At 39.6% G+C, this 144,179-nt stretch overlaps 7 protein-coding genes across 9 annotated transcripts; 3 read left to right on the top strand and 4 right to left on the bottom strand.

Moving 5' to 3' along the window:
• Positions 1-64,774: 64,774 nt before the first annotated feature.
• LOC110866810 (aquaporin PIP2-4) lies at positions 64,775-66,850 on the bottom strand. The gene is made up of 4 exons (XM_022115957.2): positions 66,438-66,850; positions 65,442-65,737; positions 65,185-65,325; positions 64,775-65,098 (listed from the first exon to the last, which is right to left on the bottom strand). The coding sequence occupies exons 1-4, from the start codon at positions 66,766-66,768 to the stop codon at positions 64,988-64,990; spliced, it is 879 nt and encodes a 292-aa protein (XP_021971649.1). The 5' UTR covers positions 66,769-66,850; the 3' UTR covers positions 64,775-64,987.
• Positions 66,851-69,616: 2,766 nt separating this feature from the next.
• LOC110866811 lies at positions 69,617-73,037 on the bottom strand. Its single transcript, XM_022115958.1, has 3 exons — positions 72,497-73,037; positions 71,754-72,356; positions 69,617-71,568 (listed from the first exon to the last, which is right to left on the bottom strand). Exons 1-3 carry the CDS (start codon positions 73,035-73,037, stop codon positions 69,617-69,619), a joined length of 3,096 nt encoding a protein of 1,031 aa, XP_021971650.1.
• A 12,428-nt stretch (positions 73,038-85,465) lies between these two features.
• On the top strand, positions 85,466-86,312 carry LOC110868336. The gene has a single exon (XM_022117465.2). It carries the CDS (start codon positions 85,533-85,535, stop codon positions 86,034-86,036), a length of 504 nt encoding a protein of 167 aa, XP_021973157.1. The 5' UTR covers positions 85,466-85,532; the 3' UTR covers positions 86,037-86,312.
• A 6,405-nt stretch (positions 86,313-92,717) lies between these two features.
• Positions 92,718-95,644, top strand: LOC110868337. 2 transcript variants are annotated; one of them, XM_022117466.2, is made up of 4 exons: positions 92,718-93,053; positions 94,339-94,450; positions 94,847-94,906; positions 94,980-95,644. In XM_022117466.2, the coding sequence occupies exons 1-4, from the start codon at positions 92,926-92,928 to the stop codon at positions 95,064-95,066; spliced, it is 387 nt and encodes a 128-aa protein (XP_021973158.1). In that variant the 5' UTR covers positions 92,718-92,925; the 3' UTR covers positions 95,067-95,644. The 2 variants fall into 2 exon arrangements, with proteins under 2 accessions (XP_021973158.1, XP_021973159.1); XM_022117467.2 differs by having other exon boundaries at positions 92,721-93,053; positions 94,850-94,906.
• A 725-nt stretch (positions 95,645-96,369) lies between these two features.
• Positions 96,370-99,685, top strand: LOC110868338 (ribonuclease P protein subunit p29). 2 transcript variants are annotated; one of them, XM_022117468.2, is made up of 9 exons: positions 96,370-96,454; positions 97,372-97,603; positions 97,829-97,864; positions 98,412-98,488; positions 98,573-98,814; positions 98,899-98,967; positions 99,047-99,105; positions 99,203-99,304; positions 99,382-99,685. In XM_022117468.2, the coding sequence occupies exons 2-9, from the start codon at positions 97,399-97,401 to the stop codon at positions 99,477-99,479; spliced, it is 888 nt and encodes a 295-aa protein (XP_021973160.1). In that variant the 5' UTR covers positions 96,370-96,454; positions 97,372-97,398; the 3' UTR covers positions 99,480-99,685. The 2 variants fall into 2 exon arrangements, with proteins under 2 accessions (XP_021973160.1, XP_021973161.1); XM_022117469.2 differs by lacking the exon at positions 96,370-96,454 and adding an exon at positions 96,540-96,717.
• A 3,126-nt stretch (positions 99,686-102,811) lies between these two features.
• Positions 102,812-106,302, bottom strand: LOC110868339 (cytokinin riboside 5'-monophosphate phosphoribohydrolase LOG3). The gene is made up of 7 exons (XM_022117470.2): positions 105,989-106,302; positions 105,481-105,578; positions 105,254-105,284; positions 104,809-104,908; positions 103,737-103,807; positions 103,519-103,662; positions 102,812-103,138 (listed from the first exon to the last, which is right to left on the bottom strand). Exons 1-7 carry the CDS (start codon positions 106,106-106,108, stop codon positions 103,046-103,048), a joined length of 657 nt encoding a protein of 218 aa, XP_021973162.1. The 5' UTR covers positions 106,109-106,302; the 3' UTR covers positions 102,812-103,045.
• A 9,908-nt stretch (positions 106,303-116,210) lies between these two features.
• LOC110866812 lies at positions 116,211-117,320 on the bottom strand. Its single transcript, XM_022115959.1, has one exon. The coding sequence runs from the start codon at positions 117,318-117,320 to the stop codon at positions 116,211-116,213; it is 1,110 nt and encodes a 369-aa protein (XP_021971651.1).
• Positions 117,321-144,179: the final 26,859 nt, after the last annotated feature.

The following is a 144,179-nucleotide window of genomic DNA, read 5'->3' as shown; positions in this document are numbered from 1 at the left end:
TGGCAGAAATGATAACAAGAGAGTGAACGCCGTTGAAGACGAGGATCCTGAAGAATATCCTGAATTATCTGAATATTGTTTTTCTGTTAATATACCTGAACTAATGTATGCTATGCAGGGTCTGGGAGATAAAGCCAGGTGGCCTCGGAAGAATCAACAAAAAGCTGATTGGAAGGATAAATCCAAATGGTGTGCCTTCCATGAGGATTTCGGACATATTACGGAGGATTGCATTGCTTTGAGGAAGGAAATAAGTTATCTTCTGGGCAAAGGATATCTAAAAGATCTCTTGGGAAGAAAAAAGAATAAAGGACAGGATACTGAAAAGGATCCTGAACGAGCAGCCTCACCTCCCCCGGATGCCAAGATAATCAACTTTATTTCGGGAGGATCCGATATTTGTGGGACTTCGTATTCAGCGGCAAAGAGACATGCAAAAGAAGCTAAGGCTGAGAGGGGAGACAAACCTGTCAAGATGACTACCCTCACAACCGACAAAATGATCACGTTTGACGCTGATGACAGGGATACTGTCCAGGATCCTCACCATGATGCTCTGGTAATAACGTTATATGTGGCTAACCATTTTGTACGCAGGATACTGGTTGATAATGGCAGTTCCGTCAACATAATCCAACTGGAGACTCTGAAGAGAATGAATGTGTCTCCGATGGATATCACTTCGAAGTCTACTGTGCTCGTTGGTTTCAGTGGAGAAGCTAGGAACACAGTGGGAGAGATAAAGCTGCCCGTATATGTCGAAGGAGTCAACAAGATGCAACGTTTCTGTGTGATGGATTCTCTATCCTGCTATAACATCATCCTCGGGAGACCGTGGATTCATGATATGAAGGCCGTTCCATCAACATACCACCAATGTATTAAGATTCCAACTGTTTTGGTCAAAAATCACTTAAAGATAATGTTAGGGCTAGATTTTATGACATATGATCCTTACATGTGATCCTAACCAGTGATCCTTATTTCTTTGGCAGATAGTGATCCTCAGAAGAGTTCCAGGATCAGGATCACGGACCATCATAGGGATCCTCATGCTAACAGTTGTTTTCATTGGATTTAATGTTATCTTGCAGGAATGTCTAGCAGGATCCGCTCTTAGCAACGTAATCAAGGGACTCGTCTTTACAACTTTGGCATATGCTTAATCAGAGATGAACGTTGTAGAGGATATGGAAACTCAGCATGATTTAAGGGCGATAATTTAGGCCAGATTTACTTTTATTCCTAAAGGGGTATTGAGCTGATAGTTAGTCTATTTACCTAAAATAGGGCCACTCACACTTGTATATATAGCACTCTTCCACATTCGGAAGACACACAACACATTCCTCACACGCTTAGACACAATACTATAGTGATCCTTGTACTTAGCTCGTTACCATCCGAAGTTGTAATCATTATTTGTTATATTGAACTTTGGTGATCGGTAGTTGCCATCACCCGAGGTTTTTTATGCCGGGGATCATTCATTGATCAAGGGCTTTTTCCTCGTATAAATCCTTGTGTCACTTGCATATTTCATACTAAAGTGATCCTTTACTTTTTCATCAAACCAAGCATCATTCCCCATTTACATAGAGTTTGGTTGCATTATCCTTGTGTGATTTTTTGACCAAAACAGTTTGGCGCCCACCGTGGGGCAATTGGTGCTTCATTCATAAAAAGTTTTTCTGTTGGTGACCATTCCGGAGTGTTGCATGGCTTCGTCGTTGAAGAATACTTCCACAGCGATGTCGGCAGTCAATTCATCTACTGGCATTCCACCTTTGCCTCCACCACCAGCCGGATCTCAGAAAAATGCTGAGAAGAGACCAACTACTATCTCCTCTAAACCATCATCTTCTGCTCTAACTTCTTCTGTTCCCAGTACTAGTGATATATTTACTTTGATTTTGCAGATGAGGGATCGCATGCAGCAGCAGGATGAAACTAATGACAGGATCCTCAAGGAAATCGGAGATCTCAAAAGGCAAAAGAAAACGGCAGAGGATCATTCCCCACTGATGCCCAAATCTTTAAATTTTGATACTCCAATGATTACTTCTCAGCCATCAGAGGTCCCAGACATTCAATATATGGGTGGATCAAGAGGAGTGCATTGCGGCCCAGCAACAATGACTCAGGCATCAGGATCATATTTCCAACCGGCAGGATTCTATACTCAACATATGGGATCCTTCATGAGCTTAGGATCCTCCTTTGTTCCAGGGTCATCCTAGGTTCAAGGATCCTCCTTTGTTCCAAGATCATCCCAGGTTCAAGGATCCCTTCAGATGCCAGGATCCTTGAAGAATTTGCAAACAGGAAGTCTAGATGTCCATCAAGGAGATTTCATTCCAATGCAGACCATTGCTTCCACTGGTCCCTCCATCATCCCAGAATCCCAGCAATATGGATTCACATCCGGTGTTCCTAACTTGAACCCAATGGGAGGTAACGCCTTAAATAATTATCTTACCGCTAACCCTGGATTCGTGCAGGATACAGGTATCAACCATGCTATGGCCAGAGAACTGCAGAAGCTGAAGGATATGATCTCAAGTGTTCCAGGGGTAGTCAAGCCTATCCCGGAGATTGCAGATGGAAGCCATAAGGTATCTCGTTTTGCACCACCAATTTGTGATGCAGAGGTACCCAAAAGGTTCCATATCCCTACTATGAAGCTGTATGATGGTACAACGGATCCTGAGGAGCACATAGCACAATACAGGGAGAGGATGGAGATCAATCCAATCCCAGAAAAGTTAAAGGAAGCATGCCTATGTAAAGGATTTGGATCCACTCTTACTGGATCAGCTCTTAAATGGCTGCTAAGTCTTCCCCCTTACTCTATTACTTCATTTGCTAATTTAGTTAATTTATTCAATAATCAATTCTCTTGTAGTAGAAAGTTTGAAAGATTGACTAGTGATTTATATAGGGTAACTCAGGGTCATAATGAATCATTAAGGGATTACATAACGAAGTTTAGTAAAGAATCCTTGGATATTCCTAACTTGGATATGGCCACAGCTGTTGAGGCCTTCAAGATGGGATTGCTTAAGGATTCATTGTTCTATGATGATCTTGTTATGACACCATGTAGGAACCTAGATGAAGTAAGAACTCGGGCACTCAGGTTCATCCGGCTAGAGGATGACAAGAGGATCCAGGAGAGACAAGCAGGATCCTCAAAGCAAGAAAAGCAAGGATCCTCTTTCAAAAGCAACAAATTCAAATCCTACCATAGAAATGACAACCAGAACGTGCATGCTGTTGACCAAGAAGAGGATGATGAGGATTATCCTCCGATTTCTGAATATTGTTTTTCCGTTGACAATCATGAACTAATCCTTGCAATGCAGAATCTAGGAGAAAAAGCCAGGTGGCCCAGAAAGAATGACAAACCAACTGGAACTAAAGACAAATCGAAGTGGTGTGCATACCACGAGGATTTTGGGCATTTAACTGAAGAATGTATCGCATTAAGTAAGGAAATTGGATATCTGCTAAGCAAGGGGCATCTAAAAGAGTTGTTGGGAAGAAAAAAGCAAAGGACTCAGGATCCTGAAAGGATCCCTGAAAAAGCTCCAGCCCCTCCGGCAATTGCACAAGTGATCAACTTTATTTCTGGAGGATCAGACATCTGTGGTACATCCTTCTCGGCAGCTAAAAGGCATGCAAAGGAAGCTAAAATGGATAACGGAGAAAGGCCTATTCGAACATCAAGCGTCTCGGAAGGAAAAATTATAACCTTCGATGAGGATGATAGAATTAACATCCAGGATCCTCATCATGATAGTCTAGTCATCACTCTCTTTATCTCTAACCATTTTGTCCGCAGGATCCTTATCGACGGAGGAAGCTCAGTAAACATTATCCAGCTTGATGTTCTGAAGAAGATGGGTATTCCAGAATCAGACATCACACCAAGATCCTCTGTGCTTGTGGGATTCAGTGGAGAAACTAAGAAAACCCTGGGGGACATCAAACTCCCAATCTACGTGGAAGGATTACATAATTATCAAAAATTTTGTGTTATTGACTGTTTATCTTGTTGTAATGTTATCCTTGGCAGGCCCTGGATACATGATATGAAAGCAGTCCCATCCACCTACCATCAATGTGTGAAACTCCCTAGCCCATGGGGAATAATCAAGATCGACAGTGATCAGCAGGAGGCTAAGGATTGTTATACCTCATCCATGAAACCAACCTCGAAGCCAAGGGAGCAATAGCAATTACAGTGTTTTGGTCAAAAATCACACAAGGATAATGTAACCAAACTATATGTAAACGGGGTATGATGCTTGGTTAGCTATGAAAGTAAAGGATCACTTCTGTGATGAATATGCAAAGACACAACGATTTATACGAGGAAAAAGCCCTTGATCAATGTATGATCTCCGGCATAAAAAACCTCGGGTGATGGCAACTACCGATCACCAACTTCAATATAATAAAAATGTAGTTACAACTTCGGATGATAATGAGCTGAGTACAAGGATCACTGAGTGTCTAAGTGTTGAGAGTTGTGTCGTATGTTGTGTGTGTTCTTCCGAATGAGGAAGATGGGTATTTATACATGTGTAGGTAACTTATTTTAGGTAGATAGACCACTAATCAGCTCATTACCCCTTTAGAAATAAAGATAATCTAGCCTAAATTGCTGCCCTTAGATCAAGCCATGTTTCCATATCCGGCACAACGTTCATCTTCAATTCAGCTCTTGCCATATTTGTAAAAGCGCGTCCCTGGATCATGATATGTAGGGCATATCCTGCTGGATATTCCTGCAAAATAATATTGTAGTAATCGAAAATGACCGTTAGTATAAGGATCACCTCAATGTCCCGTGATCCTGATCCTGAGGTCCGGCTGAGGATCATTGCCTGCCAAAGAAATAAGGATCACTGGTTAGGATCACGTATAAGGATCATTCATAGTAAAAATCCAGCCCTAACAATTGCCCCCAAAATATAAGGAGTTAAATGTAAATGGATGAGTTATATTTTGTTTTGAGCTTATCTCTAACGGACGATTCCGATTTACTAGCCGTTGCACATGGACTAGCCGTTATGATATTTACGTCACTGATGTGACAATCCCTGCGAATCATCATTATAAATAGGAGATAGGGTTAGGATCACTTTGTATTTAAATTCGAAGTATCTCCCTTTATAATCGTCACCGAAGGCTTTGATCAGGTATCATTTTCTTCTTTCTCTTCTTTGCTCTGTTCTTTCTTGCTTTTCTTCTGTTTTTTGTCTCGAACATGCTTCTTCGGAATTCACCGCACAAAGGCTCTAAGAAGGATAGTCCCTTGAAAAGCCAGGGGATTATCAAGGATTCCCCTATGGAGAGGTGCTGTTTTACCGATATCCAGATAGACAAGATTCGCCATTGCTTCCCGGCGAATGTTGTTTTTAAGCCTTTTGACCCTACTGCTTTGAGTGATTTTGTTTCGGACACCTGGGTGGCCTTTCCTGCTACTCCTTTCCTCATCGGGTATTCATATCCTTTTCCGACATTTACCCAATCTTTCTTTTCTCTTACCGGCATCTCATTTATCCAAGCTATGCCGATGATCTGGAGGGTTCTATATACCTTTGAGAGGATCATCGAGCAAGAAGGGATTGATTTGGGGATGTCAGAGTTAGCTGAGCTCTATGATCTCACCACCTTTGGTTCTCACCGGTACTTGTTGAAACGGAAATCTGGGGAGGATCACCCTATCTTCAAAGTTACCAAGAATGATAAAAACTGGAAACGTCGGTTTTTCTTTGTTAAGAGGGATTCCATCCCGGATGGGAAGGATCTGCCCGAGGAATGGGTCACTCATGGTAGGGTAGAGGATCCTTGAAGGATCATTATCAGTCCCGTCTCGTATGATGAGGATCACTGATGTCTTTTCTTTATTGTCCTTTTATGCAGCTATCTCCATTGCTCATTTAAACTTGACCCCTGCTGCCAAAGAGAGAGTGTTAGCTTTCAAGAAGCTTGATCCTGAAGTTCGAAGTTTCCAGGTTATTATCCAAGATTCTCAAGAGATATCCTCTGCATCTGCCACAATGTCAAGTAAGTATCCTCATAGAAAATAAGTTTTATGTGAAAGTATTTAATTTAACAAGGGAACTTATCTTGTTTTTGAATGGTGTAGGTGCCGGAAAGTCTGCCAGGTCTGTTAAATCTGCCTCCATGTTTGGGATAAGTGACCTTGCCAATGTCACGTCTTCTAAGAAGAAGAAGGCTCCTGCCGCCAGCCCTTCAGTCTCAGCCCCTAAAGCACCTGCCCGAGGCAAAGGGAAAAAGAGGAAGGCTTCAGATGACCTTCAAGGATTTCCTCTTCTCCGTCAGCAATTCCTTGACTATTTTGATGAGGTTAGGATCACTGCCCCTGTTAATTGTCTTCGACAAGTCCGAGGATCACATGTGTCTGATGTTGCTTTCCTGTTGTCTTCTTTAGAAATTCTCCGAAATGGAGACTTACGTCAATCAGGTTGAGGATCAGGATCGTCAAATTGCTGACCTTCAACAGACGTGTGGGCTGAAGGATCTTAAGATTGCCGATCTTGAGAAGGAGATCCGGGCAGTCAAAGATGAGGCTGTTAAAGCGTTGATCAAGTTTGATTATGAGAAGCATGACATTACCCAAGACGCTAAGGTCTCTGCTGCGGTAACCATGTACAAGATACAACTGCAGATGGCTACGGAGGCTCAGGATCCTTCCTTTGACAGGAGCACATGGGATGTTGAAGGTTGGAAGGCAAGGCTAGCAGAATTGGAAGATGATGATGATGCTGAGGACATCCCAATGCTGGAGGGAGGTGATGCTGGCAAGGATCAAGGTGAAGATGCTGGTGGAGATGGAGCAGCAGAGAAGTAAGCTGCATGATTGGGCGATGATGGATATTGTTGACTAGGCCGGAGCCCAATTTTTTAGGTTTTTTGGTAGTGGTTTGTGGTTGATGGTTTGTGAACAATTATGGTCTGTAATTTCTGAACAGTAGTTTCTTTAGGGTTAAGGATCCTGGATCCTTTGAACAATAGGTAGGATTACACATGGTGGAGGGATCCTCTGTTTGGGGGATGAAGCCGTTGTGATCCTGCCGCCTTTTAATTTCCCTGCAATACTTTTGAACCTATTATCATGGACACCCTTTACCTACCCCAGCGGACGGGCCACGTATTGCTGGTAGAAGCTTTGGGTAGGTAATTTTGACAACTTTTTTGAAAGGGTTAATGATCCTTTGGTTTAATAATATAACTTTACTCTTTCTGGCTTATCTTGTATTGTTATCCTTTTTGATTTTCAATTGTTTTGACACATGTTTGTTTGAAAAGTTTGAGCAAATTATGTTTAAGAAATTTAGGATATGATCCTGGATCAAATATCCTATAATCGAAAGTTTCCAAGATAGTTTATTTTAAGGATCATAGGTTCAGTTGTCAAGGTCTAAAGGTTATTCAAATGAATAATGAAATTAAAAGTAGTTAAGGATCATACCTGAGGATCCAAGTTTGGATCCTAACCTTTAATTGGAACAACCGTAGGTAAAACTTTAATGGATAATAAGGATTAAGGATCCTTAATCGTTTAACTTCGAAATCCTGAAAAAATGGAATATAACTTGGGACTAAGCCAATATAAAAGATAAGTTAGTAACTGGGGACAAGCCCAAAGGATAACTGAGAATGATCCCGGAGGATCACTGGGGACAAGCCCAAAGGATAACTGGGGATGATCCCGGAGGATCACTGGGGACAAGCCCAAAGGATAACTGGGGACAAGCCCAAAGGATCGTATGTAAACTGGAGTATGGCCCTTTCTGGCAACTATCCAAACTTAGTGACATGAAAATGTCAAAACCTTAGCTAACGTGAAAACGTTAGAAACCTTAGGAACGGATGTATGGTGCGTCCACCATTATACGTAGGATCCCAAGTATAGCCAGTACGATGAGGTCGCCAGCCCCGAAAGTGGGTACTGATCCCAAAGACGTGAACTATATCAGGATCATCGTGCGCTGCTGGCGGAAACTGGGGATAATCCCAAGGATAACTGGGGTTGGACCCGAGGATCTGTGATGCTTTTGAAGATCTTTGATGATATGCTGAAGATACCTGAACTATCATAACTCAAATGGTTTGTGAGTAGAGGATGAAGGATACATGATCCTTATCCTTAGGCAAAAAGTAAGAAAATGCAATAGTTTTAGGATAAGCATATTACCTGAGTAAGGATCACCGATATCTCCAGGATCCTTCAAGGATATTTCAATGTAAGGATCACATGCAGGAAGGATCATGTTCACATGAAATATTTCTTTAAGTGAACAGCATTCCAGGCTCTTGGTAACAAGTTTCCTTCCATGGTTAGCAACATGTATGCCCCCTTTCCTGCTTCAGCTTCAATCAAGTAGGGACCTTCCCATTTTGGTGCTAGCTTCCCGTCAGCAGGATTAATAGTATTTTGAAATGCTTTTCTTAATACCATATCTCCGACTTGGAACCTCCTTATCCTGACATTTTTGTTGTAGGCACCAGCCATTCTTTGTTGGTAGCTTGCCATCCTTATTCTGGCTAGGTCCCTGATTTCCTCAATAGTATCCAAATCCTGGGCTAGAGTTGCAGCATTTTCTTCAGGATCACGAGCACTTGTCCTAGCAGTTGGGATCACCATCTCTGTTGGGATCACTGCTTCTGCCCCAAATACTAAAGAGAAAGGTGTTTGGCCAGTGGCATTCTTGGGAGTTGTCCTATCAGCCCATAGCACATAAGGTAACTCCTCTGCCCATTTTCCTTTCTTGGATCCTAGCTTCTTCTTCAGATTGTTGATGATGATCTTGTTGGATGATTCTGCTTGACCATTGGCTTGTGGATGAACTGGTGTTGATGTTATCATCTTGATTCCCCAACTGTCACAAAAGTTAGTGGTTCTCCTTCCAATGAATTGAGAACCATTATCACATATAATTTCAGAGGGGATGCCAAATCTGGTTATAATGTTTCTTTTAATGAAGGATATGACTTCCTTTTCTCTGACTTGAGCGAAGGCTTCAGCTTCTATCCACTTGGAAAAATAGTCAGTCATGGCAAGCATAAATACTTTTCCACCAGGTGCTTTAGGGAGCTTGCCAACTATATCCATTCCCCATCTCATGAATGGCCAAGAGGATGGTATGGGGTGTAGTAATTCAGCTGGTTGGTGAAGGATATTGCTATGTCTTTGGCAAGGATCACATTTCTTAGCATACTCTACAGCATCCCTTTTCATGGTTGGCCAGTAGTATCCTGTTCTAAGGATCCTTGAGAATAATGCCCTGCCCCCAGTGTGGTTTCCACAATCTCCTTCGTGGAAGTCTCTCAATACTTCTTCGATTTCAGGATCTTCAATACATCTTAAATATGGTCCTGCAAGGGATCGTTTATATAGCATATTATTTAGGATTGTAAATTGAGATACCTTGATCCTGAAAGCTCTAGGATTTTCTCCCATTGGGATCTCTCCGTTTTGCAAGTATTTCATGATTGGTGGGATCCATGACCCTGAATAAGATCGAGCTTCTTCACTAGGGATTACTGCAGTATCCTCTTCTATTTCCATGGCTACTTGGTTTTCAATAGCAGGAGCCAGGATGTGGATGATAGGGATACTTATATTTTCTGGAATTTTTAAGGATGATCCTAGGTTGGCCAATGCATCGGCTTCCGTGTTATCCTCCCTTGGTACCTGTGTTAAGCTAAAAGAAACAAAAGAAAGTGCCAATTTTTTGACTATCTCTAAATATTTGGTTAGTTTTTCACCTTTAACAGCATAGGATCCATTAAAGTGATTGGTGATCAATAATGAATCTACATATACTTCGAGATACTTTACCCCCATATCCTTAGCAATTTGTAAGCCAGCAATTAAGGCTTCATACTCAGCCTCATTGTTAGTTGCCTGGAACTCACAAGCTATGGAGTGGGGTATTATGTCCCCCTGTGGCGATTTTAGTAGGATCCCTAGCCCTGTGCCTTTGATATTTGAGGATCCGTCGGTGTGTAGTATCCAAGGATCCTTGGTCTCATCCAGCTGTTGGACCTCCAATTCTGCTTCCTTTTGTAGATCACTACTGAAATCAGCCACAAAGTCAGCTAGTGCTTGAGATTTAATGGCTGTTCTTGGTTCGTATCTTATATCATGGGCACTAAGCTTCACTGCCCACTTAGCCATTCTCCCTGACATATCCGGTTTCCTGAGGACATTCTTAATTGGAAAATTAGTTTTAACAATAATAGTATGAGTTTCAAAATAATGCCTTAACTTCGTGGATGCCATGATTAATGCAAGGATGAGTTTTTCGAGGTGTGAGTACCTGGATTCGGCATCAAGTAGACTTTTACTTACATAGTAGATAGGATATTGTGTACCTTCGTGATCCTTAACGAGGACAGCACTTACAGCGGTTGAGGATACCGCCAGATATAAGGATAACACATCTCCTTTTTCCGGTTTTGCTAATGCTGGTGCTGAGGACATATACTCTTTTAGGGCTTGTAAAGCGTTTTCATGCTTCTCAGTCCATTCGAACTTCTTATTCTTCCTTAGGATATCGTAGAATTCTTTGCACTTTTCTGAGGATTTCGATATGAACCTGTTCAAAGCTGCTATCCTGCCTGTTAGTCTTTGAACATCCTTGGCATTGGCAGGAGACTTGATATTTATTAATGCTTTGATTTGTTCCGGGCTTGCTTCAATGCCCCTCTGGGTTACCATGTATCCTAAGAACTTTCCTGCCTTAACACCAAAATGGCATTTTGAAGGATTAAGTTTCATGTTGTAACTATCAAGGATATCGAATGCTTCTTCCAAGTCCCTTAGGTGATCCTCAGCTTTCTTTGACTTGACCACCATATCATCTATGTACACCTCCATAGTTTTTCCAATTTGATCTTTGAACATCATATTTACCAGCCTTTGATATGTTGCACCTGCATTTCTTAGTCCAAAAGGCATGGCAATATAACAATATAAACCGGTTGGGGTCATAAAGGCTGTATCCTCTTGGTCAGATGGTTCCATCTGGATTTGTTGGAATCCGGATGATGCATCCATAAAAGTTAACAGTTCATGCCCCGCTGTTGCATCCACCATGGAGTCAATGTGGGGTAATGGGAAAGGATCCTTGGGACATGCCTTATTCAAATCAGTGAAATCGACACATACCCTCCACTTTCCGTTTTTCTTTTGGACAACAACCACATTGGCTAACCATTTAGGATACTTTACCTCTCTGATCATACCTGCTCGAAGTAGTCTCTCTACTTCTTCTTGGATAATGGCATTCCTTTCTGGTGCAAACTTCCTCCTTTTTTGATGGATTGGCTTGATAGACCTGTCAATGCCAAGTTTGTGAGTAATAATATCCTTGGATATACCTGTCATATCTTCATGTTTCCAAGCAAAGGTAGATTTTCTTCTTTTGAGGAAGGATATCATGTCTTCTTTCATCTTGCCAAGGATCCCTGATCCGATATAGATTTTTGATTCAGGATCACTAGGGTCCAAGAGGATTTCATCTACATCTTGCTCCCTTGCCTCCAAGACATTCCTCGGAGGATACTGTAATTGCTATTGCTCCCTTGGCTTCGAGGTTGGCTTCATGGATGAGGTATAGCAATCCTTAGCCTCTTGCTGATCGCTGTCGATCTTGATTATCCCCCATGGGCTAGGGAGCTTTACACATTGATGGTAGGTAGATGGAACTGCTTTCATGTCATGTATCCAAGGCCTGCCAAGGATAACGTTGCAACAAGATAAACAGTCAATAACACAAAATTTTTGATAATTATGTAATCCTTCCACGTAGATTGGGAGTTTGATGTCCCCCAGAGTTTTCTTCGTTTCTCCACTGAATCCTACAAGCACGGAGGATCTTGGTGTGATGTCTGATTCTGGGATTCCCATCTTCTTCAAGACATCAAGCTGGATTATGTTCACTGAGCTCCCTCCATCGATAAGGATCCTGCGGACAAAATGGTTAGAAATAAAGAGAGTAATAACTAAACTATCATGATGAGGATCCTGGATGTTGATGCGATCATCCTCATCAAAGGTTATCGTTTTCCCTTCTGAAACACTTGATGTTCTAATAGGCCTTTCTCCATTGTCCATTTTTGATTCTTTTGCATGTCTTTTGGCCGCTGAAAAGGATGTACCACAAATGTCTGATCCTCCGGATATGAAGTTGATCACTTGTGCATTTGCCGGAGGTGCTGGGGCTTTTTCGGGGATCCTTTCAGGATCCTGGGTCCTTTGCTTTTTTCTCCCCAGCAATTCTTTTAGATGTCCCTTGCTTAGCAGGTATCCAATTTCCTTTCTTAAGGCTATGCAATCTTCAGTTAGATGCCCGAAATCCTCATGGTATGCACACCATTTGGACTTGTCTTTAGTCCCGGATGGTTTGTCATTCTTCCTGGGCCACCTAGCCTTTTCACCTAGATTCTGCATTGCAAGGATTAGTTCATGATTATCAACGGAAAAACAATATTCTGAGATTGGAGGATATTCTTCATCATCCTCCTCTTGGTCGACAGCATGCACATTCTCGTTTCTATGATAGGATTTGAACTTGTTGTTTTTGAAGGAGGATCCTTGCTTATCTGGTTTTGAGGATCCCACTTGTCTCTCCTGGATCCTCTTGTCATCCTCTAGCCGGATAAACCTGAGTGCTCGTGTTCTTACTTCATCTAAATTCCTGCAAGGTGTCATAACAAGATCATCATAGAATAATGAATCCTTAAGAAGTCCCATTTTGAAGGCTTCAACAGCTGTAGCCATATCCAAGTTGGGAATATCCAAGGATTCTTTACTAAATTTAGTTACATAATCCCTTAATGTTTCATTATTATTTTGAGTTATCCTGTACAAATCACTAGTTAATTTTTCAAATTTTCTACTACAAGAAAATTGGTTATTGAATAAATTAACTAAATTAGCAAATGAAGTAATAGAGTAAGGGGGAAGACTTAGCAGCCATTTGAGGGCTGATCCAGTAAGAGTAGATCCAAATCCTTTACATAGGCATGCTTCCTTCAATTTTTCCGGGATTGGATTGATCTCCATCCTTTCCCTGTATTGTGCTATATGCTCCTCTGGATCCGTTGTGCCGTCATACAACTTCATGGTAGGGATATGGAACCTTTTGGGTACCTCTGCATCACAGATTGGTGGTGCAAAGCGAGATACCTTGTGGCTCCCATCTGCAATCTCTGGGATAGGCTTGACTACCCCTGGAACACTTGAGATCATGTCCTTTAGTTTCTGTAGTTCCCTGGCCATAACATGATTGGTACCTGTATCCTGCATGAATCCAAGGTTAGTAGTAGGATAATTATTTAAAGTGTTACCTCCCATTGGGTCCTGGTTAGGGAATCCATATTGCTGGGATTCTGGAACAACGGAGGGACCAGTGGAAGCAATAGTCTGCATTGGAATGAAGTCCCCTTGATGGACATCTAGACTCCCTGTTTGCAAACTTTTTAGGGATCCTGGCATCTGTAAGGATCCTGGTATCTGGGATGATCCTGGGACGAAGGAGGATCCTTGAACCTGGGATGATCCTGGAACAAAGGAGGATCCTTGGCTCTGGAATGATCCTGGAATAAAGTAGGATCCTTGAAACTGCTGTGCCCCCGGATAGGCTCCCGGATTCATGAAGGATCCCATATACTGAGGATAGGATCCTGCTGGCTGAAAATACGAGCCCGATGTCTGAGTCATTGCTGCTGACTTGAGGTGTAATCCTCTCGTCTCCCCTGTGATCTGTACGTCTGGGATCCCTGATGGTTGAGAGGTGACCATTGGAGTCTCAAAACTCAAAGATTTTGGCATCAGTGGGGAATGATCCTCTGCCGCTTTCTTTTGTCTTTTGAGATCTCCAATCTCCCTGAGGATCCTGTCATTAGTTTCATCCTGCCGCTGCATACGATCCTTCATCTGCAAAATTAAAGCAAACACATCACTAGTACTGGGAATAGAAGAATTCATAGCAGAAGAAGATGGAGGTTTAGAGAAAGAAGGGGTTGGTCTCTTCTCAGCATTTCTCTGGGATCCTGCCGGTGGAGGAGGTAGAGTGGTTTGTGCTGAGGTGACTGCAGACATCGCTGTGGAGGTGTTCTTCAATGGTGAAGCCATGTAACTCTTTGAAATGATTTCGAACAAAAGATTTTCTTTATGAATGAAGCACCAATTGCCCCACGGTGGGCGCCAAACTGTTTTGGTCAAAAATCACACAAGGATAATGTAACCAAACTATATGTAAACGGGGTATGATGCTTGGTTAGCTATGAAAGTAAAGGATCACTTCTGTGATGAATATGCAAAGACACAACGATTTATACGAGGAAAAAGCCCTTGATCAATGTATGATCTCCGGCATAAAAAACCTCGGGTGATGGCAACTACCGATCACCAACTTCAATATAATAAAAATGTAGTTACAACTTCGGATGATAATGAGCTGAGTACAAGGATCACTGAGTGTCTAAGTGTTGAGAGTTGTGTCGTATGTTGTGTGTGTTCTTCCGAATGAGGAAGATGGGTATTTATACATGTGTAGGTAACTTATTTTAGGTAGATAGACCACTAATCAGCTCATTACCCCTTTAGAAATAAAGATAATCTAGCCTAAATTGCTGCCCTTAGATCAAGCCATGTTTCCATATCCGGCACAACGTTCATCTTCAATTCAGCTCTTGCCATATTTGTAAAAGCGCGTCCCTGGATCATGATATGTAGGGCATATCCTGCTGGATATTCCTGCAAAATAATATTGTAGTAATCGAAAATGACCGTTAGTATAAGGATCACCTCAATGTCCCGTGATCCTGATCCTGAGGTCCGGCTGAGGATCATTGCCTGCCAAAGAAATAAGGATCACTGGTTAGGATCACGTATAAGGATCATTCATAGTAAAAATCCAGCCCTAACATACAGTATCCTCCAAGGAATGTCTTGGAGGCAAGGGAACAGGATGTGGACGAAATCCTTTTGGATCCTAATGATCCTGAATCAAAAATCTATATCGGATCAGGGATCCTTAGCAAGATGAAAGAAGACATGATATCCTTCCTCAAAAGAAGAAAATCTACCTTTGCATGGAAACACGAAGATATGACAGGTATATCTAAGGATATTATCACTCATAAACTTGGCATTGACAGGTCAATCAAACCAATCCATCAAAAAAGGAGGAAGTTTGCACCAGAAAGGAATGCCATTATCCAGGAAGAAGTAGAAAGACTACTTCGAGCAGGTATGATCAGAGAGGTAAAATATCCAAAATGGTTAGCCAATGTGGTTGTTGTCCAAAAGAAAAACGGAAAGTGGAGGGTATGTGTCGATTTCACTGATCTGAATAAGGCATGTCCCAAGGATCCTTTCCCATTACCCCACATTGACTCCATGGTGGATGCAACGGCGGGGCATGAACTGTTAACTTTTATGGATGCATCATCTGGATTCCAACAAATCCAGATGGAGCCATCTGACCAAGAGGATACGGCTTTTATGACCCCAACCGGTTTATATTGTTATATTGCCATGCCTTTTGGATTAAGAAATGCAGGTGCAACATATTAAAGGCTGGTGAATATGATGTTCAAAGATCAAATTGGACAGACTATGGAAGTGTACATAGATGATATGGTAGTAAAGTCAAAGAAAGCTGAGGATCACCTAAGGGACTTGGAGGAAGCTGTAGGATCGTTTGCTGACCCAATGAGTCGATCAGAAGAGCACTTAGACTAGTTCAGAGGCGGAATTCATTGAATTAGTCTTCGTAAAGCTTGATTTCACTATTTAACTGTCTCCTTTATTGATCCGCTAACAAGTTACAAGAATGTGGAGACAAACGGACAGAGCTTCGCCTTTTCACACACACATCCGTACTCCTAATGCTCTCTGGATCGCTCATTAGGACCACTTATATAGAAGTTATGGGCCGCTCATATGGACATGTCCATATGAGCGATTCACATGACTACCATATAAGCGGTTCATACCATTTGTCCTTCGAGCGATCCATCCACCTGTCCGCTCGAGTGGTCCTAACCTAATTGACACAAAAGCGACCCTATCCTCTAATTGGACTAATGAGCGGTCCAACAACTTCAATTCTATACAAGCTTTCTCACTCTCCTATTCCTATACAATTAGCTCTGCCGTAAGACTCGAACTAAGATGTAGTCGACAGACAACTGCACCAACAGAAGCATTTGATATCCTTGATAATTATAACATGAAGCTTAATCCTTCAAAATGTCACTTTGGTGTTAAAGCAGGTAAATTTCTAGGATATATGGTAACTCAGAGGGGCATTGAAGCAAGCCCGGAACAAATTAAAGCATTGGTGAATATCAAATCCCCTGCCAACGCTAAGGATGTGCAAAGGCTAACAGGCAGGATAGCAGCTCTAAATAGGTTCATATCCAAATACTCAGAAAGATGTAAAGAATTCTATGATATCCTAAGAAAGAACAAGAAATTTGAGTGGACTGAAAAACATGAGAATGCTTTACAAGCCCTCAAAGAATACATGTCCTCAGCTCCAGCATTGATGAAACCCGGAAAAGGAGATGTGTTATCCTTATACCTGGCGGTATCCTCAACAGCTGTAAGTGCAGTCCTTGTTAAGGATCATGAAGGTACACAATATCCTGTCTATTATGTAAGTAAGAGTTTACTTGATGCTGAATCCAGGTACTCACACCTTGAAAAACTTATTCTTGCATTAATTATGGCATCTACTAAGCTAAGACATTATTTTGAAACCCATGCTATTGTTGTTAGAACTAATTTTCCAATCAAGAATGTCCTCAGGAAACCAGAGATGTCCGGAAGGATGGCTAAGTGGGCAGTAAAGCTTAGTGCCCATGATATAAGATATGAGCCTAGAACAGCCATCAAATCTCAAGCATTAGCAGACTTTGTGGCTGATTTCAGTAGTGATCTACAAAAGGAAGCCGAATTGGAGGTCCAGCAGCTGGATGAGACCAAGGATCCTTGGATACTACATACTGATGGATCCTCAAATGTCAAAGGCACAGGGCTTGGCATACTACTAAAATCGCCACAGGGGGACATAATACCCCATTCCATAGCTTGTGAGTTCCAAGCCACTAATAATGAGGCTGAATATGAAGCCTTAATCGCTGGCTTACAAATTGCTAAGCATATGGGGATCAGGTATCTTGAGGTATACGTGGATTCATTGTTAATCACTAATCACTTTAATGGATCCTATGCTGTGAAAGGTGAAAAACTAACCAAATATTTAGAGATAGTCAAAGAATTGGCACTCTCCTTTGTTTCTTTCAGTTTGTCACAGGTACCAAGGGAGGAAAATACAGAAGCTGATGCATTGGCCAATCTAGGATCATCTTTGAAGATCCCAGAGAATATAAGTATCCCCATCATCCATATCCTGGCTCCTGCTATTGAAAAACAGGTGGCCATGGAAATAGAAGAGGATACTGCAATGATCCCTAGCGAGGATACTCAATCTTATTCAGGATCATGGATCTCACCAATCATGAGATACTTACAACACGGGGAGATTCCTATGGGAGAAAATCCTAGGGCTTTCAGGATTAAGGTATCTCAATTCACAATCTTAAATAATGTGTTATATAAGCGATCTCTTGCAGGACCATATTTAAGATGTATTGAGGATCCTGAAATTCAAGAAGTGTTAAAAGACTTCCATGAAGGAGATTATGGAAACCACACTGGGGGCAGGGCATTGTTCTCAAGGATCCTTAGGACAGGATACTATTGGCCAACTATGAAGAGGGATGCTGTGGAGTATGCTAAGAAGTGTGATCCTTGTCAAAGACACAGCAATATCCTTCATCAGCCGGCTGAATTTCTACATCCTATACCATCCTCTTGGCCATTCATGAGATGGGGGATGGATATAGTTGGCAAGCTCCCTAAGGCACCTGGTGGAAAAGTATTCATGCTTGCCATGACTGACTACTTCTCCAAGTGGATAGAGGCCGAAGCCTTTGCCCAAGTCAGAGAAAAGGAAGTGATATCCTTTATTAAAAGAAACATTATAACTAGATTTGGCATTCCTTCTGAAATTGTATGTGATAATGGTTCCCAATTTATTGGGAGCAGGACTACTAACTTTTGTGACAGTTGGGGGATTAAGATGATAACATCAACACCAGTCCACCCACAAGCCAATGGCCAAGCAGAATCATCCAACAAGATCATCATCAACAATCTGAAGAAGAAACTTGGATCCAAGAAGGGGAAATGGGCAGAAGAATTGCCTTATGTGCTTTGGGCTGACAGGACAACTCCCAAGAATGCTACTGGTCAAACACCCTTCTCCTTGGTGTTTGGGGCAGAAGCAGTGATCCCAACAGAAATGGTGGTTCCAACTGCTAGAACAAGTACCCGTGATCCTGAAGAGAATGCTGCAAACTTGGCTCAGGATTTGGATACTATTGAAGAAATCAGGGATCTGGCTAGGATAAGGATGGCTAGCTACCAACAAAGAATGGCTGGTGCTTATAACAAAAAATGTCAGAATAAGGAAATTCCAAGTGGGGGATATGGTATTGAGAAAAGCATTCCAAAATACCATCAATCCTGCTGACGGGAAATTAGCACCAAAGTGGGAAGGTCCTTACTTGATTGAAGCTGAAGCAGGAAAAGGGGCATATAGATTGCTAACCATGGAAGGAAATTTGTTACCTAGAGCCTGGAATGCTGTTCACTTATTTAATGTGAACAGGATCCTCCTGCATCCTCGAAGGATCCCAATAATGTCAATGATCCTTACTCTGGTAAAATCCTAATCCTAAACAATTTCATTTTCTTATTTTTACCTAAGGATAAGGATCATGCATCCTTCATCCTCTTCTCACGAGAATTTAAGTTCTGATAGTCCAGGTATCCTCAGCATATCATTAAGAATCTTCAAAAGCATCTCAGATCCTTGGGTTCAACCCCAGTTATCCTTGGGCTTGTCCCCAGTTTCCGCCTGTAGCGCACGATGATCCTGGTATAGTTCACGTCTTTGGGACCAGTACCCACTTTCGGGGCTGATAACCTCATCGTACTGGCTATACCTAGGATCCTACGTATAATGGTAGACGTACCATACATCCGTTCCTAAGGTTTCTAACGTTTTCACGTTAGCTAAGGTTTTGGTTCATGTCACTAAGTTTGGATAGTCGCCAGTAAGGGCCATACTCCAGTTTACATACGATCCTTAGGCTTGTCCCCAGTTATCCTTCGGGCTTGTCCCCAGTGATCCTATGGGCTTGTCCCCAGTTATCCTTTGGGCTTGTCCCCAGTTACTAACTTATCCTTTATATTGGCTTAGTCCCAAGTTATATTCCATTTTTTCAGGTTTTCGAAGTTAAACAATTAAGGATCCTTAATCCTTATTATCCATTAAAGTTTTACTTATGGTTATCCTGATTAAAGGTTAGGATCCTAACTTGGATCCTCAGGTATGATCCTTAACTATTTTTAATTTCATTCATTATTCATTTGAATAAACCTTAGACCTTGACAACTGAACCTATGATTCTTAAAATAAACTACCTTGAAAATTTTCGATTATAGGATATTTGATCGAGGATCATATCCTAAAATTCTTGAACATGATTTGCTTAACCTTTCTTACTCAAATGAATATGTTTTTAAACAATTGGAAAATAAGAGGATAAACAAAGGATAACAACACGAGATAAGCCAAAAAGATTAGAGTTATTTTATTAACAAAGGATTTTAAACCCTTCAAAGTTGTCAAAATTGCCAACCCACGTTTCTACCAGCAAAACGTGGCCCGTCCACATGGGTTGGCAAAGGGTGTCCATTGTTTGTGCGGTCGTAGCATGCAGGAAAATAAAAAGCGGCAGGATTACAAAGGCTTCATCCCCCAAACAGAGGATCCCTCCACCATTTGCAATCCTACCTATTGTCTGAAGGATCCTGGATCCTCAATCCTAAAACTATTGTTTAAGTTACAGACCATCATTGTTTAAAACATCACAACCACAAAAGAAACCACTACCAAAATTAAAAAATTGGGCTCCGGCTATGTCTAGAAGTTTCCTTCATCGCCCAATTCTGCAGCTCAAACCTTCGCTGCACCATCACCACCAGCTCCACTTGCTTCCCCCTGATCCTTGCCAGCATCACCTCCTTCAAGCATTGGGATCTCCTCAGCCTCCTCATCATCCTCCAACTCTGCCAGCCTCGCCTTCCAGCCCTCCACGTCCCATGTGCTCTTGTCGAAGGAAGGATCCTGAGCCTCCGCAGCCATCTGCAGCTGGATCTTATACATGGTTATCGCAGCAGAGACCTTGGCATCCTGGGTAATGTCATGCTTCTCATAATCAAAATTGATCAGCATCCTGGCAGCTTTATCCTTGGTGGCCCGGAGCTCCTTCTCAAGATCAGCAATCTTGAGATCCTTCAGCACACCCATCTGTTGGAGGTCAGCAATTTGGCGATCTTGATCCTCGACGTGGCCAACATAAGTTTCTATTTCAGCAAATTTCTGCAAGGAAAACAAGGCATAACGTCAGAAACAAGTGATCCTCAAAATTGTCAGGATAACGAACAGGGGCAGCGATCCTTACCTCGTTGAAGTAGTCCAGAAACTGTTGGCGAAGCAGGGGCAGGCCTTGTAGATCCTCAGAGGCCTTTCTCTTCTTTCCTTTACCCCTAATAGGTGCTTTAGGGGCTGAAGCGGTTGGACTGGCAGCAGGGGTCTTCTTCCTTGCAGATTTAACATTAGCAAGATCATCAATGCCAAACTTGGAGGCAGATTTAACAGATTTTCCTGCACCTACACAACCAAAATAAGATAAGTATTCTAACTGATTTAGAAATCCTACGTAAAACTACTTTTTAAATGAGGATACTTACTTGACATTGTGGCAGATGCGGAGGATACTTCCTGTGAATCTTGGGTGGCAACTTGAAAACTTCTTGTCTCCGGATCAAGCTTCTTGAAGGCCAAAAGCCTCTCTTTTGCAGCAGGTGTCAGCTTCAGATGAGAGATGGAGATAGCTGCACAATAAACAAAAAACAAAGAAAATATTAGTGATCCTCATCCTAAGGAACAAATCTGATGGTGATCCTTCTAGGATCCTCTATCCTACCATGAGTAGCCCACTCCTTGGGCAGATCCTTCCCATCAGGGATGGTATCCCTCCTAACAAAGAAGAACCGTCGCTTCCAATTCGTGTCATTCTTGGTGACCTTGAGAACAGGGTGATCCTCTCCGGCTTTCCGTTTAACCAAATATCGACAGGATCCAAACGTTGTAAGATCATACATCTCAGCCAGCTCCGCCATTCCTAAATCAATCCCTTCCTGCTCAATGATCCTTTCAAGGGTATATAAAACCCTCCAGATCATTGGCATGGCCTGGATATAGGAGATGTCGGTGAGGGAAAAGAAGGACTGGGTGAATTGAGGAAAAGGATACGAATATCCTATTAAGAACGGAGTAACGGGAAAGGCTACCCAAGTATCAGAAATAAAGTCACTCAAAGCAGTGGGAGTGAAAGACTTGAAGATGGTGTTCGCCGGAAAACAATGACGGATCTTGTCAACCTGAGGATCGGTAAAGCAGCACCTCTCGGCAGGAGAATCTTTGATGATCCCTTGACCCTTCAAGGGACTGTTCTTCTCAGGATCCTTATGAGGGGAATTCCGGAGCAACATATTTGCAGAAGAATGGAAAGAGACAGAGAAACAGAGTAAGAGAAGGAAGAAAAGAGGAGAATACCTGATCAATCTTCGGACGAGATTATAAAGGGAGTTTCTCTTGAATTTAAATGCAAATTGATCCTATCTCTATCTCCTATATATAATGATGATCTGCAGGGTTGTCACTTCTGTGACGTAAGAATTGCAACGGCTAGTCCGACTTCAACGGCTAGTTATCCGATTAACTTGTTGCGGATAAGATCAAGCAAAATATAACTCATTTATTTACAATATTACTCCTTATATTTTGGGGGCAATTGTTAGGGCTGGATTTTTATGACATATGATCCTTACATGTGATCCTAACCAGTGATCCTTATTTCTTTGGCAGATAGTGATCCTCAGAAGAGTTCCAGGATCAGGATCACGGACCATCATAGGGATCCTCATGCTAACAGTTGTTTTCATTGGATTTAATGTTATCTTGCAGGAATGTCTAGCAGGATCCGCTCTTAGCAACGTAATCAAGGGACTCGTCTTTACAACTTTGGCATATGCTTAATCAGAGATGAACGTTGTAGAGGATATGGAAACTCAGCATGATTTAAGGGCGATAATTTAGGCCAGATTTACTTTTATTCCTAAAGGGGTAATGAGCTGATAGTTAGTCTATTTACCTAAAATAGGGCCACTCACACTTGTATATATAGCACTCTTCCACATTCGGAAGACACACAACACATTCCTCACACGCTTAGACACAATACTATAGTGATCCTTGTACTCAGCTCGTTACCATCCGAAGTTGTAATCATTATTTGTTATATTGAACTTTGGTGATCGGTAGTTGCCATCACCCGAGGTTTTTTATGCCGGAGATCATTCATTGATCAAGGGCTTTTTCCTCGTATAAATCCTTGTGTCACTTGCATATTTCATACTAAAGTGATCCTTTACTTTTTCATCAAACCAAGCATCATTCCCCGTTTACATAGAGTTTGGTTGCATTATCCTTGTGTGATTTTTTGACCAAAACAGATAATGCAACCAAACTTTATGTAAACGGGGAATGATGCTTGGTATGATGAACAAAGTGAAGGATCACTCAAATGTAAAATGCACAAGTGACGCAAGGATTTATACGAGGAAAAAGCCCTTGATCAACGAATGATCTCCCTCATAAAAAACCTCGGGTGATGGAAACTACCGATCACCAAACTTCAATATAACAAATAATGGTTACAACTTCGGATGGTAACGAGCTAGGTACAAGGATCACTATAGTATCGTGTGCTAAAGCGTGTGAGAAATGTGTTGTGTCTTCCGAATGTTCAAGAGTGCCATTTATACAAGTGTGTGTGGTTCTATTTTAGGCAAATCACCTAACTACTAGCTCGTTACCCCTTTAGAAATAGAAGTAAATTTAGCCTAAATAATCGCCCTTGAATTGTGCTGAGTTTCCATATTATCCATAACGTCCATCTTTGATTATGCATGTGCAAAATTAGCGTGACAGATTCCTTGTTTACGTTGCCAAGATCAGGTCCAACTCGTAATTCCTGCAAAACAACATTAAATTCAAAGAGAACAATCGTTAGTATGAGGATCCTTAGGATGATCCGTGATCCTGATCCTGGAGCTCTTCTGAGTATCACTATCTGCCAAAGAAACAAGGATCACTTGTTAGGATATCATGTAAGGATCATAGGTCATAAAAATCCTGCCCTAACAATTGCCCCCAAAATATAAGGAGTATTTATCTAATATAAACGAGTTATATTTTGCCGAATCTTATCTATAACTAACTCAACGGATATATAGCCGTTAAGAATGAACTATCCGTTGCGATCTGACGTCATGGAGATGACAGCCCTGCACAAATCATCATTATAAATAGAAATAGGGATAGGATCGTTTGCATTTAAATTCGAGAACTCTTCCCTTTATAACCGCGATCAGAGGATTGAACAGGTATTCCCCTTCTCCTTCTCTCTTGCTTACTCTGTTTTTCTTTCTTTTTCCATTGTCTTGCAAAAAATGTTGCTCCGGAATTCTCCCTGTAAGGATCCTAAGAAGAGCAGCCCCTTGAAGGGTCAAGGGATCATCAAGGATTCCCCCACCGAGAGGTGTTGCTTCACCGACCCTCAAATCGATAAAATCCGTCGTTGTTTCCCGGCGGAAACCCTTTTCAAGTCTTTTAGTCCTACCGCTTTGAGTGATCACATCTCAGAGACTTGGGTAGCTTTTCCGGTCATTCCTTTCATGATAGGATACTCATATCCTTTTCCTCAGTTTACCCAATCCTTTTTCTCCCTTACCGGCATCTGTTACATCCAGGTCATGCCGATGATCTGGAGGGTGTTATACACCCTTGAAAGGATCATTGAACAAGAAGGGATTGACCTTGGCATGGCGGAGTTGGCTGAGATGTATGATCTCACCACTTTTGGATCCCACCGATATTTGTTCAAGCGGAAAGCTGGAGAGGATCACCCTGTTTTCAAAGTTACCAAAAATGACCTGAACTGGAAGCGGTGGTTCTTTTTTGTAAGGAGAGATACCATCCCTAATGGGAAGGATTTGCCCAAGGAGTGGGCTACCCATGGTAGGATCCTAGAGGGATCACCACAGAACTTATTCCTCAGGATAAGGATCACTGATATTCTCTTGTTTATTGTGCAGCTATATCCGTTTCACATCTGAAGTTGACACCTGCTGCAAAAGAGAGACTCTTGGCCTTTAAGAAGCTTGATCCGGAGATAAGAACTTTCCAGGTTGCCACCCAGGATTCTCAAGAAGTATCCTCTGCCTCTGTCACAATGTCAAGTAAGTATCCTCATTTAAAAAGTAATTCTATGTAGGATTTTCAAGTTTAATTAGAATACTTATCTTATTTTGGTTGTGTAGGTGCTGGAAAATCCTCTAAGTCTGCTTCAAAGTTTGACATCGATGATCTTACAAATGTCAAATCCTCAAGGAAGAAGACTCCTGCTGCTAGCCCAACTGCTTCAGCCCCTAAAGCACCTATTAGGGGTAAAGGAAAGAAGAGAAAGGCCTCTGAGGATTTACAAGGTCTGCCCCTGCTCCGCCAACAGTTTCTGGATTACTTCAACGAGGTAAGGATCACTGCCCCTGTTTGTGTATCCTGACAGTTTTGAGGATCACTTGTTTCTGATGTTATGCCTTGTCTTCCTTGCAGAAATTTGCTGAGATAGAGACGTATGTTGGCCACGTCGAGGATCAAGACCGCCAGATTGCTGACCTCCAACAAATGGGTGTGCTGAAGGATCTTAAGATTGCTGATCTTAAGAAGGAGCTCCGGGCCACCAAGGATGATGCTGCCAAAATGCTGATCAATTTTGATTATGAGAAGCATGAGATCACCCAGGATGCCAAGGTTTCTGCTGCAATAACCATGTATAAGATCCAGCTGCAGATGGCTATGGAGGCTCAGGATCCTGCCTTCGACAAAAGCACATGGGATATAGAGGGTTGGAAGGCGAGGCTGGCAGAGCTTGATGATGATGAAGAGGCTGAGGAGATCCCGATGCTTGAGGGTGGAGAGGCTGGCAAGGATCATGCTGGAGAGGCAAGTGGAGCTGGTGGTGATGGTGCAGCGAAGGATTGAGCTGCAGGATTGGGCGATGAAGGAAACTTCTAGACATAGCCGGAGCCCAATTTTTTGTTTGGTGGTTGTTGATGTTTTAAAACAATTATGGTCTGTAACTTGAACAATAGTTTTAGGGTTAAGGATCCAGGATCCTTCGGACAATAGGTAGGATTACAAATGGTGGAGGGAGCCTCTGTTTGGGGGATGAAGCCATTGTGATCCTGCCGCCTTCTAATTTCCTGCATGCTATGACCGCACAAACAATGGACACCCTTTGCCAACCCATGTGGACGGGCCACGTTTTGCTGGTAGAAACGTGGGTTGGCAATTTTGACAACTATGAAGGGTTTTAGACCTTTGTTAATAAAATAACTCTAATCTTTTTGGCTTATCTTGTGTTGTTATCCTTTTAATTTCCAATTGTTTTGATATATATTTGTGAGAAAAGCTTAACCAAATTATGTTTAAGAAGTTTAGGATACGATCCAGGATCAAGTATCCTATAGTTGAAAACTTCCAAAAAGTAATTCATTTTAAGGATCATGGGTCCAGTTGTCAAGGTCTAAGGGTTATTCAAATGAATAATGAATGAAATGAAAAATAGTTAAGGATCATACCTGAGGATCCAAGTTAGGATCCTAACCTTTAATCAGGATAACCATAAGTAAAACTTTAATGGATAATAAGGATTAAGGATCCTTAATTGTTTAACTTCGAAAACCTGAAAAATGGAATATAACTTGGGACTAAGCCAATATAAAAGATAAGTTAGTAACTGGGGACAAGCCCAAAGGATAACTGGGGACAAGCCCAAAGGATCACTGGGGACAAGCCCGAAGGATAACTGGGGACAAGCCCGAAGGATAACTGGGGACAAGCCCAAGGATCGTATGTAAACTGGAGTATGGCCCTCACTGGCGACTATCCAAACTAAGTGACATGAAAATGCCAAAACCTTAGCTAACGTGAAGACGTTAGAAACCTTAGGAACGGATGTATGGTACGTCTACCATTATACGTAGGATCCTAGGTATAGCCAGTACGATGAGGTTATCAGCCCCTAAAGCGAGTACTGGTCCCAAAGACGTGAACTATACCAGGATCATCGTGCGCTACAGGCGAAAACTGGGGACAAGCCCTAGGATAACTGGGGACAAGCCCAAGGATCTGAGTTGCTTCTGAAGATTGTCGACATTATGCTAAGGATACCTGGACTTATCAGAACTCAAAATCTCGTGAGAGAAGGATGAAGGATACATGATCCTTATCCTTAAATAAGAAGATATGTAAATAAGAGTTCAAGCTTAGGACATTACCAGAGTAAGGATCATTGATGCTTCAGGGATCCTTGAAGGATACTTCCAATGTAAGGATCACTCATGCCAGAAGGATCCTGTTTACATGAAATATTTTTTCAAGTGGACAGCATTCCAGGCTCTTGGTAACAGATTACCCTCCATGGTAAGCAATCTATATGCCCCCTTTCCTGCTTCGGCTTCGATTAAATAAGGGTCTTCCCATTTTGGTGCCAACTTCCCATCAGCAGGATTGGTGGTATTTTGGAATGCTTTTCTCAATACCATATCCCCAACTTGGAATTTCCTTAGCCTGACATTTTTGTTGTAAGCACCAGCCATTTTTTGTTGGTAGCTAGCCATCCTTATCCTAGCCAGATCCCTGATTTCTTCAATAATATCCAAGTCTTGAACCAGGTTTGCATCATTCTTCTCAGGATCACGGGTACTTGTTCTAGCAGTTGGAACCACCATTTCTGTTGGGATCACTGATTCTGCCCCAAACACCAAAGAGAAGGGTGTTTGACCAATTGCCCCATGGTGGGCGCCAAACTGTTTTGGTCAAAAAATCACACAAGGATAATGCAACCAAACTCTATGTAAACGGGGAATGATGCTTGGTTTGATGAAAAAGTAAAGGATCACTTTAGTATGAAATATGCAAGTGACACAAGGATTTATACGAGGAAAAAGCCCTTGATCAATGAATGATCTCCGGCATAAAAAACCTCGGGTGATGGCAACTACCGATCACCAAACTTCAATATAACAAATAATGATTACAACTTCGGATGGTAACGAGCTGAGTACAAGGATCACTATAGTATTGTGTCTAAGCGTGTGAGGAATGTGTTGTGTGTCTTCCGAATGTGGAAGAGTGCTATATATACAAGTGTGAGTGGCCCTATTTTAGGTAAATAGACTAACTATCAGCTCATTACCCCTTTAGGAATAAAAGTAAATCTGGCCTAAATTATCGCCCTTAAATCATGCTGAGTTTCCATATCCTCTACAACGTTCATCTCTGATTAAGCATATGCCAAAGTTGTAAAGACGAGTCCCTTGATTACGTTGCTAAGAGCGGATCCTGCTAGACATTCCTGCAAGATAACATTAAATCCAATGAAAACAACTGTTAGCATGAGGATCCCTATGATGGTCCGTGATCCTGATCCTGGAACTCTTCTGAGGATCACTATCTGCCAAAGAAATAAGGATCACTGGTTAGGATCACATGTAAGGATCATATGTCATAAAAATCCAGCCCTAACAATTGCCCCCAAAATATAAGGAGTAATATTGTAAATAAATGAGTTATATTTTGCTTGATCTTATCCGCAACAAGTTAATCGGATAACTAGCCGTTGAAGTCGGACTAGCCGTTGCAATTCTTACGTCACAGAAGTGACAGCCCTGCAGATCATCATTATAAATAGGAGATAGAGATAGGATCAATTTGCATTTAAATTCAAGAGAAACTCCCTTTATAATCTCGTCCGAAGATTGATCAGGTATTCTCCTCTTTTCTTCCTTCTCTTACTCTGTTTCTCTGTCTCTTTCCATTCTTCTGCAAATATGTTGCTCCGGAATTCCCCTCATAAGGATCCTGAGAAGAACAGTCCCTTGAAGGGTCAAGGGATCATCAAAGATTCTCCTGCCAAGAGGTGCTGCTTTACCGATCCTCAGGTTGACAAGATCCGTCATTGTTTTCCGGCGAACACCATCTTCAAGTCTTTCACTCCCACTGCTTTGAGTGACTTTATTTCTGATACTTGGGTAGCCTTTCCCGTTACTCCATTCTTAATAGGATATTCGTATCCTTTTCCTCAATTCACCCAGTCCTTCTTTTCCCTCACCGGCATCTCCTATATCCAGGCCATGCCAATGATCTGGAGGGTTTTATATACCCTTGAAAGGATCATTGAGCAGGAAGGGATTGATTTAGGAATGGCGGAGCTGGCTGAGATGTATGATCTTACAACGTTTGGATCCTGTCGATATTTGGTTAAACGGAAAGCCGGAGAGGATCACCCTGTTCTCAAGGTCACCAAGAATGACACGAATTGGAAGCGACGGTTCTTCTTTGTTAGGAGGGATACCATCCCTGATGGGAAGGATCTGCCCAAGGAGTGGGCTACTCATGGCAGGATAGAGGATCCTAGAAGGATCACCATCAGATTTGTTCCTTAGGATGAGGATCACTAATATTTTCTTTGTTTTTTGTTTATTGTGCAGCTATCTCCATCTCTCATCTGAAGCTGACACCTGCTGCAAAAGAGAGGCTTTTGGCCTTCAAGAAGCTTGATCCGGAGACAAGAAGTTTTCAAGTTGCCACCCAAGATTCACAGGAAGTATCCTCCGCATCTGCCACAATGTCAAGTAAATATCCTCATTTAAAAAGTAGTTTTACGTAGGATTTCTAAATCAGTTAGAATACTTATCTTATTTTGGTTGTGTAGGTGCAGGAAAATCTGTTAAATCTGCCTCCAAGTTTGGCATTGATGATCTTGCTAATGTTAAATCTGCAAGGAAGAAGACCCCTGCTGCCAGTCCAACCGCTTCAGCCCCTAAAGCACCTATTAGGGGTAAAGGAAAGAAGAGAAAGGCCTCTGAGGATCTACAAGGCCTGCCCCTGCTTCGCCAACAGTTTCTGGACTACTTCAACGAGGTAAGGATCGCTGCCCCTGTTCGTTATCCTGACAATTTTGAGGATCACTTGTTTCTGACGTTATGCCTTGTTTTCCTTGCAGAAATTTGCTGAAATAGAAACTTATGTTGGCCACGTCGAGGATCAAGATCGCCAAATTGCTGACCTCCAACAGATGGGTGTGCTGAAGGATCTCAAGATTGCTGATCTTGAGAAGGAGCTCCGGGCCACCAAGGATAAAGCTGCCAGGATGCTGATCAATTTTGATTATGAGAAGCATGACATTACCCAGGATGCCAAGGTCTCTGATGCGATAACCATGTATAAGATCCAGCTGCAGATGGCTGCGGAGGCTCAGGATACTTCCTTCGACAAGAGCACATGGGACGTGGAGGGCTGGAAGGCGAGGCTGGCAGAGTTGGAGGATGATGAGGAGGCTGAGGAGATCCCAATGCTTGAAGGAGGTGATGCTGGCAAGGATCAGGGGGAAGCAAGTGGAGCTGGTGGTGATGGTGCAGCGAAGGTTTGAGCTGCAGAATTGGGCGATGAAGGAAACTTCTAGACATAGCCGGAGCCCAATTTTTTAATTTTGGTAGTGGTTTCTTGTGGTTGTGATGTTTTAAACAATGATGGTCTGTAACTTAAACAATAGTTTTTAGGATCAAGGATCCAGGATCCTTCAGACAATAGGTAGGATTGCAAATGGTGGAGGGATCCTCTGTTTGGGGGATGAAGCCTTTGTGATCCTGCCGCTTTTTATTTACCTGCATGCTATGACCGCAGAAACAATGGACACCCTTTGCCAACCCATGTGGACGGGCCACGTTTTGCTGGTAGAAACGTGGGTTGGCAATTTTGACAACTTTGAAGGGTTTAAAATCCTTTGTTAATAAAATAACTCTAATCTTTTTGGCTTATCTCGTGTTGTTATCCTTTGTTTATCCTCTTATTTTCTGCTTGTTTAGAAATGTATTTATTTGAGTAAGAAAAGTTAAGCAAATTATGTTTAAGAAGTTTAGGATATGATCCTGGATCAAATATCCTATAATCGAAAATTTTCAAGGTAGTTTATTTTAAGAATCATAGGTTCAGTTGTCAAGGTCTAAGGGTTATTCAAATGAATAATGAATGAAATTAAAAATAGTTAAGGATCATACCTGAGGATCCAAGTTAGGATCCTAACCTTTAATCAGGATAACCATAAGTAAAACTTTAATGGATAATAAGGATTAAGGATCCTTAATTGTTTAACTTCGAAAACCTGAAAAAATGGAATATAACTTGGGACTAAGCCAATATAAAGGATAAGTTAGTAACTGGGGACAAGCCCAAAGGATAACTGGGGACAAGCCCATAGGATCACTAGGGACAAGCCCCGAAGGATAACTGGGGACAAGCCCAAGGATCGTATGTAAACTGGAGTATGGCCCTTACTGGCGACTATCCAAACTTAGTGACATGAAAATGCCAAAACCTTAGCTAACGTGAAAACGTTAGAAACCTTAGGAACGGATGTATGGTACGTCTACCATTATACGTAGGATCCTAGGTATAGCCAGTACGATGAGGTTATCAGCCCCGAAAGTGGGTACTGGTCCCAAAGACGTGAACTATACCAGGATCATCGTGCGCTACAGGCGGAAACTGGGGACAAGCCCAAGGATAACTGGGGTTGAACCCAAGGATCTGAGATGCTTTTGAAGATTCTTAATGATATGCTGAGGATACCTGGACTATCAGAACTTAAATTCTCGTGAGAAGAGGATGAAGGATGCATGATCCTTATCCTTAGGTAAAAATAAGAAAATGAAATTGTTTAGGATTAGGATTTTACCAGAGTAAGGATCATTGACATTATCGGGATCCTTCGAGGATGCTTTCAATGTAGGGATCATATGTGCCAGGAGGATCCTGTTCACATGAAATATTTCTTTAAGTGAACAGCATTCCAGGCTCTAGGTAACAAATTTCCTTCCATGGTTAGCAATCTATATGTCCCTTTTCCTGCTTCAGCTTCAATCAAGTAAGGACCTTCCCACTTTGGTGCTAATTTCCCGTCAGCAGGATTGATGGTATTTTGGAATGCTTTTCTCAATACCATATCCCCCACTTGGAATTTCCTTATTCTGACATTTTTGTTATAAGCACCAGCCATTCTTTGTTGGTAGCTAGCCATCCTTATCCTAGCCAGATCCCTGATTTCTTCAATAGTATCCAAATCCTAAGCCAAGTTTGCAGCATTCTCTTCAGGATCACGGGTACTTGTTCTAGCAGTTGGAACCACCATTTCTGTTGGGATCACTGCTTCTGCCCCAAACACCAAGGAGAAGGGTGTTTGACCAGTAGCATTCTTGGGAGTTGTCCTGTCAGCCCAAAGCACATAAGGCAATTCTTCTGCCCATTTCCCCTTCTTGGATCCAAGTTTCTTCTTCAGATTGTTGATGATGATCTTGTTGGATGATTCTGCTTGGCCATTGACTTGTGGGTGGACTGGTGTTGATGTTATCATCTTAATCCCCCAACTGTCACAAAAGTTAGTAGTCCTGCTCCCAATAAATTGGGAACCATTATCACATACAATTTCAGAAGGAATGCCAAATCTAGTTATAATGTTTCTTTTAATAAAGGATATCACTTCCTTTTCTCTGACTTGGGCAAAGGCTTCGGCCTCTATCCACTTGGAGAAGTAGTCAGTCATGGCAAGTGTTAGGGCTGGATTTTTACAATACATGATCCTCATGTGTGATCCTAACCAGTGATCCTTGTTTCTTTGGCAGATAGTGATCCTCAGCAGAGTTCCAGGATCAGGATCACGGACCATCATAGGATCCTCATGCTAACAGTTGCTTTCGTTGAATTTAATGTTGTTTTGCAGGACATCTAGCAGGATCCGCTCTTATGCATCACAATCAAAGGACGCGTCTTTACAACTATAGCATGTGCTTAATCGGAGATGGACGTTGTGAAGGATATGGAAACTCGGCATGATTTAAGGGCGATAATTTAGGCTAGATTTACTTTTGTTTCTAAAGGGGTAATGAGCTGATTATTAGTCTTTTTACCTAAAATAGGTCACCTACACTTGTATATATAACACTCTTCCCCATTCGGAAGAACAGACAACACAACTCTCACACGCTTAGACACTCGAAACTATAGTGATCCTTGTACTCAGCTCATTATCATCCAAAGTTGTAACTATTTTTCTTATATTAAAGTTTGGTGATCGGTAGTTGCCATCACCCGAGGTTTTTTATGCCGGAGATCATACATTGATCAAGGGCTTTTTCCTCGTATAAATCATTGTGTCTTTGCATATTTCATAGTAAAAGTGATCCTTTACTTTTTCTATAAACCAAGCATCATACCCCTTTTACATAAAGTTTGGTTGCATTATCCTTGTGTGATTTTTGACCAAAACAGTTTGGCGCCCACCGTGGGGCAATTGGTGCTTCATTCATAAGAAAACCTTTTGTTCGAAATCATTTCAAAGAATTACATGGCTTCATCATTGAAAAACATGTCCACGGCGATGTCTGCAGTCACCTCGTCTCAGAACACTCTGCCTCCTCCACCAGCAGGATCCCAGAAGAATGCTGAGAAGAGACCAACTCCTACTAACTCTAAACCTCCATCTTCTTCTGCTATGAATTCTTATACTCCCAGTACTAGTGACGTATTTACTTTGATTTTGCAGATGAAGGATCGTATGCAGCGGCAGGATGAAACTAATGAAAGGATCCTCAGAGAAATTGGAGATCTCAAAAGACAAAAGAAAACGGCAGAGGATCATTCCCCACTGATGCCCAAATCCTTGAGCTTTGATACTCCAATGATCACTTCTCAGCCATCGGAAATTCCAGACGTGCAAATTATGGGAGAATCAAGAGGATTGCACCTCGGATCAACAGCAATGACTCAGGCATCAGGCTCACACTTTCAGCCGGCAGGATCCTATCCCCAGCATATGGGATCCTTCATGAATTCGGGAGCCTATCCGGGAGCACAGCAGTTTCAAGGATCCTACTTTGTTCCAGGATCATCCCAGGGACAAGGATCCTACTTTGTTCCAGGATCATCCCAGGGTCAAGGATCCTCCTACGTTCCAGGATCCTTCCAGATACCAGGATCCTTCCAGATGCCAGGATCCCTAAAAAGTTTGCAAACAGGAAGTCTAGATGTCCATCAAGGGGACTTCATTCCAATGCAGACCATTGCTTCCACTGGTCCCTCCGTTATTCCAGAATCCCAGCAATATGGATTCACTAACTTGAACCCAATGGGAGGTAACACTTTAAATAATTATCTAACCACTAACCATGGATTCATGCAGGATACAGGTATCAATCATGCTATGGCCAGGGAGTTGTAGAAGCTAAAAGATATGATCTCAAGTGTTCCAGGGGTAGTCAAGCCTATCCCAGAGATTGCAGATGGAAGCCATAAGGTATCTCGCTTTGCACCACCAATTTGTGATGCAGAGATACCCAAAAGGTTCCATATCCCTACTATGAAGCTGTATGATGGTACAACGGATCCAGAGGAGCACATAGCACAATACAGGGAGAGGATGGAGATCAATCCTATCCCAGAAAAGTTGAAGGAAGCATGCCTATGTAAAGGATTTGGATCCACTCTTACTGGATCAGCTCTTAAATGGCTGCTAAGTCTTCCCCCTTACTCTATTACTTCATTTGCTAATTTAGTTAATTTATTCAATAACCAATTCTCTTGTAGTAGAAAATTTGAAAGATTAACTAGTGATTTGTACAGGATAACTCAAAGTCATAATGAATCATTAAGGGATTATATAACTAAATTCAGTAAAGAATCCTTGGACATTCCCAACTTGGATATGGCTACGGCTGTTGAAGCCTTCAAAATGGGACTGCTTAAGGATTCATTGTTCTATGATGATCTTGTTATGACACTGTTTTGGTCAAAAATCACACAAGGATAATGTAACCAAACTTTATGTAAACGGGGTATGATGCTTGGTTAATTATGAAAGTAAAGGATCACTTCTGTGATAAAAGATGCAAAGACACAATGATTTATACGAGGAAAAAGCCCTTGATCAATGTATGATCTCCGGCATAAAAAACCTCGGGTGATGGCAACTACCGATCACCAACTTCAATATAAGAAAAATATGATTACAACTTTGGATGATAATGAGCTGAGTACAAGGATCACTATCGTTTCGAGTGTCTAAGTGTGTGAGAGTTGCGTTGTATGTCGTGTGTGTTCTTCCGAATGAGGAAGAGTGGTATTTATACGTGTGTAGGTGACCTATTTTAGGTAGCTAAACTAATATTCAGCTCATTACCCCTTTAGAAATGAGATACAATCTAGCCTAAATAGCCGCCCATAAATCAAGCCAAGTTTCCATATCCTGTGCAACGTCTATCTTCAATCAAGCTCTTGCCATAATTATGAAGACGCGTCCCTTGATCATGATGCCTAAAGCGTATCCTGCTAGATGTTCCTGCAAAACAATATTGTATTAAGCGGAAGTGGCCGTTAGTATGAGGATCACTATAATGTCCCATGATCCTGATCCTGAAGTCCTGCTGAGGATCACTGTCTGCCAAAGAAACAAGGATCACTGGTTAGGATCACGTATAAGGATCACCTATGATAAAAATCCAGCCCTAACAATTGCCCCCAAAATATAAGGAGTTTATTGTAAATCGATGAGTTATATTTTGTTTCGATCTTATCTCCAACGGGCGACTCCGAATAACTAGCCGTTACATATGGACTAGCCGTTGCGATCATTACGTCATAGATGTGACAATCCCTGCAGATCATGATTATAAATAGGAGATAGGGTGAGGATCAGTTTGTATTTAAATTCAAGATACACTCCCTTTATATTCTGCACCGAAGACTGATCAGGTATTCTTCTCTTTCTCTCTTTCTTTGCTCTGTTTTCTGCTTCTACTCTGTTTCTGTTCCGTCACAAACATGTTGCTCCGGAATTCTCCACACAAGGATTCCAAGAAGGATAGTCCCCTAAAAGGCCAGGGGATTATCAAGGATTCCCCTACGGAGCGATGTTGCTTCACTGACGCTCATGTAGACAGAATTCGTCACTGCTTTCCAGCGAATACTGTCTTCAAATCCTTCACGCCTACCGCTCTGAGTGACTTTGTTTCGAATACCTGGGTGGCTTTTCCTGCTACTCCATTCACCATAGGGTATTCATATCCTTTCCCATCGTTCACCCAATCTTTCTTTTCCTTAACCGGCATCTCATATATCCAAGCTATGCCGATGATCTGGAGGGTTCTGTATACCTTTGAGAGGATCATCGAGCAGGAAGGGATTGATCTGGGGATGGCGGAGTTAGCTGAGTTTTATGATCTCACCACATTCGGTTCTCACCGGTATTTGTTGAAACGGAAAGCCGGGGAGGATCATCCTGTCTTCAAGGTCACTAAGAACGATACAAACTGGAAGCGTCGCTTTTTCTTTGTCAGGAGGGATTCCATCCCAGATGGGAAGGATCTGCCCAAGGAATGGGCCATTCATGGTAGGATAGAGGATCCTCGAAGGATCACTATCAGCCCTGTCTCATATAATGAGGATCACTAATATCTCTTTTTATCTCTTGTGCAGCTATATCCATTGCTCATCTGAAATTAAGCCCTGCTGCAAAAGAGAGAGTCTTAGCTTTTAAAAAGCTTAATCCTGAAATCAGAAGTTTCCAAGTCACCGTCCAAGATTCTCAAGAAGTATCCTCTGCATCTGCCACTATGTCAAGTAAGTATCCTTATAGAAAATAAATTAAATGTAGGATTGTTTGATTAATAAAGCAACTTATCTTGTTTTTGATTGTGTAGGTGCTGGAAAGTCTGCCAGGTCTGTCAAATCTGCCTCCAAATTTGGGATAAGTGATCTTGCCAATGTCACATCTTCAAAGAAGAAGGCTCCTGCTGCCAGTCCTTCAGTATCAGCTCCCAAAGCACCTATCCGAGGCAAGGGGAAGAAGAGGAAGACTACTGAGGATCTACAAGGATTTCCCCTCCTCCGTCAGCAATTCCTTGACTATGTGAATGAGGTAAGGATCACTGCCCCTGTTGGTTATCCGTCTCGCATATCCTGTTTGTGTATCCTGCTTTTCTTGAGGATCATCTGATCCTAAGCTTATCTTTTTTCTCCTGTTGCAGAAACTTGCCAAGATTGAGACCTATCTTGGCCATGTTGAGGACCAGGAGAGCCAAATTGCCGAGCTTCAACAAATGGGCGTGCTTAAGGATCTCAAAATAGCAGATCTTGAGAAGGAACTCCGGGCCACGAAGGATGAGGCTGCTCAGAGGTTGATCGATATGGATAACGAGAAGCAGGAGATCACCCAAGATGCAAAGGTCTCCGCGGCAATTGCTATGTACAAGATACAACTTCAGATGGCTGAGGAGGCTCAGGATCCTACCTTTGACAAAAGCTCGTGGGACGTTGAAGGTTGGAAGGCAAGGCTGGCGGACCTGGAGGACGAGGATGAGGCTGAGGAGAACCCCATGCTGGAAGGTGGTGATGCTGAGAAGGATCAAGGTGGAGATGCTGGTGGTGATGAAGCAGCGAAGGTGTAAGCTGCATGATTGGGCGATGATGGATATTTTTGACTAGGCCGGAGCCCAATTTTTTAGGATTGGTAGTGGTTTTTTGTGGTTGTTGATGGTTTGAAACAGTTATGGTCTGTAATCTCTGAACAATAGTTTCTTAGGGTTAAGGATCCTGGATCCTTTTGAACAATAGGTAGGATTACAAAAGGTGGAGGGATCCTCTGTTTGGGGGATGAAGCCTTTGTGATCCTGCCGCTTTTACTTTCCTGCACAATGCTAAGACCGCATAGACAATGGACACCCTTTGCCAACCCATGTGGACGGGCCACGTTTTGCTGGTAGAAATGTGGGTTGGAAATTTTGACAACTTTCTTGAAAGGGTTAATGATCCTTTTGTTTAATAATATAACTTTAACTTTTCTGGCTTATCTCGTGTTGTTATCCTTTAATTATCTTCTTTTTTCTCAATTGTCTTTGTAGTATATTTATCAAGAGTTGAAAATATGTTTTAATAAATTTAGGATATGATCCTAGATCAAATATCCTGATATTGAAAATATTCAAAGTATTTTAGTTCAAGGATCATAGGTTTGGTTGTCAAAGTATAAGGGTCGGTTAGGATAATGAGTATAATCAAAATAGTCAAGGATCATACCTGAGGATCCAAGTTAGGATCCTAACCTTCAATCGGGATAACCACAAGTAAAACTTTAATGGATGATAAGGATTAAGGATCCTTATTTGTTTAACTTCGAGAACCTGAAAGATGGAACATATCTTGGGACTAAGCCAATGTAAGAGATAAATTAGCAACTGGGGACATGCCCAAAGGATAACCGAGAATGATCCCGGAGGATCACTGGGGACAAGCCCAAAGGATAACTGGGGATGATCCCGGAGGATCACTGGGGACAAGCCCAAAGGATCGTATGTAAACTGGAGTATGGCCCTTACTGGCGACTATCCAAACTTAGTGACATGAAAATGTCAAAACCTTAGCTAACGTGAAAACGTTAGAAACCTTAGGAACGGATGTATGGTACGTCTACCATTATATGGAGGATCCTAAATATAGCCAGTACGATGAGGTTGTCAGCCCCGGGAGTGGGTACTGGTCCCAAAGACGTGAACTATATCAGGATCATCGTGCGCTGCTGGCGGAAACTGGGGATAATCCCAAGGATAACTGGGGTTGGACCCAAGGATCTGCGGTGCTTTTGAAGATCTTTGACGATATGCTGAAGATACCTGAACTTATCATAACTCAAATGTTTCGTGAGTAGAGGATGAAGGATACATGATCCTTATCCTTAGGTAAAAAATAAGAAAGTGCAATAGTTTCTAGGATAAGCATATTACCAGAGTAGGGATCACTGATATCACCGGGATCCTTTAAGGATACTGTAAGGATCACGTGCACGGAGGATCATGTTCACATGAAATATTTCTTTAAGTGAACAGCATTCCAGGCTCTTGGCAACAAGTTTCCTTCCATGGTTAGCAACCTGTATGCCCCCTTTCCTGCTTCAGCTTCAATCAAGTAGGGACCTTCCCATTTTGGTGCTAACTTCCCGTCAGCAGGATTGATAGTATTTTGAAATGCTTTTCTCAACACCATGTCTCCGACTTTGAACTTCCTTATTCTGACATTTTTGTTGTAGGCACCAGCCATTCTTTGTTGGTAGCTTGCCATCCTTATCCTAGCTAGATCCCTGATTTCCTCAATAGTATCCAAATCCTGAGCTAAGATTGTAGCATTTTCTTCAGGATCACGAGCACTTGTTCTAGCAGTTGGGATCACCATTTCTGTTGGGATCACTGCTTCTGCCCCAAATACTAAAGAGAAAGGTGTTTGACCAGTGGCATTCTTGGGAGTTGTTCTATCAGCCCATAGCACATAAGGTAACTCCTCTGCCCATTTCCCCTTCTTGGATCCTAGCTTCTTCTTCAGATTGTTGATGATGATCTTGTTGGATGATTCAGCTTGACCATTGGCTTGTGGGTGAACTGGTGTTGATGTGATCATCTTGATTCCCCAACTGTCACAAAAGTTAGTAGTTCTGCTTCCAATGAATTGGGAACCATTATCACATACAATTTCAGAGGGAATGCCAAATCTAGTTATAATGTTTCTTTTGATAAAGGATATAACTTCTTTTTCTCTGACTTGAGCAAAAGCTTCAGCTTCTATCCATTTAGAGAAGTAGTCAGTCATAGCAAGCATAAATACTTTTCCACCAGGTGCTTTAGGGAGCTTGCCAACTATATCCATCCCCCATCTCATGAATGGCCAAGAGGATGGTATTGGGTGTAAAAATTCAGCTGGCTGATGGAGGATATTGCTATGTCTTTGGCAAGGATCACACTTCTTAGCATACTTTACAGCATCCCTTTTCATGGTTGGCCAGTAGTATCCTGTTCTAAGGATCCTTGAGAATAATGCCCTGCCCCCAGTGTGGTTTCCACAATCTCCTTCATGGAAGTCTCTCAACACTTCTTCAATTTCAGGATCCTCGATACATCTTAAATATGGTCCTGCAAGGGATCGTTTATATAGCACATTATTTAGGATTGTAAATTGAGATACCTTGATCCTGAAAGCTCTAGGATTTTCTCCCATTGGAATCTCTCCGCTTTGCAAGTATTTCATGATTGGTGGGATCCATGATCCTGAATAAGATTGAGCTTCTTCACTAGGGATTACTGCAGTATCCTCTTCTATTTCCATGGCCACTTGATTTTTAATAGCAGGAGCCAGGATATGGATGATAGGGATACTTATGTCTTCTGGGATTTTTAAGGATGATCCTAAGTTGGCCAATGCATCAGCTTCCGTGTTATCCTCCCTTGGTACCTGTGTTAAGCTAAAAGAAACAAAAGAGAGTGCCAATTCTTTGACTATCTCTAAATATTTGATTAGTTTTTCACCTTTAACAGCATAGGATCCATTAAAGTGATTGGTGATTAATAATGAGTCTACATATACTTTAAGATATTTTACCCCCATATCCTTAGCAATTTGCAAGCCAGCAATCAAGGCTTCATACTCAGCCTCATTGTTAGTTGCTTGGAACTCACAGGCTATGGAGTGGGGTATTATGTCCCCCTGTGGCGATTTTAGTAGGATCCCAAGCCCTGTGCCCTTGACATTTGAGGATCCGTCAGTGTGTAGTATCCAAGGATCCTTGGTTTCATCCAGCTGCTGGACCTCCAATTCTGCTTCTTTTTGTAGATCACTACTGAAATCAGCCACAAAGTCGGCTAAGGCTTGTGATTTAATGGCTGTTCTTGGTTCGTATCTTATATCATGGGCACTAAGCTTCACTGCCCACTTAGCCATTCTCCCTGACATCTCCGGTTTCCTGAGGACATTCTTAATTGGAAAATTAGTTTTAACAACAATAGTATGGGTTTCAAAATAATGCCTTAACTTAGTGGATGCCATGATTAATGCAAGAATAAGTTTTTCGAGGTGTGAGTACCTGGATTCGGCATCAAGTAGACTTTTACTTACATAGTAGATAGGATATTGTGTACCTTCGTGATCCTTGACAAGGACAGCACTTACAGCGGTTGAGGATACCGCCAGGTATAAGGATAACACATCTCCTTTTTCCGGTTTTGCTAATGCTGGTGCTGAGGACATATATTCTTTAAGGGCTTGTAAAGCGTTCTCATGCTTCTCAGTCCATTCAAACTTCTTATTCTTCCTTAGGATATCGTAGAATTCTTTGCATTTTTCTGAGGATTTCGATATGAACCTGTTCAGAGCTGCTATCCTGCCTGTCAGTCTTTGAACATCCTTGGCATTGGCAGGAGGTTTGATATTTACTAATGCTTTGATTTGTTCCGGGCTTGCTTCAATGCCCCTCTGAGTTACCATGTATCCTAGGAACTTTCCTGCCTTAAGAGCAAAATGGCATTTTGAAGGATTAAGTTTCATGTTGTAATTATCAAGGATATCGAATGCTTCTTCCAAATCCTTTAGGTGATCCTCAGCTTTCTTTGATTTGACCACCATGTCATCTATGTACACCTCCATAGTTTTTCCAAGTTGATCTTTGAACATCATATTCACCAGCCTTTGATATGTTGCACCTGCATTTCTTAGTCCAAAAGGCATGGCAATATAACAATATAGACCGGTTGGGGTCATAAAGGCTGTATCCTCTTGGTCAGATGGTTCCATCTGAATTTGTTGGAATCCAGATGATGCATCCATGAAGGTTAACAGTTCATGCCCCGCCGTTGCATCCACCATGGAGTCAATGTGGGGTAATGGGAAAGGATCCTTGGGACATGCCTTATTCAAATCAGTGAAATCAACACATACCCTCCACTTTCCATTTTTGATTCTTTTGCATGTCTTTTGGCCGCCGAGAAGGATGTACCACAGATGTCTGATCCTCCGGATATAAAGTTGATCACTTGTGCATCTGCCGGAGGTGCTGGAGCTTTTTCAGGGATCCTTTCAGGATCCTGGGTCCTTTGCTTTTTTCTCCCCAACAATTCTTTTAGATGCCCCTTGCTTAGCAGGTATCCAATTTCTTTTCTTAAGGCTATGCAATCTTCAGTTAGATGCCCGAAATCCTCATGGTACGCACACCATTTTGACTTGTCTTTAGTCCCGGATGGTTTATCATTCTTCCTGGGCCATCTAGCTTTTTCACCTAGATTCTGCATTGCAAGGATCAGTTCATGATTATCAACGGAGAAACAATATTCTGAGATTGGAGGATAATCTTCATCATCCTCTTCCTGGTCAACAGCATGCACATTCTTGTTCTCATTTCTATGGTAGGATTTGAATTTGTTGTTCTTGAAGGAGGATCCTTGCTTCTCCTGTTTTGAGGATCCTACTTGTCTCTCCTGGATCCTCTTGTCATCCTCTAGCCGGATGAACCTGAGTGCTCGAGTTCTTACTTCATCTAGATTCCTGCATGGTGTCATAACAAGATCATCATAGAATAATGAATCCTTAAGCAGTCCCATTTTGAAGGCTTCAACAGCCGTAGCCATATCCAAGTTGGGAATGTCCAAGGATTCTTTACTAAATTTAGTTATATAATCCCTTAATGATTCATTATGATTTTGAGTTATCCTGTACAAATCACTAGTTAATTTTTCAAATTTTCTGCTACAAGAGAATTGGTTATTGAATAAATTAACTAAATTAGCAAATGAAGTAATAGAGTAGGGGGGAAGACTTAGCAGCCACTTAAGAGCTGATCCAGTAAGAGTGGATCCAAATCCTTTACATAGGCATGCTTCCTTCAACTTTTCTGGGATAGGATTGATCTCCATCCTCTCCCTGTATTGTGCTATATGCTCCTCTGGATCCGTTGTGCCATCATACGGCTTCATGGTAGGGACATGGAATCTTTTGGGTACCTCTGCATCACAAATTGGTGGTGCAAAGCGAGATACCTTGTGGCTTCCATCTGCAATCTCTAGGATAGGTTTGACTACCCCTGGAACACTTGAAATCATATCCTTTAGCTTCTGCAACTCCCTGGCCATAGCATGATTGGTACCTGTATCCTGCATGAATCCATGGTTAGTGGTAGGATAATTATTTAAAGTGTTACCTCCCATTGGGTTCAAGTTAGGGAATCCATATTGCTGGGATTCTGGAACAACGGAGGGACCAGTGGAAGCAATGGTCTGCATTGGAATGAAGTCCCCTTGATGGACATCTAGACTTCCTGTTTGCAAACTTTTTAGGGATCCTGGCATCTGTAAGGATCCTGGTGTCTGGGATGATCCTGGAACGAAGGAGGATCCTTGAACCTGGGATGATCCTGGAACAAAGGAGGATCCTTGGCCCTGGGATGATCCTGGAACAAAGTAGGATCCTTGAAACTGCTGTGCCCCCGGATAGGCTCCCGAATTCATGAAGGATCCCATGTACTGAGGATAGGATCCTACTGGCCGAAAATGTGAGCCTGATGTCTGAGTCATTGCTGCCGAGTTGAGATGTAATCCTCTTGACTCCCCTATGATTTGCACGTCCGGGATTCCTGATGGCTGGGAAGTGATCATTGGAGTATCGAAGCTCAAGGATTTGGGCATCAGTGGGGAATGATCCTCTGCCGCTTTCTTTTGTCTTTTGAGGTCTCCAATTTCCTCGAGGATCCTGTCATTAGTCTCATCCTGCCGCTGCATACGATCCTTCATCTGCAAAATTAAAGCAAATACATCACTAGTACTGGGAATAGAAGAATTCATAGCAGAAGAAGATGGAGGTTTAGAGAAAGTGGGAGTTGATCTCTTCTCAGTATTTTTCTGAGATCCTGCCGGTGGAGGAGGCAAAGTGGTCTGTGATGAGGTGACTGCAGACATCGCCGTGGATGTGTTCTTCAATGATGAAGCCATGTAACTCTTTGAAATGATTTCGAACAAAAGATTTTCTTATGAATGAAGCACCAATTGCCCCACGGTGGGCGCCAAACTGTTTTGGTCAAAAATCACACAAGGATAATGTAACCAAACTTTATGTAAACGGGGTATGATGCTTGGTTAATTATGAAAGTAAAGGATCACTTCTGTGATAAAAGATGCAAAGACACAATGATTTATACGAGGAAAAAGCCCTTGATCAATGTATGATCTCCGGCATAAAAAACCTCGGGTGATGGCAACTACCGATCACCAACTTCAATATAAGAAAAATATGATTACAACTTTGGATGATAATGAGCTGAGTACAAGGATCACTATCGTTTCGAGTGTCTAAGTGTGTGAGAGTTGCGTTGTATGTCGTGTGTGTTCTTCCGAATGAGGAAGAGTGGTATTTATACGTGTGTAGGTGACCTATTTTAGGTAGCTAAACTAATATTCAGCTCATTACCCCTTTAGAAATGAGATACAATCTAGCCTAAATAGCCGCCCATAAATCAAGCCAAGTTTCCATATCCTGTGCAACGTCTATCTTCAATCAAGCTCTTGCCATAATTATGAAGACGCGTCCCTTGATCATGATGCCTAAAGCGTATCCTGCTAGATGTTCCTGCAAAACAATATTGTATTAAGCGGAAGTGGCCGTTAGTATGAGGATCACTATAATGTCCCATATCCTGATCCTGAAGTCCTGCTGAGGATCACTGTCTGCCAAAGAAACAAGGATCACTGGTTAGGATCACGTATAAGGATCACCTATGATAAAAATCCAGCCCTAACAGACACCATGCAGGAACCTAGATGAAGTAAGAACTCGGGCACTCAGGTTCATCCGGCTAGAGGATGACAAGAGGATCCAGGAGAGACAAATAGGATCCTCAAAACAGGAGAAGCAAGGATCCTCCTTCAAGAACAATAAATTCAAATCCTACCATAGAAGTGACAACCAGAATGTGCATGCTGTTGACCAAGAAGAGGATGATGAAGATTATCCTCCAATCTCAGAATATTGTTTTTCCGTTGATAATCATGAGCTAATCCTTGCAATGCAGAATCTAGGAGAAAAAGCTAGGTGGCCCAGGAAGAATGACAAACCATCCGGGACTAAAGACAAGTCAAAATGGTGTGCATACCATGAGGATTTCGGACATCTAACTGAAGAATGCATAGCTTTAAGAAAAGAGATTGGATATCTATTAAGCAAGGGGCATCTAAAAGAATTGTTGGGAAGAAAAAAGCAAAGGACTCAGGATCCTGAAAGGATCCCTGAAAAGGCTCCAGCACCTCCGGCAAATGCACAAGTGATCAACTTTATTTCCGGAGGATCAGACATCTGTGGTACATCCTTCTCGGCGGCCAAAAGGCATGCAAAGGAGTCAAAAATGGATAATGGAGAAAGACCTATTAGAACATCAAGTGTCTCAGAAGGGAAGATGATAACGTTTGATGAGGATGATCGCATTAACATTCAGGATCCTCATCATGATAGTTTAGTTATTACTCTCTTTATCTCTAACCATTTTGTCCGCAGGATCCTTATCGATGGAGGAAGCTCAGTGAACATTATCCAGCTTGATGTTCTGAAGAAAATGGGTATTCCAGAATCAGACATCACACCAAGATCCTCCGTGCTTGTAGGATTCAGTGGAGAAACAAAGAAAACTCTGGGGGACATCAAACTCCCAATCTACGTGGAAGGATTACATAATTATCAGAAATTTTGTGTTATTGACTGTTTGTCTTGTTGCAATGTTATCCTTGGCAGGCCTTGGATACACGATATGAAAGCAGTCCCATCCACCTACCATCAATGTGTGAAGCTCCCTAGTCCATGGGGAATAATCAAGATCGACAGTGATCAGCAGGAGGCTAAGGATTGTTATACATCATCCATGAAGCCAACCTCGAAGCCAAGGGAGCAATAGCAATTACAGTATCCTCCGAGGAATGTCTTGGAGGCAAGGGAACAAGATGTGGACGAAATCCTCTTGGATCCTAGTGATCCTGAATCAAAAATCTATATCGGATCAGGGATCCTTGGCAAGATGAAAGAAGACATGATATCCTTCCTCAAAAGAAGAAAATCTACCTTTGCTTGGAAACATGAAGATATGACAGGTATATCTAAGGATATTATCACTCACAAACTTGGCATTGACAGGTCTATCAAGCCAATCCATCAAAAAAGGAGGAAGTTTGCACCAGAAAGGAATGCCATTATCCAAGAAGAAGTAGAGAGACTACTTCGAGCAGGTATGATCAGAGAGGTAAAATATCCAAAATGGTTAGCCAATGTGATTGTTGTCCAAAAGAAAAATGGAAAGTGGAGGGTATGTGTCGATTTCACCGATCTGAATAAGGCATGTCCCAAGGATCCTTTCCCATTACCCCACATTGACTCTATGGTGGATGCAACGGCGGGGCATGAACTATTGACCTTTATGGATGCATCATCTGGATTCCAACAAATTCAGATGGAACCATCTGACCAAGAGGATACAGCCTTTATGACCCCAACCGGTTTGTATTGTTATATTGCCATGCCTTTTGGATTAAGAAATGCAGGTGCAACATATCAAAGGCTGGTGAATATGATGTTCAAAGATCAAATTGGACAAACTATGGAAGTATACATAGATGATATGGTAGTCAAATCAAAGAAAGCTGAGGATCACCTAAGGGATTTGGAAGAAGCATTTGATATCCTTGATAAATATAACATGAAGCTTAATCCTTCAAAATGCCACTTTGGTGTTAAGGCAGGTAAATTCCTAGGATATATGGTAACTCAGAGGGGCATTGAGGCAAGTCCGGAGCAAATTAAAGCACTAGTGAACATCAAGTCCCCTGCCAATCCTAAGGATGTGCAAAGGCTAACAGGCAGGATAGCAGCTCTGAACAGGTTCATATCAAAATCCTCAGAAAAATGTAAAGAATTTTACGATATCCTAAGGAAGAACAAGAAGTTTGAATGGACTGAGAAACATGAGAATGCTTTACAAGCCCTTAAAGAATATATGTCCTCAGCACCAGCATTATCAAAACCCGAAAAAGGAGATGTGTTATCCTTATATTTGGCGGTATCCTCTACCGCTGTAAGTGCTGTCCTTGTTAAGGATCATGAAGGTACACAATATCCTATCTACTATGTAAGTAAGAGTTTACTTGATGCCGAATCCAGGTACTCACACCTCGAAAAACTTATTCTTGCATTAATCATGGCATCAACTAAGCTAAGGCATTATTTTGAAACCCATACTATTGTTGTTAGAACTAACTTTCCAATTAAGAATGTCCTCAGGAAACCAGAGATGTCAGGAAGAATGGCTAAGTGGGCAGTAAAGCTTAGTGCCCATGATATAAGATATGAGCCAAGAACAGCCATTAAATCCCAAGCACTAGCTGACTTTGTGGCTGATTTCAATAGTGATCTACAAAAAGAAGCAGAATTGGAGGTCCAACAGCTGGATGAAACCAAGGATCCTTGGATACTACACACTGATGGATCCTCAAATGTCAAGGGCACAGGACTCGGGATACTACTAAAATCGCCACAGGGGGACATAATACCCCACTCCATAGCCTGTGAGTTCCAAGCAACTAACAATGAGGCTGAATATGAAGCCTTAATTGCTGGCTTACAAATTGCTAAGGATATGGGGGTAAAGTATCTTAAAGTATATGTAGACTCATTATTGATCACCAATCACTTTAATGGATCCTATGCTGTTAAAGGAGAAAAACTAACCAAATATTTAGAGATAGTCAAAGAATTGGCACTCTCTTTTGTCTCTTTCAGCTTAACACAGGTACCAAGGGAGGATAACACGGAAGCTGATGCATTGGCCAACCTAGGATCATCCTTAAAGATTCCAGAAGATATAAGTATCCCTATCATCCATATCCTGGCTCCTGCTATTGAAAATCAGGTGGCCATGGAAATAGAAGAGGATACTGCAGTAATCCCTAGTGAAGAAGCTCAATCTTATGCAGGATCATGGATCTCACCAATCATGAGATACTTGCAATACGGGGAGATTCCGATGGGAGAAAATCCTAGAGCTTTCAGGATTAAGGTATCTCAATTCACAATCTTAAATAATGTGCTATATAAACGATCTCTTGCAGGACCATATTTAAGATGTATCGAGGATCCTGAAATTGAAGAAGTGTTGAGAGACTTCCATGAAGGAGATTGTGGAAACCACACTGGGGGCAGGGCATTGTTCTCAAGGATCCTTAGAACAGGATACTACTGGCCAACCATGAAAAGGGATGCTGTAGAATATGCTAGGAAATGTGATCCTTGTCAAAGACACAGCAATATCCTTCATCAACCAGCCGAACTGCTACACCCTATACCATCCTCTTGGCCATTCATGAGATGGGGGATGGATATAGTTGGCAAGCTCCCTAAAGCACCTGGTGGAAAAGTATTTATGCTTGCCATGACTGACTACTTCTCTAAGTGGTTAGAAGCTGAAGCCTTTGCTCAAGTCAGAGAAAAAGAAGTTATATCCTTTATCAAAAGAAACATTATAACTAGATTTGGCATTCCCTCTGAAATTGTATGTGATAATGGTTCCCAATTCATTGGAAGCAGAACCACTAACTTTTGTGACAGTTGAGGAATTAAGATGATAACATCAACACCAGTTCATCCACAAGCCAATGGCCAAGCAGAATCATCCAACAAGATCATCATCAACAATCTGAAGAAGAAGCTAGGATCCAAGAAGGGAAAATGGGCAGAGGAGTTACCTTATGTGCTATGGGCTGATAGGACAACTCCCAAGAATGCCACTGGTCAAACACCTTTCTCTTTAGTATTTGGGGCAGAAGCAGTGATCCCAACAGAGATGGTGATCCCAACTGCTAGAACAAGTGCTCGTGATCCTGAAGAGAATGCTACAGTCCTGGCTCAGGATTTGGATACTATTGAGGAAATCAGGGATCTGGCTAGGATAAGAATGGCAAGCTACCAACAAAGAATGGCTGGTGCTTACAACAAAAATGTTAGGATAAGGAAGTTCCAAGTCGGAGATATGGTGTTGAGAAAAGCATTCCAAAACACTATCAATCCTGCTGATGGGAAGTTAGCACCAAAATGGGAAGGCCCTTACTTGATTGAAGCTGAAGCAGGAAAGGGGGCATACAGATTGCTAACTATGGAAGGAAACTTGTTACCACGAGCCTGGAATACTGTTCACTTAAAGAGATACTTTATGTGAACACGATCCTTCAAGCATGTGATCCTTACACTGAAGTATCCTCGAAGGATCCCGGTGATGTCAGTGATCCTTACTCTGGTAATGTCCTTATCTTAAAACTATTACATTTCCTTACTTTTTACCTAAGGATAAGGATCATGTATCCTTCATCCTCTTCTCACGAACCATTTGAGTTATGATAGTTCAGGTATCTTCAGCATATCGTTAAAGATCTTCAAAAGCACCACAGATCCTTGGGTTCAACCCCAGTTATCCTTGGGATTATCCCCAGTTTCCGCCAGCAGCGCACGATGATCCTGATATAGTTCACGTCTTTGGGACCAGTACCCACTTCCGGGGCTGACAACCTCATCGTACTGGCTATACCCAGGATCCTCCGTATAATGGTAGACGTACCATACATCCGTTCCTAAGGTTTCTAACGTCTTCACGTTAGCTAAGGTTTTGACATTTTCATGTCACTAAGTTTGGATAGTCGCCAGTAAGGGCCATACTCCAGTTTACATACGATCCTTTGGGCTTGTCCCCAGTTATCCTTTGGGCTTGTCCCCAGTTATCCTTTGGGCTTGTCCCCAGTTATCCTTCGGGCTTGTCCCCAGTGATCCTTTGGGATCATCCCCAGTTATCTTTTGGGCATGTCCCCAGCTACTAATTTATCTTTTACATTGGCTTAGTCCCAAGTTATGTTCCATTTTTCAGGTCCTCGAAGTTAAACAAATAAGGATCCTTAATCCTTATTATCCGTTAAAATTTCACTTATGGTTATCTTGATTAAAGGTTAGGATCCTAACTTGGATCCTCAGGTATGATCCTTGACTATTTTTGATTATACTAAACAACCCTTACACTTTGACAACTAAACCTATGATCCTTGAAATTGATTGCTTCAGAAATTTTCAGTGTCAAGATATTTGATCTAGGATCATATCCTAAATTTATTAAACATGGTTTGCTCAACTCTTGTTACTCTAACAAATATATTTCTAAAACAACTGGAAAATAAAGAGGATAAATAAAGGATAACAACACGAGATAAGCCAGAAAGATTAAAGTTATCTTATTAACAAAAGGATCTTAAACCCTTTCAAAAAGTTGTCAAAATTGCCAACCCACGTTTCTACCAACAAAACGTGGCCCGTCCACATGGGTTGGCAAAGGGTGTCCATTGTCTATGCGGTCTTAGCAGGTGCAGGAAATTAAAGGCGGCAGGATCACAAAGGCTTCATCCCCCAAACAGAGGATCCCTCCACCTTTTGTAATCCTACCTATTGTCCAAAGGATCCATGATCCTTAACCCTAAAAACTATTGTTCAAGTTACAAACCATAATTGTTTCAAACATCAAACCACAAACAAACCACTACCAAACTTAAAAAATTGGGCTCCGGCCTAGTCTCGAAATATCCATCATCGCCCAACACAGCAGCTCACACCTTTGCTGCTCCATCACCACCAGCTTCTCCACCCTGATCCTTGTCAGCATCACCGCCCTCCAGCATTGGGATCTCCTCAGCTTCGTCCTCATCCTCCAGCTCTGCCAATCTTGCCTTCCAACCCTCCACGTCCCACGAGCTTTTGTCAAAGGCAGGATCCTGAGCCTCCGCAGCCATCTGTAGTTGTATCTTGTACATGGCAATTGCGGCAGAGACCTTGGCATCCTGGGTGATCTCCTGCTTCTCGCCATCCATGTCGATCAGCCTTTGAGCAGCCTCATCCTTTGAAGCCCGGAGTTCCTTCTCAAGATCGGCTATCTTGAGATCCTTCAATACGCCCATTTGTTGGAGGTCGGCGATTTGGCTTTCCTGATCCCCGACATGGCCAAGGTAGGTCTCAATCTCAGCAAGTTTCTGCAAAAGAGAAAAAAGGTAAGTTCAGGATCAGGTGATCCTCAAAGAAGCAGGATATTCGAGAAGGATAACCAACAGGGGCAATGATCCTTACCTCATTGACATAGTCGAGAAACTGTTGGCGGATCAGGGGAAATCCTTGGAGATCCTCAGAAGTCTTTCTCTTCTTCCCCTTACCCCTAACAGGTGCTTTAGGGGCCGAAGCAGAGGGACTGGCAACAGAAGTCTTCTTTCTTGAAGACTTGACAGTGGCAAGTTCATCAATCCCGAACTTAGAGGCAGACTTAGTAGACTTCCCAGCGCCTACACAATCAAAACAAGATAAGTCTCCTAACTAATTTAACATTTTTGCATAGAACTTACTTTTTGGTAAGGATACTTACTTGACATTGTGGCAGATGCGGAGGATACTTCTTGTGAATCTTGGATGGTGACTTGAAAACTTCTGGTCTCAGGATCAAGCTTTTTGAAAGCTAAAACTCTCTCTCTTGCAGCAGGGGTTAACTTGAGATGAGCAATGGAGATAGCTGCACAAAGGACAAAAAAGACATTAGTGATCCTCATCATAAGAGACAAGTCTGATGGTGATCCTTCCAGGATCCTCTATCCTACCATGGGTGGCCCACTCCTTGGGCAGATCCTTCCCATTAGGGATGGTATCCCTCCTTACAAAGAAGAAACGACGCTTCCAGTTTGTGTCATTCTTGGTAACCTTTAAAACAGGGTGATCCTCCCCGGCCTTCCGTTTCAGCAAGTATCGATAGGAACCAAATGTGGTAAGATCATAAAGCTCGGCCAGCTCTGCCATCCCTAAATCAATCCCCTCCTGCTCGATGATCCTCTCGAAGGTATACAAGACCCTCCAGATCATCGGCATAGCTTGGATATAAGATATGCCGGTCAAAGAAAAGAAAGATTAGGTGAAGGCCGGAAAAGGATACGAATATCCTATGGTAAACGGAGTTGCAGGAAAGGCCACCCAGGCGTCAGAAACAAAGTCACTCAAAGCAGTGGATGTGAATGACTTGAAAACAGCATCCGCCGGAAAACAATGACGAATCCTATCTACATGAGCATCGGTAAAGCAGCATCTCTCCGTAGGAGAGTCCTTAATGATCCCTTGGCTTTTCAGGGGACTGCTCTTCTTGTGATCCTTATGGGGAGAATTTCGGAGCAACATACTCGTGGCAGAACAAAAACAGAGCAAGAGCAGAAAAAACAAAGAAAAGGAAGAAAGAAAGGAAGAGAATACCTGATCAATCTTCGGTGGAGATTATAAAGGGAGTATATCCTGAATTTAAATACAAATCGATCCTTACCCTATCTCCTATTTATAATCATGATTTGCAGGGATGTCACTTCAGTGACGTAATGATCGCAACGGCTAGTCCGGTTATAACGGCTAGTTATCCGAGTTGTCCGTAGAAGATAAGATCAGAGCAAAATATAACTCATTTATTTACAAAATCACTCCTTATATTTTGGGGGCAATTGTTAGGGCTGGATTTTTACAATACATGATCCTCACGTGTGATCCTAACCAGTGATCCTTGTTTCTTTGGCAGATAGTGATCCTCAGCAGAGTTCCAGGATCAGGATCACGGACCATCATAGGATCCTCATGCTAACAGTTGCTTTCGTTGAATTTAATGTTGTTTTGCAGGACATCTAGCAGGATCCGCTCTTATGCATCACAATCAAAGGACGCGTCTTTACAACTATAGCATGTGCTTAATCGGAGATGGACGTTGTGAAGGATATGGAAACTCGGCATGATTTAAGGGCGATAATTTAGGCTAGATTTACTTTTGTTTCTAAAGGGGTAATGAGCTGATTATTAGTCTTTTTACCTAAAATAGGTCACCTACACTTGTATATATAACACTCTTCCCCATTCGGAAGAACAGACAACACAACTCTCACACGCTTAGACACTCGAAACTATAGTGATCCTTGTACTCAGCTCATTATCATCCAAAGTTGTAACTATTTTTCTTATATTAAAGTTTGGTGATCGGTAGTTGCCATCACCCGAGGTTTTTTATGCCGGAGATCATACATTGATCAAGGGCTTTTTCCTCGTATAAATCATTGTGTCTTTGCATATTTCATAGTAAAAGTGATCCTTTACTTTTTCTATAAACCAAGCATCATACCCCTTTTACATAAAGTTTGGTTGCATTATCCTTGTGTGATTTTTGACCAAAACAGCAAGCATGAATACTTTTCCACCAGGTGCCTTAGGGAGCTTGCCAACTATATCCATCCCCCATCTCATGAATGGCCAAGAGGATGGTATAGGATGTAGAAATTCAGCCGGCTGATGAAGGATATTGTTGTGTCTTTGACAAGGATCACACTTCTTAGCATACTCCACAGCATCCCTCTTCATAGTTGGCCAATAGTATCCTGTCCTAAGGATCCTTGAGAACAATGCCCTGCCCCCAGTGTGGTTTCCACAATCTCCTTCATGGAAGTCTTTTAACACTTCTTGAATTTCAGGATCCTCAATACATCTTAAATATGGTCCTGCAAGAGATCGCTTATATAACACATTATTTAAGATTGTGAATTGAGATACCTTAATCCTGAAAGCCCTAGGATTTTCCCCCATAGGAATCTCCCCGTGTTGTAAGTATCTCATGATTGGTGAGATCCATGATCCTGAATAAGATTGAGTATCCTCGCTAGGGATCATTGCAGTATCCTCTTCTATTTCCATGGCCACCTGTTTTTCAATAGCAGGAGCCAGGATATGGATGATGGGGATACTTATATTCTCTGGGATCTTCAAAGATGATCCTAGATTGGCCAATGCATCAGCTTTTGTATTTTCCTCCCTTGGTACCTGTGACAAACTGAAAGAAACAAAGGAGAGTGCCAATTCTTTGACTATCTCTAAACATTTGGTTAGTTTTTCACCTTTCACAGCATAGGATCCATTAAAGCGATTAGTGATTAACAATGAATCCACGTATACCTCAAGATACCTGATCCCCATATGCTTAGCAATTTGTAAGCCAGCGATTAAGGCTTCATATTCAGCCTCATTATTAGTGGCTTGGAACTCACAAGCTATGGAATGGGGTATTATGTCCCCCTGTGGCGATTTTAGTAGTATGCCAAGCCCTGTGCCTTTGACATTTGAGGATCCATCAGTATGTAGTATCCAAGGATCCTTGGTCTCATCCAGCTGCTGGACCTCCAATTCGGCTTCCTTTTGTAGATCACTACTGAAATCAGCCACAAAGTCTGCTAATGCTTGAGATTTGATGGCTGTTCTAGGCTCATATCTTATATCATGGGCACTAAGCTTTACTGCCCACTTAGCCATCCTTCCGGACATCTCTGGTTTCCTGAGGACATTCTTGATTGGAAAATTAGTTCTAACAACAATAGCATGGGTTTCAAAATAATGTCTTAGCTTAGTAGATGCCATAATTAATGCAAGAAATAAGTTTTTCAAGGTGTGAGTACCTGGATTCAACATCAAGTAAACTCTTACTTACATAATAGACAGGATATTGTGTACCTTCATGATCCTTAACAAGGACTGCACTTACAGCTGTTGAGGATACCGCCAGGTATAAGGATAACACATCTCCTTTTCCGGGTTTCATCAATGCTGGAGCTAAGGACATGTATTCTTTGAGGGCTTGTAAAGCATTCTCATGTTTTTCAGTCCACTCAAATTTCTTGTTCTTTCTTAGGATATCATAGAATTCTTTACATCTTTCTGAGGATTTGGATATGAACCTATTTAGAGCTGCTATCCTGCCTGTTAGCCTTTGCACATCCTTAGCGTTGGCAGGGGATTTGATATTCACCAATGCTTTAATTTGTTCCGGGCTTGCTTCAATGCCCCTCTGAGTTACCATATATCCTAGAAATTTACCTGCTTTAACACCAAAGTGACATTTTGAAGGATTAAGCTTCATGTTATAATTATCAAGGATATCAAATGCTTCCTCCAAGTCCCTTAGGTGATCCTCAGCTTTCTTTGACTTTACTACCATATCATCTATGTACACTTCCATAGTCTGTCCAATTTGATCTTTGAACATCATATTCACCAGCCTTTGATATGTTGCACCTGCATTTCTTAATCCAAAAGGCATGGCAATATAACAATATAAACCGGTTGGGGTCATAAAAGCCGTATCCTCTTGGTCAGATGGCTCCATCTGGATTTGTTGGAATCCAGATGATGCATCCATAAAAGTTAACAGTACATGCCCCGCCGTTGCATCTACCATGGAGTCAATGTGGGGTAATGGGAAAGGATCCTTGGGACATGCCTTATTCAGATCAGTGAAATCGACACATACCCTCCACTTTCCGTTTTTCTTTTGGACAACAACCACATTGGCTAACCATTTTGGATATTTTACCTCTCTGATCATACCTGCTCGAAGTAGTCTTTCTACTTCTTCCTGGATAATGGCATTCCTTTCTGGTGCAAACTTCCTCCTTTTTTGATGGATTGGTTTGATTAACCTGTCAATGCCAAGTTTATGAGTGATAATATTCTTAGATATACCTGTCATATCTTCGTGTTTCCATGCAAAGGTAGATTTTCTTCTTTTGAGGAAGGATATCATGTCTTCTTTCATCTTGCTAAGGATCCCTGATCCGATATAGATTTTTGATTCAGGATCATTAGGATCCAAAAGGATTTCGTCCACATCCTGTTCCCTTGCCTCCAAGACATTCCTTGGAGGATACTGTAATTGCTATTGCTCCCTTGGCTTCGAGGTTGGTTTCATGGATGAGGTATAACAATCCTTAGCCTCCTGCTGATCACTGTCGATCTTGATTATTCCCCATGGGCTAGGGAGTTTCACACATTGATGGTAGGTGGATGGGACTGCTTTCATATCATGTATCCAGGGCCTGCCAAGGATAACATTACAACAAGATAAACAGTCAATAACACAAAATTTTTGATAATTATGTAATCCTTCCACGTAGATTGGGAGTTTGATGTCCCCCAGGGTTTTCTTAGTTTCTCCACTGAATCCCACAAGCACAGAGGATCTTGGTGTGATGTCTGATTCTGGAATACCCATCTTCTTCAGAACATCAAGCTGGATAATGTTTACTGAGCTTCCTCCGTCGATAAGGATCCTGCGGACAAAATGGTTAGAGATAAAGAGAGTGATGACTAGACTATCATGATGAGGATCCTGGATGTTAATTCTATCATCCTCATCGAAGGTTATAATTTTTCCTTCCGAGACGCTTGATGTTCGAATAGGCCTTTCTCCATTATCCATTTTAGCTTCCTTTGCATGCCTTTTAGCTGCCGAGAAGGATGTACCACAGATGTCTGATCCTCCAGAAATAAAGTTGATCACTTGTGCAATTGCCGGAGGGGCTGGAGCTTTTTCAGGGATCCTTTCAGGATCCTGAGTCCTTTGCTTTTTTCTTCCCAACAACTCTTTTAGATGCCCCTTGCTTAGCAGATATCCAATTTCCTTTCTTAATGCGATACATTCTTCAGTTAAATGCCCAAAATCCTCGTGGTATGCACACCACTTCGATTTGTCTTTAGTTCCAGTTGGTTTGTCATTCTTTCTGGGCCACCTGGCTTTTTCTCCTAGATTCTGCATTGCAAGGATTAGTTCATGATTGTCAACGGAAAAACAATATTCAGAAATCGGAGGATAATCCTCATCATCCTCTTCTTGGTCAACAGCATGCACGTTCTGGTTGTCATTTCTATGGTAGGATTTGAATTTGTTGCTTTTGAAAGAGGATCCTTGCTTTTCTTGCTTTGAGGATCCTGCTTGTCTCTCCTGGATCCTCTTGTCATCCTCTAGCCGGATGAACCTGAGTGCCCGAGTTCTTACTTCATCTAGGTTCCTGCATGGTGTCATAACAAGATCATCATAGAACAATGAATCCTTAAGCAATCCCATCTTGAAGGCCTCAACAGCTGTGGCCATATCCAAGTTAGGAATATCCAAGGATTCTTTACTAAACTTCGTTATGTAATCCCTTAATGATTCATTATGACCCTGAGTTACCCTATATAAATCACTAGTCAATCTTTCAAACTTTCTACTACAAGAGAATTGATTATTGAATAAATTAACTAAATTAGCAAATGAAGTAATAGAGTAAGGGGGAAGACTTAGCAGCCATTTAAGAGCTGATCCAGTAAGAGTGGATCCAAATCCTTTACATAGGCATGCTTCCTTTAACTTTTCTGGGATTGGATTGATCTCCATCCTCTCCCTGTATTGTGCTATGTGCTCCTCAGGATCCGTTGTACCATCATACAGCTTCATAGTAGGGATATGGAACCTTTTGGGTACCTCTGCATCACAAATTGATGGTGCAAAACGAGATACCTTATGGCTTCCATCTGCAATCTCCGGGATAGGCTTGACTACCCCTGGAACACTTGAGATCATATCCTTCAGCTTCTGCAGTTCTCTGGCCATAGCATGGTTGATACCTGTATCCTGCACGAATCCAGGGTTAGCGGTAAGATAATTATTTAAGGCGTTACCTCCCATTGGGTTCAAGTTAGGAACACCGGATGTGAATCCATATTGCTGGGATTCTGGGATGATGGAGGGACCAGTGGAAGCAATGGTCTGCATTGGAATGAAATCTCCTTGATGGACATCTAGACTTCCTGTTTGCAAATTCTTCAAGGATCCTGGCATCTGAAGGGATCCTTGAACCTGGGATGATCCTGGAACAAAGGAGGATCCTTGAACCTGGGATGACCCTGGAACAAAGGAGGATCCTTGAACCTGGGATGACCCTGGAACAAAGGAGGATCCTAAGCTCATGAAGGATCCCATATGTTGAGCATAGGATCCTGCCGGTTGGAAATATGATCCTGATGCCTGAGTCATTGTTGCTGGGCCGCAATGCACTCCTCTTGATCCACCCATATATTGAATGTCTGGGACCTCTGATGGCTGAGAAGTAATCATTGGAGTATCAAAATTTAAAGATTTGGGCATCAGTGGGGAATGATCCTCTGCCGTTTTCTTTTGCCTTTTGAGATCTCCGATTTCCCTGAGGATCCTGTCATTAGTTACATCCTGCTGCTGCATACGATCCCTCATCTGCAAAATCAAAGTAAATATATCACTAGTACTGGGAACAGAAGAAGTTAGAGCAGAAGATGATGGTTTAGAGGAGATAGTAGTTGGTCTCTTCTCAGCATTTTTCTGAGATCCGGCTGGTGGTGGAGGCAAAGGTGGAATGCCAGTAGATGAATTGACTGCCGACATCGCTGTGGAAGTATTCTTCAACGACGAAGCCATGCAACACTCCGGAATGGTCACCAACAGAAAAACTTTTTATGAATGAAGCACCAATTGCCCCACGGTGGGCGCCAAACTGTTTTGGTCAAAAAATCACACAAGGATAATGCAACCAAACTCTATGTAAACGGGGAATGATGCTTGGTTTGATGAAAAAGTAAAGGATCACTTTAGTATGAAATATGCAAGTGACACAAGGATTTATACGAGGAAAAAGCCCTTGATCAATGAATGATCTCCGGCATAAAAAACCTCGGGTGATGGCAACTACCGATCACCAAAGTTCAATATAACAAATAATGATTACAACTTCGGATGGTAACGAGCTGGGTACAAGGATCACTATAGTATTGTGTCTAAGCGTGTGAGGAATGTGTTGTGTGTCTTCCGAATGTGGAAGAGTGCTATATATACAAGTGTGAGTGGCCCTATTTTAGGTAAATAGACTAACTATCAGCTCATTACCCCTTTAGGAATAAAAGTAAATCTGGCCTAAATTATCGCCCTTAAATCATGCTGAGTTTCCATATCCTCTACAACGTTCATCTCTGATTAAGCATATGCCAAAGTTGTAAAGACGAGTCCCTTGATTACGTTGCTAAGAGCGGATCCTGCTAGACGTTCCTGCAAGATAACATTAAATCCAATGAAAACAACTGTTAGCATGAGGATCCCTATGATGGTCCGTGATCCTGATCCTGGAACTCTTCTGAGGATTACTATCTGCCAAAGAAATAAGGATCACTGGTTAGGATCACATGTAAGGATCATATGTCATAAAAATCCAGCCCTAACACTTATATCCTCTGGGATCTTCAAAGATGATCCTAGATTGGCCAATGCATCAGCTTCTATATTTTCCTCCCTTGGTACCTGTGTCAAACTGAAAGAAACAAAGGAGAATGCCAATTCTTTGACTATCTCTAAATATTTGGTTAGTTTTTCACCTTTAACAGCATAGGATCCATTAAAGTGATTAGTGATTAACAATGAATCCACGTATACCTCAAGATACCTGATCCCCATATGCTTAGCAATTTGTAAGCCAGCGATTAAGGCTTCATATTCAGCCTCATTATTAGTGGCTTGGAACTCACAAGCTATGGAATGGGGTATTATGTCCCCCTGTGGCGATTTAAGTAGTATACCAAGCCCCGTGCCTTTAACATTTGAGGATCCGTCAGTATGTAGTATCCAAGGATCCTTGGTTTCATCCAGCTGCTGGACTTCCAATTCGGCTTCCTTTTGTAAATCACTATTGAAATCAGCCACAAAGTCTGCTAATGCTTGGGATTTGATGGCTGTTCTAGGCTCATATCTTATATCATGGGCACTAAGCTTTACTGCCCACTTAGCCATTCTGCCGGACATCTCTGGTTTCCTGAGGACATTCTTAATTGGAAAATTAGTTCTAACAACAATAACATGGGTTTCAAAATAATGTCTTAGTTTAGTAGATGCCATAATCAGTGCAAGAATAAGTTTTTCAAGGTGTGAATACCTGGATTCAGCATCAAGTAAACTCTTACTTACATAATAGACAGGATATTGTGTACCTTCATGGTCCTTAACAAGGACTGCACTTACTGCTTTTGAGGATACCGCAAGGTATAAGGATAACACATCTCCTTTTTCTGGTTTCATCAATGCTGGTGCTGAGGACATGTATTCTTTTAGGGCTTGTAAAGCATTCTCATGCTTTTCAGTCCATTCGAATTTCTTGTTCTTTCTTAGGATATCATAGAATTCTTTACACTTTTCTGAGGATTTGGATATAAATCTGTTTAAAGCTGCTATCCTGCCTGTTAGTCTTTGCACATCCTTAGCGTTGGCAGGGGATTTGATATTCACCAATGCTTTGATTTGTTTCGGGCTTGCTTCAATGCCCCTCTGGGTTACCATATATCCTAAGAATTTACCTGCTTTAACACCAAAGTGACATTTTGAAGGATTAAGCTTCATGTTATAATTATCAAGGATATCAAATGCTTCCTCCAAGTCCCTTAGGTGATCCTCAGCTTTTTTGGATTTCACCACCATATCGTCTATGTACACTTCCATAGTTTGTCCAATTTGATCTTTGAACATCATGTTCACCAGCCTTTGATATGTTGCACCTGCATTTCTTAATCCAAAAGGCATAGCAATATAACAATATAAACCGGTTGGGGTCATAAAGGCCGTATCTTCTTGGTCAGATGGTTCCATCTGAATTTGTTGGAATCCAGATGATGCATCCATAAAGGTTAACAGTTCATGACCCGCCGTTGCATCCACCATGGAGTCAATGTGGGGTAATGGGAAAGGATCCTTGGGACATGCCTTATTCAAATCAGTGAAATCGACACATACCCTCCACTTTCCATTTTTCTTTTGAACAACAACCACATTGGCTAGCCATTTTGGATACTTCACTTCTCTAATCATACCTGCTCGTAGTAATCTTTCTACCTCTTCCTGGATAATGGCATTTCTTTCTGGTGCAAACTTCCTCCTTTTTTGATGGATTGGTCTAATTGACCTGTCAAAGCCAAGTTTATGAGTGATAATATCCTTAGATATACCTGTCATATCCTCATGTTTCCATGCAAAGGTAGATTTTCTTCTTTTGAGGAAGGATACTATGTCTTCTTTCATTTTATCAAGGATCCCTGATCCGATGTAGATTTTAGATTCAGGATTATCAGGATCCAAGAGGATTTTGTCCACATCCTACTCTCTTGCCTCCAAGACACCCCTTGGAGGATACTTTAATTGCTATTGCTCCCTTGATTTCGAGGCTGGTTTCATTGATGAGGTGTAACAATCCTTAGCCTCCTGCTGATCACTATCGATCTTGATTATTCCCCAAGGGCTAGGGAGCTTCACACATTGATGGTAGGTGGATGGGACTGCCTTCATATCGTGTATCCAGGGCCTGCCAAGGATAACATTACAACAAGACAAACAATCAATAACACAAAATTTCTGATAATTATGTAATCCTTCCATGTAAATTGGGAGTTTGATGTCCCCCGGGGTTTTCTTAGTTTCGCCACTAAATCCTACAAGCACGGAGGATCTTGGTGTAATATCCGATTCCGGGATACCCATTTTCTTCAGAACATCAAGCTGGATAATGTTTACTGAGCTTCCTCCGTCAATAAGGATCCTGCGGACAAAATGGTTAGAAATAAAAAGAGTAATAACTAAACTATCATGATGAGGATCCTGGATGTTAATTCTATCATCCTCATCAAAGGTTATGATTTTTCCTTCCGAGACACTCGATGTTCGAATAGGTCTTTCTCCGTTATCCATTTTAGTTTCCTTTGCATGCCTTTTAGCTGCTGAGAAGGATGTACCACAGATGTCTGATCCTCCAGATATAAAGTTGATCACTTGTGCATCTACTGGAGGAGCTGGAGCTTTCTCAGGGATCCTTTCAGGATCCTGAGTCCTTTGCTTTTTTCTTCCCAACAATTCTTTCAAATGCCCCTTGCTCAGCAGATATCCAATTTCATTTCGTAATGCGATGCATTCCTCTGTCAAATGCCCAAAATCTTCATGGTATGCACACCACTTTGATTTATCTTTAGTTGCGGCTGTTTTATCATTTTTTCTGGGCCATCTGGCCTTTTCTCCTAGATTCTGCTTTGCAAGGATTAGTTCATGATTATCAACGGAAAAACAGTATTCAGAAATTGGAGGATAATCTTCATCATCCTCTTCTTGGTCTACAGCATGCACATTCTGATTGTCAGTTCTGTTATAGGATTTGAATTTGTTGCTTTTGAAAGAGGATCCTTGCTTTTCTTGTTTTGAGGATCCTACTTGTCTCTCCTGGATCCTCTTGTCATCCTCTAGCCGGATGAACCTGAGTGCCCGAGTTCTTACTTCGTCCAGGTTCCTGCATGGTGTCATAACAAGATCATCATAGAACAATGAATCCTTAAGCAATCCCATTTTGAAGGCCTCAACAGCTGTGGCCTCATCCAAGTTAGGAATGTTCAAGGATTCTTTACTAAATTTGGTTATATAATCCCTTAATGATTCATTATGACCCTGAGTTATCCTATATAAATCACTGGTCAATCGTTCAAATTTTCTGCTACAAGAAAATTGATTATTGAATAAGTTAACTAAATTAGCAAACGAAGTAATAGAGTAAGGGGGAACACTTAGCAGCCATTTAAGAGCTGATCCAGTAAGAGTGGATCCAAATCCCTTGCACAGGCATGCTTCCTTTAACCTTTCTGGAATAGGATTGATCTCCATCCTCTCCCTGTATTGTGCTATGTGTTCCTCAGGATCCGTTGTACCATCATACAGCTTCATAGTAGGGATATGGAATCTTTTGGGTATCTCAGCATCACAAATTGGTGGTGCAAAACGAGATACCTTATGGCTTCCATCTGCAATCTCCGGGATAGGTTTGACTACCCCTGGAACACTTGATATCATATCCTTCAGTTTTTGTAGTTCTCTGGCCATAGCATGATTGATACCTGTATCCTGCATGAATCCATGGTTAGTGGTAAGAGAATTATTAAAAGTGTTACCTCCCATCGGGTTCAAGTTAGGAACATTGGATGTGAATCCATATTGCTGGGATTCTGGGATGATGGATGGACCAGTGGAAGCAATGGACTGCATTGGAATAAAATCTCCTTGATGGACATCTGGACTTCCTGTTTGCAAATTCTTCAAGGATCCTGGTATCTGAAGGGACCCCTGAATATGGGATGATCCTGGAACTAAGGAGGATCCTTGAACCTGGGATAATCCTGGAACGAAGGAGGATCCTTGAACCTGGGATAATCCTGGAACGAAGGAGGATCCTTGAACCTGGGATGATCCTGGAACGAAGGAGGATCCTAAGTTCATGAAGGATCCCATATGCTGAGTATAGGATCCTGCCGATTGGAAATATGATCCTGATGCCTGAGTCACTACTGCTGGGCCGAAATGCACTCCTCTTAATCCACCCGTATGTTGAACGTCTGGGGCCTCTGATGGCTGTGAAGTAACCATCGGAGTATCAAAATTCAAAGATTTGGGCATCAGTGGGGAATGATCCTCTGCCGTTTTCTTTTGCTTTTTGAGATCTCCGATTTCTTTGAGGATCCTGTCATTAGTTTCATCCTGCTGCTGCATACGATCCCTCATCTGCAAAATCAAAGTAAATATATCACTAGTACTGGGAGCAGAAGAAGTTAGAGCAGAAGATGAAGGTTTAGAGAAGATAGGAGTTGGTCTCTTCTCAGCATTTTTCTGAGATCCAGCTGGTGGTGGAGGCAAAGGTGGAATGCCATTAGATGAATTGACTGCAGACATCGCTGTGGAAGTATTCTTCAACGACGAAGCCATGCAACACTTCCGGAATGATCACCAACAGAAAAATTTCCTTATGAATGAAGCACCAACTGCCCCACGGTGGGCGCCAAACTGTTTTGGTCAAAAATCACTTAAAGATAATGCAACCAAACTTTATGTAAACGGGGAATGATGCTTGGTATGATGAACAAAGTGAAGGTTCACTCAAATGTAAAATGCACAAGTGACGCAAGGATTTATACGAGGAAAAAGCCCTTGATCAACGAATGATCTCCGGCATAAAAAACCTCGGGTGATGGAAACTACCGATCACCAAACTTCAATATAACAAATAATGGTTACAACTTCGGATGGTAACGAGCTAGGTACAAGGATCACTATAGTATCGTGTGCTAAAGCGTGTGAGAAATGTGTTGTGTCTTCCGAATGTTCAAGAGTGTCATTTATACAAGTGTGTGTGGATCTATTTTAGGCAAATCACCTAACTACTAGCTCGTTACCCCTTTAGAAATAGAAGTAAATTTAGCCTAAATAATCGCCCTTGAATTGTGCTGAGTTTCCATATTATCCATAACGTCCATCTTTGATTATGCATGTGCAAAATTAGCGTGACAGATTCCTTGTTTACGTTGCTAAGATCAGGTCCAACTCGTAATTCCTGCAAAACAACATTAAATTCAAAGAGAACAATCGTTAGTATGAGGATCCTTAGGATGATCCGTGATCCTGATCCTGGAGCTCTTCTGAGTATCACTATCTGCCAAAGAAACAAGGATCACTTGTTAGAATATTATGTAAGGATCATAGGTCATAAAAATCCTGCCCTAACACCTACCCCTTGGGGAGTTGTCAAAATCGATAGTGATCAGCAAGAAGCGAAAGAATGTTACTCATCCTCAATGAAATCCTCGGCCAAACCAAGTCCAGCATAGCAATTAAAGATGCGGGCTCAGGATATCGTGGAGACTTCGGAGCAGGATGTGAAAAAAGTTATCCTGGACCAAGATAATCCTGATATCTCGGTGCTCGTAGGAACCAATATCCCTCAGGATATTGAAGAACGCATGGTGAGGATCCTGGACAGTAATTGCATGACTGATGGAGAAGAAGAAGTCGCCGGAAAAGAAAATACTACAAGCTGGCTTCATTTAATGAAGTTCCTGATCTTACCGTTGGGACTCAGACACGTGTCTTGGTCCCCCAAAGATGACAGAAAGCCGTTAGATGATCCAGCATTGGTCCCCACAAGAGATAAGCGACCTCCTTTATATAAGGAAGGTAAGTTCACTGAGAAAAAGAGGATTTCACTCTCATTAAACACACGGTGGCCTCATTTATTCCGACAACTTCGTATAACATTTACTCACTTGCATTTACTCACACACATCTTAGAATTCACACCAAGGAGAATATTCCGACGACGATACTCGTCGGAATAAACTTCTCATTATCTTCGTCAAGTTTACTTACTCTCACGCCGGAGTTTAGTCACGGATTCCCCCCGGGGTCCTCCGTGACGAGGCTAACGGTTTTCTTTCTTGTAGGACGAGGAGACATGAATCTTGTGACATCAACGAGACCCTTTGACCGTCATCAGTGACCCCCGAGGGCTTGACAGTTATCCTAAATTTCCATTTTATAACTTCTTAGTATTCTAATATGTCATCTAAAAACTTATAAAGTTATAATGGGAAGCCACTTAGATTATTCAATTTCCAATTTAAACGTGCCTCCTATATGTAATTATCAATTTATCATCATTGATAGTCTCTACAAATCCAATATAGCTAATTTGAAACCATTTCTTCCGTTTTCATTAATCTTTTCACCAAAGGAAAATATCAAAGATAATTTTCATAGCCATAAAGCACTCATTCATAAATTACAATTTAGTAATTTACAACAAACAAGAGGGACTGAAAATGAAACTCAAAAGAAATTCAAAGGACTTGAAAGTAAAGTTTTTTGGGCACCTTAAAAAACCAAGCGCCCCAAGACAATTACTACACACATTAAACAAGACACAAATTTGTACAATTTCTTCCAAAAGTACTCACATGCTCCTAGAGGATCCAAGAGCTTTGACTGCGCCGGCTCTCAATACGAACTGATGGTAGAAGGCGGCGATGGCGGCTCCGATCATCGGTCCCACCCAGAACAACCACTGCACAAAATTCACATATTTGATTAACTTGTGTGACAAATTTTGATCAAGATGGTGCTAGACATGACATGAGTAATAAAACTTACTTGGTCATCCCAGGCCTTTTCTTTTCCGTACATGACGGCCGCACCAAAACTACGAGCCGGGTTGATTCCAGTGCCGGTGATTGGGATGGTGGCCAAGTGAACCATGAATACGGCAAATCCGATAGGGAGAGGTGCCAATACCTTAAAATTTAAATAATAACAATTATATATGGAAAAAAACATAAAAGAGTATCGTATATATGTCACTACTAGAAAACTGGGCGGTTTTCTATACCAAATTTGTCAGAAGTACTTACGGGAACATGGGAATCTCGGGCATTTCTTTTGGGGTCAGTGGCTGAAAAGACGGTGTAAACGAGGACAAATGTGCCGATGATTTCAGCACCCAAACCGGTGCCTTTGCTGTAGCCATCTGCGAGCTCGTTCGCACCACCACCATAAGTATGGTAGTAAGTCTTTTGGAAAGCTTTAACCAGACCGCAACCGCATACGGCACCCAAGCATTGAGCCACAATGTACATGAATGCCCTCGGGAGTGTCACCTTTCTAGCCAAAAACAGCCCAAAAGTCACCGCAGGGTTAATGTGTCCTCCTGGTCAAAATTCACCAAAACATTATTATCAAATTAATTAACTAGTTAATAGATTATACTAAACTCTTAAGCATATGCCTATCACCGAAGACATTTCCGTCAAAAATCTGTTGGTAACAGCTTTTACCGACGAGATTTCGTCGGTGATAGTTAGTCAAGAATATAACCGTCGATAATTTAATCTCAGATACCGACAAATATTAGCGACGGATTGCCGATAGGCTTTTTAGCGACGAATTACCGACGCGTTGTAAAAAGTTGTAAATAAAATTATTTTTCACTAACATGATAGACTTTAATTTTCCGTTGGTAATGCTCATTTGTTTAGACCATGTGTAGTGGTAAGTTGGTATAATGCCCCCACCATGGGGCATTATCCGACACGTGGCATCCTAGTCAGCGTTGGGGTATTATAGAAAAAGTGGCGTAGTGGGGCATTATGCCAATAACCACATTCAATAAAAAAAAAAAGTAAGCTATGTCAGTAGTCAAAGATAGGTGGCACAATTCCATTGGTCTCCATGTGATGACATTCAAACACTCCGGCGTTTTAAAAATCACGCCTCATTCCATTTTTTTTTTGAAAATAACGCCTTAAAACGCCCCCTGTAATGGGTGGTTGGGCGTTTTCGGGCAATTTTTTTTAAAAAAAACGCCCCACTACACATGGTCTTAGTAGTGAAAGGGAAAAGTTATCAACCTGAGATGCCGGCAGTGCAATATACTAGAACGAAGATCATGCCACCGAAGGCCCAAGCAATACCAAGAATACCAACACCTCCGCATTGGTCAGAACTATGGGCAGGGTCGGTTTGGGACTTGTAGCCAATGACAGTCAAGATAGTGATGTAAAGGAAGAGAAGGGTAGCAATGAACTCAGCAATGATGGCTCGGTAAAAAGACCATTTTGTGAGCTCTTCCGCGTCGAAGAGGTCCGCCGGGGGAGGGTCTTGGTAATCTTTTGCACCGTACTCATGCCCACCAACCTCAACGTCTTTGCCCAATGAAGACGCATGTCCGAAGCCGAACATGTGACCCAGAGACGGACCGGACTACACTCGGGCGGGCATCCATAGCATGTTCGCCCGCACCAGAAGACTCCGAAGACGAGCCCCCGATCAAACGCGTCCAGACGGATGACGTCATCTCAGTTGACTATTATAAATACCCCTTCAAAGTACAAATCCAAGTACGATTTCTCTGAACCTTCGTCCCTATTTTCTCTCTCTACTTTCTCTCTCTACCAATACTTATCCTCACGCCGGAGGGTGGTCGCAGAGTGGCCCTCCCATCTCTGCGGCGAGCCTAACGGTTTTCTCTTTTGCAGGAAACTCAGTCAACCTTCAACAAGACCCAGATCCTCATTTACAGGCTTCGTCCTGGACTTGATTTCCTGGTTCTTCAATAAGTTAAGGGTACTATTGTATGTTAATTAATTACTCTAGGGGAAAGAAAGAATGGAGTGGTGGATGAGGAGAAAGCAAGTGAGAGTGTATTTATATACATAATATTTTGTCTTTGTAACGTTTTTTTTCTTTTTTTCTTTTTTTTTTTTATAAAAAGTACCCGTTATTCATCACTCTCACTCACCGCCGCCCATTCTATTTTTTATCATCCAATTACAACTAACTTTTATGCCACCTGGATTCCACTACCCAAGTTGGTAAGAAGTATTTTTTTTGCTAACCCAGCCAATCATTTTATTAGCATTAATCTTTACCGGAAAATAATTCATGGCTATAAGTCCACCGTCCACCAGACTATATTTTGTCTCTTGGATTACCGGTTATTTTATGTTTATACATCCAAGGGTTAGTGTTGTTGACATTTTTTGGATTAATGGGTTGAATTATTGAACTCGAACATGGACCCGTTTAACCCATTTATCTAAACACGGCAAAATGGTTGACGGGTGTAATCAAGATGCAAACATGTTAATTGGGTTGGCGGGTTGGAATAAATGGCCTAAAGGTTACCGATTCGACCTGTTTAATTAACTAAACAAGTTGATTGTCCGACTTGTTTAGATAAGCGAGTTAAACAGGTCAACATGAACGCAACTAGTTTTATTAAACTGGGCAACCCGGACACGACCCCTTTATTAAACGGGCTACATGTAAAAATCCAAAACCTAATTATTTTCAAATTATGTTTCGGACCATCTCAGAAATTATCACCCCTAATAATATATTAATGAAGTGTTAAAAATGTATTTCTTGATATCTAAGACAAAATAAATGGGATTACCAAAGAGCAATGAAGCAACCGTTTTTGGATTTTGAGAAGCTATCTATCAGCGATTCAGCTTTCAAAGGTGTGAATGTATTATTTGTCCGTACAGTTTATACCATAATTGAAAGTTTAAACACCCGAATTAACAATATGTTTTGCTTTGTGGATGGTTTTTTTTTTTTTTTTTTGAGTTAATTACACAAATAGGTCCTGTGGTTTATACATAATTTCGCCTTTGGGTACTAACTTTCTTTTTTTAACAGGTTTAGGTTCTATGGTTTCAATTTTGTAACACATTTGGGTACTAACACCAAAATTAGTTAATTAATGACTAAAATACCCTTGCATTTTTTTAAGTTTATCAATGTAACACATTTGGGTACTAACACCTAAATTTATTTAAGTTTAAATCAATTTTACAAAATCTATTTATTTTTTTATTTTCATTATTTTATTATATCTCTTAATTAACATATTTTTTTTATTTTCATATTTTTATTAAATTTCTTATTTAACATAAAATCTACTTGTTACACCAATATTTTTTTAAATATAGATTTTTTAAATAAAATCTACTAGCTATATAGTTTTATGTAAATTAAATTTTCGTTTTCTATTTTGGATTGAAATGATTGATAATAATAAATATCTTTCATGTAAAAAAATTTAAGCCTTTTTTAACTCGTTTTTTTGTTCATTTACATTTTACTATTTTAAAAAGATATTTAATTTACATAAAACTATATAGCTAGGTATTTTAGATAAAACTATATAGCTAGGTATTTTAGATAAAGCTAAAAAAAATTTAAGCCTTTTTTTAACTCGTTTTTTTTTTTTGTAAAATAGATATTTAATTTACATAACACTATATAGCTAGTAGATTTTACTGGTGCAACTAGTAGATTTTATGTAAATTAAATATCTTTCTAAAATAGTAAAATGTAAATGAACAAAAAACGAGTTAAAAAAGGCTTAGTTTTTTTACATGAAAGATATTTATTATTATTATTATTATTATTATTATTATTATTATTATTATTATCAATCGTATATATCCAAAATTCAAAACGAGTAAGGTTTACATTATTTAAAACTAGTAAGAAATTTAATTTACATAAAACTATATAGCTAGTAGATTTTATTTAAAAAAATCAACTAAAAAATACTTGTGTAACAAGTAGATTTTACGTTAAATAAGAAATTTAATAAAAATATGAAAACGAAAAAAAATAAATAGACTTTATGTTAATTAAGATATATAATAAAAAGATGAAAATTAAAAAAATAGATTTTGTAAAATTGATTTAAACTTACATAAAATTAGGTGTTAGTACCCAAATGTGTTACATTGATAAACTTAAAAAAATGCAAGGGTATTTTAGTCATTAATTAACTAATTTTGGTGTTAGTACCCAAAGGTGTTACAAAATTGAAACCATAGAACCTAAATCTGTTAAAATAAAAAGTTAGTACCCAAAGACGAAATTAGGTATAAACCACTGGACCCATTTATGTAATTAACTCTTTTTTTTTGAACAGCAAAATCACTTTATATATAGATATAAAGAGCCAGCCAGAAACTGGGAAACAAAAACACAACGAAACACAAAGAAAATAAAGAAAAACGAACGGGCACAGACGCCTCGATTACAATAAGTCCAAAATATTGAACTTCACCCAATCCTCCCAAGCTGGTCTTTTAATATTTGCCCGATTACTAATCCATAGGAACGAATCCTCTTTAATAAGATCCACCGACATCTTGATTGGAATAAAGCAACCTTCAAAAACTTTTAAGTTTCTCGCACTCCAAATTCTCCACACCGAGGCAATCACGATAGTGTAGATGATCTTTTTCCAAATCCTACCGCCCGGACAATTCTTAACATACTCAAAAAACTCTCGAAACGAAGCGATATCCCCTGGGTATCTTACCCGGATCCAAGCTAAAACATTCCACCATATACTCCTACTCCAAAGACATTTGAAAAAAATGTGATCAATCGTCTCTAACTCAAGACCACACCGAGGGCATCTTTCATCCACCATTGTAATACCTCTTCTTATCAGACCATCCCGGGAAGCGATCTTATCTAATATAACCCTCCATAGCAGCAGATTTGATTTGGGGGAGGCCCATTTATTCCAAACAAACAGCGGCTCAGCATCCGGATCTTGCAATTTAGCCAGTTCAAAATCTTTTCGAACTTGTTTAACTGCAAACGGCTCCTCACCATTGTTTCTCCAAACCCATACACCATTTTTTTCTATCAGGTTCTGCTGCAAACTAATGCCAATCTTCTCAGAAACCAACTCCATGTTGTCGATACCTTTCCAGATTCCAGGAATCGAATTAATAATTGGAATGAACTGATTCGGAATGCTACTATTATGAATAGCAGCGACAACCTTGGCACAGACTTGCTCCGGATTCGTCTTGAACCTCCACCACCATTTTATAAGCATAGCGTGATTAAAATCTGCAATCGAACCAATCCCCATGCCACCTTTTAACTTAGATTTCATTAGCAACTCCCACCGGACCCATCTAACCTTTTTAATTCTATCCGTAATGCCCCAAATAAAATCTCTTCGGATTCTTTCGAGCTTGGTAATCACACATTTAGGAGCCGCAAATAAAGAGAGATAATAAGTCGGAAGACTTCCCAAAACTGATTTCGCTAATGTCATCCGCCCTACCATCGATAAGTGCCTACCTTTCCATTTAGATAATTTAGCTTTAAGTCTTTCAATCACCGGATTCCAATTCTTCGCCCGATTCATGTTTGCTCCAATCGGGATTCCGAGGTAAACAAAAGGGAACCGGCCCACTTCGCAATTAAGCTTTGCAGCCAACCGTGAAATCTCCATGTCATCAACACCTATTCCGAACAGTTTACATTTACTGTAATTCACTTTTAAGCCCGTAACCAAATAAATCCACCTGAGAAGCCGACTGAGAATGACCACGTTTTGTTCAGACCAAGAGCCAATGAACAACACATCATCGGCGTAGCAAAGATGAGAGAGATTCGGACCTCCATTTGGTAATTCGAAACCTTTGAACAGCCCAAGATTCACAACCCTATTCATAAATAAGTTTATTACCTCCATAGCAATAATAAAGAGAAAAGGGGATAGGGGATCCCCCTGCCTGAGACCCCTTTTGTATTTGAACTCGGCCGTTGGCGAACCATTCACCAAAACCGACCCCATACCAGAGACTAAACACCCTTTGATCCAGCAAATCCATTTCTCCGGAAACCCCATCAGATCCATCAAATGAAACAAAAACTTCCAGTTAATCGAGTCGTACGCCTTCTCGAAATCGACTTTGAAGATTAACAGCTTCTCTTTTTTTTTCTTAGCCCAAGCAACGGTTTCACTAATAATTAGCGGGCTATCAAGAATGTTTCTTCCCCCTACAAAAGCCGATTGCGTGTTCGAGATCACGTCGTTAATCACAATCTTCAATCGGTTAGCCAACACCTTGGCTAGAATCTTGTACACCGAGCCAACCAAAGAGATTGGGCGAAAGTCTCCAATACTAAGAGGGTCCTTTTGTTTCGGAATTAGGGCCACGAACGACGAGTTACAGCCTTTGCTAAACACACCATCCATATGAAATTCCTCGAACATCCCAAAAAAAAGTGCTTTAACTCCCCCCAGAAAGATTTTAGGAATTTTAAGGAAAAGCCATCCGGCCCAGGAGCTTTCCCCCCATCGCAATTCTTAAGGGCTTTAAAAATTTCAGACTCAGTAAAAGCAGCACAAAGCAAATTACCATTCACCTCCGAAATGATAGGCAAACCAGCACCACAAAACTTGGGTCTCCTCCTAATCGGTTCCGAGAATTGCTTCTTGAACCACCTTCTTATACGATCTTTATGATCCACCGGGTCAGAGATCATTATATTGTCAAAACTGAGGCTATTAATCCTGTTCGAGGCGATATTCACATTCAAAATACTGTGAAAAAACGAACTGTTTTCATCCCCGAATTTAACCCAATTGACTCTCGCCTTTTGTTGCAGATTTTTCGCCTTAATACGTTCCAAATCATTTATCTTACTAATTAGCTCCATTCTGGTTTTCCTATCGCTTTCCGAGAGGGGCCCAAGGGTCGCTTTCCTTTCAATATCTTCGATAGAAGACAACATCATTTTTACTTCCAATAACTCAGTAGCATTAACCTGTTTTCTCCATCTTTTTATCTCTTCCTTTATACGTTTAAGTGTCCTCACTAGCAAGGAATCAGACTTCCCCCCCAAACTTCCTGACGAGCTGACATCCTTAACGATCTTCAGCAATTGAGGATCCCCCACCCAAGCGTTAAAAAATTCGAAAGGAATCGGGCCAAAATCAATTAAATTACAGGACAAAGAAACTGGGCAATGATCAGATAAACCCCTTGGCTGAACAACACATTTTGCACAGGGCCAGCGATTTAGAAAAGCATCGTTCACAAGAAATCTATCTAGCTTGCTTAATTTTACATCCTCATGCCCCGAAAATACGTGAACTTACCACCGGACATGTTGTATTCGATAAGCCCCGCTCTGGATATAAACCCGTTGAAAGCATCAGCCGCCCCTTGGTCAAATCTGGAATTGACACGCTCCTCAACATACCGAACATCATTGAAATCTCCGAAAAGAACCCACAAACCAGACAGACTATTAATCAGGCCCAAAATTTCCTCCCACAACACTTTTCTCTGCCTAGCATCGTTAGGGGCATGAGTATTCAGAATGTTCACTCTCTCCTCCACCCCCGAAAAATACCCAGCAACCAAGAGATACCGATGATTTTGCAGGATCTGAACATCCTTGAACACCTCCGGGTTCCACATCAAAGCCAAACCTCCAGATCTTCCAATAGAATCCACCGAGACTACTTTAAAGCTCGATTTACCCCAGAACCTCCGCAACTCGATCTCAGATAACCCAGATTTGTGAGTCTCCTGTAAACCGATGACATCAACTTTGAGCTTGAACTTTAAATTTTTCACCCAACCACCTTTGGCCCCAGCTGCCACTCCATTAATGTTTAGAGAAATAAAATTCATTGGAGACCTGTGCATTCCATCTCCCCACGAACGAGTTTTCTTACCTGGTTTTCAAACCCATTTACCTCAATACCTATTTTATCTCCGAAATCTAGGGTCTTGGCCACCTCTTCTTCGAACTCCCTACCTCTCTGAGAAAGAGGCACAATCGGAGTTCTATACACACCAGGAGAACTGTTGACCTAAACATCCTCATCCCTCCTATTATTTGCATCTCCCCTGTTTTCTCCTTTTTCTAGTCTAAATAGCTCTTCTAGGTTAAAAGGATCCGAATCCTCTTCTGCCCCAAAGTTAAGATCCGGAATTATAAACGTCTGGGCTTTTTTATTGCCCATCTTCTTTTTAATTCTGGGCCTCAAAGTTATGTAACTTGGACGATTGGGCTCAATATTCGGCCCAGCACTGCTGGGATCAGAAAAAGAGTTTTGAGACCCCACCACATTTTCTATTTCCTCAATAACTCCACCTGTCTCAGTGTCCTTTTCCCTAGGGGAGATTTGCGGTTGCTCGTGGGAAAAAACATCATCATGATGTTGATTTTGATTACCCATGCACGTCGATGGGGAATCCAACATGCACCCCTCCACCTGCTCCTCACCGTCCGATTTCGACTTTTCACCTTCCGGTGACGATGTCTGACTGCCCAACTCCGACGAATCCTCCCCGAAAACCGACGACATCTCTTCATCTTCCGACCTCTTCTTGTCTAAGAACCCAGGGCTCCATTGCCCCGCAATTTCTTCAACCCAAACTGTTAAGGAAAGGTCCTTCCATTTTACCACCAGCTCTTCGGACACCCTCTTACCCGTATTGACCAGAATCGCCAACCGATCTTCTGCCATATTGCTGTCTTCAGCCGAGGCCTCCGACTTTACTAGCAAACGACCGCATCTTTCGCCAATTTTGTTCAAAATATGCCGATCCCAGAGAGACACAGGGACGCCAATAACCTTAATCCAGGCCACTCTCTCGAACACTGGGGGGATACCTTCCCAAATGTATAACCTGGGAGTTCCCACTCATCCACCTTAAGTCTTAAAAAATCATCCGCTTCCCTTGCATTATCGAACGAGATAAGGACCTTAAGGCCCCCCAAATACCTAAGCACCAAACCTTCCTCCAGGGTATCTTTCAGATTGTTAAGGATATTGATATCTTTAGCTTCACCCACTAACGATTTAACTTCCAAATTCTTTTTTACGTCCGTGTTCACAGGAGGAAGCTCCACCACCTTCCTATCTAACTCAATTCCCATCTCCTGAGGATTCTTAACGACCGAACAGTAGGATCTACCCCCAGTAGCATTAAAAGGATGACCATACAGATTCTTGGACTCCCTGGTAACATACCTGCCTACCACCTTGTCCGGTGCACTTCTCCCAATCTTTCGAACACCGAGACTCTATCTCCTGCAGCCATGCTCGTAGTCCTCGATCCATCTCTTTGAAACTTAGCCAGGTTTACTCCAATGACCGCACCATCGACTCTAACCTCCTTCAGCTTCTCGACCCATGTTATCGGATCCTGAACATCCGAAAGCTTTAAAAACCCAAATCTATTTCCTCCTCTATCTTTTTTGGTCGGCACAAACACATCTTCCAGATTCACCAAATGCTCGAATGCCTTCCGCAGCATCTCACTATTACAATAATCAGGAAGGTTTGAAACAAAAAAAGAGGTAGCATTACGGAGTCAGGCTTCCCTGCTGAGGAAGGCTTTCTCTTGTCTGACTTTATTCTTACTTAAAACATTATTCCATCCATCGTTACCGAAGAACTTGTTCTTGCCAAAATAGCCCCTCCTACCACCGTACTCCATGTCCGACACGGAACGGGGTGCAAACGGTGCTTTAAAAGGTTAATAGGATTCGTACCGGTCTAGCTAAACTATATACAATAGCCGCGACCAGTAACAGACCTACTAAGCAATCAAGGACCGAAAACACTACCCAGACCTGAGAGATGACAAGGGAAAAAACAAACGAAGACTGTACCCGAGGCGAATGGAGTCGGGAATATTCTGATTAGAATGGATGGTAAAGCCAAGGAACACCGATGAAGGTGTACAGCCGAACCACACACGCTAATCGGAGATAAACCTTCTTCGTCGAGCACTCAAGCTACAGCCCTGAAGAGAGAAATACTACAGGTATTATGTTGCTTTGTGGATGGTTTATGATAGTTGTGGACGGGTCACCAAAGGGTTCTGATTTTTATACCTTAAAGGAAATCCCTATTATATAACCACCACCAAAAAACTGTTAAATGGGTCAAGCAGTCGAAAGACGAAAGTTACCCGAAGTGTATTTTTATGTGGATTAAATGCACCAAAATGTTTCAAACTTGTCACCTATTTGAACTGCATGTATGCAAGTATTTAACAAATTTCAAAAGTTCTTTTTTATAATAACCACCTCTCACAACTTACCTTTTGACATATTTTGGTAACATTTTGACAGCTGCTTCAAGTGGTAAAAATGACGTCTGTGTTTACGACAAATAGAAAAAAAAATACGAAAGTTATCTACATCACATCATAAGTTAAAATAGGTGATAAGTTAGATACATTTTGATGCAGTTAAACCTTTAATTTTATACAACCTCTTAAATCATTTTATTTAAAAGATTAGATTGTGGCAATATAAAAGTTTCTAATCAAATGCTGAGTAAATTTGAAAAGAGGAAAATGCAAAGAACACGCAAGCAAGCCCGGCCCAGAATGAGTGAAGTGGTTGAATGATTAGGAAAATCATCAATGATTTATTACCACCACAAGTTGTAAACAATCCCATAAACGAATTCTAGTTCGTTACAGAAGAAACTGCAATAGAAATATTAACAAAAAGTTATCCGTTTTGACTCATTACCTAATCCACTTATTTTTTAGCATGTTTTTATACAGTTTGATTCTAAATATAACGACAGTTTTAATATAGTTTATTGAGATTTGAGAGGTTCTTCTTATAGGATTTTTACTAGATTTGTTCATTTTTTGCATTTGTGCGTGTGTGTAAATGCAACGTTATCATGTATAATTCGTATGCGACTCCCTCATCCTTTAAGATAATCAATCATCTGATAAAAAGGTCGAGCACGAGGCAAGGTACCAGGTTCCTGAACAAAGGTCCTCTTCTTTCTTCAATTATCTAAAGTCTCATCTTAAAATTTGTTTCATGTTAAAAAACTATCTTCCTGTTATGTTTGTAACCTGAAGCTACTTGCAAGCCACCTTGGTCAAAACCGCTTTGACCTGAAGCAAACTGATTATTTTAAATGACCCATCAAGACTTATGACCCACAAAATAGAGGATCAAACTGTCTCACGGCTCCTCGTCATAGACCAATAAAGTTTGATGCTTCGTGGATAAATCCTTATATATGAAGAAAATGGGATGTTGGTCATGCATACTACTCCTATACCCGTGAAGAAGCAATTAAGCACCCGTTTCTGTAACGAATCACGTGGTAAAAACTTAATAAGGATTTTCATTTCAAATCAAATTGAGAAAGATCTTTCAAGCATTATTCTATCACTAACTCTAGAGTAGAAGTTGAGAGAGAAAGATTGTTTGTATTCAGTGTTACCCTCTCAAGCATTATTCTATCACTAACTGCTACAAACGACATAACTAAGTTGGCCAAAAGTTCGTTAGAAGATTTGGATATGGCAAAAGCACTTTTTAGTTAAATAAAAACAAATTATGCTATAAAAAACAACCATTTTGTTTTCAAATACACCACCCACTTAATAAACTTCAGTTACGTTAATTTTTTTTATCTACGTTGCAAGTTTAACAATGTTTATATTAGATTTGCATGTGATCCGAAGTTCTTTATAAACTCACTTGTTAATTAACATTTATTTATATTTGAATACAAGTGAACTCAGATCCGATGAGAAAACCCGAACGTTTGCAATGAGTTTGGGGAGAAATTGAGAAAGAAAAATAATAGGATTTTACAAATTCAACACTTTATTTGTTTTATTTTAAGTTGATTAATTATGTAGGATTAAAACAAATCAAAGGTAATGATATATTCTTGTGTTATCTGTTTTTATAGTGTTTCCACTTTCAAAAAATCAATTTTTGTTTCAAATATCAACTATCCACATAACAATTATTTTTCACTTTCTATTTCTATTAGATATGCAAACAAATATCATATATGTAATACCTCAACCCGCTGAAATTGACGTGTCACTTTTATAGATATCAAAATCAAAACCAATCCACAACATTAAAACAAAAAATCCTAATTACATTATATTACATTACAGATAAAACCACTAACTATTGATCTTCAACTTCTTAAAACACTCCTCACTAATTCCCAGAATTCCCAGACTACTTGTAAAGCAAATAAGACAAAACAACAAAGAAAAATACGGTTGAGCCAAAAAGTTGCTCAGTAACGGAGAAATCAATAGTACATGTAAAGACGAACAAAAGAGAACGAAACGGAAGCTGGACTGAGACTGACATTGAAACTACATTTGAAACTAAACCAATATAAACACCTACACTTGTACTGAACTAACAAAAATACTGAACCGAGAGATATTCTTAACTGAGATAAAACCGATATAGATACTGAGTCGAAACAACCATAACTAATACAAAACAAACCAGATACTGAACACAACGGTAGGCATACGGAAAGAAACATGAAACGGTATTGACACTAAACAAATCTAAATTCTGGCATTAAAACAAATACTTATGTAACTTGATTCCCAATACTTATACAGAACATATATTGAACACAATCAGATACATATAAACATATCGGACATATCGTAACAGATACAAGACATACGTGATTATACATAACAATAAAATAAGTCACGTAATATAGAAGCACATCATAACAGATACAAGACATACGTGACTACACATAACAATAAATAAGTCACGTAATATAGAAGCACTCACGAGCCTAAACAGAGGGGTACACAACTAGCTAGTCCATGCACCGAGACGATGCGTGTAGGCGCACACACATTATTCTATCTCAACAGGAGTCAGAGCTAAGATTGATCTATTCGCCTCTAGGGGCCAGGTGCTACACAAGCACAAACTAGAGACGCTGTGAACTTTAGTTACGCACCGTCATGATAAGTGCCATGTCGCTGACACCCCAACGACAAGACTTAACATATAATTGCTGGGGTGACAGAGTACAAAGCCATATCAGAAATAAACGTATCATATGGGAACATGCAATTAGGAGCACAACATCTAAGGTCTATTGCATTCTATGATATATATACTAGTCATATAACGATACGAAACAGAAAAATCTAACGAAAACATCTGTACTACAAAGTAACCGATATGAATAAAATACTATGATGTCAAGAACAGGAATCCATACCTTATTAGCAAGCAAAGCAAAACAACTCGATCTCGTCATTAAGTCGTAGGAAAACCTACACTTTAATTGTGGTCCAGATTAGAAGTAGGGAATGTAATTTACTTAGTGTCGTATGTTGGCTAGTTCAATGTCCCAGCGACACGAAACTTTGAAGAAGATTTTCTTGATTATATGCTAACCATTATTCTTATGCATATATCTCCATTTACATTTAAAAGTAATATTCATTTAAACTATTGATGCCATACTTGCAAGTATTTATAATAAAAGTTCTAATGATAAAGGATCATTTGTAGAGTTTTTTTTCCTAGAAAGGTGTTGAGGAAAAAACTATTTACTATTTTGGTGTTCCCTACAAACTATTTATCAAAATAGTGTTTTTATTATTTTTTATTAACTTATTCATTGTCACATTTTATTGGATTGTCGTTCCAAAAAAAAATTCTTTTGTTGGATTAATAAATTAATAAAAAGACACATTCTATCAGATTTTAGTTGGTTCAAATTAATTTTATTCAATTAATCATATATTTTTTTATTTATTTTTTCATCAACGCATTACCCCGCCAGGGGCTGTCACCCCTGGACCCCCCGCTAAGATTGTAAAACGCAATGACTAAATCAAAAACTCAGATCGTAAAAATGAAATTAAAGAATTTCTTACATGGATCGAAGTGATTTCTTCAAAAATTGATGAATTTTGAATGATTGAAACACGTATCAGCGCTCGAATCGAACGGATCGAATGATTATCTTCAAAATCACCGGAAAAAACGAGATTTTGTATGAAATTAAACTGGGTTTTCTTCAAAAAAGCTGAAGAACACGTTGATCGGGTGTATGAAAATCGCACTATAATGTAGTGATTATTGAGATAGAAAGTGAAGAAATGGTTGAAAATGGTGGGTTTTGAAGTTACTGGGTTTTGAAAAGGAAGAAGAAAGGGTTGGACTGACTAAAATACCCTTTTTCATTATTTTAAATGTTGGCACATGTTCTAATCCTATTAATTTCTATACTTCCTAGCCAAAATAAACTTTCTATTTGATCATTTCCCATATTTTGTAATACTCTTGCCTCTCTACTCGATGTGTTAATGTAAATCATTCATACAAACCGAACCCCTCGGATTCACTAGATTAAGCTTAGGTAGGTAGATGTCATGTAAACATTTCAAGTGGGCCCTTAGCCCAAATAGAGTTTATCCACTTACTAGGCCCTATTAATTTTAGTCACTCCACAAGTTTACCTTAAATGATTGGACCACGCGTCACTCTAAGACAATATCTCAATAGTTTGGCTTCTTATAAAAAGTTAAAGATTAGAAGAAACAACATCGGGTTCTCTTACGCAATCGTTTTGGACCAAAGTCGAAAAGTACCAATGTTATGGATAAGTTTGATCTAGTTTTGTAGACATTATATATTATATTATATTATATCTATAACATTTTCAAAAACGGATAACCTCTTTTTTTCTTTTTTTGTTTTTTTTTTTTTTCATGTTTACTTTTTTGTCATATAGCCAAGGATTAAAACTAATTTGTAAAATCTATTAACATGTAATAGAGACACCATCAGCCATCATCACTTTTATAGACTTTATTTAAAATAATTTCATCATAACATATTTTACAAATAAATGAGAATATTGCCTAACTATGAGTTTCTATATGACATCATCACTTTTATAGAGTTTATTTAAAATAATTTCATCATAACATATTTTTTCTCCTTTTCTATTTTTCCATGAAGTTTGTATATAGCTTCTTTTCTATTTTTTCTTCTTTTTTTTCTGTTATATTCAACCGACTTATTTTTTATTAAATCTGACGAAGGTATAAATCGATTAGATTTAGCATAACATTTTAACACGATAAGATTTTGCATAACATTTTAACATAATAACATATGTTTTCCCTATGGTGTAACGTGGGTTGAAACCTTAGTAGATGTAGTGTGTTTTCTTTATTTCTAGATATCGTTTTGATCATATCATGACTTTATTTTCTTGGCTTTCTGTTTCAGTTGCTATACCGTGTGACACCACAATACTGATACCGTCACAAAACGAACCGATAGCGATCAAATTCCCGCTTTTCTTTATCATTTTCCGCTTTATGTATATATTATAGTTATTATTGCGCCAAAATATTAAGAAAAACTTTTGCAATTCAGTTTGTTGTATGAACATTCAAATATAGTGAGTGTCTCGGGTCCGAATGCTTCATGGGAAAGAAAATCTTTTATTACCTGCTGCCAAATAAAAATTTGAGTAAATTGTTTTATTTATTATTTTTTTTGTCAATTATTCTTAATAATATTTCCTGTGATTAATTTCTTCTTCTTTTTCACTTTTATGTTGTTTTCTCTGCTTCTAAATTTGTAATTTTATAACCAGATCTTTTTAAAAAAATACTTTTTTTAACATACCTTCTTCTTCCTACACTGTAGCGCAGATTAGGGATGAGCATTTGGTACCGGTACCGAATCGGTACTGAACCGGTACCAAACCGTATCGGGTATATTCGGTACCGGTTCCCATTTTCCTGTTTTTCGGTACCGGTACGGTACATATATTTACAGGTAAAACATCGGTAGGTACCGGTACCGAACCGGTGTATTCGTACCGGTACCACTTTTCCCCGTTTTTTGGTACCGGTATCGGTTCGGTACCGAACGGGTACCGTACTCATCCCTAGCGCAGATTGAACCTTATTAGACGTAGTGTATTTTTTTATGTGTGGATATTGTTTTAGTCATGGCACGACCTTTTTTTGTTTTTTCTTTCAGTTGTTATACCGAGTTTCAGTACCGTATTAATCCCGTTACAAAACGAAATGAATCAATAACGTTCGATTTCCCCGTCGCATAGCGCAGGGAATTTTACTAGTTTCAATCTATTTTAAAAGACAAAGTCAGTGGGCTTTCCACTAGCTTTGTCTCCCCAACCCCTACACTTTCATAATTTTTAAATTTAGACCTTCGACTTTGGTAGTTTCTTTTTAAAACCTCAGCTTTGTTAAATCTTATTTCATCCATTCTTAGCCTTAAGTTTAGGAGATGTAATTTTCAACCCCTTGTCTTTTTTTATGAACTTTGAAAAATATAACTTTGACCCCCTCGAGAATATATATGATCTGATTTTTTTTATAATAGTTGTGTTCGTTAACTTATAAAACTTTAATTTGTTGTGTGCTTTTTTATGTACGTGTCGGTATAAATTCGAGTTGATCTACGTTTCGATGTAACTTTATTTGAAAATGCATCGGGTCAAATAAAATATAGTTTTATGCTTACTTTTTTGTACGTTTCGACATAAAGTTTGTTTTCATTTACAATACTTTTTCAAGCTTACTTTTTATGTACGTTTTGGCGTAAATTTTGTTTGAAAACAAGTGCCGTCAAAATTCGAGCTGTTCTATGTTTTAACGTAAAGGGTCATACATAATCATGCCGCATAGTCGGTACAATATTCGAGTCTGTCTACATTTTGACGTGAATTTGGTGTACACTATCATGTTGTATTTTCTACATTTCATACGTATGAATTGGGTTGCATATAATACATTTTGACTTGACGATACAAAATTTGAGTTAGTCCGGTCGCATATAATACGCTATCATTATACGGTAAAAAATTTACTTTACGTTTTGATCTAATCGTAATGATATATAGGTTACACTAATTTTTATTGAATACGTTGAAATGAACATTTTTATATAGTTAACGCATCACATAACGCTAGGACTAATCTGTTCCACATTTACGATGTACTCGCGCTGCAATGCGCGCGGGTCTTATTACTAGTTTATATTATATATTAGCAGCTGAATGAAAAAACATTGATGGTATGATTATTTTATGCCCCACTTGCGGTATGCGTATAATGTATATATGTATGGGTCATGTAGAGCAAAAGTGAAAGTGCACTGATTTTAACGTTATTTTACTAATTTCGTGAAAATAACGTTAAAAGCTGAGGACGGTTAATCATGCATCATGTGGTGGCGTTGACAGCTGAAAGACAAAAGGGTACATGCACTAATCGGTCTTTGTCCCGATTGCTGAGTGTTATGTGCCTTATGTCCAATGCTTTATGCAAAACTACTATCCAGCCGGGGGTCTTACTGGAGTAGTCTCTCTATTTCTACAGGGTAGAGATAAGGTTGTCTACATCTTACCCTCTACTTTGCTATTTCTTTGAGTATGATGATGATGATTGATGGTATGATTATTTCAGAATAGCTTATTTATTTTTTAAAGTATTGAAAATGGTTATGTTTTTCTTTTTCTTTTTGGTTTTGTGATTTAAAAATGTGACATTAATTATTCATTTAGTATTTGTTTTTTCTCCTTGTCTCTATCACTCACCTTTTATGATAGCGTTTAGAGATGTAGTTGTCTTCCTCATGTTTCTTATCACTTGTAAAGATCAAATCATAATAACCACAATTATGTATCTAAGTAATCTAAGAGTTTGAAATAATCAAGATCGATGGATTCGATAAATGAGCCCAAACACAACTCATGCATTTATTTATGTCAAATACATCAACCTTGACCCAAATACGTTAAAAATGCGCCGTGTTTTGAATCAACTGATTAATATTAATTTACAAATAGAGTAACACATGTGTTTCCTTATTTGTATATTGAAACAATAAATAAAACTATAAGTCCGGTGTTACAATGTTTTGATATTTAAGATAAAAAAGTTAACTTTTTATTGGTATCGGTAAATTTGATATTCGTCTTTTTATTCTAAAGGTTTAAACAAATTAGAAGTCCTCGTATTACAATGTAATTCAATACAAGTCACAATAATGTAAGATTAAAGAAATACTATCATATATTTATTTGCATTGATTGATTTAAGCTCCATACAAAAGATCTAATTCTATCATTTTTAATACTTTCAATTTATAATCAAGAAAAATGTCTTAGTCATTTTGCAATATTAATAATATTGATTTTAATTATTTTGGTATTTTGTTGATATAATAACATGCATTAAACATTATATTATGTTTTCACATCTTTAATAGAGACATTACGATATGAATAGAAAATCTACCATCAATATTTTGTTTTCATAATAGTATATCTTTATTTTAAACTTGTAGTATTTAATTTGTCATTCAAAGAAACTCTCATTGAAAAAAAGTGAAACTTTTTGTTTGGAGTAAAAATTGTTATTTGTATTGAAATATTTGATAAAATAACTATAGCTAAAAGTATAAGACTAAATAAAAAGACATATAAATAAACCTTAATACGGTAAACCTAACAAGTTTATAGGACCCACACAATGCGACAGAACCATTATGCAAAACAAAAAAAAGACGTAAACACATTGAACGACGCTCGCACGTTGCATCATGTTAACTCGTAAAATACAAACCTATACTAAACGGAATTTTAATAATCTGGAAGTTTGTTAAACCGAAAAAAATAGAAGTAAAATCGATACGTAAATGTTATGATTAATAGTAAAAAAAATATATTTCTTATATTTCATCAATTTTACTCAATTATCTCAGGAAAAAAGTAAAATATATCTTGTGAAATTGTACAAAAAGAAAAAAAGATTAGTAGATACCACGTGACATCTACGGTTGAACACTTAAATTAAATAGTGTTAAAGAATGGGTAATTTCATGAATCAATAACCAATTTAATGAGTCTCCATACCAAATTCATATTCAAATGATTAAACTTAATGTTATACAAAAGTATATTGTTCCAAATATTAATTTTTTCTTTAGTAAAAAAAATATAGACTAAGAAGAAGAGGAAGGTTGTGAAGAAGTAAAGTATTTAATAAAAAAACAAAGTAAGTTTTCTAGTGAGATTTAACATATGCATAAAATGATAGTATGAGAGCATCATGGTGCATTGAATGATTGTACAAAGTTGAATAGTATTTTTGTAAGGATAAGAAAATTTGATGATTAATATAGGAGGTAATTTTATAAACACTTATTAGTTCTAAAAGTATATAGTAGTGTTTGATATTGACACACTAGTTTTTGTATGTTTATTATTAACTAATTTTCGTTGATAAAAAGCTTATTCTGGCGAATGTTTATTATTATAAAATCTATACTTTATATAAGTTAAATAAGAAAATACAATCTATACAAAACATAAAGAATAGTTTAAGATAAGTAGGGCCAATAGCAATGTCACTTACGATTTATAGCATAATTTAGTTGATCCAAAATCCCTATTATTGATCACATAAAGGGTCCACCACAAGATGAGGACACACGTCGACGCTATTCCCCTTGGCCTACTATAATAGTGCTTATCACCCCCTCATGTTCAGTATATTTACATAATAGTCCCATATCAAAGATTGTATCACATACCTGGTATAATACCCATCGACTACCCGATTACTTATTATCTATCAGTAAGATTCACACGTTTAGATCGTTGTTTACTATTTTATGTTGTTAAAACCTACTTGTTGAAATTTCTCTTGTGATCTCACAAAAATGATTTAAAATGTCAAATATTTAAGTATTTTTATAGCAGTTCTATATATTTACCAAGTTAAGTTTTGATACGGTTAACCTGGTATGGAATTAAATTTTAGTAATCACACGAGCATCATCTACCACACTATATGTCCCAAGCACAAGAAACATTTTTAATTAATCTTATACACAGTCACATACCTATATACCTATATTGTTACCTGTCACAACTAATTTTAATTCTTCCTATTGGTTTCATTTTTTATACGAACCCTAAATACATAGAACTCGTCTCGTTCCAATTTATACATGAGAAGGTGTCAAGAATCAAGATACCCGTTTAATGTTTGAAGTTTACAAAGGTGCCAATTATTATGAATAGAGGAATGTAAACATGTAATATAACTACATCAATTATTCATCAAGGGTGATATATCGTATATGTAACTTCACATCAAACTATTTTTCATACAACCCCTCGTAATAAAAAAAATATTACAAAACTAGCACAAAGCTTATCCATTACGCAATTATATATACCATGGTGACCCATCACCAAACCAATCAATCCACCACACCCACTTTTTAATCATTTCACAAAAAAAAACACAAACACCATTTTAGTTTTCTCTCCGATGACAACAAGAAAATTATATCATGATCAAACACCAAAGTTCCTTTATTTCGGCGGCGGTGACGGAGACAACGATAAGAGAATCAATCCACTCGGTGCTGACGGATTCGAGATGAACGAAGCCGACTTGTGGAGCACCGAAATGGATGATCATTCAAACGCGCCACAAAACCACGTACCAAGAAGATCAAAGTTTCCATTGAAAGCTCATCAACAACGAAAAGTGCCCATGTCGAATGCGGCTAGATCATTGCCGGTCAACGTACCCGATTGGTCAATGATTTTGAGAGATGAGTACAAGCATCATGGGAGGACAAACAATGATCATGATGACCTAGAGTTTGATGGTGATAATGAGATCATGTTGCCACCTCATGAGTATCTAGCAAGAACTAGAATTGCTTCATTTTCGGTTCATGAAGGTGTTGGAAGAACACTAAAAGGGAGAGATTTGAGTAGGGTTAGAAATGCTATTTGGAAGCAAACCGGTTTTGAACAAGATTAATTAGAGAGAACACCAAGGTACAATATACGTCTAATTAATCTATAACTAATTTGACATTAACCGATGAGTTGTAACACGTTATGGATCGTTACTCACGTATATTTTAACGTGTATTTTTGTGTGTGTGGTGATATTTTATAAGATTTATCTTCAAACATGGGTATGTAACGCTAGGTACATGAAAAATAAGTGGTTGGTTTAGGTAACCCTATTTTTGGTCACGGGCCAAAAAGGAATGCAATTGTAGTGACGCTATGTAAAAGTCAAAGTTTTCTAGACCGAAACATTTAGATTAATGAAGTTACTTAAAGACGACGCCCCGCATGCGTTATGCGCATATAACGTGTATATGTGTGGGTGTTGGAGGCAAAAGTGAAAGTGTACTAATTTTAATGTTATTTACTAATTTCGTGAAAATAATGTTAAAAGTGGAGAATGGTTAATTATGCATCATGTGGTGGAATGGATAGCCTAAAGACAATGGGGTAAATGCACTAATCGGTCTTTGTCTCAATTGTTGGGTCTTATGTGCTTTATGTCCAAAGCTTGATGCAAAACTACTATCGAGCCGAATGTCTCACTGGAAGCAACCTCTCTACTCGTATAGGGTAGAGATAAGGCTGAGTATAATGATGATGTTAAGTTAGTTAAAGACAAAAACTTGATTAATAAGAAGTTATGACGTATCTAAATCATGCAAGATATATAAATCTGTTGTCTAATCAACTATTTTGAAACAAGACGAGTAAAGCATCGTCTACCTTTTTCAATATGTTTCTTAAATTTTTTGTATTTATAAAGCATACAGAAAATAAGACATTTTTTAAAGAAACTTTTTAAAGTTGTCATACTTCATTTATATGTATTGTATGTAGAGGTGGTAAAATTGGTGTGTTGAATTGGGTTGGTTGAGGATTAAAATAGGTTTGGATTAGGATGGATTTGAATAAGATAGATAAATTAAATGAAGAGTCATGATGGTTTTGGTCAAGATAGGTCGAAGTCAAAATGGGCTAAAAAGATCGATAAATTGTATACCATCTTAAAAACTAGAGTTAAATGCTTGGTTGGTCTCTGTGGTTTTCAAAAATTGCAGACCTGGTCCCAGTGGTTTACTAATTACACGCATGGTCCCAAAACTTGTCAAAAATGCACTCGCTTGGTCCCCAGCCCTAACATTAGTTAAATTTCTCAATTAAGTCCATGTTAAATGACCAAAATACCCTTGCTTATTAACTCTCTTTATAATTTTTGTTTGGTTTTACTTTTGACATGGTTAAACCCATCATCATCTTCATTAGTAGAACACCATCATCTTCATCACCATCACCATCATCATCTTCATCACAAACCCACACCCTATTATAAGCTAAAGATTCGTCAGTAAGCTCAAAATCAGATCTTGTTGAAACCCATTTGTGGAAATCAAGAGCCGTGCGTCCAGCATCTGAGGAGAGATTCAGTGCACTGAGAATGATATTAAGCTTTAGGGTTATGTGAGAGAAGCTTAAATCAAGGCGGTTGGGTAGAGGGGTAGATTGGTCTTTTGGGTCTTTTAAAAGTTCATGTGAGATTGATTGAGCAATGTGTTGGGAATCTTGGATGTGGGTTTGTGAAGAGAAGAATTTGGGGAATGAAAGTGAAGAGGGTGTGGAAAAAAAGTACGGTTTTTGGGGGTGGATTGATTGCAACAGTGGTGGTGGTGAGGAGAAGTGGCGGCGGCGGAGGAGGGTCCGGAGATGTGCCGCCATCAAGGGCGGAGATGGCCTGTGCATCTTTGTGATGATGATGGTGATGGTGATGAAGATGATGGTGTCCTATTGATGAAGATGATGATGGGTTTAACCAAGTCAAAAGTAAAACTAAACAAAAATTATAAAGAGAGTTAATAAGCAAGTGTATTTTGGTCATTCAACATGGACTTAATTGAGAAATTTAACTGATGTTAGGGCTGGGAACCAACCGAGTGCATTTTTGACAAGTTTTGGGACCACGCGTGTAATTAGTAAACCACTGGGACCAAATCTGCAATTTTTGAAAACCACAGGGACCAACCAAGCATTTAACTCTAAAAACTAAAGTGGGTGGAATTTTTCAACGGCTTTGGTTGGCCCTCTAACTTTTAAATTTGGCAATTTTAGTCATTTTCTCATTTTTAATATCCTTTACTTTAGCAATTGCCATTTTTAGCCCCTAGCTTTTTACTAAATTAATTTTATTTAAATAACTTTCGTCTGTTAATCTCTTTTGGTAATTACTTTTTTACATTCATATTTTTATGTACGTGTCGGTATAAATTTGAGTGTGTCTATGTTACGACGTAAATTGTTCCCGTAAACGAGTCAGGTCAAATATAATACGTGTTCATTTAGAAAAACCATTTTTACGTGCATATTTTTATATATGTGTTTTTATTAATTCGAGTTGTTCTACGTTTCGACGTAAATTTTTTTTTCGTAAATGAGACAGGTCAAATATAATACATTTTCGTGCTTATTTTATGTACCTTCGTAAATTTTGTTCCGAAATGAGCGGAGTCAAATTGTGGTTTTTCTCCTTTTTTAAAAACCCTAATTAATACCGTATAATACGTTATGATTGTACAGTATAAATTCGATTTACTTTACGTTTTGATTCAATCTGAATGCTTATATAGGTTACATTGAGTTCAATCGGATACGTTGAAATGCACGTTCGTATGATTAACGTATCACATAACGCTTAGACTACAAACAAGCATGAAACGTATGCTTGCATATTCGTCCATAGGGCAAATCTTCATTCGATATTTGCTTTGTACCCGCGTCGCAACGCGCGCGGGCCTTATTACTGGTTAATAATAAAAATAAACTAAAATTTACAAACAAATAATAATAATAATTAATAAGACACTAGAAGGCAGTTCAAACTTCAAATACTTGGTATCATGGTTCATCTATACAAATAAGGACCAAAAGTGTAAAAGTTAAAGTTAAACACATTTTTTACTCTGATTAAGGAGTGGGAGAGCACGAAGAGGGGACATGAGGCGCTATATGACAGTCACGGCAGGGCGTGTGGTAAAAAAAAGCACGGGGTGGGAGAGGCGTGAAAGTGGTGTTTAAATAAATAAGTAAATAAATAAATATCAACCAATTAAAACAAACTTAAACTACACCCACTAATCAAGAGCTTCCACATCACTAAACCAAAGCGCCCCACGCCGGTGAAGATTGTGCAGCCCCACCCACCACGCCTCCCTCCACAACACACATGGGTTGGCGTGCCCAGCGGAAGTGGCTTCCACGCCCACTCCGTATGATCTAATGGTGTAGACTTCTCAAAAGTTAATTCTTTTTGTATCATTTCCAAAAAGAAGGTAACAAGATACAACCAAGGGCGTAGCTTTGTAGGGGCGGGTGGGGGTGGCCGACCCCCCAAACTTTTCGCTCGTTAGTGGAGAGTATGTAGTTTTCGTATAGAAATTTTGGGTATATACGTTTTTACCCCCCGGTTTTATAGAAATTTTTGGTATATACGTTTTCGATCCCCCGGTCAGAAATCTCAAGCTTCGTCACTGCCACTGGACACAACAGTTGAATAATGACCTAAAATATACAAGAGAGTAGCAATTCGATCAACTTTATTCATCTTTTGAGACAGTAGCATTTCGATCAACTTTATTCGTCTTTTGAGGTGCTCGGCCTTCAAGCTAATAGTTAAAATATATCTGGTATTGATTTGATTACATTTATACATCTATAAAATCAACGTCTCGCTATAAAAACGAAACAAAGCAAAAGACAGCTTGAATGCAATCTCACCTATTCTCTTCCAGTTTCTACCATATTGTAGTTTTTCACTTGTTCAGTTAACATAGGGTTCCACAATGCAAAGTATAAGAAGTATTTAGTATCCCACATCAACGTTTAAAGTGTGAAAAGGTAGAACACGAATTAGATGTTGACGTTACAATTCTCATATGAGCATTTTACAAAAAAAAAAAAAAACAAAAAAAACCTATTATTAGCGCATGCAAACTGCAACAATGATTTAAAATAGAGTAAAATGGCAAAATCATTCGTGACGTTTGGTCATATTTGCTTGTTTAATTCAAAATGATTTTTTTTTATCTATTTGAGTCCTTCGGGTTTACGTTTTATTGTCGTTTTCATCCAAATCATTAACTCAGTTTATTTTATTTTTGTTGAGATGAAGGACATTTTTGCTCTTTTGGATGAAACAAGCAAATATAAAATCCCATGGACGATTTTGGCATTTTAATTTTACATTTTTGTTTCGTATTTTTTTATTACTTGATTCTCCCTTTATGTAGCTTAATATTTATTATTTTTAATGAATTATATGATATATCTTTACAACTATAAAGCATTTCTCATGTAATTTCCAAGCAAATTTTAAGACGCCAGCTCAACAGTTATGCCATATTTCCCTAATATTTTATTCCCGCTTCCAAAATTTCCCTCCATTCAATGATTCCTTATACAATTGAGTGTAAATTGAAGACTAAATGAAACAGTACCTGTGTAAGTTGAAGATGCAAATCAAACGGTGGGAGCAATTAATCCTGAAATCAACTAGGTTTCAATGATTAAGTCCTTGATGATTGGTGATTGAAACCGAATGTGGAATTTACTGCATATAGTTTCATCTTCACAACCGCTCTTCACTCTGGTTTTGGTTTCGTTCGTATGTTGAATCTAAGCCTCAAAGAAGGAAAAAAAGCTCGACCTTTGTTGCCTAAACCGGTCAAATTCGGCGATGCAAAGCAGAAAAAGGTCACTAATCAATCAATTAAAGGTATATATCACGACCCTTTGTCAACTTACCACTCACACAACAAACTACTTTAATTAGACTCGATAAAACTTTAGCGTGTCAGACCAGTCTATCCGTCAAGACCTTGTAATGTTGGTTTTCTGATATGAGAGACTAGCACAAAGTCAACAGTCACAAAGCACACTTAATCTGAACCTTAGAAAGGGAGAACAAAAGCGTTATAACTCTAATACCAGATTGGGGGGGGGGGTATTGTTGATCTTTAGAAGACCGGTAAACTTAAAGGAGGTAATGGGTCAAACGAGGTAAATGTTTTATGAGGCATGAATAAAGAAAGATGTTTGATAACAATGAAATTCAGAAAAGACACCTCCATTTTTCGTTTCGCTTTATGCCTCTAAAATGGTCGTGTCCGGTACCACTTCACTTTGATGTTTCATATCTCAAAGTTCAAGATCATAAAGTTAAATTGTCATGTCATTTAATATATAATCACGGGCTTTGACCCCCCCTCCCCCCACCACCACTTTCCTTCACATTGGCACTTGTCCAAAGAAAAGCCACATATCATAACAAATACCACAGACCTCCCTCTTTCCTCCTTTATCCCTATCACAAAACTGAAAGCCCCATTCCTCGACAACAGATCGTCCGTGCTCACAAACCTTACTCCCTCACCCACCTCAACCTTCTCTCATCCATACTAACATTTTTGAAGGTCGGTGGATGAGACAAATGTAACTAGTAAAAGGTAGTAGACCCAATTACTTTTAAAAAGCAAAGAGAAAAAAATTAAGAGGAAAGAAACCCACTAGTTGTTCGGATAATTAAAAAAAACAATGGTTCTGGAAAATAAAATCTCAATATACTAAAATATAGGGGTGAGCAATAACCAAAGGGCTAACCGATACCGAATTGAAAACCTAACTGAAATCAACCGAATCAAACCCAACCATTCATATTTTAAAATATTTTAGCTTCTAGACATTCATTTCATGTATTTATACCTACATTTCACGTTTGGTTTTGGTAATTAACCAAAATATTAACTAAATCAAATAAAAAACTGAAAAACTAACCCAATAAATTAGCTAAACTAGTGGGTTACACACCCGCGCTTTGCGGCGGGACGATCCAATTTTAAATAATGAACAAAGACGATTACAGACTAATGACAGGTAGACGAGCAACAAGTTGCGCCTCCCAATAAACCAAACCAATTAACCGAAAAACCAAGCCAATCGTCCGTGCTCACGTTCCTCACTCTCTCACCCACTTCAACCTTCTCTCATCCATTACAAGTGCCCTAACCTGAAGTAAATAAAAATAAACAAACATAACCAGCAAATCATACCACACTCAATTATATAAATATTATATAATTATATAATATAAATATTGTTGACAAAGAACGATAAATAGTAACTTTATTTTTATAATAATATATAGTTTATTTTATTTTATTTAATATATTATAATATTTTATTATTATATTTAATTTTAATAATATATTTCTAATTTTTTTAAACTATATATTTCCTATATCATTTCTTTAATAATTCTCTTTTAGAACATATATTAATTTATCGAGTAATTTGATACTTCTTTAATAAGTTACGTTTATAACTTTTTTTTCTAAAAACTTAAGTACGTAATTGTGTTTGATTTTTTTCCTGACATTCTGTTATAAGTTTTGTTAAAAACGAAGTTGTACTCTAAATAAAGTATTTACTTGGTATCATAAAACGATATGATGATAAACTAAACCATTCTAATAGTTTGACTTTCTAAACAATATACTTTATTCTCAAATTACGTTTGTTTTACATTATCATTTCCTCGGTTTTATCGCAAAGCGCTAACTAAAAAAACTAGTTACATTAAAAGACCAACTTAGAAAAATAAAATAACGAGAAAGGGTTTATTGGTATGATGTCACCTTCTAGTTCCACTACCTTTCCACGGTTGTTCAGCCGTGAAGCTATCATTCAACCACCGTTAACCGTCGTCTAACCTAAAAATTCATCTTCTCATGATCACCACTGCTGCCACTAAACTCGTCTTATCACGCGTTTGAACCTGCGATTCAACAAGCATAAACAACAACACAATGGCAATAATAATTAGAAGACCGTTGTTGATCGGCGTTTTAATCGTCATGGCTCTCGGAATCTCCGTCTACTTGAGGCTCTGGACCATCGATTACCAGATTTCATCCACTGAAACTGAATTACTGAGGTATATATTCACCAGATTTCGTTATTTCATTGGGGAGATTGATAACAAATTGAGGAAATTAGGGTTTACAACACTAGGAGCTTGATACATTTAAATTAGGGCTTATTTAGGGCTAAATGTTGTGGAATATTGTAATATTAGTAACTGCAGATCTGTTTGATTGTGTATAGGTATTGAGATTGTTGATGTGTAATCGTAGTGTTCGTTTCGCATAACGGAAGGGAATCTGGATAGAATCTAAGTAGTTAATGCGGTAAAAAACCGGATATTGATCAAGGACCGACATTTGAGATACCAGTTATCGCGGTGGGATATCGGTAATTTTAATATCATGCTAAATTTATATATATAGCAACTTAACACTAACAATTCAGTATACTACCATTACCAAATTAACCTTTTGCAACTTGCAAAACACTAACAATTGTAGCAAGTAGGAACTGACTAAGACTGAAAACACTAACATTTAACACTAACAACTAACAATTACGACTTAAAACACTAATAGCAACGATAAGAAGAAAAACAGATGGTAGAACTAAGAAGAAAGGTACTGATATCGGAAAAATTGGTGATATATCGTTCAAATATCGGTCAATATCACCGATATTATTGGTACCGATATTCAAGGTTTAAAAAAATGGAAACGAGTTTCGAAGCGTTTTCCCTTCACCTCATGAGGTGTAAGCGTCGAGGCAAACCAAGGCGTAAGCCCGAGGCAGAAACAAAAATAAATATAAAAATTATATATCTTATAAAAATAACAATACTAACTAAATTCATCATCAAATTCATCAAATTCATCAAAAACACTCATAAAAATGATGTAAATTGCTTAAAATTGACACAAAAAGTCAAAAACATCAAAAACAAACATCAGAAACCCCTGAGGCGCAGCCTTTTTAGCGCCTCAGCCCCTCTGAGGCGCACGCACAATAGAAACCCCATGGGGCGCGCCTCAGAGTCGTTTTTTGGGCGTTTCGCCTTGAGGCGAACGCCTCAACCGTTTTTAAAACCATGCCGATATTCTGACCGATTTATCACTATATATCGGGATATTAACTACATATCTTTCTGGAATGTAGATTTCGTTCCTTATGTTGCTTGTTTAAATAATATATTCTTTTAGTTTGTTGAAACGAACTACATAAGGAATGGAATCTACATTTCAATTCTATCAGGATTTTGTTTCGTTCTGTGAAATGAACACTACCTTAGGTTTTGGTCTGGTAAAGGGATTATGGTTTGGAATAAAGTAATGTGGTTGTTTGTTGAGTTATTGCAGAAGGCAGTTTGATCTTGCAAATAGAGAAGCGGTTGATGAGTCTGCGGAATGGAGACTTAGATTTGATGAAGCGGAAGAACGCGCAAACACATGTGCGAACGAGTTAAAAAGCGTATGTACTTTTTTTTTTATGAAAAACAGCTGCTAGATGTTTGTAGTCAGTAATGAAAGTTGGAAGTTCCCATGTTGTTGGTTTAAAAAGGTGCGCATGCGCTGCTTAGGACATCAGGGGCAAAGAGGTGTGCCTCTGTAGTTCTGGTCAAACTCAGTGAAAGTTAGGGTTTGTAAGAGGTTTATATGTAAAAAGAATCAATGGGATGAAGAAATTATAAAAGGATTTACTTGATAAATAGGTTGATATCATATGACGCAACTTCTAGTTGTAAATATAGCTGATTTGGTTCTCGCCTCGGTTTTTGGGACGAAAACATGTCGGTCTGCCTCACGCTTTTTTAAACCAAGCCCGTGTTAGGTTTTTTGGGGTTGATTAACCTAGTGGTTTTGTTAGCAGGTTAAGGCGAATCTTGGGGATAATAGTATGACCAAAAGGCTAGATATGTTGCAGAAGGTAATGTATACTTTGTCTTTTATGTATCTGTAAAACTTTTGTGCGATAATATAACAGAGTTGAGTGGTATCAGGAGAATATGAACTTGCTGGAAAGGGTTGAGACCTTAAAACAAGAGCTTGAAGCTGAGAAGTTGAAATGCAGTACGCAGAAGTTGTAATCATGTTGGCTCTTTGACCACTGATGAGAGTGTTTGGAGCTTTGACGAAAGATATTCAAGTGATTGATTCTTATGACCTTTGCATCCTTCATCTTGATCTTCTCGTGTATTGTTGTGTTATTTGGACTTGTTGCGTGTTGAGATTTTGTTTGATTAGGGATCTAAATAGAAAGATATTGTATTTAACTGAAATATAGTGTATCCGGAAAAGGAAATTATTTTTTCACAGAAGACAAAAGTTTGTGTTATATTCAGTTTTGACTTTACAGCCATACAGAATTTGACATCAAGGGGATCACTGATGATGGTTGCTTTTATGTCATCGTGATGGCGATGATCAAAAGTTGAAGAATTGACGGTGAAGGTGAACTTGCAGAGGCGGAAGGGCGAGTCCAACTGGCATCACATGCATGCGTTGCACGTCTCTCATCCTCTTTGACGCGGTGTTAGCCATATTAGCCTTGTTAAGATACAGTGATGGGACGATGGAACTGTGAGCATGTAAAGACAATACTTTTACGATAGAAGATTGAATTTAGGGTAAAGGCAACCTAATCTGTAATTTCTAAGTGTTTGTTCTTGTGTGATTTAGTTATTTTGCGCTTCGGCTTGTGTGTGTTTGAACCAAAAGCATATGTTGTTCAGTCTAGTTCGCCATTTTGATAAAATATTTGGGAAAATTCACTAACAAAGGTTTTGAGAAGTGACAAACTGACAAGCTAAACTACTTGCGGTTTTGAATCAGTCTTTATTTTTAAATGAAATAAACTCAGAAATTTGTACTTATAGATTAAAAAAATGAAACAGATGGTTACTGAATATAACACAAACATAACTATATATATTTCAAAGAACATAACAATAAAGGTTAGAAGTCAGTTCCAAGTTACAAAACGACGCTTGTATGACTAAAACATTGGAAACCGATTTTAGGTTGGGGTTGAGAAAATAACCGGTTCGGGTTGAGAGCTGATTTTAGGGTTGAAAACCCCAGCCCACTCAAACCGATTTGAACTGGATTCAAAACCAGTCTGGCCCAAAAGAACGGTTTTATCGGGTTCAAAACTTGTTGGGCCCAACCCAGTTCGGGTTGTAAAGCGGTTCGACATACAAAATAAACACACACCTGTACCAAACCGCCGGTTCTGGGCCAGGCCCAAACCGTTTTTGGGTTATCACGTTGGGCTCTTTATCGATTCATCAGGCCCAAACCGGTTTTTTTGTACACCTCTACGTATAAATCGAATACCGATTAACCCGAAAAAACCAGAATTTTTTGGCCCATGGCTCAAGTCCAAAACACGTATTGGTAAATGTTTAATCCATTAGACTTGAAAATTAATTAAACGTGAAATTGAAAATCCCAAATTGTAGACCTGCCGAGACAGGTAACCTTGAGTCCCTACGACTATCTGTTTATCAATCAGAATTTTGTTCATCGATTTCTTGATACGAGTGTTTGTGATTTTGTGGTTCATGTTGTTATATTGATATGAATAAATTTCTGAACCTGTTTTTTTTTTTCAACTTTGATGCGTTACCATTGTTTCTTTCCACGTATTAACATATGCCCACCAACTGTTTGATAAAATGACTGACCCAAGATGCATCACTCTTTATGCTCCTAGAGCGGATCACATGATTTTTCAAGGTGATTAACATTTGATTTTCTTGTTAACAAACTTTGAAGTGTGATGAACTTTTGATTAATCTGTTTCCTATGGATTGCTAGTTATGTTTTCTCCTAATTAATTAACCTAATTTTCTTTAGATTTGCCCAATTGTTTTTTAGGGTTTTTGATGTTACCCAAATTTGCCTTTTAGATTGGATGTTTGTTTGGCTTGTTGATTAGATTGTCTTATACCCTTTACAAGCCTTTCTATTATGTTCTGTAATCTAGTTTCAATAACTGAATGTGAATAATATGTAAATAAGACTTGTGAAGTTTCAATTTTTTGGCTATCCAATAGGAGTTGGATGCTAAATGTGAATATTAGGGTTTATCTGTTTTAGTTTTTATAAGGCATTTAGTGAATGCCCTATATTGATTAGGTATCTGAATAATTAACTAATGCGTATCTTAAAAGACCGATCTTATGATTGACAACGGAGCTGCGGACTCTTTCCTAATTTGTTTGATTCTAGATATGAGATTTTTAGGCATCTTACCTTTTATTGATTGTAACATGTTATTTTAATGCACCACACTCATGGCCTTATGATTGTCGCACAACTGGACGGAAGTCTATGTTATTGTTGGAACTTGGAACATGTGATTTGATCGTGTAACGTTGTTGTGTGCAGATATACTAAAAAACCTTGTACGCTGCAATGACAACGGGCACAAGCACACAAGCTCCAACAAATCTTGCATTTGAGGCAATAGCACGAAGAGAAGCTTTCGAGCGTCAATTACAACAGCAGAAGAACAAAAATACTAATAGATTTCTAGAAAAGAACAGAGTTAAAGGTTCTGCCAATTTGAATCGAGATTCTGCACCGTCCACAAATGCTGCAAGTACTCCGTCCAAGAAAGGTTATTGAGCTAACACTTGATGATTCACATGTTTTTTTTTTTAACTAAGTTAGGCTTTATTCAAATTTCAAGCTTCACCATTGGCAATATGCTGCATGAAAACGATTAGTTAGAAAAGTTACTAGCTATTTTGATAGAGTCACTTTATAAGATGTGTTAGTTAATACTTAATAGTAAAGAGTATTTTTAACGTTTTGTAAGTGATGGTGGTTTTGGTATTTGTAGGCAAATACTCTTTCACATGGAAAACTGCTACACGAGGTACGAATCTTGTTTATTGTTTTTGTAATAAACAACACTCTGTTTCGTGCTGATTGTAATAAATCAGACTTTTATTATTAATTAGAGTGAAATGCCATTTCATTTTCATCCCTGAGGTTTGGCCAATTTTGCGACTTTCGTTCGAAGGTTTGTTAATTTGATTTTCCACATCTGGATCCAAAAGGTTTGAAACCTTGCCATTTTCATCCGGCTCGTTAACTCCATCCTTTTTTTTCCGTTAAGTTAGGGGTGTTTTCTTCTTTTTACCTACTTGTTTTGTTTTGTTTTGTTTATACTTGAACATTATGCTAAATGCTTGTACATAAAGTGAAAAAGACCGAATCGCCCTTTAAGTTAATAAAAAAGATAGAAATACTCCCGAAACGGAGAAAAAATAGATGGAGTTAATGAGCCGGATAAAAATGGCAAGATTTCAAACCTTTTGGATCTAGATGCGGAAAAACAAACCTTTGGACGAAAGTCGCAAAATTGGCCAAACCTCAGGGACGAGATAACATTTTACTCTATTAATTATTTAAATATACAGACGCGGAAGCAAATCATCCTATATATCTTCCACTCTCCCACCCGGTACATGAAAAATTAGCAGTGCCAAATCTTGAGGTGTTGACTTTTACTTCATTTTTATCTTGCTTGTCATCTAATTCAAGTTAAACGTTTATCTCAGTATGCCGTAAACTTATGCAGGCAAATGTGGTGGACAAGATGTTGCACGAACTTTTCCAGAGTGGCGATTCAGCCCAGAATTACCTGCAAGGATCTAAAAAAATGGAAATTGATAATCGGGTCCCGCTTGATAATAAAGTACAAAACCGCAACGTGGAACTTTCAAAAGTTTTACGAAGCCACTCAAAGAGATCTAAAAAGCACATGTCCATGAAACAACACAAGAAAATCGGATCATTAGATTTGCCTCAAGATCTCCATAAGTAATATCAGAACCACAGTTATTAATTCTTATTTCTTCCCTATTTCTGTTGATCTAAAACGTATTTGTGTGTATTTTGTTACAGGTTTGAATTGTTTCAACCGATGCATGAAATGTGGAAAGATTACATGACCCAACTTTTAAAAGGCGCTGAGTAAGAATTCGATTTTCGGTTTCATTTAAACTTTATTCCCAAAAGTCTAAATCTTTTTGCTACAATGACGAATCTTTAGGAAAAGTCAAATGCTCAAATGTCTTCTCAGTGCCGATCTTCACGGTGCACATATTCTAGGTTAAAATTTATTGTACCCTGTCTTTATATGTGAATGAATATACATCTGCTTTTCCTTCACATTACGTTAAAGGTATGTTATGTTTATTTACCGCAGTTGTAGAATGTAAAATGGCTTATTTCAAGGGGGTGAGTGGGATCATGATCCGTGAAACCGCTGAGACATTTGGAATAATCACAAAAGATAATAAATTAAAAGGTAACAATAATCTGATTTATAAACGTCTACTTAGAAGGTAACCATTGTTGGCCTAATGTTTTTTCGTATATGTTTAGTTGTGTTGAAGAAGATTTCTGTATTTATGCTGCAAGTTGATTGTTGGAAGATTACACTGCAAGGTGATAAGTTGACTTCCAGGAAAGTCGGTCAATGATTGGACAAAATTGATTTGTCAACTGATCTTTTTGTCAACTTCATAGGAAGGCGGTTTAACCTATTTCGAGTCCTCAAGCTAAGTTTTAGTTCCTGGTATTTTTTATATATTTTTAGCATAACAATTATCATCTTTATTCAATGTTTTTTGTAATCAGTTTCTTGTCATTTCACATTGATATTTAAGGAAAAAAATTATACTATTAATTATAAAAAAAATAAAAAGATCCGTCGTCATATTGATGATGGAAGGAATCAGTTCAAAAGAAAATGCACACAATAGTGGACTCTCATTGAATTAAGAGATAAAATAATTAATATGCTTAGAGGTGCACAAATCGGTTTTAAACCCTAAACTGGTCCGGGTTCTGGTTAACTGGGTCAAAACAGGGTAGAAGGAGGAACCAGTTCGGTTTGGAACCGATTCGGATGAGTGCCCACTTTCAGTTCCTGTAGAGTTTTGAATGTTTCTTGTTCACTTGAAAAAATGAAACGCGGTGGTGGGGATGGTGGCGTTGGGGGTGCCTGTGACAATATAGGGGCAGCGGTTGGTGTCGCTACAAAAAATGAAACACCCCTAAGTTTTAATCCATACACATCTCCACTTTATCTTGTATGGAACTAAGGCTATACGGAGTAGGATCTCCTCCCCCCCCCCCCCTCTCTAAATGGTGTGTTTTAATTGGTGGTCAACCCTGCCATCAACTTTGTCCTATTCACGCCCGCCAAGCCGCTAACAAGAGAGCCCTTGGCGCTGATGTGGAAGGAGGCGCTAGACCACACCACCCAGTCTAAGCTACCATCACGGAAACCCCTTTTTTCCAATCAACAAACATAACATGTACTTCAACACTAAAAAGTAAAGTTTGAAAACACATTTCTTTTTTCAATCAAATATAGGATAGGACCTACTATAGTACGAGTACTTAAATATGTTTTTCAACATGTAACATGGCTGGTAAAAACTCACATTCCCTTGCATTTGACATTTTTCTTCCCTTATTGTCCTTGGAAGTAGCTTTTTCAATGGCAAAGCACCATGGTTGGTTGTAAATTGTACTAACCATCTGTCAACTCACTTTAATCTCCACCAAATCCCTCACTATACACATGCTTAAATTATAAAAAAATGTGGTTATTTGAATATAAAAGATCCCTCCTAAAAGTGCATAAACAACTATCTTCATAGTATTCGACAAAATGTTACATTATCATTCAAAATCGATGAAAACAACGCTAACAATGATCGAGGACTCATAGCTCAAACAGTTGGCTCGTATGTGGGTCGATGAGAATGTAGAAAAAAGGCGAAGAAACAATCATATGACTCCAAAGTTTTCTTTGGTAATTTAGTTTTACTTTTTATTGTTGGTTATCTTGGTCGAAATTAGTATTATGTATGTTACTTTTGACTGAACTTAATGCTTTGGTTACTAGAAGAACCTATAGATAGAGACTCATTTGTAATGTTTAAGACAACTTTTGGTATAGTAATATAATTTCATCTATATAGGTTTGATGTAAACCTTTAGTAGAACTCATCTATGATCTATATCCCTTTTCTCACTTCAGTCAAAATGTCAAAAAACATCATAATGTTTTTGTTTATGTTTTCTTTCTTAGATTGCATAAAATAACACCCAAAAAGTAAAGTTGAAAGGGAATGGAAGGATGTTTGAATAATAGAAAATGGGAAGAGGAATCATTCCATAATTACTTATTATTATACATCAAAATAGACATGTTAACAACTAAAGTGACTTTGTGTCACATTCCTTGATTCTGATAAATGAAAAACAATTTTGTTAGTTACTGAAAATTGTAGGTATTGACTTTGATTTTTGTTAGAATAAAATGGAAGGATTGTTCTTATTTCTTAATCATTATGATTGTGTCCCAAAAGGACTAGCCATCCACAGACAAAAGATGAGGCATAATAGGATTGGAGATTGTATTCTATTGGTCATATCATGAATGTGGGCTTGTTGTTGTCATTGATTATCTCACTTCTTGTATTTTGCTACAACCTTTATCAATCACCTAACAAAATAATATATGTAAAGAAAAAGTATATCGTACAATATGCCATAATGTACGTTGCGTACGCGAGAGCAAAATCGCATGTTATGTTACAAAAAAATGAAATTCGCATGTTGTGGTATATGAAGAAATCGCATGTTAGTGTATATCAAAAGCTGCAAAAATCGCATGTTTGTGTGTATGAAGAAATCGCATGTTGTGTGGTAAACAATTTCGCATGTTGTATTATATCAGAAATCGCATGTTGAAGAAAAAACTCGCACGTTGAAAAAGAATCTCGTACGCAACGTACGTTAACCCCTATTGTACAATAACCGGCCTCTATATGTAGATAGGTGGCAGTAAATAAAAAAAAGAAAAACATTATTTAGATAATGTTTATGTAAAATTACTACCACCTTAATCTTCTTAGTTATTTCTTTTTTAATTCTAAACTACTTGATTTTTCACCCCTCTTTGATCAGTTTTTATTTTCAAAATCAGGGTGTCCGAATCTTCATCTTCATCACACAACTTATACAACTTGTATAAGTTTCTTCATTAGTTTGCGGTGATTACACGGTTGTTTTTTAGCAAATTATACGGACATGTTTGTTTTAAAACCAACAACATGTTAAGAAACTAAAATAACCGCCTAACACACTTTTACATAGTGTATAAAAGATAATAATGGGGAAGAAACAAAAGCAGATACATAACCGTCTTGTATGTCATATTCAACGCGGCATGTACAAATAAAATTGTGGTTCTTGCAAATTTAAACATACTAATGGCGATGTGGTTCTGAAAAGTACACCCTCAATATTTATACTTCTTTTCCTCTTTTTGCTTGGAGGTGTTTATTATTCGAATCTTATTTGAAAAACCTAAAACTCAACCCAAACCAACTTTGAAATTCGAAGATTCGAATCAGGTCTTTATCCGAACCGAATTTTAATTTTGGTTTTCAAATCGAATTTATGAATCTCGAACTGAACTAACCAAATGATTCGAATTTGAATAACATACATTTTTTAGTTCTATTTATGATGTTTTTGGGTAATAATTCAGTTTATTCAAACAAACCCGGATTCCAAAAAGCTTATTCAAGTCATTTTTTTCAAAACTTATGCGAATTCGAATCAATTTGGATGTTTTCAAATTCAAATAATCTGATCCAAATAAACCGAATAACCCAAAAATCGACCTGATAAACATCCTACTTCATCCCATCCCATGCCACATTCAGAAGTGATGGGCATTTGGAAACTTCATGTCAAAGAAATTTAAGTTGCAAATAATAATATTACAAAAGAAACTAAAGTTGCATGAAAGGGGAAAGAACCAAGTGAGAATTCCCACATATTTTTTCTTGAGTCATTTCATCTTCAATAATTTACAAAATAAAAAAAAAGACTAAACCCTTCACATCAAGATTCTAGTTAAAGCAAAAGCCCTTTCAAAGTTAGCACCTTTTTCCACTGCCACAAATCCCTTAATCAAAAAGAACAATAAAAACAAAAGGACCCATTTGAATGATTTGATTCATCACCTAGAAATATCACACTCAGTGTACCCAAGTTGTTGCTCCATTTCCCAGCTCAACTTTGATGCAACTCTTTCATGGCAAGGCTCATACTCCTGTTTTTCATCAACCAAACAAGCTCAAACAACAATTGACTTTCACATTTGTTTGACCACAAAGACTTAAGTACACAACTGGTCTCCTGTGGTTTACCAAAATTTTGGATCCGGTCTCCAGCTTTCTAAAAGTATACGAATGGTCCTTGTGGTTTGCACTTTGTAACACATTTAGTCCCAGCCAAAGTGCAAACTACATGGACCATCCATGTACTTTTGGAAAAAGCTGGGGACTAAATGCGTCACAAAGCACAAACCACAGGGACCATTTGTGTACTTTTAGAAAGTTATGGACCAAATCCAAAATTTTGATAAACCACAGGGACCATCCGTGCACTTTACTCGAACTCAAAAGTCAAAGGTTTTAGGGACTTAATTACCTCTAGTTTCTTAACCAACTCCTTAGCTGTCGGGGCCAACACAATGATGTCGCGAGCATTCGGGCTGATGAATCCTTCCTCAACCGCTTTATCGATGAACGATAGTAACGAGTTGTAGTATCCATCCACATTCAACAAACCAACCTGCAAGATTCAAAATTTGGTTAATATAAACTCTTTTGCTTTGACATATAAGAAAACGGATGCGTTAAACGTACCGGCTTATCGTGAATGCCGAGTTGAGCCCAAGTTATCACTTCAAGTAGCTCTTCAAGGGTGCCATATCCACCTACATTTGAAAAATTAATATTATAAAATTTGTATCAAGTACAATATTTACTAAATTTGGTCAATGTCAAGGTAACAAACAATATTTATGACAGAAGTAAGGGTTAGTCACCTATGACAATCACTATCATGTACAATTTCTTGATATGATCACAAAAAACAAAAGAAATTTTAATGAAAACAAGTTTATATTCTTTCCAAAAGCATGTGTACCTTCTGCATACATTATTGTACCTTTCTTTATTGCAAAAGAAAAATAATCATTTCTCTTGATAATCAACTCTAGTAAGAATTAACTTGCATAGTTTTTCATCAACTGAAAAGTCAAGGTCAACACTTGCATAGTTTCATATTCACATATTTGATAATTATGATTGTCTTTACTATAGCTTCACAAAGATTCTTTCTTTCATATATAAATATATATAAACTCTTTGACTAAAATGAGATTCAAAAAAGATACATTTGAAGAGTAAAATGCCATTTTTCGTTCCAGAGTTTTGGCCAGTTTTGCGACATTCGTCCAAAGGTTTGTTTTTTTCGCATCTGGATCGAAAAGTTTTGAAATCTTGTCATTTTCATCCGGCTCGTTAACTCCATTTTTCTCCATTAAGTCAAGGGTACTTCCGTCTTTTTTGTTAACTTAAAGGGCAATTCGATCTTTTTCAGGGGTATTCAGTCTTTTTTTACATAAAGTGAAAAAGACCGAATTGCCCTTTAAGTTAACAAAAAAGATTAAAATACCCCTGACTTAATGGAGAAAAATGAATGGAGTTAACGAGCTGGATGAAATGGTAAGATTTCAAACTTTTTGGATCCATATACGAAAAGCCAAACCTTTAAACGAAAGTCGCAAAACTGGTCAAACCTAAGGGAAGAAAATGGCATTTTACTCTACATTTGAATGAAAGAAAAATAAGATAAATAAAAGCAGGTGGAAGCTATGTTAATCTAATGGTCAAATGATGCCTATGAAAGAATATGAAACATTATAATACCAACCTGGTAAAGCAATAAAAGCATCAGAATGCTTTGCCATTTCTGCCTTCCTTTGGTGCATATCTGCCACTGCTTTCACTTCCCCTACAGTTTCACCAGTTAACTGCAAATATTCAACATCCAGTTTACAGATAAGTCAGCATTCAGTACACATGTTAGCTGTACAGGCTGCAAATTTCAGGATAAAATGACACCAGAAAAGGATGTATTCTTGAATCTTGATTAACACTAATTACTTTACTTAAATATCATTAACATTAATTACCATTCATATGACATTAATGATCCTTAGGCTCATGAAAACATCCTTTACTTTGCATATAAAATATATTCTTTAATAAACAAGTAAAGAAATGATCTTTAGATATATGTATACATGTTCTGTTCTGTAGAATGTAATATAAAAATATGGAAAGTTTAAAGACTTTTTATGAGTAATGAGACATACCTCTCGAGGCATGAGCGTCTTGGGAATAACCCTGCAGAAGAAGAAGAAGAGAGACAATAACATGACAAAAAAGTTAGTTTTAATCAAAGAAAGAAAGAAAGAAAGCCCCAACAACAAACACATTCATTCTGTTCCTTAATCATCCACTGTTAATCTTAATTAAAAATATATTTCACTTTTTCTAGGCAGTAATAATAATATTAAATAATTCATTTTAATGCACTTACCCAATAACATGGCGACCACCCTCATGAACAGCTTGTGATACCAGCCCCATTAACCCAATGCTACCTCCTCCATACACCAGATCAATGTTTCTTGAAACCTGCAAATATTATTATAGTGAGCTTTTTGCTTATAAAAATGGACATTTTTGACAATAATATGTAACATGCAAAGGGTCAGAGGTGTCATGAAGCTAAATCTTTAAGCTTTTTGGTCATTGATGAGAAAAGATTAAAGAAGACATTTTTATGGTTGATATGGATTAAAAGATTAAAACCCAGACAATGAAGAAACAAAAAGATTAAAGCTTTAAGCTTTTTGTTCAAAGATGAAACCAAAATCTTGAAAAAGAATACATTCTAGTTGTTGGTTTTTAAACAAAACCTAATTAACAAACAAACAAGATTCAAAACAAAAAATGGCTTTTTAAAGAAACCCATTAAAAATAGCAAGAAAAGTAGATTGAAAATCCCAAAAAACTATATATATATAAAAATAAAATAAAAATACCAATTCTTTCCCAAGCTCAATAGCAGCATCTTGATAACTACTCTTCTTGCCTTGACTACTCCCACAAAACACACAAATTCTTTTGAACTTTGACACCTTCATTTCACTATCTCTCTCCATTAGAAAAACAATAAGGTTGGAAAGGAAGATGCTGCTCTGTTTTAACCTTTCAAGAAACACACTAAAACACACACACACACTAAGCCCAAAATTGGGTGTGACAGGAGAGGCCAGAGAGCACTAGGCTGCTGGATAGTATAAAATCATAAACATATTGAGAGGGGGGTCGTCTATTTTTTTGCTTGACCACTCATCAACCGTGCTTATATTTATAAAGAGTTTTTGGCACGTGAGTGACCTCATATTCCATACCTAAGCTAGCACGTGTAGGATGCAATTTTATTTTGTGCATTCATAGTATAAAATAAGGCAATGACATTAGTTTATTAAAATAAAGAAACCCCCTAATTTTCCTATTAATCTCCTTAGCTAATTTGAATCTATGTGATGAGCTCCACCTTCATCATTTATTTACTTGCTAGTTGCTACATATTAGATTCATTAACCTTTTGCTAATGTTTCTAAAACACTTATCGCTACATTTACTTTTGTCGTTGGCTGGCTCTTGATCCTCCGTCTTTACTCTTCCCTCATTTTATAATCACCATCGCTTGCTACCTATCCAATGTTTGCTATGTAACATAATGTTTGTCTCATGTGAATAAATTAAGAAGTGGTAAAGTAATACACGAAAAATAGTGAATGACTAGTTATTTATTTTTAGTTGTTTTATGTTAAGGATTTATGTTAACAATTAAAGGGGATTATGTGACATACACACATCAAACAAGGAGAGGCACGCCTAACGGGGGCACCCTCACAAGTAGGGCTTGCAGGTACATACCCGACGCAGGTAGACCGCTGCCACCCCTTCGGGTATTGAATGTGGGTTCCATTCACGGGTATGCATACCCACTTAGGGTAGTTGTGGTGAGCGTGTGGGATTGGTGGATAGAGTAAAGGGGTGAGCCCTTGGTTCTAGGGTAACTTTCGGTTTAGTTTCAGTAATGTTTGAAGTATGTGTCATCCCACTCGCAATTTATATGATTTGTAAAGATCGTGTATCATGTGGTGATGGATTCGTTGAACTTTGAGTAGTGTGGATGCATTCTTTATCATCAACTTGGTTTTGATATTACATGAGCTTTGGAATTTATAGAGTGTTTACATGTGATTAAGAACAAAAACTTATTTACCGTGAGCAATTTCATAGAATAGTACAAAAAGGTTTCCGAAATACAATTATATGTTGAATTAGAGACGTCAGAACCCAACCCCATACCCAGATCCCAAACTCAAGTCATTGCACAACTTGTGCGACTCTTTTTACAAAGGAGTAACTCGAAGAAATGATTACAAGGATACATAATAACCTAGATCTCAACATGGGTATTTACACTACTTCCCTATCTTACCAAACAAGTATGTCAAAATCAACTCAAACACTTAAACACTAGAAGATAAACAATAAATAAACTTTATACTAATCTAACTTGGACTTCGACTTGAAAACTTAATAAATCAAACCAACTTAACACGCAAGCTTCGGTACAACAACTTCTAGCCGCATCCCAGTGTCGACTCAAAAACTTCTTCTAGCCCTTTCTTTGGTCAGTATTGATTCTGAACATTACACACGTGCTATATTAACTCGAAACGGCATTAATGTTGCAGTTTATACTTAGAACTACAAAATCAGATAACTCGAATTTGTGTTTAAAACAACTGAAAAAATATTTTCTCTTGCTTTCAAAATTGGCAATTGGTCCATCGTAAATTTGCTAAGTTAAACTTGAAGACAAGCTAAACAACACAACACATTCGAATGAAATCAATAAGATCAACCACAATGTTTCGTTTATAGGAGTTCAAGCACACCACTGTGGCTGTTTGCCAAGGACACACGCATTACATGGCTCAGGTCTTAGATGTTTGTGGAAAGTGAGAATGGATGGGCAACAAATGAGTGTAGTGGAGCCATGGTTGTTTTTTCTTCTTATTTTATTTTTTTTTTATAAATAAGTTTACTATAAATATACAAATCTATTAATAAGTTTATAAATTTCTAAGTATTCAATCAACTAGATAAATTATAAACAAAAATTGTGTAGTATCTATATTTGTGATATTTTATAAAAATAAATACATCTATATCTATATCTATACTATATAATAAATGAAAATATTTGAGAACTATGTATCACTGTTTTTGATGCCTCTTCACCCTTACTTCATCGTCTCTCTCATATTAAATAATAATTATCCTGCTTCTCTTTCCTTCAAATAATGATATTAAATTAAAAAAAATTATATTGAGATATTTCATATAAATTTAATTATGAATAGTAACTATATTATTAACTAAATGAATTTAATATAAATTATTTGTGGACGCTTAGAATTTCTAACTTTGCTTATTAGTTTCGAAAATAAATTTGTATTATGGATGATTCTAACTTTGCTTATTAGTTTCGAAAATAAATTTGTATTATGGATGATTATTATACGTTATATATAAAAATAAACCGGTTGGATTTAAATAAAATCCAAGTTTTATTTCATAATTTTGTATATGTATTTATATAATTATAAATAAAATTAACTTTACTATGGTAAAAAGATATTTAAAAGACTAAGTATACTTTAACTTAATTAACATTTACTAATTACATAAAAAATTATACACAAGTGAAAAATAAAATATTTTGTTAACTTAACAGAATTTATCCTTGTTACATTAAAGTTTATTTTTTAAGTGTTTATCTAGAAGACTGTATGTTGTAAACAGAATACATTAAATTTTATTCAACGAGTGTAATAGATAGGTTTATTCCAACTATGTAATACATGGCTTTTAAAGACATTTTTAGTATTAAGCATATAACATTACATTTATCCAGCCTGTGTAATACACGAGATTCTAACCTAGTGTATGTGCGTGTATATATATATATAAATTTTCTTCCATTAATATAAATATATTTTTTCTATTTAGTTATGTAATACAGGGCCGCCTCTGAAAGTTCTTAAGAATTCCGGAGCCGTATGCGTGTAGAAAACAATGGACTCTTCAGTTCAATCAACCATATTTTTTTGGTTATGCGCCACTTTATTAATTGAGTTTAAAAGCATAACTCAAAATAATATTGGGCTAATTGGTTTAATTAAGTAAATGAGTTTAGTTAGCTAAATGTGTTTAATAGTAAAATGGGTTTACAACTAATCAAACTTAAAGGTTTGATTTATAACTAATTAAAAGGAGTTACTATGAAACTATATTGTTGAAAATCAAATTTGCTAGCCAACAATTTGCCTACTTTTTATTCACAAGCTATTGTCACCACCATCTTCCCTCTCTTTTTTATTGATCTTCTTCACTTCCTAAAGAAATACGGTACTAAATTTAGAGTTAATTAATTTAGTTTATGTTTCAAACATGATGGTTAATCTTCTTTAGCTTTCCTGAGCTCCTTAATGATCCGATCTTCCTGCAAAACAGAACACCATTAGCTCGTTAAGAAGGAATATGGAGGTTTCCCTCTTAACCAGACTCCAGCGTGAGAATAAGTATCTGCTTTGAGGAGATAAGTGTGTGTTAAGAGTGAGAGTGAAGAGAGCAGAATGAATTAACCTGTGCATGAAGGTCCCTATTTATAGCCGGAGAGGTGTAAGAAGAGATGGGCTGATGGGCCTTGGGCCGGAAGGCGACAACAGAGAACATCCTTCTTGTCTCACTGGTATCGACCGTTAGTGCCTTCTAGAAGATCTCCGGTGCTGGCGCACCTTGATTGGAGCAACGTGTCCCTGTTGTCGGCCTTGTTGTCCCTCTACCATCAGCAGGTAAGTGGAAATCATGGGGCAGGTGTCGCCGCCCCTGATTGGTGCCATGTAGACGTCCTTGTGTACTTATTGTCTCCTGCACGTCAGACGATCGTGGATCACGATAGAGCACAGCCTGGTGGACGCTGATTGGCTCTTTCTTCTGTCACTTGTACCTTGTACTTTCTGAAGTGGCCTTGCGCTCTAACTCCTGCGCAACCCTTGCTGAGCACGTAACTAGTCCGCGCAGGGTTATAGGTGCTGAAGGCTTTTATTCAGACTGCTAAGTGCTGAAACTGATGTTCTCTCTTGTTTGGACCTCGCGCGAGGTCAGTCTTTGTTTAAGTAACCCGCGCGAGGTTAAGATTGCTCAGCTTGCTCATTAAGGAGTATGGTCCAGCGCACGAACTGAAAAAGGTTTGTGTGGCTTTTTGGGACCATAACCCTTCAAGTCCCCCAATCCAGTGCTGCACCATGCGCGAAGTAAATGGTTGGAGCTCTGGACTTAGAAAAAAGAAAGTTCTAATTGTGAGAAACGCTTGCTTGATTGTGGTAGGCCATGCGCGTGTAAGTGCTTGTCAGTTACTACGGCGCGACTACCAGATTTGGCTGTTGATGATTCTCTGCTTTTGGGTGTTAGCACGCAGGTTTCATTGGATAATTGTGAATGTTGCGCGGCCTGGGTAACTTCTGCATGAAGTTTGTAGTAACTTTGAGCGGGAAAAAACCTCGAAATTTGAATTCTGACAGGTTGGTGTGAAATGTCGTTGATGGCGACATTTGAGTTGACTGCTGACACGGCCACCATGAAGCTGTCTCTGACGGTTCGGCTTTCCGGCAGGCGAGTGAGGCCCACGCGTGCGTGGTAACCGTCACTCCGAGAATCCCGCCTTACGTGGCGGCTCCTAATAGGTTACGCGCGCGGTGAATCCGGCACGTTTACCCATCGCATTAAATGTGATGGGTATATATAGTCGATGAGGGGGGAGAGGAAACCACAAACTTCTTCTGTCTTTCCTTTCTCTCTCAAATCTTCAAAACTTCTTCAAATCTTCAGAGACTTTGCAGCAGATCTTCAAGTTTTTCTTGAACAGATCTTCAAGTTTCCCAGAAGTTCGAAGATAAATTGGCCTGTTCTTGTTTCCTTTGTATTCATGGCTGAAGAAGGATCTCAACATGAAGAAGGCCCGGTCCCCGTCCTTAAATGGGATCAGGGCCTATTCGAACAAATTACTCGTGGGTTCCGTTTTCCACTGGAGTGGGATGCACAGTATCCCCGGCAGGGTCAGACTGCCGTTGATGCACCGCCGGGGTATATAACCCTTTTTGAAGATTTCTTTCTTCAAGGCAACTTCCGGTTGCCGGCGACGGAGTTCCTGTCGCATATCCTTCACTATTATGGCTTTCATCTATCCCAGATGAGTCCACCCGGTATGGTGAGGGTGAGACACTTTGAGTTCTTATGCTGATCCCATGATATAGAGCCCACAGTGGAGAGGTTTAGGGTGTTCTATCAGCTGATTAGGAACATGGGGTTCTATTCGTTTGGCAATCGGGGATCTGCCAAGAAGATTCTGCTCAACCCTTCGAAGAATTTAAACAAAAATTTTTCTTCATTAGGGAGGAAGTTATCCCGATAGCCCTGATCTTCCGTGCGTCGGATGTGATTGAGAAGGAGGAACTGCCGATTCCAAAAGGAGAAGCCTGGTACTGAAAGCTGACTGCGACACTAAATTGGATTTTTGGTGAGAACGTTTTTGTTGCGGCGCAGATGAGCGACCAATGGCCGGAAGATAGCAATGAGGTTCTCGCAAGATAGAGGTTAGTTATTTCCTTAACTACTTCTTGTCGTAATTCAGTTGCACTTAATTGTTGATTTTGAATGCAGAGGCCCACCTTTATAAAGCTGCTTTCCCCACTTTCGGTGGACCCATGGGCGTGCACCCGCTGGAACCCGGGGAGCAATATTGGTATGAGCGCATCAAAGGTCATTTTTATATCCTCCTGCTGGAGCTTTTGCTAATCCTCCCAATGCAACCGAAGGTGCGCATCTACCTAATCCCAGGCCCTTGCGAGCTATGACTTCTGCTGGGAAAGAGATTCTTTATCTTTCCAGCGAGGAGTCTGTAGGGTCTTCAAATGGGGAGCTATGTTCCTGGTCTAACATCTTTGCAGGTGTGTTGCGCGACCTTGGCATTGATCCGGAGGAGAAGAAGAAGAAGAAGCCGAGCAAGAAGAAGAAGAAAGTTATTACCATTTATCCTGAACCAACCAGCAAGAAGGGCGGGAGTAGCCGCGCGACCACTGGTGCCTTTGAGAAAGGTACTCTTCGATTCCGGCAGAGTAACTTAGAATATTACGTTATTGCAAGTGACTCACTTGAGGGTTTGTCGCGTATAGGCGAGAAGAAAACCAACGCTGCTGGTTCAAAGAGTTCGGGGAACCCAGATGCTGGTGCTACTCCTTCGTCCATCGCGCTGGATGAAGATGAAGAAGAAGAAGAAGAACCTGCCGTTAAGTTAATAAGCCGAAAGAGGCGTAGAGAGGAGACTGTTGTGGGCGCGCAGGTGGCTGCACTCTCTCTACAAATTCTCTCCGGGTTAGTTTTGTGACCTCCTTCATGCTTTCCTTTAATGAAATTTCTTTTCAACACTTGGCTTCTACTGAGGCCAAGAAGAAGACCCCTGAGAAGAAGGGTGTTGAGCTTAAGGACCCCCAAGAACCGGCGCAGAAGAAAACCAAGTTTGTGATCAAACCTCTTAAGTCTGCTGAGTTGGAGGCTGAGAAAGAAAGAGAGAAAGAGAAGGAGAAAGAAAGAGAGAAGGAAAAAGAGAAGAAAAAGAAGGCGTTTGAGAAGCCTGTTGATAGGGAGAAAGAAAAAGAGAAAGAGAAGGTTGGAGAAAAGCCTATAGGTGATCAATCAAAGGAGACCCAGACCGCTGCTACTACCGCGTAGGATAAAGCGCAGGGTCCGAAGGTCGTTCATATTACGGGGCTTGACCAGCCCCTTCATGAGAAAAGGAAGGAAACTACTCGGGGAAAGGGACCCGAGGTTGTTAAGCCAACTAAGCCTGTGCAGGCTGATGCCCCCAGCCAAACTGCTCAAGTCACCTCTGCTGCTGGGGGATCGGCTGCTGCGGCGCATAAAGAGACTGCCACTACTGCAGGTGGTGCAAGCGCGGCTGGTGGTGCTGGAGGGTCCATGCCTCAGACTCCTATCGGTCCTAAGGATACCTTAGGCGATATTTATTACAAAACCTACACCGAGGAGGCTCGCGGTGATGCTCCACACCAAGCTCCATGGGGCCTGAAGCAGAAGGACACATTTTTGGAGTTTGGGCCATGTCGCGATTGGTTTTTAAATTTATTCCCTCCTGGTGAGGTTAATCGCCAAAGGGCACGTACTCACGATGGGCTATACCATGCCTTCGTTGTTGGGGAAGCCAATACTCGCGCCGCTAATCACCAAATCGTGCGCGAGTGGCGTATGATGGTTAAGGAGCGTGGTGATTAGGAAAAATACCGTGAGCGTGTGGTGAGGCAGGTTAAGGAACTTGAGAAGACAAAAGTTGCTTTTGCTGAGGAGAAAGCTAAGTTTGACTCTGAGAAAAAATCTGAAGTGTGGGGCCGCGAGGGCTTAAGAAGCAAGCTTCGTGCCGCTGAAGAGCTCTTGTCAAAGGAGCGCGCCGAATGGAAGGAGGTTTGTAAGAAAGATAACCAGCGCACGTTTGCAGCTCGCTCCAAGATTACCGACCTTGAGGCTCAAAATGCCACATTAATAAAGAAGGTTGAGGACATTGAATCTGACAAAGAGCGCGTGGAGGTTCAACAACTTTCCCTTTCTTCTTTGTTGTTTTTGACTTGTTAAAATATTACTAAGTCATCATCTCATCCTTCACAGGCTGAGCTAAAGGCGCAGGTGGCCAGTAGGGACAAGGATTTGCATGCTAAGGATGTGGAGATTGCTGAGTTAAAGCGTAGATTGCGTGAGCAAACTGACAAGAGTGAATCGTTGGAGATTGATTTGGAGGCTGAAAGAGTTAAGGCTGCTACCGCTGAGGAAGCCAAACAGAAGGCCAACGAGGCGCGAGATATTAGCACCCCTGCTCTTAACATAGCCCAAACAATTACGCTGAAGTGCAATTAATCGTTTACACGCTTGCCTTGGAAGCTGAATGGATGCGCGGTAGAGGGGTTGTCCTGGTAAGGTTCTCCTCTTTTTAACTTTAGGCTTTATTTTTGTTTCCTTGGTTCTTATTCGTTTTACCCTTTTTCTTGTAGATGGCTAACTCCATTCTGAATGCCTCTGAGTTGGATGCGGCTGTTGCCGCTCTCATAGATGCCTCGCGCGCGGTTGGGCACCGTGGAGGTTATCTAGAGTGTGCACAACATGTTGAAGAGGCGTTTGGACAGGAGTTTGATGTCAGTCATTGCTCAGTGACTGATCAGGCTGATGCTGCATTAGCCCGCGCAGAAAGAGTTTATGACCATTTATCGTTGCATGTGATGGATTTGGTCGCAGAAGCGCTGAAGCATGACGACTGGTGTTATCGGGTAAAGACTATCCTAGACCTTCCACAGACTGTGGAGTTATCTGATGAAGAAGAAGAAACAGCCGGCGGAGATGGCGATGGCAATGGAGAAGGCGAAGGTGGTGGAGACGAATAGATAGTGCTTGCAGGCTTGTGCCTTGCAATTTGTTTCCAAGTTTTTGTGTACTGCGCAGCTGCGCTTTTATGAATCAGACATATGATGTATTGTTACTTTTTTAATGTAATTATTGCGCGGTCGCGCTTTTTTGAGTATAACACTTATGTTTGCTTTCTATTTGCCAAGTTACAATTATTGCATTGTTGTTAGAAACTTTGGTTTAAGTTAGCGCGGATAAATGTAAGTGTGGCTCGTGTGAGTGCAACTGCCCGGTCTCGCGCTATGTTCGCGGAGGACCTTGGAGGCATAACTCGAGAGCTCGTAATTTACTGAAGTGTTTTCGTGCTAATCAAAAGTTTAACATGCATTTGTAACGTAGAAGTTATGATAGTAGAAAAAACATAAGTCATAACCGATGCTTTCATTAAGTAGCTAGGAAATAGGCGCTAGGCCAACGTACATCATTGAAATAAAATAAAGGGCGTATAACCAACATAGGTAATTAAACAGGCGCGTGGCCAACAAAAGTGGATAAAGGCGCATGGCCGAGAGTAGTCACATGTAACACTTGCGCAATTGTTGTGCGTTCCATGTGCACGGGATGATGTATCCATCCAGGGTGCGCAGCTTGTATGCCCCTTTACCTAGCACCTCATGTATTAAGTATGGGCCTTCCCACTTGGGTGCTAGCTTCCCGGGGCGTTCAGCATTGGAGGCTTCATTGTCTCTGAAGACGTACTCTCCTGGAGTGAAGGTACAAATGCGCACTCTTGCATTGTAGTACCTCTCCAACTGTGTCTTGTACTTGGCTTCTTTGATCCGCGCTATTTCGCGCCTCTCTTCGAGTAGGTCCAAGTCTAGACGGTGCTCCGCCTCGTTATCGATTTTGTTGACTGCTGTCAAGCGTGGCGAGGGGAGGCCAATTTCAGCTGGGATAACCGCCTCTGAGCCGTAGACCAGGCTAAAAGGGGTTTCGCCAGTGCTCGTTTTCGGTATGGTTCGATGAGCCCACAGGATGCTCGGGAGTTCATCTACCCAGCCTCTTCTCTTAGTGCCCAGGCGGGCCTTTATCCCCTCAACGATACTTTTGTTGACACTTTCAACTTGGCCGTTGCCCTGAGGGTGCGCAACGGAAGAGAAAGTGTGCTCGATATTCATCTCTTTCATCCATTCTTGGAGATCTTCATAAGCAAAATTGGTGTCATTATCAGTTACAATCTTGAGTGAGAGACCAAATATGCAAATGATGTGCTCCCATATGAACTTGCGCACCATCATTGCAGTAGTTGAAGCGAGTGCTTTGGCCTCCACCCACTTGGTGAAATAATCCACCACAATAATTATGAACTTCACAGCTCCAGGAGCTTCAGGGAAAGGTCCCACCATGTTAATCCCCCACTGCTGGAAGGGCCAAGCAATGGACACAGGGATGAGATCATTTTTTAGGCGCAAGGTTTTCGGGGCGTGCCTTTGACAGGAGTCGCATTTGCGCAATTCCTTTAGAGCTTCAACGTGCATCCCTGGCTAATAGTTACCAGCATTCATTATCTTCGCAACAACCATGCGCGGGCCCGCATGAATGCCGCAGATGCCTTCATGAATCTCCCTGATCAGGTAACTTGCATCTTGGGGGTCCACACAGCGCAGAAGTGGCCCCAAGAAGGATCTTCGATACAAGATTCCACCATTCATTTCATAGAAACAACGCCTTGTTCTGTATCTTCCTAGCTTCTGCTTTGTTTTCAGGGAGAATTCTTTCTTGAAGATATTGGATGATAGGAGTCAACCATGATGGTGGCCCTATCTCAATTACATTCACTTGTCTCAACAAAACGGATGGATTTTCTAAGACCATGATTCGTACATCCTTGGCGAGATGTTGTAAAGCTGTTGAAGCGAGCTTGCTTAGCGCGTCCGTTGGCTTGTTCTCAGATCGATTAATATGAACAACCTTGTATGATTTGAACTGCTGAAGCAACTCCTTCGCTTGTTCTAAATACAGAGCCATAACTTCGCCCTTCGCATCATATAACCTATTGATTTGGCTCGCGATCAGCAGAGAGTCGACATGTTCTTGCAAGTTTTGAGCCCCTATCTTAATGGCCAGGCGCAGGCCTGCCCAGAACACTTCATATTCGGCCTCGTTGTTGGTATTCTTGAAATCCCACTTGATGGCGTATGTAAACTCATGTTTCTCAGGGCTAACAAGGCGCAATCCAGCTCCTGCGCCATCTTCGTTTGAGGCCCCATCAGTGTATAGCAACCATAATCCATCGGACGTGTCTTTGATGGGGGTGTCAACAACTTCACAATCTTTGATCTTATCTTCTGGGACTTCCATGATGAAGTATGCTAATACTTGACCTTTAATGGCTGGACGCGGCCTGTACAGAATGTTGTGGCCCCCCAGTTCAATTGCCCACTTTGCTAGGCGACCTGACGTTTCTGGCTTTTGCAAAATTGTGCCGATATGGAAGTTGGTGAGAACCGTGATTACATGCCCTGAAAAATATCTGCGCAGCCTCCTAGAGGTGTGTAACAGCGCGAGCACTAACTTTTCCATGGTTGAATATCTTGTTTTTGGATCTGTAAGCACCCTACTGACATAGTAAATTGGAGTCTGAACTCCGTCTCTCTCCACCAACCATACCGACCCAACTGCCTTGTCCGAAGAAGAGAAGTACAAGATGAGTGGCTCTTTCTCAAACGGCGCGGTTAGAGTAGGGAGCTTGATCAAGCACTTTTTCATTTGTTGGAAGGCAGCTTCTGCTTCTGGCGTCCACTTGAATTCCTGCTTTTTCATGCAGTTGCGCAAAGTACTAATGAAAGGATATGATTTTGCAGCGTGGTTTAACTTTAAAGCCGCCATTTGTAACCACGAAGCCCAAGAACTTGCCTTCCTCCATTCCAAAAGAACATTTTACTGGGTTCAACTTCATGTTCACGCTTCTCAGAGAGTTGAATATCTTCTCTATATCCTTTAATATTTGGTCCTCCTCGGGACTCTTGATCACAAGATCATCAATGTAAACCTCGATATGCTTCCCGATATCTTCAGCAAAGATCGTATCCATCAATCGCTGGTAGGTTGCGCCAGCATTCTTGAGCCCAAAGGGCATTTTTGTATAACAGAAAATTCCGATGTCAGTGCGGAATGCTGTCTTGTCTTCATCTTCCAGCGCCATTTGGACTTAATGATACCCTTTGTAGCAATCCAAAAAGCATTTCCACCTGTATGGCGCGAGAGAGTCTATCTTCTTGTCGATCTAAGGCAGTGAGTAACAATCCTTGGGACATGCCTTATTGAGAACAGTGTAATCAACACACATGCTCCATCCTCCATTAGACTTCTCGACCATAACAGGGTTCATGACACAACTTTGATAGCGCACCTCCCTCAGAATCCCTGCTTTTAGCAGCTCACAAACTTGCTCATTCATAGCTTTAGTTTTAACCGCCCCTAGGCTGCGCCTTCTTTGCACTTTTGGCTCGACGGAGGGATAAGTGTTCAGACAATGTTCAGTAACGTCGCGCGGGACACCGGTCATGTCGGCCGGAGTCCAGGCGAAGATGTCCATGTTCCTGAACAGTAACTGCTTGAGGTGCGTTCTGATATTTGGTGAGATTGCATGGCCTATCGTCACCGTTTGTTCTGGATACTTGCGGTTCAAGACCCACTTTTCTGGCTCAGTTGTTGAGATTTTTGGCGCTTTGACTGGGCGCGCATCCTCAGCTGCCATCACTTCTTTCTTTGCATAGATAATCGCCACCCCCGTCTCAGTTGGGAAACCAATGGCTGAGTGGGGGCGTGGAGGTTACCATGTTCATTTCTCCCTGGGTTTCTCTCCCAATTAAAACATCATGTCTTGATTTGACTGGCATCACCATGAAGTTGACGTGTGTAGTTCTTGAATGTTTCCCGTCAGATAGTGTGACAGGGAAACTGATCTGGCCTAGCGGGAAAAGCATCTCGTTGCAAAATCCTGAAAGAGGATAATCGACAGGCTCAAGGCGCGCTTTATCTTCATCATCGAACTGATTGAAGCATTGTTCATAAATGATATCAGCTGTACTCCCGGGATCGATGAAGATGTATTTTGTTTCATAGTGACCTATGATTCCGGTAATGACAACGGGGTGCGTGGCGCGTGGTCCCCCGCGCACTACCGGAAAGATGACCTGTTGCTCTTGCCATGCTGGTTCGAATGGGCACTTGCCCTTGTCTCTCGCGCTGTATCTTGGTCCATTGACCATGTGCGTCTCTAAACGTCTAACCTTCTTCTGGTTTCCATCATCATTCCTCTGAATCTGGCGCGTCTCCTTGCGCACATTTTTGACCAGATGGCTTAATTTCCCGCTCTTCAGCGCTTTTTCAATTTCTTGTCTTAGACTGATACAGTCATCCGTTAGATGACCTATATCCTTTTGAAAATCGCAGTACAGGTTCGGGTCTTGCCCCTTCTTGTTTGTCATAGGCTTTGGTGACTTGAAGTCATGATTCTCCGTCATGAGCACCTCTTTCGGTGTCTTAATGAGCGGAGTCCAGTGTTTTTCTCGATTCTCATTCCTGACTGCCTTTCGATGACCAATGCGATCGATCATGTCTCGCGCATCCTCTCTGAAGCGAGGTCTTTCTTCATAACCGTTGGACTGGTTTGCTTTCCATCCAGGGTTCCTGTTTTTGTTTCGCCTGTTGTTATCACGCGAGCTTTCCTTGGAAAAACGATCTTCAGTGTAAGAGTTCTTGGTACCGGCCAACGATTCTCCAGTTTGCGCTACTATCTTCGCGGCTTCCATGAGTTTGTCCCATTCCTTGGGCATACCGTCTTTTCCCGTGATAGTCCTAATGAGGCTATCACAGCGAAAGGCTTTCTTGAAGTGAGCGCGCATCAATTATTCGTTAACCCCACCAATCTCTAAACCCTCCTTGTTGAAGCGAGTGATGAAATCTTCTAGCCCCTCGTTGTCTCTGCGCCAGATGTCTGTTACCTCAGCTGTGTCGCGCTGGTAATGTCTTTGCTGGCTGAAATGATTTACGAATTGGGTTCTGAAGTCAACCCATGACGTGATCTTCCCAGGCGGAAGGCTGTCAAACTAGGCGCGAGCAGCCCCTGTGAAAGTTTGGATAAACAGATGGCACCACATTGGCATGTTCCATCCTCCCATAACACCAACGCTTGTAAATACTCGAACATGATCGTCAGGATCAGTTAGACCATTGAACTTTCCCACAATTGGAGGCAATTTTTCCTTTGATAGCGGGACCAGAGCTATTTTTGGAATAAACTTTGAGTGTTCTGCTGCTTCAGCTGGTCTATTGGCGAGGCTGAAGTCTCGCTCTGCTTTTTCACTGTACGGAAGCATGGTTAATTTGGTGTGACTTCTTAATACCATAGCTTAGTCATAACCAAGCTATATGAATTAAAAATATGCAAGATCATCCATTAAAATAAAAATATCAAAACATTGTCTTAACGGGTTAACACCCTATCAACCATAAACTTGTCCCACAAACATTACAACCCTAAACATAACATAACATAACATGATTCGAGGACTGTGACTTGTCCAGGAAAGAGTCACATTCCCCAAACCCTGGATGACCTCGGTGACTAATGCAGCGGAAAACATGCCATACCGTGCCAGATCTTTAATTCCCTGAAATACATGTAAGTTGAAAAATCAACAATAATGTTGAGCGAGTTCATGCGAAAGTGAGTAAATAAACCTTTGTATTTATCAAAAACCCTGGTATGTAGCAAATAAGGAAAAAGAGATCACCAATGGTTTGCAAGGCCATTGATATGTGTGAAATGCAAGTAGGAAGGCTCAAACCTAGCAAATTTATGCGTCGGGAACAAAGTCATCCCAAGGTCCGTTATGCTGGACCTGGGACTGGGCTCGCTACACCCAAATAGATCTACCGCTCCTGCCCCTCGGTCCTACCCTGAGGATTAATGACCTCAAGTTTCCGCCTACCCATTCACATGATCTAAAAGTAACAAACCTCCTTACGCTAACCATACCATGTATAAAGTATTCATAATCAATGTAACATGTATTTCACCCCCGCAGTTTAGAAAACTGAAAACAGTTAAGAGAAAAGGGGGACATGAACTCACAGTCAGTGCGTCGCTATACCAAGTACTCCGAATGTCAGGCAGCTGTGCAACGACCTACATGTGCTAATTCTATTAGACGGATGGCCGTGCCTTAGCTTTATAGTTTAAGTTTTGGGAAACAGTTAGACAACCTTTCCTTGTATATACTTGGTAATTAATTTCCTTCCCAAGGATGGGGGATTTAATACATGTGTATCAATTTATAGTATTAAGTCTCACTTAATATATTTTTACTTCTTATTTCAAAATATAAATATTTTTCTCAAAAATATTATATTTTCTCTTCACTTAATACTTTCCAAAATAATACGTTGACAAAATACGCGTTCATGAGTATTTCCGTATAAAGCGTAAGTTACGTTTTAACGATTAAGTGGTAATAATAATTACCGGTGAAACTTATATGTTCGTCGTATAAGCGTTTGTATTATTTTGGGTTCGTCAACGTTTGTAAATATTATTTTTACTCTAAAAATAATATTTATATATTTTCACAAAATAATCATAAACAGTGTGGTGAAAAATATATTTATCGAATAAATATTTATCACGTTTAGTTTTTGTGAAAATCCCACCTCCGATTATTTAATAAATAAAGTTATGGCGAAATATATTTTGAAAACATCTCAAAAATAGTTTAACACTTGTAAATAATTCTAAGCGTTAGATTTTAGCAAAATTTCGCCAGAGTTTCCCCTGTAACTGGAGGTGGCCACGCTTTCAAGCGTATCATTTTCTTTTACAAAATCACTTCAACAATTTCTTGATTCAATCAAACAATTTCCGACACATCAAACTAGTTGACTAGTATGTAAATCGCATTATTACATGAACTTGTAGTTTTTCCGAAAACTATAGTGTAGATCCCTTTATATTTGGTGGATCTTTGTATAAAATAGTTTAATCTTGTAAAAACCCCGTTTTTAGAATAAATCATTCTTTACAACTTCCCGTCATCTTTCTCAAAGATTGTTATTTTGTCGAAACTTCTTATTTCACAAGTGTTTATACACTTGTGGTTTGTAAAATCATATTCACTAGTTTGTCATCCGACTTTTTATAAAACATGATTTTCTCGACACTTGGTCCTTTGAAAATACCACTTGCACATACGTAGATCCGCTAGTTTTAAACACCATTTTACTAGTAAAAATACTTTTACACAAGTTCATGTTTCTCGTGTGGTAGAGTTTCACCTTTTAACCCTCGTACCGATAGAAACAAGCTTATGTCAAGATCTATGATCTTAACAAAGTCGGGTTAAACGATGATCCGAGCCACCACATCGTAGATCGGGCCTAAATAATCACCATATTTAAACACTACAACTTTTACACAAGTTATGATCTTTTAACCAACAACACTTGCATTTTTAGTAAACTTTAAAGATTCAAAATGCATGTTTCCGTCTTTTAACCGTTATAATTCTTATTAACCACCTTAGATATGTTCGAGAATGAGATTTAAGCATTATACCTCTAGCTCGGGGCTAGGGAAGAATCTAGGCGAAAATGAGGTGGATAAAAGCGAGGTAATGAGGTCCTTCCACTTCCGTTTGCTCCGAGACTCCTAACACGTGACCCTTGAAGCTTGTATGTGCTTGGAATGTGAAAGATGGAACTCGAAAATGATGGATGGAAGTGTGGGTGTTCGGCCGAGAGTGGATGGGAGAGGAGAGAAAGAGTTTTGTTGGTGATTGTGGTGTGAATGATCTCATGTGCTTAGTGTTGATTTTATAGACAAATCAAGTGCCATATGTCCAAGGGATTTTATGTCTTCAAGATATTATACATAAACCATTATAATAATCAAAAGTGTACTCTCTTTGGTCACATTGTGACCGATCGGCCAAGGGGGGGGGGTCATTCGGTTTGATTTCAATTGTTTAGTTAGAGATTAGTTATACTAAACCAAGTTAGATAGGGGTTAACTCGGTTAGTGGTGTGATGCGTTATAATGCGGGTGTTAGGGTAATCAGGGACCCTAACTGGCTCAGAAAAAGACTAACAATATTTTTGGCAATATTTTTATGTTCCGGGTATAGTCCGGTTGTTCGGTTGGATAGAAATCCGTTAAAGAGCTTAAGTAAGCTTTTAAGCGTCGTTAATAATATTTTTAGTGACACAATTTATTTGTAAAAGTGTCAGGAATATTTCCCCATGTTTTGGCACTTTATTAGTTAGCTAGAAGCTGGTATGTTAATAAAAGTGCTGTGTTTTGTGCTTAGAGTACGTTTTAGGCACATCCAATCATTATATCTTATTCCTAGAGACGCAGTTCTACAACCCTTGTATCCCTACACACACTATGGGTGTAGTAAAATATTTCTGGCTCATACAGGCCCTTAGAGGCAGTGTCTGCCTGATGCTGGCTTTATCAGCATGTTCAATAGGTTATCCGTTCAAATGCTACCGTGCTTTTGTGCATCATGTTTGTCACTAGAGTTCAGTAAGTAAATAATGTAGTGACGGAAATCAAGGTATGATGCAGATATGTACAAGTATCAACAGTCAAGTAGCAGTTCATCAGTATTTTCAGTTAAGCACAGTAATTAAGCAACAATTAATAGTTAATTAAGTCGTACGGATACCTGGTTTAGTGAGGGTTGTCACATTCTCCCCCCGTTAGAAAATTTTCGTCCCGAAATTTTAAGTTCTGCTTGTAGAAGCAGGGTTCTCAGGAAATAAGTGGGGGTATTTCTCTTTCATTCGGTCCTCACGCTCCCAGGTGAATTCAGGACCATGTCTAGCATTCCAACGAACTTTGACGAGCTTGACACTGCTCCGGCGGGTCTTGTTCACTTTCCAATCCGTGACCTCGACAGGTTCTTCAACGAAGTGGAGCGTGTCGTCAACATGAATTTCGTCGGTAGGAATGGCAACGGTATCTTGAGTTGGACTTCTCTTCAGATTGGATACATGAAATGTATCGTGAACACCATTTAGTTCGGCAGGTAGGTCCAATTTGTATGCTACTAACCCGATTCTCTCCAAGATCTTGAATGGTCCAATATACCTCGGGTTCAACTTTCCACGTTTCCCAAAGCGTGCCACACCCTTCCAGGGTGATACCTTCAACAAAACCATCTCACCAACCTCAAACTCTAGAGGTTTCCTGCTTCGATCCGCGTAGGCTTTCTGCCTGTCACGAGCCGCGCTGATGCGATCTCGGATCTGTGCGATCTTGTCGGTGGTTTCCTGGACCATTTCAGGACCAACCAATTGTCTATCACCTGCTTCAGCCCAACAAAGCGGCGATCTGCACTTGCGCCCATATAAAGCTTTGAATGGCGCGGCACCAATACTGGTGTGGTAGCTGTTGTTGTATGAAAACTCAACCAGGGGTAAATGCTTATCCCAGCTACCGCCCAAATCCATCACACATGCTCTCAGCATGTCTTCTAACGTCTGAATCGTCCGCTCGCTTTGACCGTCGGTCTGCAGGTGAAAAGCAGTGCTCAGATTCAACTTTGAGCCAAAAGCTTCCTGGAAGGATTGCCATATCCTTGACACGAACCTTCCGTCTCTATCAGAGATAATCGAGAGAGGTACTCCATGGCGTGTAACAATCTCTCTCATGTAAATTTCGGCCAGTTTGCTCGTATTATCCTTCTCTCGGATAGGTAGGAAGTGTGCTGACTTCGTTAAACGGTCCACTATTACCCAAATAGTGTCATGGCCTCTTGGCGTTCTTGGCAACTTCGTAATAAAATCCATAGAGATTTGTTCCCACTTCCACTTGGGGATCTCTGGTTGCTGCAGAAGTCCCGAAGGCTTCTGGTATTCCGCCTTAACCTTGGCGCATGTTAAACATTTGCTCACATAAACAGCAACATCGCCCTTCATCCTAGGCCACCAATAGTAATCTTTAAGATCCTGGTACATCTTATCCGCTCCAGGATGGATAGAGTACCGTGACTTGTGAGCTTCATAAAAAATAACCTTCCTTAAACCACCAAACAAAGGAACCCAAATCCTGTTCTCAAAACACAATGTTCCTTCCTTGTTTGGTACCAGTATCTTCTCCATCCCACGGAGATACTCTTCTGCAAGGTTTCTTTCCTTGAGAGCTTCTTGTTGCGCTGCACGAACGCGCGAGGAAAGATCGGTCTGAATGATCATCTCCAAAGCTCTAACCCTTATGGGTTTGATCCTCTCCTTACGACTTAGGGCATCGACGACCACATTCGCCTTCCCTGGGTGATACTTTATCTCACAGTCGTAGTCGTTCAGCAACTCGACCCATCGCCTTTGCCTCATGTTCAACTCCTTCTGGTTGAATATGTGTTGGAGACTCTTGTGATCTGTGAAAATTGTGCACTTCGTACCATAAAGGTAGTGTCTCCAGATCTTCAAGGCAAAAACCACTGCGCCTAGCTCCAAATCGTGTGTGGTATAGTTCTTTTCGTGCACTTTCAGTTGGCGTGACGCGTAGGCAATAACCTTTTGGCGTTGCATCAACACACAACCCAATCCTTGACGCGAAGCGTCGCAGTATACCACGAAATCATCTGTACCTTCTGGTAGAGCTAAGATTGGCGCGTTACAAAGCTTATCTTTCAATATCTGAAATGCTTCCTCCTGTTTGATTCCCCAATCAAACTTCTTGTCCTTCTGAGTGAGGAATGTCAATGGTTGGGCGATCTTTGAAAAGTTCTCAATGAACCTTCGATAATAGCCAGCCAAACCCAAGAATTGCCGAATCTCGGTTGGCGTCTTTGGCGTTTCCCAATCCTTGATCGCCTCGATCTTGGTGGGATCCACGTGGATTCCATCTCCGTTCACCACGTGCCCAAGGAATTGCACTTCCCTTAGCCAAAACTCGCACTTAGAGAATTTGGCGTACAACTGTTCTTTCTTTAGCAGCTCCAGAATGGCTCTAAGATGCTGCTCGTGCTCAGCCTTCGTCTTTGAATAAATCAAAATATCATCGATGAATACAATCACGAACTTATCCAGGTACGGCTTACAAACCCGATTCATCAAATCCATGAACACGGCAGGTGCGTTTGTTAGACCAAACGACATAACGAGAAACTCGTAGTGTCCATATCGAGTTCTGAAGGCTGTCTTTGGGATACTCTCCTCCTGTATCCGTAGCTGATGGTATCCAGATCGAAGATCGATCTTTGAATAAAAGCTTGAACCTTGAAGTTGGTCAAACAGATCATCAATTCTTGGCAGGGGATACCTGTTCTTGATCGTCAGCTTGTTCAACTCTCTGTAGTCAATGCACATACGGAAACTACCGTCCTTCTTTTTGACAAACAAAACTGGAGCTCCCCAAGGCGAGAAGCTTGGTCGGATAAATCCCTTGTCTAACAACTCTTGAAGTTGTGTCGACAGTTCTTGCATCTCAAACGGAGCAAGTCTGTAGGGTGCCTTAGCCACAGGCGCGGCGCCTGGAACTAAGTCAATGCGAAACTCCACTTGCCTTTGAGGCGGCAATCCAGGCAAGTCTTCAGGAAAGACTTCTGGATATTCCCTTACGTCAGGGATGTCTTCGATCTTTGGCTCAGCAGCCTTCTTATCTACAATGTGTGCTAGAAAAGCAACACATCCTTTCTGCAAACACTTTCTCGCTTTCAGGCAGCTAATCATCCTTAACGGCGTCTCACGCTTCTCCCCATGAACAACAATGGTCTCACCATCATCGGTCGGGATACGAATAATCTTCTCGTGACAAACTATCTCGTCCTTGTTACTCGATAACCAATCCATCCCTACTACCACGTCGAAGCTTCCCAACTGGACTGGTAGTAGATCCAGAGCGAACTCACGCTCTCCCAATTCGATTACGCAACCTCGAATCACCTCGTTAGCCTCTACTAACTTCCCATTCGCTAATTCGATCGAGTATGGAATATCTAATTTACTAGCGGCTAAACCAAGCATATTCTTAAATTCTAGCGATACGAAGCTGTAATCGGCACCAGTATCAAACAAAACGGATGCATAGCGTTGGTTTACAGGGAACGTACCAGTGACAACATTAGGATCCTGGCGCGCTTCCCTTGCTTCTATGTTGAAAACTCTTCCGCGTGCTTGGTTCAATTCTGGGCAATTCCTTTTGTAATGCCCAACATCACCACAGTTAAAACATCCGGGCCTCTGCCCGTTCCCACCATTGTTTCCCGCTTGGTTGTTTCCCTGATTTCGATTCATGGCGCCCGCTTGGTTAGCATGATTGGCACGGTTTCCATCACCTCCCTGGTTTCCTTGTGGGCGGTTCCCAGCACCACCACGGTTGTTCCTATTCCCATATCCTCCTTGGCCTCCCCGGCCAGCAGTGGCCCAACAAGTCTCCTTCAGGTGGCCAGCCTTCCCACATGCTTCACAAACCTTTAACCCACAACGACCAGAGTGATGTCGTTGGCATGAGTTGCACTTGGGTTGTGCACCCATATATCCCTTACTTTTCTTTCTCCCACCAGCTGTATCTTGAGCTGGCGCATTCGATTCCCCTTTCTTAACCACCATCCCGGTGACTTGCTTGAAATTTGAAAACTTCCTCTTGTTTCCTCCAGATGACTCCACATGAGTCTCCTTTTTCTTGGGCTCAGTTTCATCAAACTTGTTCAAACGAATTGCCTCTTCGGTGAGAGCCACACTCAAATCAATGGCTTCTGTGATAGTTGCAGGTTTGGAGGAGGTCACCATACTGATTATTTGAGGAGCCAATCCCCAAATGAAGCGTTCAGTTCTCTTGAACTCAGGTGTGACCATGTAGGGTACCACATGCGACAAGTCGTGGAATCTCTGAACATACTCTGCTATCTTAGGACCTTCCATTTTTAGGTGCCAGAACTCGGTCTCCAATCTCTGGATTTCGGCGCGAGAACAGTACTTTTTGCGCATGAGTTCTTTCAACTCAGTCCAGGTCAGCGCGTAAGCAGCAGCTTCGCCAAGTGTCTGGACTTGTAGATTCCACCAGGATAGGGCTCCATCCACAAATAGCCCTGAGATATAAGTGACTTGTTGATCCAGCGCGCATTTGCTCATGCGAAGTACGGACTCAGTTTTCTCAGCCCAGCGAACGAAGGAGACAGCACCTCCTGTGCCATCGAAGTTTACTGGCTTACAGTCCAGGAATTGTTTGTAAGTGCACCCATGTGGTGGATTGTTGTTGTTGCCCATGTTGCCAGAGTTGCTTCCACTCATTCCTCCTTGAGAGGCAGCATATTGAGCAATAGCAGCAGCAATGACTTGCTGTAGTTCGTCCTGAGTCGTAGGCATTGGCTGAGGTTGACGTCTTGGCGGCATCTTCTAAAGATGTGTACGTCGGTCAGGCCATAGTAAGCATACGTATATAGTAATAGTAATAGCACATAACATCTCATGTTATCAATATATCACACACAACATCCCATGTTACGATTATTATACACACAACATCCCATGTCACAAATATTATACACACAACATCCCATGTCCCAAAATCCCATGTCACAAGTATTATATACACAACATCCCATGTCCCAACATCCCATGTCACAAGTATTATATACACAACATCCCATGTCCCAAAAATATAAATAAGCAATCAAGTGAATCAGATATGGTGAGAATACTGCGATTGCCATATATATCGAGACCATAATGTAGTAAGTGTATCAGTACATCACTGTGTCATACAATCATCAATCAAATAGGGGCTACATCACCCCTGTCCAAAAACTATATCATGTCAGTGTCAAATACATCAAGTACATCAAATAAGTATCAACAAAAGTCAGTATCATCAGATGGTCTCCAAAATGCTGTGCAGTCACAATCGCTGTCGTCTCACCAACGTCTACCTATACAGCACTGATGAGCTCTATGCGGATGGCGGGGGAGGAGGGGAAAGTGAGGGTAAAGCAAGCGGCGTAACAGAAGCCAATCCTCCTCCATAGCCTGCTGAGTGCGAATAACAGAAGCAATCTGCTGCTCCAGTGTCAAGAGTCGGGCAGCATAATCTGAAGGTAACGATCGAAACGGCTGAAAAGGTGAGGATGTCTGACCATGGCATGGACATGGTGGCAGCTGAGCTCTCTCAAGCTCCTGGAGACGCTGCGTATGTGACTCGTGCTGATGAACGAAGAACATCAAAACGTCCTCTATAGTGTGTCCCACATGAAACGGATGGTATGGATCAGTAGGTGGCATGGCTGGTGGTGTCGACCAAAGCAAAGGCTCACTGGTGGGGTCGAATGGTGCCACATGAAATGGTGAAGTAGAGGGTGGAACAGATGACATCTGGGGCATGAAGGGAATAGACATCGGTACGTGCCCAAAAGGATGGGCTGAAGAGCCCTCTCCAGGCCTCGCTGGAGGTACAAACTGAGGAACCTGAAAAGTGAAATCAACAGGTCGTGTAACAGGGATCTGAGGGGGCAAGGGTGGAACGTCCTCATCAGCAGGTATCCAACCGTGATGAGCATCCTCATCGGGTGGATCCATGTGCTCTGCAAACAGTGCGTGCTCAGGCTCAAGCGGAATGGGATCAAATGGAGGAACAATGACAGGGTCAACTGGTGCAATAAGATGGTCAACCGGTATATCAGCAACAAAAGGTGGATCAACAACAGGATCGATAGCAACAACATGATCACCCTCCAGATGATCATCAACGGGCGGGTCAGCCAGAACGGGCTCAACTGGGATGCCAGCATGTACGGGGTCATGCTCGGGCATAGGATCTAGAGCAGCTGCCTGCTCAGGAGCCAAGGCAGGCTCATGGTCATCAAAAGCCATATCAAAGTCGAACTCAGGATCAATAGGGTCAACTGGATCAGCGGGATCCTCCATGAGCTGGTCCATCGGGATAAACTCGATATCATGATCCGGGTCGAATCCCGGAGGAAAAATGGGATCAGAATCCTCTATGTCGTCATGCTCAAATGCAAAGCTCGGAATAGGTGCTGCTGAGGATGCCTGGTCAGGATCCGAGTCGTGTGCAAAATGCTGTGCGCTCACCTCGTGAGAAGGTGCGGATGCCACAGACTCAAAGGAGTCTGGGACCGGTGAATGTGCGGGTGAATCCTCATCAGGGGCGTCAGCGATCATCAGAAGATCGCCAGCGGGAAGAAGGGCTGCATCCGGAATCTCATCCTCAATAGGCTCGTCCTCAAACGAATCGATATCGCCGTCAGCCTCGGCGTCGAGTAGCAAGTCATATGCGGGATAGATGGCTAAAGGAATAGGAGCTGGTATCACAACTAGGGGTAAGTACTCAGCAGGGGGGTCATCAATAGGCTCATCAGCGCCATCGGGCAGAGCGAAGGGCTGAAAGTCATCGTCATCAGTGCTCGTGTAATCGGAGGTATGCACCTCGTGCTCTGAGGATATAATGTCGTCAGATACTATGGGTAAAGGTCCGGTGGTATCCGAATCACCCGTGCCTGGTGAGTCCATGTGTCTGTAACACAAACACAAATATGCACAAATAATCAGTAAATCAGGTAATCACATAAGTTACCAAATAATAATCACATAATCCTCCTAGTCCCACTAGCCTCCCAGCCTCCCAGACTGTCCTTCCTAGTCCCACTAGCCAATTTTTCCCAGCCTCCCAGACTGACTCCCTAGTCCTACTAGCAAATCCTTCCAGCCTCCCAGACTGACTCCCTAGTCCCACTAGACAACTACCTCGATCCATTAGATCGAGCCTCGGCCTCCCAGACCGAGCCTCAGTCTCTCAGACCGAGCCTCAGCCTCCCAGACTGAGCCTAAAAATAATAAATAAAATGTGCTCAACATTTGTTTATAAAAAGGTTTTGGATCTGGACTTAAGTGGTATGAAGTAAAAATGTTTTCGTGAGAGCCCTAGTGATCATAGTCTAGACTCGAAAAGGAATCCTAGTTCGCTATGATCAGAGCTCTGATACCAAGTTGTCACACCCTGGCTTTGCGGAAGCGTGGTTAATTTGGTGTGACTTCTTAATACCATAGCTTAATCATAACCAAGCTATATGAATTAAAAATATGCAAGATCATCCATTAAAATAAAAATATCAAAACATTGTCTTAACGGGTTAACACCCTATCAACCATAAACTTGTCCCACAAACATTACAACCCTAAACATAACATAACATAACATGATTCGAGGACTGTGACTTGTCCAGGAAAGAGTCACATTCCCCAAACCCTGGATGACCTCGGTGACTAATGCAGCGGAAAACATGCCATATCGTGCCAGATCTTTAATTCCCTGAAATACATGTAAGTTGAAAAATCAACAATAATGTTGAGCGAGTTCATGCGAAAGTGAGTAAATAAACCTTTGTATTTATCAAAAACCCTGGTATGTAGAAAATAAGGAAAAAGAGATCACCAATGGTTTGCAAGGCCATTGATATGTGTGAAATGCAAGTAGGAAGGCTCAAACCTAGCAAATTTATGCGTCGGGAACAAAGTCATCCCAAGGTCCGTTATGCTGGACCTGGGACTGGGCTCGCTACACCCAAATAGATCTACCGCTCCTACCCCTCGGTCCTACCCTGAGGATTAATGACCTCAAGTTTCCGCCTACCCATTCACATGATCTAAAAGTAACAAACCTCCTTACGCTAACCATACCATGTATAAAGTATTCATAATCAATGTAACATGTATTTCACCCCCGCAGTTTAGAAAACTGAAAACAGTTAAGAGAAAAGGGGGACATGAACTCACAGTCAGTGCGTCGCTATACCAAGTACTCCGAATGTCAGGCAGCTGTGCAACGACCTACATGTGCTAATTCTATTAGACGGATGGCCGTGCCTTAGCTTTATAGTTTAAGTTTTGGGAAACAGTTAGACAACCGTTCCTTGTATATACTTGGTAATTAATTTCCTTCCCAAGGATGGGAGATTTAATACATGTGTATCAATTTATAATATTAAGTCTCACTTAATATATTTTTACTTCTTATTTCAAAATATAAATATTTTTCTCAAAAATATTATATTTTCTCTTCACTTAATACTTTCCAAAATAATACGTTGACAAAATACGCGTTCATGAGTATTTCCGTATAAAGCGTAAGTTACGTTTTAACGATTAAGTGGTAATAATAATTACCGGTGAAACTTATATGTTCGTCGTATAAGCGTTTGTATTATTTTGGGTTCGTCAACGTTTGCAAATATTATTTTTACTCTAAAAATAATATTTATATATTTTCACAAAATAATCATAAACAGTGTGGTGAAAAATATATTTATCGAATAAATATTTATCACGTTTAGTTTTTGTGAAAATCCCACCTCCGATTATTTAATAAATAATGTTATGGCGAAATATATTTTGAAAACATCTCAAAAATAGTTTAACACTTGTAAATAATTCTAAGCGTTAGATTTTAGAAAAATTTCGCCAGAGTTTCCCCTGTAACTGGAGGTGGCCACGCTTTCAAGCGTATCATTTTCTTTTACAAAATCACTTCAACAATTTCTTGATTCAATCAAACAATTTCCGACACATCAAACTAGTTGACTAGTATGTAAATCGCATTATTACATGAACTTGTAGTTTTTCCGAAAACTATAGTGTAGATCCCTTTATATTTGGTGGATCTTTGTATAAAATAGTTTAATCTTGTAAAAACCCCGTTTTTAGAATAAATCATTCTTTACAACTTCCCGTCATCTTTCTCAAAGATTGTTATTTTGTCGAAACTTCTTATTTCACAAGTGTTTATACACTTGTGGTTTGTAAAATCATATTCATTAGTTTGTCATCCGACTTTTTATAAAACATGATTTTCTCGACACTTGGTCCTTTGAAAATACCACTTGCACATACGTAGATCCGCTAGTTTTAAACACCATTTTACTAGTAAAAATACTTTTACACAAGTTCATGTTTCTCGTGTGGTAGAGTTTCACCTTTTAACCCTCGTACCGATAGAAACAAGCTTATGTCAAGATCTATGATCTTAACAAAGTCGGGTTAAACGATGATCCGAGCCACCACATCGTAGATCGGGCCTAAATAATCACCATATTTAAACACTACAACTTTTACACAAGTTATGATCTTTTAACCAACAACACTTGCATTTTTAGTAAACTTTAAAGATTCAAAATGCATGTTTCCGTCTTTTAACCGTTATAATTCTTATTAACCACCTTAGATATGTTCGAGAATGAGATTTAAGCATTATACCTCTAGCTCGGGGCTAGGGAAGAATCTAGGCGAAAATGAGGTGGATAAAAGCGAGGTAATGAGGTCCTTCCACTTCCGTTTGCTCCGAGACTCCTAACACGTGACCCTTGAAGCTTGTATATGCTTGGAATGTGAAAGATGGAACTCGAAAATGATGGATGGAAGTGTGGGTGTTCGGCCGAGAGTGGATGGGAGAGGAGAGAAAGAGTTTTGTTGGTGATTGTGGTGTGAATGATCTCATGTGCTTAGTGTTGATTTTATAGACAAATCAAGTGCCATATGTCCAAGGGATTTTATGTCTTCAAGATATTATACATAAACCATTATAATAATCAAAAGTGTACTCTCTTTGGTCACATTGTGACCGATCGGCCAAGGGGGGGGGGGGGTCATTCGGTTTGATTTCAATTGTTTAGTTAGAGATTAGTTATACTAAACCAAGTTAGATAGGGGTTAACTCGGTTAGTGGTGTGATGCGTTATAATGCGGGTGTTAGGGTAATCAGGGACCCTAACTGGCTCAGAAAAAGACTAACAATATTTTTGGCAATATTTTTATGTTCCGGGTATAGTCCGGTTGTTCGGTTGGATAGAAATCCGTTAAAGAGCTTAAGTAAGCTTTTAAGCGTCGTTAATAATATTTTTAGTGACACAATTTATTTGTAAAAGTGTCAGGAATATTTCCCCATGTTTTGGCACTTTATTAGTTAGCTAGAAGCTGGTATGTTAATAAAAGTGCTGTGTTTTGTGCTTAGAGTACGTTTTAGGCACATCCAATCATTATATCTTATTCCTAGAGACGCAGTTCTACAACCCTTGTATCCCTACACACACTATGGGTGTAGTAAAATATTTCTGGCTCATACAGGCCCTTAGAGGCAGTGTCTGCCTGATGCTGGCTTTATCAGCATGTTCAATAGGTTATCCGTTCAAATGCTACTGTGCTTTTGTGCATCATGTTTGTCACTAGAGTTCAGTAAGTAAATAATGTAGTGACGGAAATCAAGGTATGATGCAGATATGTACAAGTATCAACAGTCAAGTAGCAGTTCATCAGTATTTTCAGTTAAGCACAGTAATTAAGCAACAATTAATAGTTAATTAAGTCGTACGGATACCTGGTTTAGTGAGGGTTGTCACATTGACTTGGGCCTGAAGGGGTAACCAAGGATGGTTCAGCTTGCAGAATTGCTTGTTGTGCGCTCAAAGACTGATACGCAGCATTTATGGTAGCGATCTGTTTGGCGTACCAAGAGGCTAGAGTTTCGCCTTCTGGTAGCCCTAGTAGCGCCGAAATGTTCGGGTTTGGAGCTGGGTTTGAAGGACCAGCGACGTTACTTCCTGGGGTTCCCGTTGGAGTGATGCGAGTGATGCTCGCACGGGGTCCTCCAGTGTTTGTTATTTCGACTTCTCCTATCTCCTAGACAGGTTGGACTTGGACATTATGATTGTCCTCACCCAATCCTACGTTAGAGTTCGTGCCGAAACCGAAATCAGGATGATTCCTTGACCAGCCATGATCAAGAAAACCGAAAAAACTCAGAAAAAAGAAGATGAAAGTGATTGCAAAAATCGGTGGGCACCAATGAAGAAACAAGGAACTAATTTTAGAGTTAATTAGTTTGGTTTATGTTTCAAACATGATGGTTAATCTTCTTTAGCTTTCCTGAGCTCCTTAATGATCCGATCTTCCTGCAAAACAGAACACCGTTAGCTCGTTAAGAGGGGAATATGGGAGTTTCCCTCTTAACCAGACTCCGGCGTGAGAATAAGTATCTGCTTTGAGGAGATAAGTGTGTGTTAAGAGTGAGAGTGAAGAGAGCAGAATGAATCAACCTGTGCATGAATGTCCCTATTTATAGCCGGAGAGGTGCAAGAAGAGATGGGCTGATGGGCCTTTGGCCGGAAGGCGACAACAGAGAATATCCTTCTTGTCTCACTGGTATCGACCGTTAGTGCCTTCTAGAAGATCTCCGGTGCTGGCGCACCTTGATTGGAGCCACGTGTCCTTGTTGTCGGCCTTGTTGTCCCTCTGCCATTAGCAGGTAAGTAGAGATCATGGGGCAGGTGTCGCCGCCCCCTGATTGGTGCCACGTAGACGTCCTTGTGTACTTATTATCTCCTGCACGTTAGACGATCGTGGAGCACGATAGAGCACAGCCTGGTGGACGCTGATTGGCTCTTTCTTTTGTCACTTGTACCTTGTACTTTCTGAAGTGGCCTTGCGCTCTAACTCCTGCGCGACCCTTGCTGAGCACGTAACTAGTCCACGCAGGGTTATAGGTGTTGAAGGCTTTTATTCAGAATGCTAAGTGCTGAAACTGATGTTCTCTCTTGTTTGGACCTCGCGCGAGGTTAGTCTTTGTTTAAGTAACCCGCGAGAGGTTAAGATTGATCAGCTTGCTAATTAAGGAGTATGGTCTAGCGCGCAACCTGAAAAAGGTTTGCGCGGCTTTTTGGGACCGTACCCCTTCACTTCCCTTAAAGCCTCCGTTAAAGCTTCGATTTCTTCATCAAATTTAAAAAGAAAAATACATATAGAGAAAATATAGAATTTCTTTTTAAATTTTGGACCTTCGTGAAAGTTGGCTCTGGGTGATCGTTCACTTTGCCTCTCTCATGAGCCGGCCCTGACGTAATATTTAAACACAATTTCTTAAACTTGATATACGATATTAGAAAAAGTGAAAAATAAATATAAAATATATAGTGATGATGTGGAAATTTTAGGGTATTTTTAAAGGATAATATCTTATATGGATTAGTAATATAACAGGTGACTAAGCATGTCTATAGATTTTCATGAGTTCGTACAACGTATATGGTCTAAATTAGAGGTCTAAAACAATATGTCTTCTTATGTCAAGTTGTTACAAAAGTTGATATCTTTTAAAACATTTTGCAAATTCATAGAATTAAAACACATCGCTTTAGAAATATTATTATAGTATGAATCTGGAAAAAATACCGATATTTTATTCCAAGTTCTAACTATCATATTTCACATACCTTATTTTTTTAAACCAAATAAAAGTCCGATCAACCGTGTAAACTTAATGGTAAAAGGTTATCCATGTCCGCAGACGTAGATGGCGCTGCTAATCTGGTCCGCCACCAATTCCAAGAAAACACATCGCATGAAGGTTCACTCTGATAAACCCCATACCTTAACCCAGAGCAATTTTGCTCCAGAGAGACTCAAACTCATGACTTAAACTTTGAAAGATCATAAAACTAGCTGACAATGCACCAAAAAGTTATTGGCTATATTTGGTGTACCTAATAAATAAGATGGAATACGTATATAGATAATTAGATATCTTTATCTTAAAATCTTTAAAACTTTACATCTATCCCACCTCTTTGATGACGTTTAGATGTTTCCCTTTTTTTGGACAAGTGTTGAGGGTACATTGAGGGAGAGATTAGTCCCAAAAAGTGATTAAAGTTTTTTATCTTGGGCAAGTCAATAAGTTTGTCCAATTATGTTTTTGGTCATAATTAATTCACATTTCATAAAGTTATTAACCTTTTAGCATGCCCATTAGTAACATAAAGCACGTTAGTAATATAAAAATCAGCCATTTCCAACAAAATGGGCTCAAATTTAGATAAGACCAGAGGAAATAAACATGCATACTAAATCTTAGATAAGACTTGCTTTCTACTATGATTAAATTTACTAATCAAAATGCATACTGAATCTTATATACAAAAAAAGCTAACACATGTTAAAACTATAAAAGGATTTACGATTATATTAATTATAGTCCCCGGATTATGATTAAGTGGTAACCTTTTATTACAATTAGAAGGTGGTTGATTTAAAAAAAAAAAAAATAATCTAAGAAGTTACACGATTATGGTTAGCAAACCCAAGTAAAAAAAATAATCTTTTTTCTTACATAATTTGCACATTGGAAGTCACAATCAACCTTTTTTTTTAACTTCCAATATAAGAATCGTCGGGTACTTCGTACGCGGCACCCATTGGCCGAAAGGTAGCCCGCGGCAGCCCAACCTGCACACACGGAGCCCCTAGCTAGTCCACCATGCCACCAGTTCCGGGGAAAACCCGACCCTGCACCCGCCTGAGGGCACGACAATGCAAAGCCGGTAAAACCCGGGTGGATCAGGAATCGAACTCGAGACCATTCGATCAGGAGTCTTCCCTCATTTCCCTAACCACTGAGCTATAAGCCCAGGGTTAAGTCACAATCAACTTGTGCAATCAAATGTGAAGCTACTAAGCCTAGTGGTATCTTAAGTGTGAGATAAGGCTTTGGAATCAATAGGTTCTGAGTTTGATTCCTAAAAGGGGATTTTCCCATATTTATTGGGTTTCCTCCTGAATTGGTGTATAGGCATATACTTACTGGAGATGGATATGATCAGGTGATTCCACTGATGACACGATGATACTCTAATGGTCCATCAGTGATCCAAAATTTGTCGTTAAAAAAAAAGCTACTAAGTTGTTAAACAAAGTGGTGTAATACTTAGTTGGCAATTTTATTTATTCTGATTTATTCCACGTGGCTTTTGTATTATAAAACATAGCTTTTGTATTATAAAACATAGCATTGCATTAATATAAATAAATATTATACATCAACCATTAATATATTTCCCCCTGTTATTTAAAAAGAGGAAAAGGTCAAAAAATGGACATAGTGAAATGGGTCATTTCTTAAATTTGTGCATGCGCATGTGTACTAGTTTTATGGGCATAAGAGTAGATGTTTGAGAATGTGGCCATTAGTACCACATAGGAGTATGGTGCAAGTCACACAATGTATAGCTAGCGTATGGTTTAACAAAGTTTGTATAAAACCTTTTTCATATATGTGTGTGTATATATAGAGTGGGTAATGATTTAAAAAATTATGATACCATGTAAATATGTATTTAGCGGATCTATATTGTAAGTTTCATGAGACGACTAATGATAGTGACTTTTGTCATCGGTCCATCCTTAGTTTATGGTCATGTTTTCTTAACCATTCTATTTGGTTTCAAAAGATTTATTGATAACAGGATTTGATTTAATCATTGATTTACATTATTATTCACAAACTATGGTCATTTTTTGATTAAATGATATAGATACCTTATAAGTTAGTTTATAATTAGTAGTTAATACGATTTTTGTGATTAAAACGATGGACTTGACTACTTGAGTCTCTCTACAAATGTCTTTGTTACGAATTTGGTTTTCACCAGTTTTAATTATGCATTTATCCTTCTTAAAGGCCACATACTCATCGTAAACCATGTTTCACCTGAAGTCATTGATTACTACAGAAACATTAGGATGCTGCTAAACATACCCCGTGTATTAATAGATCCCTCTGTTTTTTCAAAAACGAGTTTTGAAAATTACAAAAAAACTGAAAACAAATAGAAAGAGCATGTGGATATTGGGTTATAAAGTTTGTACCATATATAACTTGTTGTATCCACAGGAGACACTTGGCTTTTATTGGTCACCCATTTTTGCCCATAACCATCCCACCAAGCATGCCAATGTCCCCAACTCCTAACTTTCATCCTTCTGATCCTAGCTAGCTAACATGTTTTATTTTAGTTAAACTTCGGTTTTCGGTATGCGAAGGTGAGAGAGGGGCCGGGCATGGGCCATGCGGCGGTGGAAGGCGGAAGGTGCCGCTGAAGTTCATTTTTTTTTGAACGGTAACTTTGTTCAGTTAGAGCGAAGGTTTTGCCTATTATGATTATGGGAAGGAACAAATATATGAATATATAATTAAATAATATCAAGAACTATATGATTAAATGATATCAAGAACAATTAAAATAACAATAATGAAATGATTTTATTATATATTGTTCCTAAATTTTATGAAAGAATAAACTATGAAGTAACTAAACACATACCAGATAAAACAAAATCACAGTACTGGATTTGTTAAACCTTCACAAATCCCAAAATTAGGCTTTCTTCCGTTCACTTGGTTTTCCACTAAATAATAATATTATTTGTTTATAATTAAATAAATACCCGCAAATGGGGGATTGGGCATTGGATTATTATTTATTTATATATAATTTAGCTGTATTTTGTTTCTGCATGCTTGCATGCGGGTTCATTATCCCCATGTTTTCTTGTGTTTACAAAGGGCATTTTGTAAACTCAAAAAAAGAATTTGCGCCTTTACCCATGCAACATCTATTTGTTTTCATCATGTAACAAATCGTATTTTTTTTATGTATAAATTCACTTCTAGTTATTTCTAAATTCTAACTATAAAAATCAATCAAGATTAATATTATCTTAATGTTATATTTTTTCATAATTATTAAATTATAATAACACAACCCATATTATCTTAATGTAACCAAATTTCGTTTTTGTTTCATTTAGAAAACTTAATTTTAGCACTTATAATTTTTTTTAAACAATAAAACAATAGCAAAGCATGAGTGGTTTTTAGTTAAAAAAATATTAAGTGAGAGTAGTGAAATAATACAAACTTGAGTGTAAAAAAAGAATTCTAGGTGACGTTGGTGAAATAATAATACAACTTTATTATTGAGAGGTTACATACATTTTTAGATATCTTTTGACAAAAATGGATTGAGTGGCAGTTTCATTTTTTTAATATATTTTATATTCATTCTTAGATTTTTTGACATTCGAATTATTATCTATCAAAATTTTAGTTAGATCAATTTTGCGTGTATATATTACATTATATTTGCAACATTGAGATCAAACGTGTCGAAGGAGAAACAAACGTCCCATTTCTCTTCAACACGTTTGAATCTTTAAAGCTGCCACCCTCTCTTTTCCTCTCACATACGGATGCCCCCTCGCTAATAGAGACAGATTTCACCCTCCATCTCTCCTTAGTACGTACTCCTCGCGCGTCTCTTTTCCACATCGGCCCAAGGGTGTCCTGGATTGGAAATGTTCTAGTTGACTGAAATGTGTTCAAATATGTATGACTGTCATATTACTAATTCTAGTAAAGACAAATGGAAATTGTCAAAAGATACCCACTTGTTCAGTTTTGGTTTGTTTTGTTTTGTATTGTATTGTATGTTGTTTACAGAAGATAAGGTACAAAAAAACCACACAAATTCATGGGGAGCTGAGGGATGACTTTTGGTCCCCAACCAAATTGCATAGAAACAATGCTGTTCAAAACATGATGCCATTAACACGGGACACTAGAAAAGACAACTCCCTTATTCTATTTGCATACAATGTGGAGTTGTGGTCACCACGACATGGCTCTAGCAGTCTAGCTACCTCTTTATATCAATTAATACGTAACGTATAAGTAACCACACATGCTAGCTAATTAAAAACAGTGATGACGATGTGCTCACTATACTATACAAGATCGATCCATTTAATAAGATTAACTTGAACAATGGGAAGTTATAAGGCTCGTGATAGATAGCCAACGAGTTATCTATCAGCAGTGGCAACTAAGATTAACTTGAACAATGGGAAGTTATAAGGCTCGTGATAGCCAACGAGTTACCTATCAGCAGTGACGGATCCAAGAATTTTTTTTCCAGTGGATTTCTATATAGATTTTCACTAAATATAATACGTCTATATAAGTTCTCACCAAAAATCCCAAACCGAGTGGGTTCATGAGAACCCGGTAATTAGGGATAGAGCAGCCACTACCTATCAGATAACGAGACCCTTGATGTGACTGGTGACGATAAATTTGATGTAAACAAACAAAATGTACGTTGATCAACTAGTTCATATAATTAGTTAGATATCCGAGATTTAAAGATTGCTACATGCATATATGTGATTTAAGTTATCAACTGATCTAGATTAAGTGATTTTTAGTCATATATTATAATATATTGATCAATTGTGAAGTTTAGGAAATTTGTGGTCCTAAATTCCTAAAACTTGGCTTGCAACATGAACATGGTGGCCCGAAAAAGAAGCGTACTTGTGTAGATTCCAACGTGGAAAGAATGAGACAATTTTGTGTGTATGTATATAATGTATACATATGGCTGTATCTAGATGATAATATGTGCTGTTTCTTTAGAGATAAATGAAAGACGCGTTTAAGAAAAATGAATGCCACTTGACATGAATCGATGAGACTAGAAAAGAATACATTATCTTATACTTAGATATATCTATGTTAAGGGACGTTAGAAAAAGCTTTAGGGGTGATATATAGGGGTGCAAACGAGCTGAGCGGCTAGCGAGATACTCGAGATCGGCTCGAGAAAAAGCTCGAAACGAGCCGAGTCTTATCGAGCCTGAACCGAGCTTGAGCTTAAATAAAGCTCGTTTGTTTATCGAGCCCGGGCTCGAGCCTCACATGTGAAGCTCGTTAGGCTCGTCGAGCCTTATCGAGCCTTAGTGTAAACGAGCCGAGTCGAGCCGAGCTTATTTAAACTTGTTTACAAAGCTGACATTGAACCTAAAAATAAGCTTATTTAGTAATCGAGCCCGAGCTTCACTTATCGAGTTTGCGAGCCTAAAAAGTCTATTATTTATATTATTTTTATTTAATATATTAATTAATAGATAATAAACAAGACGAGCTCGAGCTTGAGAAAATACCAACGAGCCGAGCTCGAGCTTTAAAAACAAAGCTCGAATCGAGCCGAGCTCGAGCCCCAACTCTCATAAGTTAATCGAGCTCAACCTCGAGCCTGGTCGAGCTCGAGCTCAGCTCATTTGCACCCCTGGTGATATATCAGGCTATGGGGTGTGGGGGTATGGGTTGGCACATTATTTGCCACATAGGATCATTAATCAAATGGTACCCTATCCCCTCCTTGACTGATCGTGGTTCGCGTGGATTAAACCATGATTATAACAACCCTCCCATTTGATGATTTTTAGACAAAAATATATTAAAAAAATAAAGGGGATGGTGGTTTGGTTCATAACCGCACACTTAGGGTAGTGGTTTAGGATATTGGATTAAAGGTGGGTAACATGGCGCCTATGTGGAGGTCATTGTGGTCATAAAGATCATGACCACACTGTGTAACCTCGTTCGTTTTGATAAAACAATTGGTCTTCTAGCCGAATTTTGTGGAACATAATAAAAATAAGAATAAATTTCAAATGGTTGAGATTAATTGTTTCCAACTCTTAATCCACTACTGTGGCCTAATGGTAGAGAGGCTTGGGTTCTCCAATTGAGATCCAAGTTCAATCCCCACTTGCGTCACTTTTGTGGATTAGCCAATGATGAATACATCCTAGCCTTCTTGTATCCCGAGCCCACCCGGGTTTTCGTCTCACCGTGTGTTACGCCAGAGAGTGTTTAGCTCTTGTGGTGGCACAACGATTGTCAAGTGGCAGTCGACGATATGGTTTCCCGGGGGAACGCCCAAACCAAACTCTGAAGTCAACATGAGCCTAGTTAAGACAAAATAGTTTGACTGGAGTGGGACAACAAGACTCTCTAATTTGGGAAATACGGTACCCTAATACGAGAAAGTCACGGTTCTAAAAAATATTGTTTCCAAATCTTATAATCAATCCAATAACAAAAACAAAAGCCCAAAGGGTTGAAAGGAATAACCGCAATGTTTGACTCTTTAACTAATTTTTCTCACGATTTATAAACGATTATAACTTTTTCACAAGTTAATATTTTTTAAATTACACTATAAAAACGAGCATCTTATTATCTTTCATTTGAATATTATGATATTACTATAGTTTTTTTAACTTAAAAAAATTAAAAGCGTTACATGATTTCATAGCATTACGTAATTACATAATATGCCTTATATTCATAATAATAATAATAATAATAATAATAATAATAATAATAATAATAATAATAATAATAATAATAATAATAATAATAAAATGTTATGTGATTTTGTGTGCACCGCATGATTACGTATCATTACGTAATTACGTAGCACTACGTGATTACGTGTGAGCGATTATAGTCCTGCATTGAAGTACACGTGTCATGTTCTTGTAGCTTCCTACATTCGCATGAAATTTTCACTATACATAGGATTTGCCCGATAGTATATATAACTTATAAAATATTATATATACGCAACCCCAATTTAAAAAATTATATACGTCCTTTAAAACTAGTTGAAATTTCATGTTTACCATTTTCATACAAAAATAATAACTCAAGAAATGATCATATTACCATTATTTTTCTAAAACTTTAAAATTTAAGATTTATCCATTTTTAACGTTAAGAGTTTTATATTTACCCATTAACAATATTTTATTTAAGAAAATGAGATTTACTCATTCTACAAAGAACATGTCATTTTTATTTTTCTTAATTTCTTTTAAAAATTGTAAGGGATAATTTTTTCCCAATGTTTTGAGTTTTCTCATCGGGTTCAAGTTGTTTTATCATCGCTACCCCAAATTAACTCGCGTTACCTTAAAGTTGTAAGCTTGATGCTCAACTTGAATCGTGTGCTTATATCTGCTTGATGGTACTATTTTAATGGTACCATATCGTAATCATACATTCTTTTTTCAAGTCGACATGAATGATCTTTGGACAGTAGCGCATTTGTATCATCATACAAGTACGTAAAACGATCATGTATAGTACCATCATAATCACACGTTCTTTTACATGCCAACGTGAATGATCTTTGGATAATAGCACTTTACCTTTCAAGTACGTAAAATGAGTATGTTTGTTTATATCTTCTAGATGGTAGAGCGGTGACATTTTTACAAATATAAGTTTAATAATTAATATCCTATCGTAATCGCAAATTCTTTTACAAGTCGACATGAATGGTCTTTAGACAAGAGGACACTTTTCCAGTTGTATAACCTTTCAATTGTATAGTACCATCGCCTTTGTTTGTTTTTAGTATTTTGCTCATCAACATCAATATCATGCAGAAAACCATCTTATTTCATTTCAACATTAACGCATGATTGTTGTGTTTTATGTTGGAAAAATTAGTGAAAATATATTTTTCACTAATGTAAGGATGAATGAGAAAACGAGTGGTTGAAATGAAAAAATATAAAACTTGGGTGTATCTAATAGGATTTTGTATCCTAGTAACCTTTGATTTTGTCTATTAAATCCTATTAAGTTTTAAGTAATAAATATTACATAAATACTATACTAATGATATTATTAAAGATATATATTTTTGGTATTCCATGAGTTTTGGAATTCCTATTGAATTCTTTAAAAACAAATATACAATCTACAAAAATGATGATGAATTAAGTTTCCTTAGAAAATAAGGTATCCACCATGTTTCTTTGAAAGAGAGGAGTACTCTTTACACGTTCCACCATCTTCCCATCTTTATTTGTTTCCATAAGTTTTAGCACTACAATTTTATCCAATGTAACCTTGGGCGCGTGAGCATTTCCGGCAGCACAGACTGCTTCGACTGTTGTACCCTGGGAAACAGACGC

Source organism: Helianthus annuus, chromosome 7 (assembly GCF_002127325.2).
Source record: "Helianthus annuus cultivar XRQ/B chromosome 7, HanXRQr2.0-SUNRISE, whole genome shotgun sequence".
Lineage (NCBI taxonomy): Eukaryota > Viridiplantae > Streptophyta > Magnoliopsida > Asterales > Asteraceae > Helianthus > Helianthus annuus.
The sequence above is the reverse complement of the archived record's forward strand: the minus strand, read 5'-3'. Positions and strand labels throughout refer to the sequence as shown.

Excerpts from the sequence above, each read along its gene's own strand:
- LOC110866810 (XM_022115957.2), bottom strand. The coding sequence starts at position 66,768 with ATGTTCGGCTTCGGACATGCGTCTTCATTGGGCAAAGACGTTGAGGTT. Across the intron at positions 65,738-66,437 it reads TTGCACTGCCGGCATCTCAG|GAGGACACATTAACCCTGCG; the intron begins GTTGATAACTTT and ends AATTTTGACCAG. Across the intron at positions 65,099-65,184 it reads AAAAGGCCTGGGATGACCAA|TGGTTGTTCTGGGTGGGACC; the intron begins GTAAGTTTTATT and ends AATTTTGTGCAG.
- LOC110866811 (XM_022115958.1), bottom strand. The coding sequence starts at position 73,037 with ATGAATTTTATTTCTCTAAACATTAATGGAGTGGCAGCTGGGGCCAAA. Across the intron at positions 72,357-72,496 it reads CGAATACAACATGTCCGGTG|TTTCTTTGTCCTGTAATTTA; the intron begins GTAAGTTCACGT and ends ATCATTGCCCAG. Across the intron at positions 71,569-71,753 it reads TATCATTTCGGAGGTGAATG|GCTGTAACTCGTCGTTCGTG; the intron begins GTAATTTGCTTT and ends TGTTTAGCAAAG.
- LOC110868336 (XM_022117465.2), top strand. The coding sequence starts at position 85,533 with ATGACAACAAGAAAATTATATCATGATCAAACACCAAAGTTCCTTTAT.
- LOC110868337 (XM_022117466.2), top strand. The coding sequence starts at position 92,926 with ATGGCAATAATAATTAGAAGACCGTTGTTGATCGGCGTTTTAATCGTC. Across the intron at positions 94,451-94,846 it reads GTGCGAACGAGTTAAAAAGC|CAGGTTAAGGCGAATCTTGG; the intron begins GTATGTACTTTT and ends TGGTTTTGTTAG. Across the intron at positions 94,907-94,979 it reads GGCTAGATATGTTGCAGAAG|GAGAATATGAACTTGCTGGA; the intron begins GTAATGTATACT and ends GAGTGGTATCAG.
- LOC110868338 (XM_022117468.2), top strand. The coding sequence starts at position 97,399 with ATGACAACGGGCACAAGCACACAAGCTCCAACAAATCTTGCATTTGAG. Across the intron at positions 98,489-98,572 it reads TAGCAGTGCCAAATCTTGAG|GCAAATGTGGTGGACAAGAT; the intron begins GTGTTGACTTTT and ends AAACTTATGCAG. Across the intron at positions 98,968-99,046 it reads CAACTTTTAAAAGGCGCTGA|GAAAAGTCAAATGCTCAAAT; the intron begins GTAAGAATTCGA and ends ACGAATCTTTAG.
- LOC110868339 (XM_022117470.2), bottom strand. The coding sequence starts at position 106,108 with ATGGAGAGAGATAGTGAAATGAAGGTGTCAAAGTTCAAAAGAATTTGT. Across the intron at positions 104,909-105,253 it reads AGACGCTCATGCCTCGAGAG|TTAACTGGTGAAACTGTAGG; the intron begins GTATGTCTCATT and ends GAATATTTGCAG. Across the intron at positions 103,808-104,808 it reads TGCTTTTATTGCTTTACCAG|GTGGATATGGCACCCTTGAA; the intron begins GTTGGTATTATA and ends TTTCAAATGTAG.
- LOC110866812 (XM_022115959.1), bottom strand. The coding sequence starts at position 117,320 with ATGAAAAAGCAGGAATTCAAGTGGACGCCAGAAGCAGAAGCTGCCTTC.